This window comes from Malurus melanocephalus, unplaced genomic scaffold (assembly GCF_030028575.1).
Source record: "Malurus melanocephalus ecotype Western Australia unplaced genomic scaffold, MMel_1.1 scaffold_37, whole genome shotgun sequence".
Taxonomy (NCBI): domain Eukaryota; kingdom Metazoa; phylum Chordata; class Aves; order Passeriformes; family Maluridae; genus Malurus; species Malurus melanocephalus.
Window position 1 is genome coordinate 3342520 of NW_026623269.1, and position 144179 is coordinate 3486698.

A 144179-nucleotide genomic window follows, 5' to 3' on the forward strand; every position below is an offset into this window, starting at 1 on the left:
CAGGAATCACWCTTTTTTCCTTAGTGGGGACTGTGCCATGCAGTTTTCTACTTGGTTCTGGACTTTGGAGAACTGGCTGCAGGTTTCAGCCTTCAAAAACCCTAAGAAGTACATTAAGGCTGATACAGTACTTGCACAGCTGGGAGTTTTGCTTTGTGCTGCTTCAGCAACAAGGAATAGGACTGTCTGACCTGGCAACATTTCTGTGCTTTGCTTTTTTTTCTTTTTGCCATTCAAGTGTGTTCTCCCTAGAATTCAAGGAAACTCACATTTTGTTTTTTCTGATGATATGTCAAATCCTTTTAAAGCAGTGTGGATGTTGGCTGAACCTTCTGCAGGTTCAGTCTGTAGTGGCTAAACTGAATGGAAGCCAAGGAGGTTTCTAATGTCTGTTATAAGTCAAGGGTCATGTAGTATAGGAACAAAATACATGTATAGTGACAGGAAGCAGAGTCTTCCCTATGTTTTAAATAAACAATAGCAGGTCCAAATTCTACTTATTGGTGATAGGAAGATCTCTTTGTTCTGTGAGATTTCTGTTTCCTGTGACACTCCGTAAGGTACATCTCCTTCATGTTTGCTGGTATTATTTGTGCTTTCTAAATGTGTGATGCAGCACATTCTTAAAAATAACTGTCAACTTTGTATTTGTTTTCAAGAAAGTGCTGATACTAAATAAAGTACTAATTTTGGATTGCAGCAACAGCCAGAAAATAGGCACACTCAGCAAGAAATCCAACATGACTGTTTTTTTAATTTAGTGTCATAGGTGAACTGAAGAAAGCAGGAGTTGATAAATTTAATGTACTTTAAATCTGCAAATACGTTTAAAAATAAATTCTAAAAATTAACATTTTTTTTAACCTGCTTATCACACATTGAAACTTCTTATGTTACTTCACTATCCTTGGATGAATTTATTCACAAGATGGTTGAGCAAAACAATGTATTTTAAGGGCTATATATTTATATATATTTATATATATATTTATACAATACTAAAAGGGCTATATATTTATAAATACTAGAAGTGTAGTCAAATTTTGGCTAGTGACTATTCACAGGTAGTCCAAGCAGGGTCTATGAAAAAGGCCTAGAGCCTTGTGAGTCTTCTAGCAGAGGGCACAACAGTACATGAACACATTAACATTCGTTGAAGTTGTTAATTGTACTGAGTAAATCAATAGTTATTTGTTACCATGAAGATAATTTCTTGGAAATACCAGGAGTCCATTAGAAATATACAATATTGTAATGGGATGTTGAATAGGCTCTGCATTGACATGGCATATTTCATAATACTGATTTAAAGAGCAGATCAGAATTTCAGATTGTAATAAATACATCTATATTGCAATAGTCACTTGWAAATCACTCTTCTGCCTTAAAAATTGTTTTCTGGTAAATTAATTTGTTTAACATTCTTGAAAGGAGCCAAATTTATTATGCTTGTTTATTTCAATAACTTGAATATTTGCTGCAATATTCCTTTGCAAATTATACAACAAATTCCCAATGCTGCTTTGGTATTTCCAGAGATACCCCGACTTAGTTGCCCTGATTCAGGCACAGTGTGTTTTCCAGGCTGCCTGCTGAGGAAGGCAGGCTGGAGAACAGAGTGAGAGCGAGGCTGAAAGAACATTTTCTGCTTGACTCAGTTTAAGATGCAAACCCAAGCCTGCCACKGTATTTGCAGCTAAGAGACAGCTTGTGGAAAGACACACATCCTTCTATTCATCTCCTGTTGCAACTGTTCATTTTTGCTGTGATAGTTTATGTGCAAGTGACCCCTGTCTGCCTRCCCAAAGACTAAAAACAGCTTTCCCAATGTTCCTCACCCAAAAACCATCTTCCCAGGAGCCCGCAGTGTGGCAGAGGAACAGATGTTCCCTCTTGCCCCTAATTTTTTTTTTGCTTTTCTTTTATCCATTTTCTCTCCAAGTGTAACCTTTGACCAGTGCTGAGGTTCTAAACTGCAGTGTTTGTGTTATGAGCAGGAATACCTAAAAGCAATTTGTTCCAGTACAGGTGAGGACTAAAGACAAAAGATGACAATATTCATAACTGATGGAACAAGCCAGAGTAAAGAGCCTTGCCTCCCTGTGCCTAGTATGTCTGCAGCATTTGCATGAAGCAGGAGTTAAGCACAAGTTAATTTGACCATGTACATTCTTTTTCTTTTTCTATTAGTTCTAGTCTAGTCTTGCAAAATACAAGTTATTCTAACATAAATTAAAGAAGAGACMATTATCTAACAGAGATTAGGTTTTTACTGGGAAAGAATAGTTATAAGCAGGAGATTTTGGTAYCATACAGGCTTCACAAAATATCCAGAATGGAACAAGATATTTTCATATTCCTATACATTCAACTCCATCCATAACTATATAAAATATAGTTTATATAAAATATTTTGAAGTAATAACGGATGCGAGGGGGATTTCCATTTTCTCTTTTTTTACAAGGGTATTTCCACAGYTGTCAAACCCTCATTAAACACTGTCTGCTCTAGTACATATGCACAAAACATGTTCAGAGCTATTAAGATGTGATAGCTGTTGTAAAAGTTTGTTAGAGATTTTTGCATGAAGCCTGYGAGCCTCTGAGTTCTGCTTCACGCTCTACCAAGGAAAGGGAGGATTTCTAACATTTTTATACCTTCATTAGCAATTCTTATKTAATGATAGTAAGGATTCTTTTTGTAAAACATTTAAGCATATATGAGACTTCCATTACATGGTTAAWTGGAACTAAAACGCTCTACTGATGTTATGTATATATTTCAGTATTTTAGAGAACAAATAATCAGAAATGCTTGCCTGTGAAGTAACATCTGATATTTCTTTTCAGTTTTGAGAGTGGGCAGTGTGCTGAGAGCTTATACTGAATTTAGTGTGAAGAGTATTAAGAGTATTTTTTAATCCTGTCTTGTTTGGTTTCATTTCACAAATATTACGTTTTATCTTTTTTTCTTTTTCTTTTTTTTTTTTTTTTTTTTTTTTTTTTTTTTTTTTTTTTTTAATTTTCCTAGAGATGGTTTTGGTTTCGGTATCTCAGAACATTTTTCCATGTTTTTACATAGGTGGGGGCATTTCAACAAGATAACTGAAAGAAAGAATAGTAGGAAATGTTAATTAATTGTACTGTTTTTGTACAAATCAACTAGCTGAATAGCAGAGCAGTAACTTGGGAAAAGAACAATAGTGTGAGTGCACAATACTAAGAAATAATATAGATTTGGGAAATATTTAGAAGCAAGGAGTTTGAGAATTTAGCTAGTATTGGAAGTTATAAGATATGCAAAGAGGTTAAGTGCCAGCAAATATGCCTGCTRTAAAATATCTTACAGTTCTGCTAGTTTTAACTATCAGTGCAACTGCAGGCTACGTTCWATAGTGCCTGAAACCATTAATGGCTTGTGAAAAAGCAGGCATCTGAGTGATCTTGCTAACTCTTTCCAGGTGCCAGTGAGGAAATATTGCAAAGGAGTAAGAGGTGTCCAGCATACTGAATAAGAGATTGGCTGTAATTCAAAGTTTAAGAAACGGATTTTTGGAAAGGCATGCTGGAAAGGAAATGAGAGCATTTAGCATGTGATTTTGAGAGGACTGGAAAAAGCCCCAAGAGCAATTATAGTGATAGGAAATGTGAGACCTGTCAGTGTAGAAGAGAGTCTTTAAAAAAAATAAAAGCAGTTTTGAAGTTACCCTCTGAAGAACTGGGAAGAGAAAATAAATATGCAAAAGAAAACTGTGTGCTGAAACTAGTGCGTGAAGGTGCAGGTGATTTCATAATTAAGAACAAAGGTAGTCAAACTGAACTACTAATAATAAGATGAAAAACTAATTACCAGAAAGAAATGTTTCAAAATAATTCTTAATTTACTGATAAATGAAAAGAAATTGAAAGAGGAGAGCCCAGGTCCTTAGATGTACTACTGCAAAAATGGTTCAGAAGACTTACATACCTGCTGTGACTTTAAATGCTAGCACTTGCAGCTCTTCTACCACAGGARAATAGCCAGTATTTGGTGTTATACAGACTTGTATAAACAGAGTGTCAGATCAAGTAATCTTATTCAGCAGATTGTCTTCATCGTTCTAAGTTACTGTTGATTGCATGGACAAAAGTGCTCAGCAGTTGCAGGGAACCAGAGAATGCTGGGGCATGTAATAATCAAGAAGGAAGCAACGGCATGTGATAGTGAAGGATCTGGGAACAAATTTGTCTGTCTGGAGATCTATATGCCTGTGAGTAAATCTTGCAGGTACTTTTCAAACAGTAGCATGTGCATTGTTTCAGTGCTTTGCACAGTGGGGCTTTCCCAATTTTGACTTCACCAAAATTAGTTAAGGCATTTGCCATTGCAGTACTGCAAAACTTCTTGGCAGATAGGGAGCTTCCCAAGGATGGATTTCTCTTTGTAGCTACCTTCTCATGAGATACAGCATTTTCACATGTTTGTGAAACATAATTAGATATTTATATTATGACTTCCTATTCTCCACTGCATCAGTGGAAACCACTGGCATACTTGGAACACATTTGCACAACTTCAGACTGTCCAAAAGGAAAAAACCAAAAAGGAAATTATTGTGCATTAAATTGTGTATGTTGTGAATGTGTTAAAAGGCAGACTCTTTGCCATTGTAAAACATAGCCTGTTGTGCATGGGACATCCAGCTGGCAATGATTGGTACCACAGCTAGTTGCAGCAGATTTTAACGTGAGCGAAGTTTTTGCTCACAGCATAGGCCCATCTAAGTTTGAAAATGGAGATAATAATAATCAYAGAAACATTAAGGTTGGAAAATACCTCCAAGRTGAAGTCTAACCTTTGAATAGTCTGAAGCGTTTGAGCCATCCAGAGCATATACTTTTCTATGTTTATTGTAAATAAATATTTTTATGTTAACAAAAAATATAAATATAAATAATATAGAGTTATCTGATATTAAACAGGCTCAGTTTCAGTACTTTCTTCTGTTGTAACTCCATGCTACAAGTGTTATGTCACACAAAATCCACAGTTAGGAATCACCGTTGCATCTAAATTTTGCATGAGGTTTTTCTCTCCGTAGTCTAACTGTTGTTTTTTGGCTTGATGAGCTTTCTGGATAGATTTTTACTGGTTAACTGTAAGACTTTCTTGTAGGGCCCAGAGGAGGGGCTCTGGAGGGGCTTGCAGCAGGCATTGTTGGCTGCTTGGGTTCGGGCACCTGGGTTTTCCACAAGTCCTGGACTGTGAGTCACTCCTCATCCCAGCTCCGTTAATCTCAGATTTATTGTGTTTTATGAGATGGCCTGTCAAAGAACGGTTCTTTGTCAGTCCCCTGCCTAAAAAAGAAGTGTTATCCTCACATGAAAGGACTGAAGGACTCCACACGTACTGTTCCAGGGACTAAAACCACGGGGTATCRTTCCAGACAGCTTGGGGGTATCGTTCCTCTTGAGCTGTCTGGAATTTAGATTCACTTAGTATAGAAAAACATGTGGGCTTCAGTCAAGGGAAATTGCTGTAAGAATCTGGGTCTTGCTYGGTATTCTTTCCTTGTAGAAGTGGTTGTGGGTGTAGGAAATGGGACAAAATGGGTGTTGCTTCTCAGGTAAAAAATTATTGGAAGCTGGATATGGCCTAAAGCTGTTTTTTCTGTTCCTCTGTTATTATGTCTTCTCTTTTTAGTCTGTAATCTCACAGCATTTCCTCATAATCATGAGGATATTACGGCAATTCCTATTAGTAACAAGATTTAAAAATGTTCCCCTCCCTTGCAGCTTATTCAGAGGATAATAGATGTACTGAATTGAACACTTGTGTTTATATTGTACCTAGGCCAGCATACTTGATGTAATCACCAAAACATGGAAGACAACTTCCACTGATTAATTTATTGGTGTTTTCTACTCACTTCCCTGGAGCACCTCAACTCTATTAACTTTGCCTAAGTTAAGCACCCGAATTTTCAGAGTAATATACATTCCTTACTACTTTAATTAGGCAAATGACAGAGTTCAGTAACTTTAATTAGGGCTAAATGAGACAAAGTTCAGGTACAAAGAGTCTCCTTCATAATCCAACCCCTCACTCGTTACCACAATCAATTTATCTCCTATAATAAAGGAACGGAGGGTTTCCTGGGGAAAAAAGTATGGGGGAACATATCTCAAAGCCAAAAAGCCTTTATAGGAAAAACACAGTAGTTCCCAGCAATCTGTTTAAACTCATGAACTGTAAAGAGAATGATTGGGGGCTGGTGAGGCTTTATATTATCTGGTTTGTTTTGGTTTTATTTTGGTGGGGGGTTTTTGGTTTTTTTTAGGAAGGGTGGAGGTTTCATGAAACTCTGAAAATTGGATCAGTGCAGTAAAGCAGGAGTGCAGGTCTAAGTGAATTTTGTGCTGCTGCAGCCTGTACTTCGAAAACTATTGCTTGAGGTGTCAGGAAAAAGTAATACACTAAGCAAATGAAGAGATTTTAGAGAAATTCTCAYTTTACATCTTTATCTAGGGAATTAATATTTTACAAGAATAAAAAATCTGAGGTCATTTGAAAGATCTTAGGCATAACTAGGAAAGGGAATACTTCCTAAGCATCTATTCTCTAGTTTCTTGCAAGCCTGATTCATCTCTTTTTTGCAAAGAGACAAAATGGGCTAGAACAGATATATGCCTTGGAAGGGACCCTGAGATGGATTTTGTTTAATCAAATGATGTCAATACAGATTTGACTATGTAATTTTTTTTGTTTCTACATATAGCTATTGATGTAGGAGTTTCTAAGAAAGTGTTTTGATCAATAGTCATCTTCACTAGAACAGGTTTGGAAGTACAAAGCACTTCCATTTTATTAACAGTATTTGATCCGTGACTAATTGCTTTTATCCTGTGAAGCTGTGTTTCTGTAAATGTATCTTTATAATTTTAATGAGTGATTWTGAAGTCTAAAACTAACCCTATAGCTGTATGAACAAACTCTTCAAGAACTGGAAGATGAGTTTAGTGCAGTGGTTCAATTTTCCCTTTTTGGGTTTATTTTTAAGGCTTTCAATTATTCTTGTAGGATCTCAAAAAACATGAGATATCCCACAGTGTAAATGAGAAGACAGATTCTGAACTCAAGTTCACACCAGGTTCTAGTCTGGCATGTAACAGTGCTCAGTTTGGACAGATTTCACAGCTGGGTGAAAGCTTCATTTCAGTGACTGAGATTTACAAATAGGACATAGGGGCAATAATGAGATGAGCTGCATTAAAGTAAAACTTCAAGCAAGCATTTAGCATCAGTAGCTGAGGTTTTGAAAAACAGGAAACAGTTTCAGGGTGGAGACTCCAAAAGCACCTAATGGTCTTTAACATAATTTTGTGAAATGCTTACGTTTCTGTAATCAAAGGCTTCTGCAATGTAATTGGGMTTTATTATTTCAAATGGAAAGCCTTACCTCCCTTTGCTTCCTGAAAGGCTGCATATAAAAAAATTTAGAAGTAAACTTCCAGTGACCTATCGCATTGTATTGTTTCTTTCTTAGCAAAGGCTGCTTTTCTCGGCAATCAGTCATAGTTTTGAAGTGCTTCCAAAGGAAGAGAAGGCTCTTTGAATTGGTCCAAAAGAAGCAAAATTCAATGGTTAGTGCTAATCGTTGCCAATGGTTTTCTGAAGCCATTGCAAATAAAGAACTTGAAAAATCTGATTGGTGGCGCAGTTTACAGAGCTCACATTAAGAAAAACTGTATGTTTGTATGGCCAAATCATCCTGGACGCACATTTCTCAACAGAGAAGCAAATAAAAAATTTTAGTACCTCTCAACTGTCTTAATTTTTTCCCCCAAATTRATGCTATCTTTATTATTATTAAAATTATTGTCATCATGGTCATCATCATCTCTGGTGCATTACTGCATAACAACGTTGATAGACATTTATAAAAATATAACTAGAATATAAACTAAAAAACCCAGCTATAATAATATGATAAGAAATGGAACATATTACACAAGGAAAAAGGCAGCCAGCATACTGAAAACAATTGGGTGCCTCATCAGGGAGATGAATTCAGTGTTCTGTTGGAGAACACGTGACAGTTACGTCAAAATCAAAAGAAGATATGAGTGCATATTTATTGTTTTTTAACTAAAAAAGTTTTYAGCCATTTTTAAAAGAGAACTGAAATTGAGAATGACTTCCTTAATTGCTTTTACATGGATTTTTTTGTGCCCTGTACAGAATACAGTAGCTCTCAAGATTGATGAATTCAGTATATAGATACATTAGTTCAACATTTGAGTTGTCTGTAAAGATTCCAATAGAACTTGGAATATTGTAGCATTTTCCTTCCTTTTGCTACTCCAGAGGAGCCTTTAACTTTCCTGTGTGGTTCATTCACAGTGTTTTCCATTTCCTTTGGGCTTATTAGACAAGTCAAATGACAATTTCCATCAGAAACAGCAGTCCTTGGCCTCCGCTTGTACATAAGCAAACCACTTGGTGATATTGGCATTCACCTGCAAATTGAGAAAAGCATTTTTAAATATATCTGAGCTTATTTAAGCTATAAATTCCCTGTCTTGTGGAGAACAGGACTAATAAATTCATTTTTGAAATKAGTCTTAATCCTGACAAAATAGATGCAGATACAGGATTTTTGTGGCACTAGAAAACAAACTTGTATTTTATGTAACTTTAATAAAGGTAGCTTATAGAAGACATTATCAGGAGTAATCTGCAGTATATAAATAAATTGCTAAATCAAAAGCATTTGTGAAAGAAATTCATAATATATTGAGAAAGAGCTATGTATTTTCTCTTTTGAGTATAATTATTTAATCTAAATACCATATAGGTATTMAGAACTCATTATATTGCTATTCTTGCATATGTTTCACATCGCACAGAGCATTTATATATTACAAGCATAGGTTATGAAGTTTCGTGTCGTAAGGAGTTTCAAAATGGGGAAAGAATATCCTTTCAATAGGGTCAAACTGCAGATATAAATATTGAGATAYAGGATATCTGTAAGTGTCTATGTGTCAGCTCACACAGTTAATTTAAGTTCAGTAAAACTGGACAAAGTCCTATTTTTAGTTGGAATATGTAAAAAATAAAGAAGAAGTTTTTACACAATGATGATTTTAACTTCTAGACCATCATAGACCTTATATTCCTTTTTTTAAAAAAATCTTTTCTTCTGTCTCTCTAGAACTTACTTCAATTAAAGTTATTTAATTGAAATAAATAACTTTATTAAGTTATATAAAGGTCACAGACTAAATACAGGCAGTTCAAATGTTATAAATATTCACAGCGTAGATGAAATGAGGAAGCTTACTTTTTTTGTTTCAAGATTAGCATGACCCGTTGTTTCATATGTAAGAACTCCTCTCATTTCCAGTCAAATGTTTCACATTTCCTTGATTTAAGTATGTTGTGATTTCTGAAACTGATAGCATCTGATTATGTGATAATTTGTAGGTGGGAAACTTTCGGGAAGTTTCCTGCTGTCTTCAGATGTAAAAATGATTGAATTATACAAATTTATATGCTCCAGTATTTACCAGTCTTTTTATGCATTTTTCATTCTGGATGGGTTTGACTTCTGAAAAACTGTTGTAGTTTCTCATTGTTAAGAGAATAATTGCAGTAAAGTAAGACAAGCTAAAGAAGGAAGTCATACCTCAAATGAGGAGACATTATCTCAGCAAATAAGGACATTAATTAAAAAACTGCAGGATGAGTTTGGCCGTTTATGTGCAGTCTTCATCTTCGGCTGAAGCAACTGTGGCTGGCTATTGCTGATAGACACTGGGCCTACAATAAATGAAAATGTGGGAAATTATCTGTTCYTCAGGCAGATTTTGCCAGAGTACACTCTAGTGTTGCACTTCTTTTCTGAGAATGATGGGTGTCTCTGTCCAGGTGGCCAACTTTGTCAGGAAAATGAATCAATGTTCTTTCTTCTCTGTCCTGGAGGAAGTGTGGAGGAGGGAAGATAGTCTTCCTTCCAGAGGATATTTGCCTTTGCCATAGTGATAGAAAAAGCTGATGAATAAATCAGCCAGAAAAAAAACACCCAAAACAAAACCAAAAAACAGAAGAGTCAGAAAACTTATGGCAAAGGAAAAAACAGTGAGAATATTGTATATGTCAGGACTCTGGTTGCMATTTCATAAACAACCTTCTTCCTATTTTTGTATAGTTTACTAGGACATCCTGTTTCTTTCTTTGTCCCCTGTGTGACTTTAGGATTTTGAAAAGGGCTGAAGCCATAGAAAGGTTTCATCTATGGTCTGTTTGGAGATGGTGGAGACTTTTCTGCTAAAATTGAGAAATGTTTAAAGAGAGATAATAGATGCTACTAAAATGGTAAATGCCAACTTTCTTCCAAGAGGAGAATGGAAAATAAACACCRCAGAAAATAAAGTGATTTTGACTATAAGCATTAGAGATTTACTATTTTATATATTTCATTTGAAACTTCTTTGCATTTTGATATCCGTTTTGACATTACTTTCAAGTTGTTTTGCAAATTCAACTTCTACTCTTGAGGTAAAGATATTTATTCTTTGTGATAAAATTTGACTCCTGGTTTGTCAAGAAAGATTTTACATTTTAGCATGAGAATAACTCATGATGTTTAATGAATTTGTTTTACCACTTTTTCAAATAGCCTCTCWATGTGTGGACACTGGAAACTTTGCAAAAAAAAATTGTGGCAGGGTCTGAAATTCATGCATACCTTGAGTAGCAAGTTTCTCGGAGAAGAACCTGTGAGATTTATTTCTGTGTAAAACACTATTACATTGTCAGGAATAGTAGATTTCATTTGTCTTTAACAGCAAGATTTTAAAGCTGCCTTGGGCTCCTGGGTAGTTCCTGCACATTCACATGGGAAGCATCAAGCTGCTCTCACTGTTACTGAATGCTTCTGTWTGTTGTAAACCCAGACGTGACAATTCAGGCTATGCTTGTTTTCCCTGCAGGCTCTTGACATTCCATGAGCTCCTGAGAGCTCTCTGAATAATGTAGAGGTATTGCTTTTGAGACACAGCCAGCAATTACAGCTAAGGTGAAACTGAAGTCCTCAATCACATATCAAGTTAGGCTTGCATTGTGTTTAACCCTCAGTGATTTTAAGAAGTTACCATGAAATTGTTGCAACTGATGTGGCTCAGTCATCATGAGATTACCAAGAAGTCACAGACTTCTTGCTTGGTTGGATGTCCTATTTCTTCTAATTAGATCCTGACAGGATTTCCAGTTATTCACAATGGTTTGCTTTACAGCTATGTGCCAARAATTGCTATTCGCACTCAAGTCCAAAAGGTAATTGTGTTTGCCAGTCAAAACACTAACATGGTTGTCTGAGTTTTTGTCTTCGTTTTCTGTCTAAAATAGCATTGAGATGAATTTTTAATGGCACATTAGAGGATTCCCTATGTAAACGGCTTAATGCCATATTATGAAATGCATTCATTGAAACATTAAATTTTATTAGGAATAGTAAGAAAATATAAGACCAAGGTAAGTTTACGGATGATTCACAGATCCAAAACTAACTTCACAAGGCATGTTGTGCAGGATYGTCATCTTATTCATTCATCTTTATAACCATCTGCAGCTTTAGTCTAAAATTAAKATCATTTTTCAACTGTACTGTCTAATGCTTTAAAAAACTTGGAAAGCAGTTGTTTCTTTTATTGARAAAGGAATATGATGAGCTAGCAGGAACTAGTAAATAGTGCAGATTAATTTAGTAATTKCTTTCCTCCTGAGTAGTTATGTTTTTTTTTTAACATATGCACTGCTTACTTTTCAATCTTGTGATACATTTATCTTCATTCTTGTAATCATTCTGTACTATAGACTTCATCTGAAAATTAGTCCTCCTTTATGTTAGATGTGCAAATATTCTAGTAAACTTTCAAAATAARTTTTATTTATTATTTTTTCAACTAATTAGCAAAATTAATTTAAAATAAACATTCCCATTAAGAAATATAATATGTAGGATAATGGGAAATATTTTTTCTTCAATTGWCTGAGAGCCTAAGTTGTTGATAGAATATGTTTGCTATGTAGCAGCTCATTTTGTGAAACCATAAGCTACAGCAGGATTCATYCTCTCACCTTAGAGGTGGAATGAAAATCCCTTCATGCCACAAAATTCAATAGTCATGGTGCAAGGCACCTGAGAGTTGTAGAAAAGCAAAGTCAACAGCTGGATCTTGGTGCCATAGCAGATGAATCAGTATAATAAAATGTAATAAAGAATCACTTATAGGCTGATGGTTTTATATCAAACACTTTAAATCAATAATATACAATTTCTAGAGTGTAGTTCTTTTTAGTGTGAGATTATTGTATTGTATTAATTTAGATAATCTAGGAAACTTYATTTAAGATAATTTGCTTAAAATTTTGATGAATTCACCCTCATACATCTCTGGAAATTCCTGTGCCTTGATCCTGATGGTCTTGCAGATACCAAGTCACCATGCTGCTGATATCCTGAGTGCTGAAAGGTGCTACAGAGGTAAGACCAATCTCAAGCTCATGACCCTATGAGAACTTAAATGGATTTGATCCTTGATCYAAAAAAGGATTCAACACTGCTTGCAAAACATTTATGTCTTCTTTATCTTTTGGAAACTGTGGGTTGCACAGAATTGTTCCCTTTCYCATTAGAATGTCCCATCTTCCAAGTGAAAGCCCTGGCAGTAGCTGCATGGTCATCTCAGTCAATAGCGATTTTATTCAGCTGAGAGAGAACCTCAGCTAGGAAACCGTACAGGTTTGTCTGGAGCTGGGCTATTGAAAGACAGCTGCCAATATCCATTCCTCTTGGTGTGCAGCTAACTATAAGTAAGAAATTAAGTTAAATGAGGYAAAATTTATCCAGCCAAAAGGGTCTTTAAACCATCCATTACCTATGATTTGGTATCACATACAGTTCTTGGGAAATTTCGGGAGGGATCCTTGGCTAAGAAGTATTGGAATGTTAGAAGTCAGATATTCCTCATACTAATTCAGCACAGACTTTTATCCTGCCTGACAGCAATTTCAAACATGTGTCACATTTCTCAAGTTGCCTCTTATCACTAGAGAGTAACATGGTCTGTGATAGAGGGTGACACAACTATGAAAGTCATTCTTSCTCAATTGTCTCTATCAGACTACAAGGATGGGAGCTTTGATGCCCAGCCAAGTAATTGTCTGGGAAAGGGAAATAAATTCCAGTAACTCGCATCTTCCTTACCCTGACCTTCGAGAAAAATTCAGCTGCTTATGGTTTTTATCACTCAGCCACTCCTACTTTGGCATATTCCCTCCATGGAAGTGTTAACAAACAAAGCAATTAAGATGATACTTAACTGTCTGGGGAAATAAAAAGGAAAAAGAGAAATATTCCAGATAACAAAACAGCACATTTTTTATTTAGCATAGTGCACATTCAAGAGGTAAAATAAAGGTGCCAAATTCTTAATAGATTTGCAGCCGTTTTCAAGCATCACTTGATTTATCAGTATGTGTACAGACACACAAACATATATATTTTTCTATTACAAAATGCATTCTCTGGGTACTTGTCATTTTGGCTTGACAGAAGTAAAAATTGGTTCACTCCCTCTTGTTTCTGTTTGGAGGGTTAGTTTCTTAAAAACTTTCAGTCCTCTTTCAGGGAGGTGAAGGTGACAAAATCTAGGTAAAAGGAAGATTTCCTTTGTGTGTGTCTTAAAAAAAAAAAAAACAAAAAAACAAAAAAACAAAACCAAAAACTGAGCAGTCTCTGTAATTCTTACCTATATGGAAGCTTTAAAAGTTCTGAATCTTGAATCATACAACATTCAATCATTTAGTTCTTTTCTGAAATCTGTGTAATATTTCTACCTGTTAGTGAGCCAGTCCCCTGTGGGACAACAAACATTTCTATAATACAAGACAGCAAAAAAACAGCCAAGTACAGTTTTTAAGAATATGAACTATTGTAAGAGAATAAAAATATATTCTGGTACACAAATTGAAGGATAATCAATTAGTAGCCGTGCAGCTATCAGTAACCTGTCTAGGAGGATCCAAGTTCTGCATTTCTTGCAGGTGGAATGGTCTGTTTTAGACCTTGCTCTCATCATTTCCCTTTGTCTTTCTTGGTCTATAGGGACRTGCCTGTACCTCATGGCTGAAACTCAGGAAGGACATGGGAAATAGGGAATTGGCTCATCTACAAGTGTATTGAAGAGCTGCTGCTGGTGAGTAATAAAAAGCTTGGTTAAAAATGTCTCCACTGCTATCTTGATAAACTTTTGAGCATGTGACATATTGGCATTAATAAAGCACAAAACAAGATTTAATGATTTTGAAATTTCCTGTGGAATGTTGGGGGAATTAAGTAACTTGGTCATATTCCTTCTTAAATGTTTTCATCTGATTTTACCTTGCCATATCCTACATTCTAGCTAGCATGTGCACATTGACCCAAAGCCCACTCTGTTTTTTCACTCTGTCCATTTTGAATGTGTTTTGTCTGAATGTTTCCTGTTTTCTCCAGTGAGAACAAATGATTTTAATATGTCGTGGTATATTTGAATAAAAATAAAAGCCTTACTTCAAAATTCCCAAAGACATTTTGAATACTCCAGAGCTCTTATTTGAATTTGATTCTTGATACAAACTAGATAATATTTCAGGAGGAAAATTTTTTTTTTTAGCTATGTCACTATGAAGAAAATAGAAGTTCAACTATCCAAACTAATAAAGTTTGACTTGGAATACAGTACTTGGCACTTGAAGTATGTGGATTTAAAGGCTATCCAACAGTTTCACTTTCAGATCACAAAAATCCTATTTTTGGTTTTTGTGAAAGAAAGTTTGGAATTTCCACAGCTTGCTTTTGCCAGTAACAAAAGGCTAAAATAAAAAGTAGGGACTTTCTCTAGTGGCTTCTATTTATTATTAGATGAACTTCTTGYTCCTTCTGTAAAGTAGACAATGCCTCTGAATAGAAGAAAATAAGAAATAAGCTTTTTTGTAGTCTATGCAACTTATCATACTTCTGTATTATTTTATCTGTCACCTTTGTGGAGTCTGGATACCTTCAGACTAACCAAACAGGAAATATCCTGAGAAGCTGGTGCCTTAGAAAGATAATGCAGGAAGTAGATGCATTTATTTTTACATACAGTATTTAAGAAATTCCAGAAAAGGAAAAGAAGCAGATGATAAAACTTTCTTAAAATGTTCCTTTTTTTTCCTTCTTGCAATAGATGACAAGTTAGATGTAGAGTACCATTGTGAGGTGTGATGTGGGTTACAGGGTAATGCGTTGGTGTTCTTTTTGTAGTTAGGTACAAAGTTACAATTCCTGAAACAGACACAACCCTTTAAATAGATCTGCATGTAGATCTCATCCTTCCCATCCGGAGATGAAAATTATAGGGAATCAGTGATGCTCTCCTCCCCCTCTTGGGTCTATACAGAGGTTGTATTATTGTCAGGTGGTGATAAAGCAGGTGGAGGGAGTCAAGAGAAGCAAGTGTTGGGGGAGATTTGGGACCCAAAAATCCAGGTGCACTGAGGAAAGAGATTGTATAATCCAYAAAGAAAGCAACTGAGGTTGCTGAGAACTTAAAACGTTGAGGCTGGCAGATCTTTTCCTGCAGTATTAGCTATACTGTCAGCAATATTCATACATGTCCTCCAGCTACATGTTTTTTTCAGTTTCTTTATCCATATAAAGCCATATTACAGGTGTTATTTTGCATGTGCCTGCAGGGCATTCCTTTTTTACTGTTGCATGGACTTTTCYCTCTGGGATTGGTTCTCATTTGAGTTACAGCCCAGTCCTCGTCTCTTTTCCTTTAATCATGATTATCCTGTAGAGGTATCAGACACTCTTTGCGTGGGGTGGAAGCTCTTCAACCCAGCTACTTCTTTAAARCATCAGAAACTCTGTACGAGGTTTTCCTTACGCTGATATCCAGTGCACATCCCAAGAATACCTTTCCTGAGGTGTGTGAGGGCTGCAGTTAGAATGGGGACCTAAATATGGACTTTGTGTAACACCTGTTTGAGACTGAAGACCTGAGGCTGAGTCAGACTTTGCTTCATCCCCTCACCTGAATGTCAAGCCTTCTACAGAAGCACCTTGTTCTCTCAAGCCGATGGGACACAGAGATCTTTAGTAACAAAAACATTGTATATGTTTCTGTGTTGGGGCCCTGTACATATGCTATTATTCCAGCACTGAGTATTTCTAGCAGAAATCCCAAATTGTGGCTCACAGGAATAGATACAGGAATTAAGTGCCATGGATAATTTCATTGCTGACACAGGAAACAAAATATCGAATTAGATTAATTTCATTCTACCTTCTTTTTTCTTTAATTTCCTTTGCCAAAAGGATTAGCTCTCTTCACCATAGATATTTGGCCATAAATCACAAAAGTGGTGAAGGTTTTAAGAGTCTGAATTCTGCAAAATATTTAGCCTTTCAGCTTTCCCCTAACAGCTTCCATAAGACAGTGCAGTATATAAAAAATGCAGGAAGAGGAATGTTGGATAACTAATATGTTGGATAATGTGCATTTTGTTCAAATACTTCATTAAGATACCAGAACTTACCTTTTTCTTTTTTTTTTAGAGGAAGCTAATAAATGCATAGTATAGGTATTTAACAGGGTAGCAGAAGTATGAGATAAAGCAAATGCTTAATGCAATTCTGAAATGAGTTCTTTTCTTAAATTCCAGACAAGTCTGATGTAAATTTTAGTTTCCTGAAGGACACTTGTGTTTTCTGATGCAAGGCCAAAAACTGTGCTCAGTATTTCCAAACTCTCTTTCACAACACACGGTTGTTTTCTCTTTGCTTGTCCATCAAAGCCTTAGAAGTCTCTTTTGATTACTAGATGTACTGGAAAATATGTAGTTACATTCCAGTGCCTAATTCTTCTCATCTTTCTTGCCTTCAGTAATATTTTTGTAATACTTGTTTCAGTCCAGTCTTCATTACACTCTGCATGTGTCAAGATTTCTTCCAGTTGATCCTATAATACTTATCTCACTATRGATGTAGATGAATCCTCTATTTTTACCCCCAGCAGCCTCCTCTGTGCTGTTTGAACAAAAAGCTAGATTATCTGAACTCTCAAGGTCAAGTGCTGAAACTTGTTAGCTGATCTCTGTTTACAGACAGAACAGACAGTACTGAAAATAAGAAAACCTGGTGCCCATTTTCCTATTTTGAGGTTCATGTTGAGGATAGTAAAAGTATAGAAGGCTCACATTTGAAGTTGGGTAAAGAGAAAGTTTTAAGAAAAGCTTTTTTTTAAAAAAAAAAAAATTTGGCAGATTTCTACTTCCTCAAGTCWTATTTGGCTAACTCTGCCCTTACCTAAACTGTCTGAGTTGATTTGGTCTGATCACTCAGTATAGTAGTCCCTCTGGTAAGGATCCAACTCCAGTAAAGGTAATGGCAGCTGTCCAGTTCAATTTGCTGGGAGCAGGATCAGAGTTATTTCCTATTTCATGTTATCTGATGAAGAACTTGATTAAAACTTTTCCAACATGCAGACATGAGCTCTTATGTTTAATTTTTTTTCTGTCTGGCATCTGATTTCCCAGAAACAAGGAAATATTGCCCTTTCTATTTCAACTTAGCTTGTGATGATTATTTAAGCAGTCCAAGCAKATGAGTTTCATTTCTTGCTTCTCTCTGACTATGCTTTCAAAATAATAATTTGCAACTTAAGTGAAAGAGTACACTTTCCTTCAATAAAACCATTTTCTCTGAATTAATATCACATTGTGGAGATGCATTTTTCCTATCCCGGATAGCTTTCGGAAGTTTGGATTTGATAGCAATACTTCCAGAGCAGCACTCTGCTTGCATTTGATGACGCTTAGGGGTGTTTTATTCTCCCTCCTCCTTCTTGACCTCCTTCTCTTCCCCCTCCTCCCCCTCCTCCTCCTCTTTCTCCTCTTCCTCTTCTTTTTCCTTCTATAATGAAAAAAATATCATGTTGATAATAAGAATAAAATATTATGGTAGAATACACTGTGGCCATTTAATTGAGTTTTAGTTTTAGTGACTTTTGGTTAGGCATTTCTAGATGCTTCAGATTTCCCTCTCTTATTGCCTTTTGGGTGATTCTTGGATYGTCTTGGGGTGGTTTTCTCATGTAATAATAATAATAATGGAAGTATTAGTTCATTCAGTTAACTTGAACAGTATGAGCCTGATATAAGCTGATGAGGTCAGATCTCCADACTTCTGTTGTCTGACATATTTCTTCATTTTTAGAGATCAAAAATACTTCGGAGCATCACCTCTTAAGCCGGTAGTATTTCAAAGGAAATACTGAGTCATATAATGTTATTTACAGAGCTGAGCATTGTTAGCAGTGTTCTCAAGACTCAGTCCCACATAAATATTTTCACTGAAAGTAGACTTGAATAACTTTTTCATCTGAGATGTAGCTGCATTCAATTACTTGGACTTATGCACATTCTTTCATTTTATCAGTTGTTTGCAGGATCAGATCTGAAACCGATTTTCTAAAAGGTAGTCGGCACTGTATTTACAAGTGTTACTATTTATTTTCCTGGCCTTTCACAAAAGCAGCAGAGGGCGCTGAGCCAACGGGCACGGCCCGATATGGGTCTCTTCCTCCCTGCTCTGGATTTCCCCGTCCAGGGATTTCCCACTCCACCTCTAGAGAGCCTTTATAAAGAGCACTCTGGAGCTCTTGTACTAATCCTGCAGAGCAGCAAGATCTCACTGTGCTTCTTCACAGATAACAGCAGGCAAAACTTTCAAATTTATTTCTTTACCTAGTAACAGCAATCACAAATGTTTAAAGAGATGGGAAGAAGAAGCCAGGCTGTGCTAGTGATTTTGTGTTTATTAAAGACTGGTAAGTTGGGGGAAGTGGGGGTTGGTGGTGTTTGTTTTATTTGTTTTTTAACTTTGTTAAGTGTAAACTGACCTAAATTTGCTGTTTGATCTTAGTTACTCTTTGCTCCAGTTACTTTTTCATTTCAGAGAATACAACTGTCAATTAAGTAGTTCTGTCAAAATGTCAAGAAGCTTTTTCTGACACTTACTTTGAGCTTTTCTGTGCTCTGCAGTGACTCAGTCATTTTCCTATTGAGTTTGCTAAAAGATAGTCTAGGAGACAACTGCAGTATATCCCTGCRTGTTTGATTTTTCACTGTCATTCCTGACAGGATCAGTCAAGTTTGGTACTAAATGTCCTGTTGAAAGTGTTTCTGCTGTTGTCTTTGATATCTATCTGCTAACTCTCCTGTCAAATGTTRCAAACTTGTTGAACCAGATCCACCTGACAAAAAAAAGTTATATTGTGCCAATGCATTTATTTTCACTGACAGCATCAGGTTTATGCCATTTTGTGCAGGAAAACTGTCTGTTAGTCATCTGAGTCCGTATTGTCTTTGACAAAAATAGCAATGTTTATGGGGTGGTTTGGGTATGTAAATCACTGTATAAGATTTATTAGTTTGACTCCACACAATTATAAAGTAAAGAATTGAAAAGTAAAGACCTCATGTCACAGTAGAACAAGAGAAGAAATAGGAAAATAAAAGTTGAGAAAGCTGCCGAATTGATGTGTGTTTCCCTTTTTTGTAGTTAAAGCTTTTGAAATGGAGGTTATACCTGCTGAGAGAATTGTTGCACAGATTGGAGACACACTCGTATTGACATGCAATGCTACTGGCTGTGCATCACCGAGTTTTTCCTGGAGAACACAAATGGATAACCCCCTTGGAGGAAAAGTGAGCCACCACAGGACATACTCTACCTTGACTATGAATCCAGTTAGCAGTGTGAATTCTCATGAATATCTGTGTACTGTCATATGTGATGAGAAAAAGAAAAAAGAGAAGAGTGTCAAAGTTGAACTTTACTGTAAGTAAAAATGTAAAATTCTCTGTAAGTACTACATSTCAATAGAAAAATCATTAATTGTTTTAAATATTGTGGTTACTAGTTATCTTTTAATTGTAGGATAAAGAGTCTGTTATARCTCAACATACATTTCCTTCTAAGATTCCTTTATGTGTCTGTTCAGGACATTTTCTCAGCCCTTTTCTGCTTAGCTTTCAACATTGAAGATAGCATGTACTAGTATTGTTTATTCTTATTTTTAGTCATTCTTGATAGCCAAAGCATACACTGCCTGAATGCATTCACAGAGCTGGGGGAGTAAAAGTCAAAGCCTTTGTAGTTTGCAGGGGAGTGATTCAGATGTCTAAACYTACCAGCACAGAAAACAACATATCACTAGTGTATGGATTGCTCWGAATACCTGTATTTAGGCAGCTGTATCACAGCCTATGTGCCATGCTGAATCTTACTAGATCTTTTGTGATCCTATTTCATCAATTGTACATATAAAACTCCTGTTAGTACATGAACTGCATATAAGGACTGGTAGGTCTTCAGATCAAGATATGTCTTGCAATGAAGTTGGTAGAATGTCATGTTCTGAGCAGCTGTAAACTCAAGATGTTTAGTATCTGGATCTTGCTTTTACATTGACCCTACTATTCCTCTCTGCTAATCTAAAGAAATTGATTTTATTCTTTCAGCTTTCCCCAGTGATCCTATCATTGAGATCAGCCCATCCTTAGTTGCTGGAAAACCAGCCACTGTCATCTGCAAAATTCCTGATGTGTATCCTTCTTCTCACCTGGAAGTTGTCCTAATGAAAGATAAACATATTCTTCATGAGACAAACTTTTATGCAGATGACAGCACAAACACAGAAACSAAAATTGTGACATATTCATTTCATCCCACGGTTGAAGATATTGGGAAAGTGATTAGTTGTGTGGCCAGGTTGCCAATTGCYAATATGGATTTTGAGCCCAAAGAAAGAACATCTTCTCAGAAACTTAATGCAAATTGTAAGTATTTTTKTACTAGAGCTTTCACACAAAGTAGGTTAAGTTTTGTGGAACAGCTTAACAAAGTGTGTACTATAAAAACTTTATTATCTGCCCTTCTTACCTATATTAGTTATAGATAATCTATTGTATTCTGTTGTATTCAGTAGCAGTCACCAAGTCATTAAATATTCACTGCTGTTCATGGCAGAAGTTAGGCAATGCTTTAGTATCTCCTCTAATTCTCTTGCCCYGGGCACTGAGCCAGAAAGTAAAGACCAGAAGAAAAATGGTATCACACTACTGAATGTTTTCAAGATTGTGTTGTATGCTACTGAATGCTTAGGAATTCCAATTTTAGTCATAAAGAAAAAGGAGAGGAAAAAAAAGCAGTAAACCAAAAATTGTGCACATTTTGGCTAGCTTAGCTTTCAAAGCTGCAAGCAAAATGTCTTATTAAGTCTGGAAAAAATTGTTCCACTGTGTTACTGGGATACACATTATTAATTTTTTTCTTGGTATTCTGTGAAATGTACCTCTAGAAAGGCTAGTGTTAAAGTTGTGTGTGTAATTCTTCATTTACTTATTGATGCTGTCTTTCTTTTGTCATCTAACAGTTGGTCCACAAAATACAATCATTACTGCATCTCCAGACAACTCACCAATGGAAGGAGGCTCTCTAAACCTCACTTGTGTGACTCAGAGTAACCCACCACCAAAAATAGTTTGGAGAAAATATTTGGCTGAAGAAAGCATTCAGCATCTGATAAAAAACGATGTCCTTTCTATTCCCCATGTCCGTTTCAATGATTCGGGACGGTACATCTGTGAAGTAAYTAATGTGGTAACTAATAAAACAGAGAAAGCAACTGTGGACATTATTATACAAGGTACAAGTCTGTTTGAGTTTCACTTGTATTACCCAGTACCTAACTGGCAGATCTCTGTTAGGTTGGACAATACTGAAACACTGAAAATTAGGAAGTGATGGGGCTACTTTATTGCGTTTTCTAAATCCACCTTCAATTTACGGCTGCACTTYGTGGCCTGTACTTTTTCTTTCTATACTTAATTTTCAGCTAATTCTCTCTCTACTGCTGTTGTACATGCACATTTCTATACATTTCCCACAATGCAATGCTCAAAGTCATAAAAGAATCTGAGAAAGTGATGGGGACACACACACTTATTTCCTTGAAATCTAATGTATGTAGCAGTTTCACAGGGACGTCACAGTCTCCTTCTTTGAACTAGTAGTTTTAGTCATTAGTAATGAATTTAATAGTCATTTAATGGTAAAACTGTTTTGAACATAAAAATATTGTTGTAATATTTTATGATTGATTGATTGATTGATTGATTGCTCCTGTTTTGATAGAACCAAAAGTCTAAGATTGAGTCTGGGATGAAAACCAAAATGAACAAATCCTTGAGCAAGCAATTGCTTCTTTCTTGAAACCTTCTCTGTCTTTAATACCTTTGCATTAGTGTAACAGCCTTTTGTTTTGTTATGCAGGTGCTCCAGTCATTACAAAACTCTCCATTGAACCTTCTACAACAGTTCAAGAAGGAGAAAATGTTTCCATACAATGTTCTGCTGAAAGTAACCCTCCTCCCAAGATTATTTTAAGGAGAAAATCTGACAATTCTGGCATAAGGCCTTACAGTGTCAGGAGTATTCTTCTTCCATCTGTGACATTCCGAAATGGAGGAGACTATGAATGTGTAGCAGAAAATAAGTTTGGAAACAGTAAAAGTGAAATAACACTTAATGTGAAATGTAAGTATGTGTAAAGTTTTCCCAGTCATTTAAAAATAGTTGGTTCTTCAGTGATAAATATAATCAACAAATTAAACAAAACCCTGTGAGAACAAAAAATCAACATAGTCTTCTGATCTTTCTTAAAAAAGGAGCAGTGCTGATGAACAAAACAAAGTCATGAAATTTTAATATAATGACAATTTCAAATCTGGATCTGAATGMGTGAGAAACCTATCTGTATAGTTAGAAGTACTTGGTTAGTATGTTTAGGCTATGGTGGGTTTGTATGGAAACTCTGATACTGTGTGTTTTACTCTTTTTTGAGAATGAAAAAGAAATTAGTCTTGGGAGGCTGACAATCTAGTATCCAATAGGACTTGTTGGATCCATCTCTAAAAAATGCAGTGGTGATTAACTATATGACTCTTCCTTTCAGATGGACCAAAGAACACAGTGATCACTGTTATCCCAACTGCTGCTGTTAAAGAAGGAGAAACTGTGACAATGAAATGTACTAGTTCTGGTAATCCAGCTCCTGTGATCTCTTGGAAGAAGAAGCTGGTCACCGGGGAGTCTGTGAAAATATCTGAAAACGCAACTTTGACCATACARGACTTGAAAAGTGAAGATCTGGGGCTTTATGAATGTGAAGCTTATAATCAGTATGGCAAGGAAGAAAAAGCTGTGAAATTATATGTTCAAGGTTTGTAGAACAAGACAGAAAACAAAATTTTTGTTTATGTATTTTAGGTCCAGATCTCCTTTGTGAAGGATGAGGTAATTCTGTCTTTGATGTCAATGTGGGGTTAGAAGGTGACCCTAATATCACTAAGTCGTTTAGGAAGCTCAAACAATGAAGCATGAAGTCTGCCTTAGTACACACAGCTTATGAAAAGTTCTTATGTCAGCTGGGCTTCCATCACTCCTTCCAACTGTATGCATGAATGTATGCATGAGGTAAGGAAGGTATGCAGTGCCTGTATTTCCTTCCAAATAGTCCTCAGTGGAAATCTGCATCCAGAAGAGTCAAGGGAAAAGTACACGCTGAAACCACTCTGTGGAATCACTRTATTACAGCTCCTTGCTTCTTCCCTAAGTTACAACTCTTGTTTCCTGCTCYTGCAAGCTTAATTTAAGCTACAAGAAATGCTTATTCCTCAACTTAGAGTCAATGATAATGAAGTTTCATTTTCAGTAGTAATCAGACTTCTCTGCTTTAGCTCTGCTGCTTCTGCCTACTGCATAGCAACAGTGCATTGCTTAGGAATCACTTCTGCCACCAATTCAGCTCTCTTCCCTGTTCTTGACTATTTTTATAGCTGCACTAAAAAATACACTTTTGATTTCCCCTTCAAGCAAAACGAAACAAGGACGAAGTGTTACCATTGCTTGCATGTCTGCAAATGTTACATGTCTTAGTAGTACTCTCTAAAAGAAAATTGATGATGGGTTCATAACCCTTGAAACAGATGGCAAACGTACAACAGACAGGGCTCAACTAAGGGATGCAGGAAAATACGCACACACAGCTTTAGTGAACCAGGAGAGCAGGCTCAGCACGTAGTACTTGTATCAAAGGTTAGTTAATATAACTGCTGAATGGAGTTCATATTAGGATTTGTTTTACATAGATAGAGTGACATCTTCAGTTTCATTAAGAATGAATTGTCTTAAAAAAAAACTGAGACAAGTTTCACAGGTTCTTGTCATAAGTGGTAGGGTCTTAATGCTAATGAAAACTTCTGTCCGAAATAGTAGGTGCACAAAATAATTGCTCCTTCAAAATTTTTCATATTTCCACTTCCATCTTTTGAAAATAAGATGTAAAATTGCAGAACCTGGTGAAAAAAAATACAAGTCTAGGACTCCTTCCTCTGTCTTCTCTGTTTCTCTTCTGTTGAAAGAGGACATCAGCCTCTGGGTTTATTGGTCTCTGCCCTTTAATGAACTCTAATAAATAAACAGTGAATTTGAAATGAGAATAGAAGAGGCTCCATATAATGTAAAAGTTGTKCAATGTACTCCATCAAATGATAAAATGTTCTTTTTGCCAGCTGCTGTTGTGAAGGATAGCTGGTAACAGAGCAGTGTCTGAAAAACTGTTACAGTGGGCCCATTGACTGGACTAGTATTTTGCATCTAAAAGCTGTTGATGCCTCATGAGTTTTTGCTTCTCTTTGTTGCTAAATTCTACCTTTCTTTTCTTTTCAGTTTCTCCCCAAAATATTACTGTGTTAGTATATCCATCAGAAAATGCTTAAGAAGGAGAGAATATCACTATTACRTGTAGCACATATATCCTCAGAAATGGTTCTGAAAAAAAGCCCGTCAAGAGAAATTATTCTGCCATCAGTGAATACTCTATAATGTCACCAAAAATTGTACAAGCATATATTTGCTTCATATTTTCAGTAAGGTTGGAAGAACATTACAGAAATTGAGATAGCTGTTGTTGGTGGGTGGGTCTATTGCCTTAAATCTATTTTGTTTGTTGTTTCTAGTGAATTTTGTGTCAAGCTGAGTACAACTAGTTCATGGCTGATCCTTGCAGGACAGTACTGCAGTTAACCTAAAAAAAGCCCTCCCCAAAATCAAACCAAACAACCTGGTCAGAATTAGCTGTATTTAACCTCCTTTCAGAGTGGATGTCATTGTCTCTCTTACTGATTTGGTGTGGTAATTTTAAGGATAGGGCCAGAAAAMGTTGGATCCCGGCTGCATTTCTGTCTACATGTGTGGACAGTGAGACTAATCCAGAGAAATTTTTGTATTCTTCATTAATTTCACGATGTTCATTGTAGATGGTATCGGATGGTTTTGAAATTGCATAGCAAACACAAGATCAAGGTAGTGGCTAGGAATGAAAGTATGTAATGTGAAGTTACTAAAGAAAAAAGTACAAGGAAAACACAAAAAATGTGCTTTGTGCATGAAAACAGAAATATCTTCAAAATGAAGGTCATTAATAATACTGCTATTAGTGATGCACATTCATCTGTTTCAAAAAATATTAACATGATATTTTTCTCCTCTTGTCTCCATTTTCAGCAAGATTGGAAAAAGCAGATCAGATTATACCGTTTATTATTGCATTCTCATCTGTAGCAGCAGTAGCAGTACCTGCAGCTGCAATTTTGATCTACGTGTCAAGACAAGCAAAGATCAATGGATCCTACAGTCTTGTAAAAGCACTCAGGTTGAAAGTGTGAYCATGTGAATATAAATCTTTAGTTGATAATAAGCAAATTTATTTATTGCTGTGACTGGTTCTACTCTTTTGTAACATATGGTAACAAGTGACTTAAGAACAGCACCATGTGATAGCAAACTGGTTTTTTTCATGCTTTGATAAGTGTTTTGGTATTCAAATTAAAGGAAGAGCTAGAGTTCTGTCCTAGAAATTGGTAAATCCCTTCTGTGTTGAAGCATGCTGAACAAAGAGTTCCGTGGAGAACTAGGTTTGTACATAGTGTATAATTTGTSTTATAAATATGTTCAACTAAATATCAGTTTGTAAAACTGAAGTCTTAYTGCAACTGTACAGAGAAATTTTGCTGGTTCAAAGATATAAATCAATATTGTTTGAGCTGATCAGGTGATTTTTATTTTGTACTCTGCAGCATGAATGCTTTTTATATAATTTGTCTGGTAGTTGTAATGTTTGGAAAATGTTCTCTTTTCATTGATATTGCCATAAACTCTGTACCTTCAATGAAGTTACAGTCACTGGGCTATGCATTTCTAACAAATTTAAACTAACTTAAGACCTTGARGCTCATTTGTGAAACATTTTATTGTAAATATGATTCAAAAAATGTCTGGGGTTATAATTAATAAGTTCTAGGACTGCTAAGGTGTTTTTGCAGGCTTTAATAATTCACAAATCAGTGTAAGAATTCCGTTATTTTGTGCTGAGCCAAAKCAGACCTTTCTTGTAAAATAAAAGCTAATTGTAGATACACTTTACAGATTTCCACAGCAAAATAAAACTGCCAGTGTATATCTTTGACTAAATCCCCCTTGTGATGCTTGTTCAAGATTATGCCAGAATACACATTACTATGGAAGGAAATGAACCTTAGCAGCAGCAGATGTGGGTGTTGTGGGAAGCCCCAGCTGCAAAGGCACAAGCAAGGCCGGCAGCAACCTCMAGGCATGGACAGGGGGAACAGGCAAAATCTCTGTGGGCTTGGCAATGGTGGTCAAGTTGTTTCCTGAAGAAATGTCCTTCCCAAGGTGCTCACTGTGGAAATCTAAACCACTTGCCTGACAATTTTCCTATTAACAGATAACCAGTGTCTGCATTCTTCACTCTGGTTAGTGAATCTTTCACCACACATTTTCCAGTGTTGGCAAAATGGCTGTGAAAACAGTGAACTTCTTGTGCAGAGGCAAAGATGGAGAGAAGGAGAGGTGGAATCTGATAGTATTGTTCCTTACCTCCTTTCTGCTGACTAGCAGTGGTGCTTTGATTCCTCTGGGTGCTGATGTTCAGCACTGAAAGCAAAGTTGTGGGAGGTGCATCTCTGTGGCTGAGACGTTGAAATGCATCCTGATCCACAGTGGCCTGATCCCTTGCCTGTGCTAGGCAAGGAAGGTATGCTTGGCCCCTCCAAACTTGCACAAAAGCTCAAGCAGAGATATGTGAAAAGAATTTGTCTTTACATTATATGCATGGTAACAACTGCTCCCAACAGCAATGCAAATGCAGGTGCTAGCTCTGGGATGAGGCTAGCTCTGGGATGAGGCAGTGGTGCACATCTCCTGTACCTTTTGCATAGTGTGTTCAGTAGTGTTTTGTGCACAATAAATCAGTTCATGCAGGATGTCTATCTAGATTGGAAAGGGAGGCTTGGAAAGTGGGGGTGTAGCAGAAAAATGGGAGAGCAGTGTGGACTTGGCTTGGAGGAAAGTGAGCATGCAGTAGGAGGGTGAAGAAAAGATTGAAGACAGAGGAGGAGGAGAGCTTTGACAGGCCCATGACATAAATTTCTTGGAGGTGGTGCCAGGCATATTTATTCAGCATAATGTCAGGCCTGTCTCAGTGCTTGTGAATAAACCAGAAAGCACGATTTTTTCCCCTTTGCAAAATTTTGGTGCACACACATTTTGYCTACCTGGTGTGGTTCTGGTGTCTGTATTACAGGAAAAAAAGCTAGGAAAGATACAGAGAAGGAGGACTAGAAAACAGGACAAATGAAAATGCCTGGGACTTTCCAGATTGGGAAAAGAATGCTGAAGGAGGAGGGGTTCTGACTGATGTTTTTCAAATTGTAAAGGCAGTTGATAGCAAACAACAGATACAGAACTGTTTGCTAAATCACGCAATTCCAGAACTACAAGACACTTTCTCGCTAACGAGAAGCTGGTTTAACAAAAATAATAGAAATGTACTTCTTTACAGGGAGAATTTTGACCTGCTGGAAGCTGCTACAGAAAGTTCTAGGGGTTAACAGTATAAATTGGCTCAAAAGCAGAATGGAAAAAATAATTGCTAAAAGTCCATAGACAAACACAGAAGGGRGTAGGCAGAAATGAACTGTACAACGCTCCTTGTTCAATGGCCATTGATGCTGAGCAATCCTCAGAACATACATTGGAGAAAGTGGCCAGTGTATGATGTCCTGAAATAGTGTCTTTCACTGCTGGAGACATCCTGGGGTAGCGGGGTCAATGGTGAGACCCTCTAAGGTATGCCTTGCCTCCTCTGAGTGGCCAGACCTCCTTGGAGAAGTGGCATAAAAGTTCCTGTGCTGTTTTCCCCTTTCCTGCAGACTGAAAAGACAAAAGATGGGTGGGAGAGAATTAGGAGTCATCTTGCAAGAGCGTTTTGGTGTTTGAGAAGCTTTTACTGGAAATTCCTCCACGAGTTTCCAGATTCCTTTCAGTTTTTGGGTTCACCAATATTTCTGATACAGGTGTTAATGTCCACAGGACTTGTCTGCTCTCTCAGGATCTCCATTAAGATATAGGTCATTTAAGTCAATAGGGGTTACCCCATGATTTCAACAGGGCCAGCTTTTCCCCCAGACCCAYTAAGTGAATAGACAGAACTTCTAGTGCTTATTTTAGGAGTGGTTGCTCTTGTTTGGGCAGTGACTTTCCCAGCAGTGAAATCACAAAGAGCAGTCTTGCCAGGGGATTTCCTCCCCTACTGCCTGGTTCTCGGTATTTTCCAGGGAACTTAATGATATCAGTACAAGCTTGTTCTGTGGAGGCTSAAAGTTCAAAGTCAAATAACTTCTCTCTTTATTTAAAATTACAGAAGCAATTTTGCTTCTCCTTGCACAATTTCTCATCAAACAATTTGCAGAGCCTCTGCTCTAGCAAATGTCATGAACAGCAGCTCCAGCTCAGGAGGTGCTTTCAGAACTGTCTGGAGATCAAGGTAGAAGTCCCTGCCACAGGGCATGTCTTTATGATCAAGAAAGCTGTCTGCAGAGCAAAGAACTGTGAGAGGTCCTCTCAGGTTTTCTCTCTAAAGCCATCTCACAAGTTATAAATTTTAATTTTCCCCCATCTGTGCTCAAGCACAGCTGTTGCCTTTTTGTCCTCAGGGGTTTATCCCAACACTGYTACAGGGCAATGCTAAATGCTGATATGAGCCTGGATTTTAACAGATGATTTCAAAATCTCACTCCCTGAAGTTAGTTCAGGATGTATTCTCTCTTAAAATGCAAAGCTCAGACAGGAAAAGATACATTTTTTAAACTTGTCCAAGAATGCATTCAAAGAAGTTTTTAGGTATACTGCAGGGAACAGTGAATATATCCTGTGAGAGAGCTGCTGTTGTCTGCTGGGTATAAYGCTGGTGTATTTGAAGGAGCAGGCTCCTCCTGTTTTCAATGACTAGCAGTGCCTGATCAGGATATTTATGGCCAAATGATGATCTGGTGTCTCTAAATGGAGCAGGCCATTCACCTTCATCAGCTTTCTGCTGCGCTGGACCACATCACTTCTTTAAGCAGAGCATATTCCCCTGTAAGGGGTCTGATCTGGAWATTCCTCACAAGCAGAGAAAATGCAATTGTCCTTGGTAATTAGTGGCACCTTTCCTCTCCTATATACATGGCCCACTTCTGAATCCAATTTGTGTGTCCTTTTACACCATTCTCCCCAAGTGAGAATTGCATGCTGTAATCAAGTCATCTCTTATTTCTCTGATAAACTGAAGAGATTGTTCTATTGGAAGCCCATATGTATCAGGCCTTTTCTGCAGCAGTAAGTTAATCCTTGTAATTTTTTCTTCATTCCCTCCAGGACTACACATACCTTTTAACATAAGGCAAAAAACTTTGTCAAACTAACCAGTCTGAATTTTACCTAGACCTTTCAACTTACCAAYCAAAAACTGTCAGAGTTTTTGATATGACTCTATGTTCAGTTTGAAGGCAACTTCACATACAAACAGGAAATGAGAGAAGTGGTTGTATCAGGGAAACTCTCTTGTTCTATTGTGCAGCTCATCCATCTTTAAGCCTCACAATCTTTTGGGAYCCATATGTTATGTATCCTGCCACCAAGGAAGTACAAATTATGTTAACAGAAATATGGAAATGCTTGTAAAAGGGGTGATGGGCTTTGCTGTTAGCTACCAGGCATCTTAGTAGTGTTTTGTTCCAGGTACCTGGGTACCCAGCAGGTATGAAAGCACAGACCCTCATCTGTGTCCCACTGCCCTTCTMCCCTGAGGAGTCCTTTTGTTGCTGCTCAGGTACATGGAACGGCCAAATGTATTTCTGTGAGATACAGGGGTGGGAAGTTCCCCTTGCTTACTATGTCCCTGGTTACTCTCAGTGTTTCTGCTATATTTAAGGTTCATTGCAAATGAAACAAGGGAAACTGGTTTTTTTGACAGGTTGAAAATTTACCCTTACAAGGGTATCTTTTGCTTTTTTGCAGAGTGAAGAAATTGGGACATTTAAATCTCAAGATTTATTTTTTAGAAGGCAAATATATATTTTTATAAACAATGTGTAAGAGTGTCTAGGACTCTGTGCTTATGTGACTTGAAGTAAGACAACAATTATTTCCTTTTTCTTTTTTTTTTTTTAAAAATTGCAGTTAAAACTCTAGATCCGTATGTGCTAAAAGAGCCAGAAAGGAGCATATGAGGAAAGTATAATCACTTGACTTTAATTGTCTTGGCTGTGTGTAATTGTAAAAAGCAAAATATTCTGTCATAATACTGCTGATTTTTTCTCTTAAATATTTTTTCTTTCCTTTGGATGAGAGGCAGATATGGGACATCTGCTCTTAGCAGCTGAAAGAAGTGATGGCATAGATGTTCCAACACAGATGTCATGTCTTGAACACTCCCACATATATCCAACTGTTACATTTCATGTTGTTCTTTCATATTTATTGGGGCATCAGAGACTTCCAGTGGTGGAGACTATCAGTGATGTAACTTTGGGACACTGCTACCAGTTGAGCCACAGGGCCTCTTTGTTAGTCAAACCTGGTAAATTAAACTAGGTTTTTACATTCCCAGGCACTTGGTATATGGAGCAGAAAACAGCACTACTTCCTTCTGCACTACTGCTAACATGCAGCTGAAYGAAGAACTTCAGAATATGGGGCTGTGGTACTTATTTGACTTTAAACTAATGGGCTTAAACAACAAAATCTTACCACAAATGGTGCATTCATTTGCTTSTTGCAATATCAGGAATACATAGAAAATAGAGTTAAAACACAACTGCATTCAGTTTAAAAAAATACATTGAAAATATACCTATTATTGTTTCTATGGATTTCTTGTTCAACTAAAATTGACAATTTTGTCCCTTCATTTACATCCAAGCATCATAACAGTAGGGTGAGGCAAGAGTGGCATGATTCTCTACTTTTGAATCATCATTCAGGCACTCGTATCTGAAAACCATAGAAATAAATATTTTAGTGAGATAATTTAGGTTTTGTAGATAAGCTCTGGGAAAAAGGAAAGAAAATTTCCTTCTTACAAACAAAATGCAATTCCAGCAGTATTGTTATTGAGGCTTTTGTTCTAGYTCATAGTCACAAGGGTCTTGGTGCTGATAACAGAGTAGGGATGGAGCAGATAACAAGATTTTGTTTTGATTGATTAAAGGTCACTTCTTTTGAGAAATTCTTACAATGTTGGCACAAGCCACTCTTCCCAAGGTGTCTGATGGGGAGTTAAAAGCAAGAACATGGCAGAATCAGGCTCTGCTTGCTTTGTCTGACAGCCAAAAAGGTGATATATCTGTAGAAGTAGATAAAGAAATCAATAGAATACATGAGAATATATTTCCACATCTAAAGGTAAGTTCCTAGGGTGAAATTTTATGTTCAATATATAAAYGTACTGAAATGTCCCATTTATTTTATTGTGTGTGTAAACTTGTCATCAGAACTTACTTCTTCTTTCTCTTGTTCCCTGTTTAACAGTGTCTGTGGTACAAAGCAGCTGAAGAGCACACTTTACCAGTAGTCTGCATGTGTGATTGTTCCTGTTTTCATTCCTGTGTCAAGCTCATTATTAGATCAATAAGAATGTATAAACCTTCAATATAAACCATCAATATTCAGACAAGAAAATCTGTTTTATAAAAGCTGTTGTGATTTTTATTAGCAAAGTCCCTTGCTGCAAAAAATAGAGTCAGGTGAGTAAATAAGAACTATGATCAAGGCACCTGTTTAGCCTTGGGCTTGATTTAATAGGGAACAGCTGATAAATTCTGTGTGAGATTAATGCTGAATCACTTGYATGGTTTCTGCAGTCTTTTATGGATGCATGTGCATTTTTGGAACCTAAATTCAATAAGTAACAAGATAATTGTAGAAAGACTCAGTGAAAGGGAAGTTATGTTCGTTATGATGGAGAGCGTAAGAATGACCACACTATGTTAAGCCAAGTTTTTTAACCRGCTGCAGGTAAAATTGAATGCCTAAAAAAATGCTGTAAAAGCAACTATTTGGTAACATGCTCTCTAAATGCTCCCAACCTCCAGCCTTTCTGAAGCTCAGGATCTTCCTGAGTCAGAATTTTCTTCACTGCATTTAGTAACTTGAAAGGGGTTTGTTTACTGTTCATTTTGTCAYTTGAAAATATGTAAATTCACAGCATGCACAACATCCTTGTTTGCAAGAGATGAAGTATTGCTTTGCTGAGTTTGAGATCTTATGCTGGTCTGTTTGGTAGCTTTTGGAATTTCTGTGTTAGACTGTTTTGGTTTGTGTTCTTTTCAAAATGGAAGAAAGTGGGAGAAAGTTTGAGCCATCTTTCAACACTGAGCTATCTAGATTTCTAGATAATGCCTGGGACACAAGAGAATGTAGTGTGAAGAACTCTGCACAGCATTGCCACAAGCTGTCAACAGCAGGAGAGAGGGATTTGGCAGTGATCCCACAAYCTAGCTGGAGAGCTGAATGTTTAAGACTTATTAAGGAGTAATTCTGCATACAATTTATATTGCCAATTACTGTATTTAACACAGTACAGGTGAGTAATCAATTACTTTCACTTTGAAGAACTTCACTTAGATATTCATTATTCAAATACAGTGAGGCAGGGGATGGCTGTGACAGGTTCAGGACACCCGCTCTTGTTCATTGCAAACAAAATTAAAGCCTTCGCAATTCTTTCTACAAAAATCCTGGGAAAAATTTTGAGKTAGGTTACTTGGACGACAGCAGATATTAATGGTTTTGGCATGTAGAAATCTTGCCCAGAAGGTCGTACAGAATTGCTGATGCATTGTTAAATGTCCTATACMTATTTTAATAAGAGTAATAATAAAAAATGGTAAGGACTACAAAACAGGTAAGAGAGAAATATTGGGAATCTTAGTGAATTGGTAGAACATTTTTAAAAGCTTACAGAATTTTATAAAAGGTTGTTTACATAGGTATTGTTTCCACTGTTAATGACTAAAACTAAAATTCAAGGTAGCATTTTGTATGATTTATCAAAATGAATATGTGAAACAATAGCCCAATAGCATGAAGCAAGGATGAAACAAGAGCTTCTTTTGTTGGAGCCTCTGAAGAGTGTGTAATCAGAGCTCAAGTCTATGACACTTGAAAAGAAAAACTGTCAGTTCTGAACCACAAGATTAACATYCCTGCCTGTACTTAAAAGATGAATACCTCTTTTCAGTTATCTTTTCTGCAGTTGAACTGTCAAGAACAGACATCTTGAAAGCATGTTTTTTGAGTGTCTTAAAAGAGCCATCCTCGGGATGGAAAGAGACAGAAGTCTGCAGTCCAAAGGAATGTAGTGCAGTGSACCTTCTAGGTCACCCTGAGATTATGGCCCAAACACAAATTGTGCAAAGAAACACCTTAAATTTCATTTAATATGCTTGGCCAATCTAATTCTTGATAATTTGATCTCCTAACATTCAAGAGGTCACAATTAGATTGAATTAAAAGCATGACTTTTTCAAATATACAATAATGGCAGATTTAAGAAACAAAGTATGAGAAATTTTGTGGTAAATGCAGGCCTACTTTTCCATCCCATTTATTGTATTTTGCAATTTGCAATTTTTAAGCTGCAGATAAGCCTAAATACTGTTGCTAGGTAAAAAAAAAATTGCATCTTCTCTCTTACAGGAGAGAAGTATATTTCTGGATTGATTGAAGCTTTTCAAATATTCCTCCAGTCATCAGGGGTTAGAGGGAACACAAAGCCAGGCTGTTCTTAGAGGTGTACAATAAAAACACAAGAGATTATGGCCAAAACTTGTGATAGGGGAAGTTTCAGTTGTATGTGAGCAACAAATACATGGTGAGGGTGGCTCAGCAGTCAAAACAGGACCTTAGCAGCTCCAGGACTTCTGCCCTTGGGGTTTTTTGTACTTCAGCTGCAAAAGACCCTAATCAATCAAATCTAACTCTAAAGTTTGCCTTGCTTTCTGTGAAACACTGGACTTGATGGTCTCCTATGATCATCCTTGCTTCATTTTTTCTGTAACTATGCAAGACAGAAATGGCAATATGTTTGTTTCATAAGGAGCAATGTAATTACCATRCATGATCAAATGAAAGATATTCAAACAGACACTGGTCTTTGGCAATAAGCAGCAACCAAAGTTTCACAGGAGGATGTAAGAAACATCCCTGAAGACAGATTTAGGACCAGCTGTTTCTTTCTACGGTATAAGGGGATGTTTTTCCATCTAATATATATTGCCTAATGCAGGCATAAGAATCAGACTACCTTCCAAATCCGTGGAATAGGCATAAATCTAAAAGTCCAGTCATTTTATGACTCCTTTTAAAGTGCTGCCCCAATTGCTTCCTGTAGAAAAGAGTTGMACTGTTTAATTAGACACTTTGTGAAAAGTATTTCCTTTGATCGGTTTAAAATACTTCTCCTTTTTGTCCTCTTGTGTCTGAATAATGCGTCACCCTCTTTGAAACTTCTAGTGCAATGTCTCCTTTCATAAGCAGTGATCAGTGTGGTACTTTCTATTCCAAATGAAGTTACATCATTTACTTACCTTAAAGTAGCTATAAAGTTTCTTGGATTATTCTGCATCTCATTCCTTGCAGTATTGCAAGTATTTTTAGTATTTATATTGCAGTATTTTTGCAATATTGCTGTTTTAAACTGTCATAGGCTGGTTAATAGCCATAGTTGCCAATCCAAATCACCCATAGAAAGCCAAAATGAGAGCCTGCTCCTTACAGAATTTTTTTCATCCATCATGCCCCTTTTTTTTTTCTCTTTTTCTGGGTTAATTTTTGACTGTATAAGGTCCTGAATCAAAATTGCTGCAGGATCTTGCACTAATTTAGGCTAGTACAACCAAGGTAGAGGTTGATCATCAGCATGAAGATAGCAATCTCTCCCACTCTTGCATCTCTTGAGAGTGTCTGTGAGACCAGTTACCTCTGCTGGCTGACCTTTTTTAAACTACAGATGAACACTCAGCAGAGATTTCTACTGCACCTGGAACAGTGATATTTGATTGCCTACTTGTTAATAACTTCATCTAAATGGTCATTGTTCAACATGTCACATAGCAAAAATTTCCTGTAGGAAGTGGAAAGCAGTTGGCTGCTCTCTAGAAGTCTTTGATATTTATAAAGCCTGACCTGGATTTTCTGACTAAGTTGGCTGAAATATAATTTCCATTTCCCAGAACAGTTTCACTCTATTTGTTAACTGCATGCAGGACTTCCTCTAGAGTATCCTTGATTGAAAAGCATATGCAAGTAAACCTTTATTCCCAGAAAGAAGTTTCCTTTGAGAAGTTTGAGAAGTTGTCTTTACATTCTTTTAAATGCAAAGACCTGTACTGTCAGAGATCACAAAGGATACAGAATTCAGCCCTTACAAAGGAAGATGTCATGATGGACTATGTCTCTCCTAACATTGCCCTGCAGTGCTTTGCAGCCATATCCTTTTCCAGCATATTGCAAATGGCATTTAGGATGAGCCATCCATAAATCACCAATATCATCAAAAGCCTGTGAAAATATAGATTTGTTCACTATTATAAGTTCTAAGAATCTCTTATGTAGGGCAAGGTCAGAATATTCTGGTTTTAATAAATAAGCATTGAGTAAAAGAGAAGTTCTAACTTCTTGTTCAGCGTTAGTTACAGAAAACAMTTCTGCTCCTTTCCTGTTTGAAAATTCTCACTTGTACATCCGCTCTGGATTAGTCTTATGACCATCTCARTCATGTCCCATGAACTCCAGTACACACAGCTTCCCTGTGTGACTGGTGCAACGCCTCTCCAGTGTCCGCCACCTCAGCAGCTGCATTAGCCAAAAGTCCAGCTGGGTGAAACAACCAGGACAAATCCCCAGCTGTGAGCTGCATGATGATAATTCAGTGCCCACTGCCCCTGGAGAAAGCCACAGTCTGAAACCGGAGCCTTTTCCTAAGGAACCCAGGGAGCAGATGCAGTGCTGTCAATGAACGTGTGCTCCAAGTGGCTTTCAGCAGATTTGCTGTACAAGTGGTACATATTGGCGTGTCAGCATCTTCCCAGTATTGTTTTGAAACAGCAAGTTGGTTAAGAACACATTTTGCTCCTGTTGTCTTGTATGAACACTCACTTGCTCAACCACTAAAAATACATAAACCCCCAAGACCTTGTGTCAAAATCCACGAGTTGAGAACATAAATCTGCAAAGTTGCTGTTTGTCTTCCTACTCTCTTCTCATAAAGAAATTTCTTAGGAAATGATTTTCCCATGATAATCTAGAGTCAGCTGCTTTACACATCTCATCTATCTGTGTAACATCAAAGTGCATGTTAGCTAACAGCAGTGCCTTTTTAGAGGAGCATAACTATGGTGTTCTCTGCCAGATATCCTTGCAGCTATTTAATCCCCTGACCTAAATTTGGGTGTTTGTCATCCCCACCAACACCACAACTGTTTGCTTCTAAGATTGAAGGGGGAAATAATGTCTCTCTCTGCATGCAGTTATAAAGCTGTGCCAGAGTAGGTTTTGCTCTGTTTATTACTTCTGCTGAGGAAGAAAGAAGAGYGCTCTTCCTCATATGGCGGTAATTTGAGCGCAGGATAGATAAAGCATATGTAAAAGCAAAATGTTGGGAAAGAGACTATTCTAAAACACTGTTCTGAAYACATTTTCTTTAATCTTTTCTTTCTGGGCTTTTCATGGATATTGTATATCTTRGTTTAACTGAAGCTCAGTCTTACATTTATGTGAGAAAGACCAGTCTCATTCTTTTCCTGGATGAAGTTGGGAAACCTCAGGAATCTCATGCAAGTAATTTTGTGAAATTTCCATCCCAGCTTCCCAGCAGTTTAGATGAAGTCTTAGTCATACTCTGAAGACTATTCTGTCACCTAAACAAGGAGTAGTAAAAGAAAAACATTGTTCTTCCAATTATGTCTGTTGTCAATGGACCATTATTTTGCTAAGGACTGAAAGGTAATTGCAAGCCCTCACAAATCTCCATGTATACAATAGGATTCCGTTTTTGTTAGAATGGTATTTGGCTGACTCTATTTTTTAGCTCACTTGAGCCAGAACTCCCAGATAATCCATGCTGCCTACACATTAAATCTCGCTTTGTCTAAGTTGAGTGAGCCAAGACCTTGCCAGGGGGAGTGACTCAGCCATAGCCAGGTTCCCATGAAAGTCTGTCCCTTCAGGCTCTGTGGGTGCAGCTGGCTCCAGGAACTTGACCATAAACATAGGCTCAGCTACAGTATTATATGCATGAGCTTCATTTGCCTCAGTTTCATGTGGTTTAAATGACAAATTGTTTGATGCAAAAAACCCAACCCAATTCTGTAGGAGGATGTGTCTTTTCTCTATTAAAACAGAAAAAAATGTGAATCCCCTATTCCAATATTCCCTCTATTTCATACRATGTCATGAACCACCATTTGTGCAGCTGTCTCTGTAGGCAGAGGCTGGTGCTGCATTCACAGGAACTGAGTCTCTGCTCATTTACACTGTAGGAGGGCTTACAGATATGTCCTTGAATGTTTTCTGTATCTCCAGTTGTGGTTTTCAGGAAGTAAAGTGGTTTTACAAGGACCAAGGTTAGTTGGAGCCAGACTGTACTTCTAATTCTGTAGTTTAACAATACTTTGCTATTGTAATGTTTCTCTAAGTAGATGTGAATGTGAGAGGAAGGGGGGAAAAGGAAGTGTAAAGTTGGAGAGAAGGTGAGAAATGCACATAAAGCAGGAAAGAAATGAACTTGAAAGCAGAACATAGACAATATATATAGAAGCAGAAAAGGAAATAAAAAAAAAAACAAGTGAAAAAGATAATTTAAAAAAATTATTCTATTTGTCATAAGTACTTGGCACAACTGCAACTGAGTCTGCAAGATGGAGAAGCTGATAGTCTGCAGTGCAGGAAATGGGCATTGCTCACTTCTGCACAGACTTACATGCTAAAACCAGGGATACAAGGAGAGTCAATGGTGACTAGAGAGAAAGAGAGAGAGAAAGARARAGARARRRAAGAAAGARAAAGAAAGAAAAAGATAGAAATCAAGCTTAGATAAGTAGGGTAATTTTAAACTTGCTAAGTGTCAGAAATTTTGTAATATTTCATGAGATCCTATGGAAAATTGTGCAACTTTTTGCTGAGATTTTCTTCTGCTCAATTTTTTCCTTATTTCTCTTACCCATACTACTTGTCCAGGGGAGTAGAGGCTCTTGGAAACAGCCTGCTATGACTTACTGGAAACTTGAATTTCATACAGTTATATGTGGGAGAAGTTTTAAAGAAAAATGGTTAGATTTTGGTGGCTGGCTCTGAGCCAGTGGGAGCCTCGGTTTGTGCTCCCAGGCTGACGATGCAGCCCATGAGTGGTGGAACAGGGAACCATCCAAATCCTTGGTGGTTGTTACTGAGACCTAARTGGTATGTGGGTAGGTTCAAAACTCAGTTCTTCCTGCAGGAATGTCATTCCTTCCATTTGTAATCTTGTATTGTGAGGGACCAACAGGTTYTTCATCAGATAGTCACAATAGTTGTTTAACAACCAGAACAAGAGGTTCTGGTTTCTGGTCCTTCTTTTCACAATATGTKCATTAAAGCACCTCCCAGGAAGTAAGAGATCCAGGTGTTAACTTCTTCCTCTGCCAGAAGAGATTTAAYCACCAGTCCCTACAAATTACAACAGTCACTAGTTGTCCAATTTGCTGTGGGAAAGAGGCTCTCCTTTTTTCCTGCATGATAACCATGGTGATTGGGRTGCTCATATGGATGAAAGTTTCATTGTTTCAGAATCATTAAATAATCATTGATAAAACACCTAAATTCTGTCTAAATGTGGGCTTGGGTTTGACTCTTGATCAAATGGSAAAGCATTTGAATTGAGCTTATTTTACAGAGCACATATTAAATAATAAACAGGATACAGGAATCTGGCTTGCAGTCAGAGGACATAAATCTTGTCCTGGAGGTCACCATCCTATAAGACGGAAGCAAACAAATCTGTCTAAAAACAGAGTTTAAAACTTTTTGTGCTGACTGACCAAAGTATGTTAAAAGGAAGTTAGTTCAACATCACATTGACCTTTTCTCTGTGAAGGTGGCTATCATTTATTCAGTTACCTTTATTTCTTACTGCAGGCAAAAAGGGTTAATATATAAAGTATTTTTTATTTAGTGTATGGTTTTTGTATTATCTTAACCAATTCTAAATAGTATATTCCATTGTTGTTAATCAAATCTGTCTTCAGTTGTGCAGGTTTTACAACTGATTATAAAAAAGAAGGCCAAGAAACTTAACTATGTCCTCAATTTCAGAGGAACTGAGCATGCCACAAAAATTGTAAACTTCAGTGGGGGAACAAATAGCTGCTTCTGGAAACAAGACTTCATACAGGTATGTAAATATTCTCAACTTTACATGGAAGCAATCCCTGTCCTATTGAAAGATATAAACTTCTAAACCAATTGTTTTTCTCCAGCAGTCCGTCAAGTTTGAAAATTTTGTTCAAGTTGTAATTAATAAGGTGAAAGAAATCAGCACATTTGAATATTTCCATCAAACAGCTGCATTGATCTTTTCCTTACCCTCCAGCAAAATCAGCAGCTTAGACAGATTTTTTGTTGTTTTTTTAAATAATTCCTTTTCAGAACTGAAAACCAGGCAAGGACAAATACAGAATTATGAGTTCTTTTCAAAGGCTGTTGAGAACAGAGACTTCTACATTTTGGAATGGAAAGAGGGAAAAACCACAGTAGTGGTAATGCTAAGAATGTTTCAGCTGAGAACTCCATGGTCTGCAGCAAAATCAGTGTTCAAACTGAGGAGCTGAAGTTCAAAGCCCAGAGCTGTGATGTGGTAACAAGGAGTAATAAAAAGATGAAAGGATTGAATAGATAGAAGGCCCAAGATTTGCTGGTCTGTATAAAATGTAATTATTTTTAAGTCCTCTTTTGAGTTCATACAGTTCARCTTAACTCACAGAGCCTTCCTTTATGGTTTTACATCTGATAATTTGATTATGAAAATGAACTCTCCCACAGAGCAGAGAATGCTAACAATCCTGTTCTGATAAAAGATATTTATAAAGCACCTCAAAATCACTTAAACATAAGGRGGCCATGTGCTTATCCTCATTTCTGATGACGAGTCCACTGTAGCTATCTAAGATTTGTCAGCACATGTTGATATTCCTGTTCAGTCAGACCCAGTGCTTTCCAGGGCTGCTTCAGAGCACAACTTTGACTTACTTGGATATTCTGTGAATTTAATAGCTGGGAACTGAGACTCTTTCTTTATGCTTGTGTCTTAAAATGGATAGGTGCMAATAGAGGATCTAACTTTCAACCTATCCTTAATCAGGGAGAAAGGAAATGTCTAAGGAATCTTAAGAAACAGAGCAGGGGAAGAAAGGAGTAACTTTTGTAAAAAGCAATATAATTGGTAAGTTTTCATAGCTGAAAGGTATATTGAGTGAGCATAAAACAGCTGCTGTAAAGTATTCCTTAGCAAGCCATTACAGTGAAGTAGGATTTAAAATCATAGTTRTATGTGGAAAATTTGGGGGAGATGATGGTAGAATAAGAGGGATGGAAATCATGTTTAGACTCATTGCTTGCTCTCCCCTCCTTTCTTTGCCAAATGATATAATCTGAAAATATTTTTAATTTATGCCTATTGCCCAAATTCCATCTTCAGTTACATTTCAGTAAAGAAGTAACAGAAGCCTGACTTTGTTCTGATGCTACAAACATTAATAGCTGAGATAACATGATCTGTTCGAGAGCATTTCTGGATTACASGAGTTGTATCAACTTCACATCAGCTGGCATATAAACTAGTGGAGTGCAGTGCACATAAAATGCTGTTTATAGAGAGTTTCCATATGAAAAAAATAATTAAATCCTTTCACAAATTTATACAGGTATCATTTATCTGGTAATGAAAATCTTAAGTAGCTAGAAAAATACCTCTAGAAGGAGACACAGAAAAATAATATTAGCTGTTTTCTGATCTATTATTTGTTCTTCTTATGGATCCTTGAAAACTTGCATGATGTGGAAGAAAATTTGTCTAAAATTTAATCCTAAAATAGTTATACGTGAAGAAAAAGACTGAGTTATTATTTGTGATTTTCAAATAAGGGTTCCTTATTCTAGGAGATATCATTATGGGATCCCAAATACCTTGGATTTGGAAAGCATCACACAAAAAGCCTCCTGGACAAAAACTCCATCACACAGCTTGTAGTGTGACCTTCTCCATGTGCATACTCCACAAGAGCTTTTAGCTTTTAAGCACACTTATCAGTGTGCTTAAAATTTCCTAAGCTTTGAACTTTGGTCTTCAAGGTAATAGAAAATCTGGGATTAAAAGAAAAATTCCGGTTCTGCGTAAGTTTTAACAGGATTGTGCTGTCACTTGTTTTCCCTGTCTTTACTGACATCTCCGTAGCCAAATATTAGAAAAGCCCTTTTTAGCTGACTTATCTTACTCAATTATTAGATATTGATATTACTTCCGATTCTCTTCAACCACCAACAAATTTGATGTCTGTGTTTGCAGTCACTTATTTTGAATTCAAGATGCAGCCATAATTCTGAAAAAAATTTCTTCATTGTTTCCATTCTAAAGAATTTGTTTTGATAATTTTTCCCYATATGCACCTTTGTTTAGTGTAGTGTTTTATTTAGCCTGTGGTTGATTTCAGCATTGTCAGTTATAGATAACCTGTACTGGAATATTTTAGAGAACTCTTTCACACTATTTTTGGATGATCACTAGTTGGCAGACGGGGATTTCGGTGTCATAGGGTAAGGTGGGACGGGATCACAGAAGGGCTTTGGTCAAAACTGCTGCACAATGCAGGGTGAGCCATGGGCTCACGCTGGGTCAGTGAGGCCTTTGGCCAGCCTGAGATTCTCTTTTGTGCTTCCCACCCTCTATCACACACCATGGGCTGGACTCCATCTCCTCCATCACCTCTGTGCAGGCAGTGGCCATTTGCTGGTAGGTGCCTGAATCCATCCCCTCCCCAGGCTGAGTCCCTTCCCTCAGCCTCTCCTCACAGAGCTCCAGCCCCAGAACAACTTCACCACTGGTSTCCTCCTTGTATGTATGGGCCCAAAACGGGACCTTGCAGTATTACCAGCAAGGACTAGAAAATAGTAAATATGTTGCTAACATTTTAGTGACCAGAACGAGATGCCTGGGCGCAGAAGAGGAAAAGTCACCAGTGGATCTAAGGGCATGAGAGGAGAAAAGGTTCAAAAATATGCTTTTTGAGAGTAACAGAGTTCAGCCAGAACMAGAGTGCAGTATTTCCTGGAGAACTTCTTGTAACTGGCTGCATATAACACCCTTGTCTTGCAACTCCAGACGCCACATGTCAGTGCAGTGCCTCTGATCATTGCATTCATGCAAACACAATTCTCTCTCATACAAGTACACTAGAGACACACAGTTTGAGAGGATTTATCCAATTTCCCTGGTACATAGAACTTCTGAGTCATTGCCACTGCTTGTTTGAGCAGCACTAAATGTAAGCATCTTAGTTGTATCTATACACCCACACTGAAGTTTTTATATAAGATTCAAATGTGCCTGATTAACATAAGAAAACCCTGTTCATATTTGTAGAGCAGGTGCAAGTAATGTCTCATCTCTTCCTGAACAAAAGGTTAATACATTCTCACAAGTGATTTAAGCCAACCTTATAGTTAAAAATTACATGATTGTAAATGGATAGAAATGGAAGTTAAAAAACTTCAAGTAATGTGCTGTAAATATCAGTTAATATTCAGAAAGGGCAGGATGTTTAAAAAAAAGTTACACCACTTACTAACAGCAACTAATTTGCACACTCTGCACTAAAGAATTAATTATCATGTAAAATTTAAGCCTAAGTACATACAGCACATGCAATGAAGGAATGTGATGTAACAAGGTCTGCATTTTGACTTGTAGATTTAAAATCAAGGGAATTGAAAGTAAATGTAAACCCAGAGGAATTACATTTTGTGGTGCAGAACCCGATCAAAAAGGGAAAGTAGGAACGTGGTAGAATATAAATGACACCAGTAGTCCCAAATTTATTTTATGTTTTTTATTGCCTCAGTTAGAAGTATATTTGTAATGGAGAGTAATTAATTATTATATCTWGAAAAAGATAAACATTTCCTACTAGGAGGTTACTATGAGGTGACAGGATGTGAATTGGGCCTGGCTGACAAAATTCTCTGTGTGTGTATGTGTATAGCAGGGAGTAACAATGTGGGGAATTTCATCTTACTGAGGAGTAAAACCTATTGTGGATAGACTCCCATCTAGAGATCCTCTAATCCCCGAGGAGAAAAAGGTTGCATGTAAAGCCTTGTCAAATCAGCTCCAGGTTCCTCCAATCTGGAGGAACTGCGGGGGGTGGCATTAGGGGACAGCTTTCACCCTGCCAAAGGTGAGCAAGGAGSAGGCAGCCCTCCAGCCTCTCCTGTGCCCAATGCCCCTGAGCAAGGAGCGAGGGCTGGGTACTTGAACGGGCCTGCAAGGACCAGACTTGCTGATTCAGGGAGGTGCAGCGAGGGTTGTCAGGCTTGCTGAGCTGCTTTTTATCGTACGTTAACCAAAAGTAGGTATTCTTCTGGTAGTCTGGATTTTTTTAATCTTTGTTAAATGTGTTGGCTGAGCATTTACATGTTTTTCTATGTCTGTTTGGAAGGCAAAAATTGCACTTCAGATTTTCAATGGGATTATTTTGTTCAAYTGAATTATTATTTTGTGATTTTTTKTAAAAAAWTTTTCAAGACTTTCACTGGTARSAAAATCTGCATATGTAAAAAMCAAGTCAAATATATTAATTCTTTGAATACTGGAAATAGGTAAAGATCCATTGAAATGTGGTTTATAAGAGCTTGTTTTCTTCAGCACAGACAGCAACTTCTTCAGGAATTTCTTTCAAGGTTTTGATTTTTTTTTAAATACATTCAGAATACATTCTTCAGCAAGGAAATACTGAAAATCTTTAGCAGCACAGCCAAGTAACTCAGAGATGTGCTTTTCAAAGGATGTTGATTGCCTGTTGATTGCCAAACATACTTCAGTGGGTGTCTATTGCCCCCTTGAGACTATTCCCAGTACTAGAGAAAAATAATTGGAAATTAATAGCATTCCTTTGCACTAAGGGAACAACCCTAGGAAGAGAGATACTGTTAAGCAGATAGTGGATGAATGTTTTCGGGTATTAGGAAAGGATTTTCTTGCTATTAGAAATGCATAGTAATACAATTATCTTAATTAGTACAGCAAACAATGCCTCAAGTTATGTCTTTAGCTGTTAGGTTCAGTAGTCACAACTGAGGAAGAAGGATCTTAGASCATGGCTGCAGGATGGGCTGTGGATACTTGGAAAGCAATTCAAACTTCCAGAGTACATTTTTACAGATTCCAACTCTGTGATTCAGGTCTTCATATGCAAAACAAAYTGTGCCTCATTTCTCCTTTTACCTTCCTTCTACTTCAGAAATCAAGACCAGCCTGGTAGAAGGTCTTCTTTACTTAATCCCCAGATGGGGATAACATACCTGGAYTTTATATGTCTATACAAACTGGGTATTTATAGTGCTCCATGTCCATACACATAGACATCTGTGTCTATATGTGCGTTCAAAAGCACCCTAACTCAGCTGATATTAAATACTCCCTCCACACCTCAGTGAAACAACTCACCTCAAGAACAAACCACCACCTCAGTGAAAATGTAGCCTCAGTTAGTATGCTAAGTGACAAGGACAAATGTAACTAGAAAATAAAATCATATAATGAAGTTAGTTCTTGGTATCTGGGAGGGCTGTAATGTGGAACATTGTTATAGCCTGCCTGAAAAGGCTTTTTAAAATAGATGAAAAAATAGGATTTTAAAGATTATYTTATGCATTTATTCTTCYTTCTGTAGRRAGAAAAAGAAATTACACTGCTGAAAAGKTATTTTGTATCCACCTTTCCCAAGCAAAACCTGCTGAGATAACAGCACATATAAATACCAGCCTTTTATAGGGTGATACTGCTTTATTATTTAAGCAAATGGCTAAGGAAGAACAGCAATACAGATTTGATGGTGCATTTCAYTCTATGTACCTCATAACATAAAAGTTTGCAGAGAATAAAACATTTTTATAAGGGAAAGAAATACTGATCTTAAATAGTTATTTTCTACTTAGGTAAAGTTGAGATTTCAAAGCTTCTAACTGAAGCTCTTGCAGACATACAATATATTCTATTTGCTGTCCTGTTGCTACTCATTTTGCTGCTAATAGTAAAAAAAAAAAAGGTAAAGTTTTCCTTTTTCACATGACAGATTCTCACCACACCAAGAAAAAGCCTGACATCAACCTTCAAGTTAAATCACTCTGATGTGACAGGAGGCTTCTCCTCYCCAGGCAGATTATACATCCATTAAGTGTAGTGCAATACATCACTGAGGTATGTTAAGTGTTGCTTTTGGCAGCTTGCTACCATTTWAAAAAAATTTTTTTAACCCTACAAGTTTGGGTTTATCATCCCCATTCCTTGGCACTCAATGATGTAGGTATCATTAGTGGGGTCTTCCTCTTCTGATTTTGTCACAGTAAACTTGGCCTAAAAGAGGATTAGAAATACATCACTAATTAACTTATCACATACAGCAGTTAAAATATTCAMTATCCGATGTCCAATAATCACATTACCATGTGTTTATGTACATTACAGCTTTGACAGATTTAATTAAAAAAATATTTAACCAAAGGTCATAAAAGTAACTAACCATTCTAAAAGCCTTTATCTCTAGAGTACRCTCACTTTCTACAGGAAAACTCCCATGTAAATATTATAGCAATTGTTTTATCAATGCTTGCCCTCCATGATCAAGCTCAGCTTGCACTGCCTGATGAATTGTTCATTGCCAAGTTACTGGAAGACAACTGATAGGTAAAACTTCCTGAACTTTTGGACTCACCTTTGTTAGCTGCTCTGCAAAGTGTATAGCTGTTTGAGTATGAAGTGTAATTGGTCCACTTTTCACTCTAGACATTCCCTTTGCTAGTGCCATAAAAATGATCAGCTGAAACAGAGGGAACGGTAATTAAGTAATTCTTCAGATTCTAGGAACTTGCTGATTAAAAAAAACTCAACCAAAACATGCAAAATGCCTGTAGATATAAAATATGTCGTCATCCAAGTTTCATAAAAGTTCATGAAGCTGAGTTTTAAGAGTGAACCGAGGCTCCAGAAGTTTGGAGATTAGTACTGTAATGCCTGTTATGGAAGGGCTACTTTTCCACAGTGGAGTTTKCCCCTGAATTCAAGATACTGAGTTCCTTGTTATTATTTGTTATTATTCCTTGTTATTGATTGTTATTACAATTAACTTTGCTCTCCCCCACCATATTGCCCCAGAATTCCCCAAACTCATGTCAGACTCCAGATTAATAGATATGGAGGGAAACTCAGGAAGAGGTACTTTAATTCTAGCACTTCCTGATCACATATTTACTAGACAGAACTTAAAAACCTTTGATTTGACTTACAGATATCACCACAACAAGAATACTGTAAGGTGTGATATAACTCAGCAGCTCCCATACACAGTGACTCTGGCTGTGGCTTGTTCCCACCAATTGAACTTGTGTGGTTTGAAAAAAGCAGGATGAGTCCAAGACTTAAATACTTACTATACTACATAATGTTGTAAGCCAGGCTTTTACATCTAAGAGGTAAAGTCATCCTAGCCAATCCAGCCCAAGATTCTTATCAGGCTAAGATAAAGCAGTGGAGGGCCTTCATTCTCAAATGAAGTTAGGTGAGCCAGATAAATGGGAGCAWGTCCTAGATATTCTGTAATACCTTCCCTTAGTATTATTATTTATATGTAAGCAGGGAGCTGTTTTCACTGCACTGCATGGAATGCCRAATAGAAGCAAATTCCTGCCTCTTTCTGCAATGCTTCCTGAGAGTCAAAGAAAGGGAAGATTTGAGGGTGTTAGTGCAAAGCTAAGAGCATTTGTGCTTCCTAAGAACTGTATGTAATTTGCTAATCCTAATGTAGTGACTACACATCTCTAAGACTTCTAACTAACACCTTGCTCTTTCCCTGTTCAGATCCATATAGTTTACAAGTACTTGCTACTTCAACTTCATGTAAACCTACAGGAACCTTACTTGGTCTTGCAGAGAATCATCCACCGTTCCACCATGTTTAAGATTCTTAAGCAGCATCTCAGCTGCTTCAATGCCAACTTTGTCAGAATTCTTTCCTAACAGAGAAATTAGAAAGCTGAAAATGACTATTTAAAACTTTAAAAATACAAAATTAAAAAAGGAACCTAAGAAATCAACTTTTTAAACCTTATCTTCATGCTCTTGTCCCAAATGTCTGCTTAACAAAATCCTTCCCATCTTATGCTGATATATAGTTCATACTTCCTAGGCAGTAGAAAGTAGCCTCACTTAGTCAGAAAAAAATTGATTCAAATCATTTAAAACCAAGATCACTTCTATTCATTTTAATCTAGATTCATTCTTGAGGAAAAACTTCACAGACAAACCACAAAGTCTATGTTCCTAAAGTTCAGAAATATTTTTGGTGATTCTCCAGTGATCCTTAACATTCCMTTCTGATAAGAGGTGAAGTTAACAATTTTGTCATTTTTGTAAATTTCCATTTTTAAATCTGCTTATTTCTGCTGTCCATTAGTACTAAACGACATTCATTTAAAAATGCAACACTCAAAGCATCAGACCTTTAAACAGATGATATTTCAGATTCCTGATCGTTATTAGTATATTCAGTTAAGTCTCAAAGAATTCATGGAATTCTTACCTCTCTTGCCAAGTGATGACCCAGCCAACAAACAACCCGTTGAGGTCTCTGCAACAATGCTAAGCAGAAAAAAAATTCAAAATKAAGAACAAAATCATTCTTATTGCAGTTCATTTATCCGATATATAATCAAGATCTAGCTAATGAACCAGCAAGATTAGAGGTAACAATAGAAAGTTTGGACTTGTCTTACATTATTCCACTTCCAGTCCCAACGGCTTKATCATCAGGTTCTCTGACAGGCTGAATGTTAATGTAAAGATCTCTGATTTCTTTTCTGATGCACCTTACTGCTGCTGATGACATGTCTTTTGCCAGCTAACAAGATAAGACATAACCTATAATTAAATTATGTAACTACAACAATACTTTTTCCTCTTAAGTCTAATTATTACAATTAACTTCTGAATAGAGAGGCTACTTCATTAACTAGAAAAACAAAGGATTGTTATAAAGCCYCTACAAGCAAGAAATAAACATAATTTATTTCTGAAAATTTTTTTATAAAATTAAGCCAACATTCAATGCTGTACAAATTATAGAAATGTATGTTGAAACTTCAATATCAATAGAAATTCAAGAACTTCATTCATAGAGCAAAAGATTTCAGTCTTATCTCAYGACATCAGACTCCAAAAAAATCCACCCCAAAACTGCAAAAATTCCACCCCACAGTTACTATGAGCAGAATATACTCTGTAAGAGATAATACATAAAGTAACAACTTTAAATCACAGGCAAGTGGGGACATAAGAAACTTATCCCTTTCTTGTGATCTAATCATAGCTGTATTCATAGGTTTGGAGATTTTTAAGCCAAAACCAGCAGACCACATCTCTTTAAAAGTAATTCAGTTTCTCCTCTTCCTTCTTTTTTAATTCCTAGCCAGTATGTGAGAAGGAATCTTAAGGAGATCCCACCACTCAGGACAGGAAGAACAGCAAAATGGCAATATAAGGCAAATTTCTCTCCTTTTTATTTTTGGCTAACCCTTCCCTTAACTTGCTCTAATACCCTTAGCAATGGTTGAAAAGCTTATTGTMRYCTGACCTCTACCTATTAYWGTGCCYATAAATCTAWGAASAAGGGCCCTAATTTCAGATTTAAAATACTCCACATGAATATGAACAATATATAAATCAGATACAAGATACCCCTCAATATACGCTAAAGACTTTTGAATAGTCCTGTGAAGGATATTGAGGATGCCATTCTCATTTCCTCTTTTAGCCTCACACTGCTRTGCAATGGATACATTTTAGGTATGTGCAACATAATTTTTTTACACCATGAAAACTGAAACCATTTAATAAGGTTGCTTAGCTTAGAACACAGAAACTTTAGAGGAATTAAAGCAGATTACATGCAATTTTATATAGCTATATGAAGTTGGATACTACCAGAGCCATTATCAGCACTTACTTTGATAGGCAGTGCTCCAGCAACAAATGCTCTTCCATATATCTTTGTCACTGTGCCACGTTCTGTTAAGTTTATTGGGCTCAGCTCTTTGACTGGAGACATTTGGACTACAACTTCACCACCTCCTTGAGGATAGTAGCCCCTATGTAGAAACAGTAATCAGATATAATTAAATATAATGATCACAAGGACACCACAAAAAGGGCCAGAAGGCTCTTCATATACTTCATTATACATTTTTATGTTCCCTGTACTGTACATATAAATTTTCTTGATGTGTGCCTTAGAAACCCTTATAATGGAATTAGGTTCTGTAACAGTAATCTTTTGTAAAGCACATCTTATTAACTACTCAACACCAACCTAATGGGMACCTAATGCAACAGGAGACATTACACAGCAGGTGTAGACCCAGCAATAAAAAAAGACAAGAATYCTATCCCATTCATCATATGGTGACAGGACACACAGRGACAGCTAACACAGATTAGTTCATRTATTATAAATTCATCCCTCAGTTTGATTGAGAGCACCCTGTGTCTGCYCCTGTGCTCACACACAGGTTCACTAAGGCCTGGCTCTGCTGCTGTACAGCTCCTCAACTCACCTCCTTTTTATGTCACAATTAAATGTGAAATTGAACTTTTCAACTATGGGCTTGAAAACCTGCAAAGTGAACACATATAAAAACAGAATGCATTTATTTTGCACTGATAATTTCTCACTATGTTAAGCAATCCTTCCCCCCTCCAAAAAGAAGATCAACACAAAAAGTCCAATTACATTGTTAAAAAAAAGTGATAGCCAGTCGCATCCATTCATCCATATAGCTTATCTGACATTCCTCATACTTCATTCTCAATGTCACTTTGTGCAAAAGGATTTTCTCACRGAAAAAGGAAGAGTACTTCACAGCATTTCTAAAATCAATAGTACATTTTAAGTGAAATTTTCTGTAGGAATTAAAACTAAAGAGACTATTTGCTGTTGCAGGAAATTCCATGAAAAACACTGGTTGCTCTCTACATCCAGTACACACACAGTGTTATATTCCCATGCCTAATTCCATAATTACAAATAGACTTGCAGTAAGAGCAAGAGAAGAACAGCAGTTACATTGCATACATATTCATGGAAGATGCATCAAGGCAAAGGAATTTCTCCCTACCATGACTGTGTAGTCTATCTGAGGAGCCATCTCCGCATTTGTCCCACCTTTTAAATGAAGYTCTGATGGGGAAGCAGCAAACAGCACACAGGGCATTGCTACCTGCATGAGTAGACACACACTCCTAAAAGCAAATACAAGATCCTCAAATGTCATAGTCATAATCCATAGAACTCCATAGAATCATTATAGAGGAAAGATAAATGGCTTTCCAGAACATTTGCATTTGTATTTTATTTTTAAAATTATTCATAAACTAATTAGTCTTAAAAAACACTAATATATAATGTGATGTCCTTAGGAAACCTAAATATGGAAGTTCTCATAATAATTGTGTCTTTAATAGCTCTGTTTGAAATAAAAGTTATTGTATCTTAGGTATACTGATGGGACCATGAAAACTATGCATTTAGGTAGCAAAAAAGGCTTAGGCAGCAGTAACATTGTGATACTTTTTCAATAGCAAAATAATTAGACAAGCTACAAAATTGCTTAGAAGCTGGTCTGCACAAGAGAGCTCAGGGACATAGAAAACACGCTTTTAAATACAAGATTCCCCTATCACTGAATCTCTCCACATTTCACAGAGATAAAAAAGCCTCCAAAATAAGTTTTGCAAAATTAAAAGTTTGTTTGGCAAAACAAAACAATTATCTCATAGGGGTTTGAAACATAAATTTGAACTACAGAAACAGTAWTCACCACAAAAATAAAGATAGGTGGATTTCATCCCAGTGTCGTAATTTTAGTTAGCATGTCTTCTGCTATAATTTTAAAGTTACCAGAAGCTGCGTACAAAGACATACCCAGCTGTTTTTGTATCTGCTATGTGGGTTCCACCTTTGATCTTCCCAGGAGTGAAGGTTATTTCTGTTGAGCCAATTTCTCCACCATTCAGCTTCCCATCACACAGATCTCKAACAATCTCCAATCCAGAGAGATGCTGAGGCCTTGGAGTGACAATACAAAGTTAAAAATAYGTGCAAGTAGACTACATGCTCACGTTACATTAAAAGAACTGCTAAACACTAACTAAGAAAAACTACAATTGCAAATTTCAGATCAAACAAGAATCAGAAATTCACTCTGATTGCCACAGTACTTCTGATTTCACAGGAGCCAAAGCTTCAGCATTCAGGCCATTCTGGAATATGCAGGATTCTGGTATTTTTTTCCCACTAGAAYGGGTCCAGACAGACAAATGAGATGCAGGAGCAGTTGCTTGCCCTAAAGTGATAAATGCTTGGACAGAAGTGCAACGGGATAATGACAGTAGTACTGGCTGAGCCAGAACCAGCTGCAGTACTACAAGAAAGTTAACGGATTTGTTACGTATCTGCCTTGTTGGGTGTGCGTTTCCACTTGTCAGGGTAATTTTAATAGGGTGATTTAAACAGGAAACCCACCAACTGTCCTTAACTCTGGAAATACACTAACTGTAGCAACACTAGGAAATAAATACATTGTACGCCCGGTAAGCCATGCCTTGCTGAGGCATTACATGACTGCGTTCCGTGTTTCAAACCGTGTGTTCCGCTGAGCGCCTCTGGCAGCATTTCCGAGGCGGCGGCCGGGCCGCGCCCTCACCTGCCCGGCTGTGGCCYGGGGCGGGAGCTGCGCTGAGGGCGCCGCCGGAGGAGGAGCAGCCGGGCTGCTGCCCTCCCCGTTACCGGCCAAGGAACCGAGCCCGGCTCATGCCACAGCATTGCACCGCCCTCGCTCCTTGTGAGACAAGACAGGATTTTCCGGTGAAAGGCTCTTTTAAAGCAATGGAAACACAAATGTTTCAGAGAGCAGCCGAGGCCTTGCGCGGCCGTGTCCCGGCCCGGGAGGTCCCCACACGCAGTAAGCGACCGGCTGAGCGCCCCAGGGCCGCCCGGGGAGGGTCTCACCTGAGGCCGGGCTGACTCCGCCCGGCGCGGATCCGGCGCACCCTCACCGGCAGCCCCAGCAGGCAGCTCAGCGCCGTGGACACCCGCAGGATCTGCCCGCCCTGCACGGAGAAACGGCGCTCGTCAGGCATTACGGCACTTCTCGCCCACCCGGCCAGCCCTCACCACCGTCCGGGGCCAGGTAAGCCGCGGCCCGCTGGCTCTCACCCCCTCCATGATCCCGCCGTCTATCTCCACCCTGTCCCCGTCCATGCTGGCTGGCGGTGCGCGGCGGGTCTCACAGARGCCTCGGCGATGAGATCCCGGCGGGGCCTTAAACACGGCAAGSCCCCGGCGAAGCAGCCCCGGAGCCAGCCGCGCTGGGTAGCGGAGGCGCGCCCGGGATGCTCCGGTGCCGGTGCTGGGGGTGGGCGGCGGTGCCGGGCAGGCGCAGAACGGAGGCGCCTCCCCTCCCGCCCGCCGGGGGTTGGCCGGGGCGGCTCCGCCGCGGGGAGGAGCAGCCGGCGGGGGCCGGTCCCTTGTCCCCGCGGTACTGAGAGCGTCTCGGGGTCCCGCAGCARGCAGTGCCTTCCCCCTGTCCTGAGGGCCGGAGCGGTGACAACCGCGGCACCTGGGAGGTGAGTGACATGGACCCAGCGTTGCTGCTGGAGAAGAGCAGCCGGACTGCTGCCCTCCCCGTTACAAGCGAGTTTTCCTCAGAATCACAGAATGAATTAGGTTGGAAAAGACCCCTGAGATTATCGAATTCATCCTAAAAGGAAACATCACCATGTCAACTAGACCATGGCACTAAGTACCAGGTCCAGTCTCTCCTTRAACACCTCCAGGGCTGGTAACTCCGCCACCTCCCTGAGCAGCTCGTTCCAATGCCTAATCACCCTTTCTGTGAAGCGATTCTTCCCAATGTTCAACGTAAACTTTCCCTGGCACATCCTAAGACTATGTCTCGTCGCTCGTCTCCTGAGAGAAGAGGTCGGCCTCCACCTGGCTACAACCTTCTTTCAGGTAGAACCACAGATACGGGCTTGTTGGTCCGGCAGGCTCGGGACTTTATTACACGTGTATCGGGAATGGCCGGGCTGTTCGCGCCGCCCTGCCCGCTACTCCGGCCCGGGGAAGCYGCACGCCGTGCACCGCCGTCCGCAGCTCTGCCCCGGTATCCCGCGCACAGGGGCCGCTCTCCCGGTCCCTCCCGTGGGCGTGTGTGCCCCGAGCGCCGCCCGCGCTGCCGGCCCCGCCGCCCCGCCTGTCCCGCGGCCCCCGCCCGCTGCTGGTTGGCTGTGCCGGCGCGGCCGCCGCCGGTTGGCTGTGCCGGGGGTGTGTGCGGGGCCGCTCTGCCCGGGGTAAGATGGCGGCCGTGACCGCGCTGAGGAGCAGCTGCCGAGCCGCGGGGCGCCTGGTAAGGGGAGCGGGGACCCCGCTTGTGGCGGCGCTCCCGGCCCGCCGGGAGGGGAGGGAAAACGCGCGGCATCCGCGAGTCCTGCGCCTGCCTTCCGGCGGGCGGACAGCGAGCGCCTCTGCAAACGCGACACTCTGGCGGACCTGCCGCCTCGGCAGTGCCCRGGGGCGGGCAGCGCCTCATGTCCCCTCCCCGTGTGCGCTCACCGTGCTCCGCGCAGGTGGCGAGTCCCCGGCAGTGCCCGGGACCGTCCGCCCCGCGCTGCACAGGGTCCCCGGCACTGACACCCTCCGCCCGCTCAGYCCCCGCAATGCCCTGCCCTTGCCCGTGCTCCCTGCGAAAGAAACGTGTGCCTTTCTGTAAAAGGCCAGTGACACCCGCCTCTTGTGTTATTTCTAAGTCATCTCATTATTGCTTTGCCTATACTTTGTTGCACTGCCATCACCGCTTCTCGGCCCACGCATCAGCTCCCTTCGTGTACCCCATCAGCACGGAGACGGTGTGGCTCCGTATACAAAAAAGGGAAGCGGATTTCTTTGAATCCTAGGAAYCTCGATACTCGAAAAGTAGTTCAGATACCTTACCATAAGAAGTGAATCTACTTTGGTTGTCTTTTAGGATACTTACAATCTCATGAACGTATAGTCATGAAGACTTAGTTTTTCCTTCTTCTGTCTTCTTGTTTTGCTGTTGTGAAGAATTTTGATTTCCAATTATGTTACCACTGTTTTGTGGAATGTCAGAAAAGAAATAACTTTTCAATTCTAGAAACAAAATTAGGGATCAGTTCCAGTTTCTATTTTTTTTTTCTCTTAATAATTCATATTGTAATTTTAAAGCATAATTATGAGGTATTTTTAAATTATACTTTTGCAATCTAGTTTTCAGCTAGTAATTTTTAAGTATTTATAAATAATTTTACTAATTAAGAGCATTGAAAAGAACACTTTCTTTTTAGTCATGTTTCTATTTATTCTTAAATCCAGAGGGAGATTCTGATAATTTGAGAATGCTCATTTTATCTATGTGTATGCTGAACTACATAATTGGCTGGTTTATAGTGTGTGTTTCCTGCAAGCACATTTTGAATCTGGGCCAGGGGACCTTTAAGTGTTAGTGGAATGGCAGTTACCTGGRCACTGGGACATGTGCCAGGTATTTAGGTGAGGGATGGCATTGGACTAGAACAGGTAACCAGGGCTATTGCTTTAGTATACAGGCAACTGTACACTTGGAAATAGAGAATATATGTGCAAAACAAATCCAATATGAGGAAATGTTCATGAAAATGACTCAGGGMGACAGAAGTCAAAAGAGTTCAGCCAGGCAATATCCTTTAATGCAAAGTCATTGCCTTTGAGCACGAACTGTTCCATTTGACTTGGAAATCTAGTGTTACTCCATCAGGTAATCAGTTCTCTGCAGGCTGCTTAAAAATATTTTGTTCTGAGGCCAGCATACATTATCAGGATCAGTGGCAATTTAGAAAATCACAGTTGGCTTCTTTTTAAGGAAGAAAACAAACCTGAACCTGAGGGGCAAGGCAGTTCTCCCCCAGAATGCACTCAGCTTCCCTATTGGGTCAAACCACAGCTCCGACAGCCAGGCTGGGGTGTCCTCAGTCCCAGCAAGTGACTGTGTGGACCACAGTTCCTTTTTTGCCTGAGTAACTGCCCATCAAAGACTTGCACAAGAAAGGTGCTGCCTGAATGAGGCATTATTGCCTTTAAATTACTGTACAGTGGAATAGTAGTGCCATTAACAAGTTTAGTACTAGCAGTTACATTTGAGTTTTATTGATAGATTTTTCCAGACATCAAAATATGTAGATGGGTATGTGATGCATATTAAAGCTAATTTTGTCTTTCATGTGCTATTTTTATTTCCTTATTTGGCATTACACCAGTATTATGGTGATAAAATGCTGAAATTGTAAATACAGTCTCTTCGTTTAATGGATTTTAATTTTTTCCTTGTTATAAGAAACACTGTTCTGTGAAGAGATTGTGTCCTATATTATGACTTTAATGTACTAGCACAGCGACTTTTTGGTAGAGAATGTGCAGAACCAGAAAGATTCCGTTTTGAAAAATGCAGTAGTTTTGAATTATTCATACATATATAATATGAAACAGCATGGTAACTCTTCTGTAACAAAACCAGTCTCTTTTTTGGCAGTGACATTACTGATTCACTATCTGCATTGGTAACCAAAGGTTAAAAACATATGGAAATCATTGTGAAACTTCACATTTAGAAATAGTTCAGAGATTTGACTTGCTCCTTGTGATCATCTTCACAGGTAAATACCAAATGTTTTTCATTTAGGGTCATATAAAGAGAAAAGAGGCTTTTTGTAAGTTTGTGACAAAACGGTCTAGTTGTACCATTTTTTCAGTAACATTTTTATGTAAACATGTAACCTTCAAATGGGAAGAAACCCAGAATGAAAAATAGTAGAAAATAGGATTGTGAAGATGTACATTATGTACCAGTTTCAATGAGAACTTAAAATACATTGATAAACCACAATTTTTCATAGCTTGAAATTACCATGTTACCTAATTGTTGAATACAGAAAGGTGTTTGGAGGACTAATGGAAAGATTTTCTATTTGCTCATTATAGGAATTAGAAAAGTTCTCATTCTAGATCAGTAGGCAGCTGAAAGGTAACTCATATGATATAACTTTGCTGTGTGCATTATGATAGATCATGTTGTATAAATGTTCCTCAAAGAAAGGTAATATTAAATATATCTTGCAATGCTAAGTTAAATAATACAGAAAAGGAGTACATAGTCAGTTCAGAATTGTATGGACTGCTGAATAATGTACTTTTTAAAAAGTGAAATGTGATAGCAAATAGTTGAACAGTTTGGGGTGTGGGGAGGGAGACAGGAAGTTTCATATGCTCTGTAATTACTGAAAGAATTTTTTAAACAAGAAGTTAAAATGGACTTTCCCATGCAGGTGTGCTGTTTTCTGGCTCCTCTAAGAAGATAATTTCTAAATTTTACAGTTTTGAGCTACTTGAGGTACATTGTAGCACCTGAATTTTTTTTCATATCTCTAAATTAGTTAGAGATAGTAGCTACAGAAAAATTATTTCTATAAATTTTACAGCACTCTTAAGACAACATAACRCCAGAATTACATTAAATTTAAGAAATCTTCCTAGATAAAAACGTGTCTGAACTAACTTGTGTTGAGATTAAYAAAATATCTGTTTATGTCAATGCAGGCACTACCAGCTTTGCTTTGATCACAATCATGGCTGATTACATGATGCTTTAAAACATAAAAGTTTTGTCTGAAGAATCTTTCAGAAAATTCTGTAGACTCTTTAAAGTTGATTTCTGGATAAATATAATTGTAACCATAAAAGAAAACCATCTCATGCCCAGTTCTTGAAAAAGATCATTGAAGCTGATTTGATGTTAACTTGCAGATGATTGCCTCCTGTGTAGTAATAGAGAGGAAAGGGCAAATTTCTGTGCCCTCTGGTGTGAATTTCCTTTCTGATTAGTACTTCYGATCAATAATTCTGATAGGAATAAGAACTGATGAAGAAAAATATGCTGGTTTTTCCTGCAGTATAGGGAAGCCTCCAGCATTCACTCTGGATAAGAATATTTCAGATGGCTGATGTAGTTCATATGTGTGCTTTTTGTGTACCTGTCCTGATTAAGTTAATTCCTGAGAGAAACAGTAGCAATGAATCACTCACCAAATCCTGTCATGATTTTTGTTAAYTGGTTATGTCACTGGGGCTTTGTTCTCCCCATGTGTTGTGTTAGTGGAAGAAGTTAAAAAGGTGGCAAGGCTTTTGCTAATGTAAAGGTTATTGTGTATTCAAGTATGAATTCAGCATAATTGTGTTTCCATAAGAACTTCTCTTATATAGACTAGAAAGAAACTATTTTAGCCTTACTGTTATATCAGCACTATTAAATGAGCTCTACATCCTCAGTCCATTGTATTAACCCTTGAGACTTTTCTCCCCAGGTTTGCATTCATCGCGTTAGATCGTGCAGCARCATTCGCTTTATAAAATCAAAATATGTGTGCGTGTTTGACAAATCTGCCCTCAAGTTTAGTCATCAACAGCGATTATTCAGAACATCTGCTGGTAATCTTTTTCATAATAAAATTATTTATTTTATTTTGCTATTGTATGAGTGTTATGTTAGAGCTTTACATATAGCTGGTATGTAGACTGTTTCTGATGCATTCATATTTTTTGGTCTGTTATCTTGTATTTAGTATTAAACATGATGTATTTTCTTATTCTCTGTTTCAAGTTTCATGTGGCCAAATTGTCCAGTTTAAGCTTTCTGACATTGGAGAAGGAATTACGGAGGTGACTGTAAAAGAATGGTAAGCTCTGCTTTCTAATAAATACACTAAGAACAGATTTTTACACTGCCATGTGTCACAGTAGGCTGTCTCTCCTCCTAGGTACGTAAAGGAAGGTGACAGTGTGTCTCAGTTTGATAGCATCTGTGAGGTACAGAGTGATAAAGCCTCTGTTACTATCACTAGTCGTTACGATGGTGTCATTAGAAAACTCCATTACAGCATAGATGAAATTGCTTTTGTTGGAAAACCATTAGTGGACATTGAAATTGATGCTTCAAAAGGTATTGTAAGCCAATTTTTTCTATTGCATATTGTATGTTTATTGTCATAACACAGTCAGTGACAGAGAAGTTTACTTTTTTCTCCTGAAAATCTTTAAATTTTATTTCCCTGTATAAAGCCAAGCAATTTGAGTAGACAAAGTTGTGGTATTTTGTTAGAATTTAAAATCTCTTAGACATTTTATATTGAATCTGTAGCTTAAGCAGGAGCCTTTGGCAAACTGTATTCTTATCCATATTAACTCAAAGCAAATCATAAAAACACTGGCTGTCACAGAATCACAGAATGGTAGAGGTTGAAATTTAACACATACTTATAATGTAGTAAAGTTAATTTTTTTTCTTGCTGTTTGCAGGTGTTGCCCCAGAAGAAGATGTTGTTGAAACACCTCCCATGTCTCATGAAGAGCACACTCACCAGGAGATAAAAGGTCACAAAACATTAGCAACCCCTGCAGTTCGTCGCCTGGCCATGGAGAACAATGTAGGTTTGCTGAATAAGGTCCTGCTGCATTTTGCCCAGCTTTTATATGGCAGTTTAACTGAGTAGGAAGACACAGATCGAGAGGAAACACTTATTTTCAAATACACTTTGAGTGTGTGAAAACTGTTGTAAAAATGAAGAGGATTGTGCTTTCTGATGACTATGGTGGATAGAAAAAGGATTACTGGGCTTAAAACGCAGCAAGGATGCTTTAGGCTGAAGACTGAGAAAACCTAGAATGAAAGTAAGAATACTAGAGTAAATTCCTGAGAATCTCTGCAGAGAAAGGAGGAGAGAAAAGTAAAAAAAAAAGAATACCTTGTTCTGTTTTTCAGATATGAGTTAAAGCAGAGGATATATACTGGGTGATGTTTTATGTGCCTTTCTAATGCCTTTTTTTCTCTATGAATCTATGAAAATTTTATTGGTTTTGAAACCTTGTGATGCGTTTTTAGGAGATAATTAAGTGACAAATAGCTTTTTTCAAATTAATATTTCACTATTGATCCTCTGAGGTAATTAAGAGGTTAGCAGTATCCACAGTTCCTCCTTGAAGTATGCAGTCAAACACCTAGTGGGGCTTTTGGATGACTTGAACAGTGTTGAGTGCCTAATAAATTATAGAGAGAGAAACAAAACTGCAGATATGTTGGATTGGAAATGGGAGTAGTTTTAACCTTAGCTCTCAATATAAGATGTCTTTATATTGCTGTAAAACTTAAGTGTCACATCTTGTTATGTACTTTTTAGATAAAATTGAGCGAAGTTGTTGGGACAGGGAAGGATAACAGAATCCTTAAAGAAGATATACTCAACTACTTGGCCAAACAAACAGGAGCTATTTTGCCTCCATCACCGAAGGCCGAAATTGTCCCACCTTTGAGGAAAACAGAGGCTGTGCCAGCTGCTCCAAAAGACAAAGCACGCAAAATTCCAGTACCTGTTTCCAGACCCATTGTATTTTCAGGAAAAGATAAAACTGAACCTGTAACAGGTAAATCATGAAATATAAAATCTTTACACCATGGTCACAAAAGACAACCAGTAAATGCTGGTCTGTGAAAGCTGATTCCATTTGATGGGAGTGTGTTTCATGTTAATGTTATGCAAGCAAGCATTTAGGAAAACATTCTCTGTAAGAAGCATCTCTGCTGAGATTGTTTTACAAAATATTTGTTCATGTTTTGGTTGGACAGAGTTGGGCTGCAATCTGCACTTGCTTATTCTTCAAATGTGTGCTGAAACAGGTAGGAATTCTGAAACATGGACTTTTAATGGGAAAAATAGCAATTAATAGCAAAGTGCAGTGAATTTAAGGGTTTATCAGTGCTTAATTATAGCACACTGCATTGTTATGTGAATAGTATTCACTGATTCTGGAGAACAGTGCCATAAAAGACACTAAGGTAACAAAAAATCACATTAAACAGGGAAGAGAAAAGGATTTTGCTTGCCTTTCAAGCAGTGTTTATTTGGAGAGGCTGGAAAGGGTAATGCAGATTATCATATTATGGTTTAAAATTCACACATATGTAGGAGAGAGATGCAGTAATAAAATCGGAAGTAATAAAAGTAATAAAACAAGTCATAAATAAGTAATAAAATAAGTCATAAAAAATGAGTTCCATGAACTGAATAACTGAATAAGTGCTCTTTACCATGTTCTTTTTTAATTGTGGTTTAGCTTTGGTTTGGTTTTTGTATGTTGTGTTATTTGTTTAATGAAACAAATAACAGATGAAACTTCACCACAACTTCACAGAGTCTCCTTTTGTTGCTTTAAGAAGATAATGAATATTTTCCAGGTTTTCAGAAGGCCATGGTAAAGACTATGAGTGCAGCCCTGAAGATCCCCCACTTTGGTTATTGTGATGAGATTGATTTGACTCAACTTGTTCAGCTGCGAGAAGAGCTGAAACCTCTAGCTGAAATCCGTGGAGTTAAGCTTTCCTTTATGCCTTTCTTTATAAAGGTGAGGCATCTAGCAGAGCATTGTATGGACTACTTACACAGTACACATTGAACAGTACAAAATCTGTACAATGCTTGTAAGTTTGGAGCACCTCTCTATAATCTGAGTTATGGCAGATCACAAAAAAACTTCCAAATTTTTTTTTGTTCATTAAGTCACTTATCAATTTACAGCTGGAATTGCAGCTAGGGATGTGTAATATCAATGAAAATTTTTGAAATATTAATAAGAAAGGATAGAGCAGCTTCAGCATAATTTAATATGGAGGTAAGCATTGTCAGGTGTTGAATTGAAGAAAACAAATTTTTTAGTTGTCAGTATTTTTTGAGCTCCCTTAAAATGAACCTTACATGACATGCATCATTGTTGGTGTTATTATAAACTTTGTATTGCAAATAACACCTTAGGTCACTCAGCATTGTCMCTTCTATTGTTCAGAAGTGCAGGCAATTGCACTTAATTCAGTTGCTATGGTTCTATTTCCAACTGTTGGCCTCACTGAAGGCTGATGCACTGCCTACGCTGTGCAGTGAATGCATAGCTTGGTCTGAAACTTTTGGTAATGCTATTCCATTCAGGGTGCTACCTAAACACTCAATCCATACTGTTATTAATCTAAGCTGTCTCCTATTATTACTTCTTTTCCATGGAGCTCTCTGATTATAAACTATAAAAATAAGTTTTGTCTTCTTTCATTATGTTTTCTAGGCAGCCTCTCTGGGGTTGTTGCAGTATCCCATTCTTAAYGCTTCTTTGGATGAAAACTGTCAAAATGTCACATATAAGGTTTGTAAACTATGGATAAACATTGTGAGCAGAAAACCTAAAGTAACATCTTACAAGGGCTCCTATTTTTTTCCTGAATATGGGCCAAGTTTTTAATATGAGAACATTTCAAATCTAATACAACAATTTTTAAGTAATGGCCCAGTGATTCTACTGTTCCAACATTCAACGCTTATATATTAAAGTACGGTTTTGATAAAAGTTATTTCATACAAGCTGCTGGATTGATACCTCTGGGCAGCAAACATCTATCTTCTTAAGTGATGAGTACTTGCTCGTTGCAGTACAAACTCTTTGTGCTGTTTTGTAAATACTTGTCAGAATCTCTATATTCCTTCCAAAAATGAAAAGCAGCTCAGTTTCTATTTTTTTTTTTTTTTGTAATTTTGGTGTTCTCTTTATAATTTGCTGTTTATGTTTTGTTACATGTGATCATCCTAAAGTGTAATGTTTGCAGTGTGAATTTGATTCCAGGATTTTGTATTCTCTGAAGGTGAAGTTGTCAACATCAGTTCACAGTTTGCAGATATGAGACTAATATTGAGAAATTTACATCCTTTTCTCCCCTCAAAGTTGTATGCAGGAGTTTCTTACTAAAGACAGCACTTTCYAAGTTAAAAAGATAAATAAGGAAGATGTGATTTAAGTGGCTTTTTATATAAAATACATTTTATGTTGACAGTTTATATTGTCTGGTTAATGACACTTGTTGCAGGCYTCACACAACATTGGAGTTGCAATGGACACAGAGCAAGGTTTAATTGTCCCAAACGTGAAAAATGTTCAAGTCTGCAGCGTGTTTGACATTGCTGTGGAATTAAATCGCCTGCAATCCTTGGGCTCTGCAGGGCAGCTGGGAACAAGTGACCTCACTGGGGGAACATTCACCCTTTCAAATATTGGCACAGTAAGTACAGGAAAAACGAGAGCTACATCTGAAATCTGCTTCTGAAATGCAAGCTTTACTGAAGTTTAATATGCAAAGAACAAAACCTATAGCAATTAATTCAAGAGGCAGTCTGCTTTAAAAAAAATGTTAAGTAAATYGCCAGCTTTTTCTTTTCTAGATTGGTGGCACTTACGCCAAACCAGTGATACTACCTCCTGAAGTAGCTATTGGAGCTCTTGGAAAGATACAGGTATATTAACTTTATMTCGATGAGTGTTTAGCTAAAGTCATCTGTAATGAAAATGACACATGGAATCTCCYTTTATTGCAGAGAAACCGCATAGCTCACGACTGAAAAGATTGGTTTTAGATGACTGTGCAGACATCAAATGTTTAATTAGAGGTCTTTTAACACCAAAGGTTCATACTTAGTTTCTAGAATCCTTTTGTATTTCACTCACATCTATGTTTAGCCTTATTGTTACTAAGAAGCAACRTAAATACAATTTAGCAAGTTTTGCAACATGGCAAAAGCAATTTTACTATCATCAAGGAGAAAACTTGAGACATATTCTGACAATGAAGTTTGATTTCATGAGCCAAATAGCTGAATCCATACAGAATTTTGAATGGGAAGAAAGCTTTATATTTTCTGAATTTCTTTAGTATAGACATTTGAGCTCAGTGCTGGAAATGAAATTAGTATTAACTGAAATTATTTTTTCTGTGTTCTTCCTCTGAGCGTTTTTTTATAGCTGCTTTAAGGAAACTGCCACTCCAAAAATTAACAGTGCAATAAAGTATTGAGGAAGAAACTTTTGAGTCAGGAAAGGTTTACACCACTTCAGCATTTCCATGATTGTGGAAACAGGATATGACTTTATTATACAGGCTTGCACTATATTTTAATCCACAGCACAAACAATAATGGAAAGGTCTTGTTTTTTTACATGGTGCTACTGCTGACTATCTAATTTAGTGAAATGTTTAAATTTAGATCAACAAATAAACAAGARCAAAAAAAATACAGATTTGCTAATGAAAGTATTTAGTATTTCTAGTTTTGTCCTTTCTCCGATTTTCAGGTTCTTCCTCGGTTTAATGGCAAAGGTGAAGTATTTAAAGCACAAATAATGAATGTGAGTTGGTCAGCTGATCATCGCATCATTGATGGAGCTACAATGGCCCGGTTTTCTAACTTGTGGAAATCTTACTTGGAGAACCCTGCTTCAATGCTGCTGGACCTTAAATAAAGGAAATCATGGCTAGAATATGCCTTTAAACTCTGTGGATTAGACTGAATAGTTATAAAAGCTGTCTCTGCTAACATGTGCCCTTTGCTACGTGCATTATGTAATAATGTTATGTGGTTGAAAGTTCTCAACAGCTGATATCAGTCTCAATTAGTTGTTACTTCTTTCAATTAGTATTGCTGTAATTTCTTCTACAGCACACTGCCAAACTGAATAGGTCACAGCTTCTGAATCTGGTGGTGGAATGTCTTTATTTTGCCTTTTATAATAAGAATGATTGTCAGGCTGGTGTAACTGAGTGCCACTGCTCTACACGTGCAGTATTTATAATCTGAAGGGGAATTTTGAAGGGGAATACTCACAGTTCTTCCATTTTGGACACATAAATTTATTTTAACAAATAATATCTGAATTCCCACAAGGGATTATGCAAAAATCATATACAAATAAAATGCCTTTAATGCTTCTGCTGTAAGATGTCCAGAGAGCTTTTTGTTGTTTCACTGAGTAAAACTCTTAAGTCTTTTRTTAGTCCACTTTTTCCTGGCAATTACTTGCACAGGTACTCCTTATCAAACTATAAATGAAGAGGCCATACTTAYTCTAATGCTTACTGACAACAGTTATTGATAACTATCGAGGCCTTAATACTCTCTAGAATATCCTGTATTTTTAAAGGCTGAAAGTAGTTTCAGCTCCTAATGCTTTCCAGTTACTTTTGTTTCTTATAGAAAGCATCTGCCTGTTAAAACTAATCCAGAAAGAAAGAGAAAACAAAATATGTTCTGTCTTTTGTTAAACATGACAGTAGGCTAAACAAATTCTAAAAGCTCGCATTGCGTTATTGATAGTCAGGTATTAKAATCTGACAGATTAATCAAATTCAAAAAAGAATGGACCTTATAAAATTATGCGAGATAAGGACTTCTTAAACTCAGATACGAGGCACATAATGAATAARTTCAAATGCCTTTAGAACAGAAACCAGTTATGTGGCTTTAAAGTAAACTAAACAGATCATGAGGATTGCACTGGTGATGTAAGGGGAGATATGAAGAAAACTGTTGGATATAAATACTTTCTAGAAACGTAAGTTGCACACAGACACAAGAAAAGACCATTACATGGCCTTAAAATGAATTTGTGACGCACAAAATGGATGTTTTCTCCTTTTTTTTTTAGATATATCAAAAACAGGAGCATTCTCCAAAATTGTAGACCAAAGYTGTCTATTGCATTTAGCTGTGAAGATGTGAGACAGGCTACCAGAGGTAGAATTCCTGCTATCTGTGATGCTGAGACTGAATAAAAGGAAAGCTGGTAATGTAGGCAGGGGAGCGTGGAGCATCCATGTAAGGTGCTATTTATATTTCTATTGTGGTATAAGGGTCTTTTATATAAAGGTCATTTCTTGCAAAGTTTGACTAATATATCATGCTTATCACCTATTTCATTTTTATCAGATTTATTTATTCCTAATAAAAAATATAAAGCCACAAAGAGTTGTAGTAATATTGTTTTTATTTATGAATTTTATGCAGGCAATCCTGTACAGGTGACTCAAACTATTTCTTCTTACCTTAAAGAACATACTGTACTCAAGGCYGCCAAAAGAACACAGCCTAATGTCTATTTCCACACAAGTGTTTTGTTGTGGTAAGGGCTTAGTCTAAATAGGATATTTTTTAATCTGATGACCATTGAGAAAATAAGTTGAGGAAATGTAATTGTATGAAGGAAATCAATAAAATTGCTTTGAAATATTTAAGACAGAATAATTTTACTTGAGCAAGGAGCCTGAAATTTCTTTGTCTTTCAAAACGCCAATAAATGAGGGGTCTTGGGGGATTTTCCCTAGCTCAAATTATCTGTTTCTTTTAAGGAGGAGAAAATGAGAATTTTAGTTACAACTGGTTTAGATCAAGGAATAGAGTTTTGGACTCTGTACCAAAACTAAATGATATTCTTATAACAGGATATTTTGGATATCTTTTGCTTTTGCATAATTTTTTTTTAATGTATAGAAGATTGCAAGGATTGAAAGCTGAAGTACTTAGTGTCTTTTCAAGTAGGTATTGGTGTTCATTTACTTAGCTRGTTGTAGACGAGATGACTGGGTTTGTTTTTTTTTTTTTGTTACACAATTCTGCATGGTAGGATTATAACCAAATTAATAATACTTTTAAAATTTCATCTTTACATTTTATACTCCAGTGCAATTGCTTAGAACTATGCAGTTTTATGGCTTCTCCCTCAAATACTGACCTGTTTTCTCTTTCCATTTGATTGGAGAAAATGATTCTGACAGACTTGTTCTCCTTTTATTTCTCCAAGGGCTATTTGAAGAAATAGAATATTAAAAATATTTCATGATTGGAAGCATGARTAGGGGTGAGTAATAACCCCTCTGCACCTCCTGGTAAAGATTACTTTTCTGCCTGGACTTTGATAATTTGCACTAAAATTCTTCAGCAAGAGACTCCTTCAACATGGGCAAAAGTAATGAGTAAAATACTTAGTCTATATAGTCAATGTTGCTGTTTAATACCACTTTGAAGCTTGGTTACTTTGCAGAGAAACATTACTGAAGAAAACAGTAATTTTTAATTCAAAACTAGCCTTTTTAATTTTTAATTGACTTTTTAAATTCAAAACAAGGTAATTGTATAGCATAACAAGTACTCCTTTGTTCTTCTCATTCTCAATTTTTAACTTCTGTTAATGGGAGTCCAGGAGTTTAGGGGAGCCCAGTCACACTCAGCAAACTGGGAAGACTGTAACAGTGGTAAATGCTGAGGGGGTTTGCAGAAGTGCCTCATGTGATGCCGTCTATTCTCAGCATAGGTTAAAATTAGAATTAGACTGACATTGCATTGAAGTCTGAGTGAGAGTTTTAAATGGCTTTGGTAATACAGATAAGGTTCATAATCTATCTCCGCTCTTGTCCAGAAAGCAGTGAGTCACAGAAAATTCTTGAAAGCACCAAATAATTGAGGTAAGTTGTTGTTACTAAACTCTTTCTGATACTTAGAGGAGAAGTTGTTGGGAGATCTGATTACTTAGGAGTGAATTTGCAGTTGTTTTACAGCCACACTTGGCAATTCACTTCTGAATTGTTGGCTGTGGTGGCATGATTATTATGGTTTTTATTTTCTTGACAAATAGTAAGATCTAAGAAGAAGAACTTATTGATATTAATCCTGTTATATAATGAAATCATCCTGAAAATAGTCATACACTTAGGCTCTTTTAAATTTCATGGTTCTGAGGCAGTACTTATTGAATAATATGCTTTCCACAGCAAAAGAGAGCTGCCCAGAGTATGTTTTACTAGGAATAAGTATTRGTTTCACTGTATAGTATGATAGTAGCTTTAGTAGTACAACTATTAACAAATGTCTCTGCATAATTTATATAAAGAGTTCTAGTTTTCTACCTAAAAGGGCTTGTAGTTTAAAAAAAAGTCTCTAAAGAAAAGGAAATGATAGATTGGTTGATCTTGATCAACCAATCACTTGATCTCAGTAGAAATTTAATTTTGAAAAAATCAGGCAATTTTAATTGTAACCACTAACTGGAGAAAAAACCCTCATGCATTCATAGCATTACTGTTGCATATTGGGATGGGGATAGGGAAGGGTAGTTACTCTGATGATCACTGAAAGAGAAGTTAATCCTTCAAACTAGTAAAAGTGGTCACATTTATGTGGGGGAGGGAAGGAAGATACAGTCTTCTCTTTACAGGAAAAAATCCAACTCCTTTGTAGGAACCCAAATGCCAGACTGCATTGTGCCATGCTGGGGTTGACATTTGTGTCACATGTCAAATCCTGCTRTTTTTCCCTAACAAATAGAGAACAGCTAGGAATCATGAGTATTAATGTATTAGACCAGATTCTTCTTTATTCAAGTTTTATAATTTGATTTTTATGCTATCTTTACAACAGGAGGCAACCATCATATTTTGCATTATATTTGCCTACAYATTTTAACTTGATTTCAGTACAAACATATTTTACAAACAAGTATGTTTGCAAAAGACATAGTAAACATAGAATAGAATGACTGACGTTTGAAAACAGAAATGGTCACTAAGCATTTGTGGCTTATCCAGGCCATACAAAATTTAAACAGAAAAAATATGATAGAAAAGATTGGTTCTAAAATACAGACCYGCAGCAATTATTGCAGAGAAATATATGTGTGTGAAAAGACCTGAAATTCCCTTCTCTTGTTACCTATCTGCTAGTTATCCTTACTTTTTTGAGTTTGAAGAATGTATGAAGTATTTTTCTTACCTGCCCTTGCAAGTATTAGTAACAAGTTAGAAATGGAGCATTCAGGTCATCAGTGATCAGACCACACTGCTGCTGGTGTGAAGTTTAGCCCTGCAAACTTATGTGAATATCARTATCTTGGCTCCAGTAATGCAACAAGAATGATTTTTAGAGGGATGCACTGATTGAGGAGAGTGAGTGTCCTATTTGGGTGCTCTTCAAGACAATGTCTATTAATTTTCTGACTAAGGGATGGTTGACTTCAAAACTTCAGACTGAATTAAATTTAAAATGTGGATCCTGACACTCAGCAGGACTACATGACCATTCAAAAGAAATCAGGAGAATTTTAAAGCCTTTTCCTAAAGGTAATGCATTGCTAGCTCTAAAATACATTGTAATAAATTAAGCTATGAAGAAATGAATGCAGATAAAGTGTACTAATTATTTTCCAGTAACAATTCAGTTTTTGTAAAGTGCAAAGAGCTCTTTCAGTTACAAGTACCTATGTGAAGTAGCTGCCAGGATGCAGCTATCAGAATTTGACTGCCTTAGATTGCATGTAACAGCTTAATTTCTTCCTGGGATGGGAATGAATGCTCAAGTCTGCAGTAAATAATTATGGACAATACTCAGCCTACCATTGCAAGGCACTGAGAGAAGMAGTTGTTCACTGAATAAGAATGTAGAGACTGCAAAAATGCCATTTCYTATTATAAGAAAATTTAACTTTAACTAATTTAATAACATAATGCAGTGGGTATTGCAGTATTTTAATTTTCACATCAGTGTCCCCATATGGTAACTGATACATGAAGTGGTGCATTGAGCCTGAAATTCAGTCAGATCCCTGTGACTGAATCTGAACATGTAAAGGATCATGGCTGAAACTGCAGTTTGCCTGGGAACATTCACTGCTGTGAAGACACTCTGGGAAGTGAGAATACACAAGATAAATGAAGAATTACAGAAAGAAAAGGAATTCAGGCAGAGGTCTGCAGGAAGGTAGGTAAATTATAAAGATTTTTAAGWATGTGAAAAGCTAGACCATATGTTACATTTCAGAAGGCTGTAACTGGTCTTTTCAAGCTCATCCAGATTCTAATTCTTTCGTTTTTACTCCAGCAGTATTTGCAGTGATTAGAATTTATCTAGTGTCTGTGATAAAATRTTAGTATATAGACTAAATCCCCTGAACGCAGATACTAAAATCCTATGGTCTGTGGATGTTCTAACCAGTTAAGATTTAATTTGTTGTGCTTTCTTTTCCATTGAAGCATTAACAGGGTTGCTCGGTCTTCTGTCTTGTCAGCAATTTTATGAAATTTGAAGAAATTCAGCATTCTATTTTTAGAACTCTTCCTAATTTATCAGACGTGTTTCAAATGGAAAAACAAATGTAAAAGTTAGTAATGAAGAATACAAGCAGAAAGAAAGAAAATTAACCTAGTTGTCATAATTTTTGTTTAAATCCCCTTTAAAAATCAAGCAAAAAGTATCCCTAGCTGATTGACCTTATTTGGTTGCATTTATATTTGGTGGCTTCTGGAAGGGAAGGCTTTAATTTTAGGAGACTGCTTCCAAGTTTGCTTTGGAACTTAATCCCACATAACTTTATATTCTGTTGCCCTGCTGCCACATATTGGAAGTGAATTAAGTTCTCCTTCTGAATGTAAATTGGAACTCCTATAAATTACCTCAGCCAAACTTAAAGTGCTTGTTTTCTCTCCAATTGATAGTAAATWTAGCATCCAGATATAATTAAAGTTATTTGACATCCAGAAACGCAGCTGTTTCTTTTTTCCCAGAAAATACATAGGATAGTAATTATTGTCTCTGTTCTTCGTAGCACCACTTTAGATCTTCTTTTTCTTGTAGGCTACTGCTTGTCTGGGAGGAGAGAGCTGCTTTAGCAAAGCTCAAAGAAAAAGTTATTAATGAAGGTGGAAGAGCAATTTTAAGGATAGAGGAAGAAGAATGGAAGGTAGTGTTGATAGGAATGAATGCTGCTTGTGTTGAATGACTGATGTATTAGAAAACTACTATTTACAACTTTACTCTTACAGTTGAACTATTTTTGTTCTATTAACAACTCACTGTGCTTTACTAAAAGTGAATAGGGACACACCACTGAGAGTGTAAAAGCAAGCTGGGTGTTTTTTAGTCCTGAATATTAAGCATTACTCTGCAAAAGCAAAGCCCAAAAGGCTTTTTTTGCATTTACAGAAATTAGTTACACTGCAAATTATGATTTTCATTTTGTAAATTCTCCTTTAACATCTACACACCAGGACTACTGAAATGCATCAAGGTAAAAATCTGCTGTGTTTGGGTGCATGAAAACATTCCTTATTGTTGTTTATTTTCTCTAAGTGTGAAAACGAGCCAGTAGATTCCCAGAACAGCATTATTGTTTTTTTCTCATGCACAGGGGTAATCTGCTGTCAATGCTGGTAGTGAGAAGGCTAACAGTGCTCTGAACCATGCAGAAATGCAGACCGGTTCCTAGAAAGGGATGAGAATTAGTCTGTGTTGAGGCCAGTGAGAACGACAGCCAGACCCAGCAATACTTCGATGGACTGTAGGCCAATGGTCCTTGTTCAGAACTCTTTACATGCAAACATTGTAGTCTTTTTATCCCTCAGCTCTTCTGCTTCAGCTGCTCCCTGTTTTTATTGACAGAATAGGAAATAGAATTTAGGTGTCCTTTTATGTGCAAAAATCTATTTAGAACAATTTCATCTTCTGTTATATTGATTTTCTTTTAAAAAAGAGAGAAACAAACAAACCAAAACCAGCCTGAACCTTGTCAATGACAGTAGCGCAGTATCGAAATCCTGGGAGCCAAAAGTGGGTAGGTTAAATCTGTGATCAGAATGACAGCCCCCATTGATATTCACTTCAGGATCATGGAATCAAGGAATATGCTGAGTTCATGGAGTCCAAGTCCTGGCTCTGTACAGCAGCATCTCCAAGAGTCACRCCATGTGCCTGAGAGCATTGTCCAAGTGCTTCTTGAGCTGTCAGGCTTGGTGCTGTGACCACCTCCCTGGGGAGCCTGTTCCAGTGCCCAACCACTCCCTGGGGAAGAACCTTTTCCTAAGATGTATGATATTAAAATCCTATTGGTTATGCTTGCTATTTTTAGCATAGTTTAGAAAAGTTACCAGATTCATTTTGTAACCTACATGTTACAGTATAGCTTAAGATGGAGCACAGACTGGTAATGCTTCAAATAGAACTTCTGCCTCCTGTATTCTTCTTGCATACCAAGCTGAATTTCTTCTGGTTTGTATTTCTTGTTGTAGACATTACCTTCATGCTTATTGAAAYTAATCCATCTCCAGGAATGGCAGCTTCACAGAACTAGTTTGCAGAAAATTCCTCAGTTTATTGGAAGATTTCAGAGTCTTGTTGTTCTGGATCTATCTCGGAACTCAATTGAAAGTGTGCCTAAAGAAATTGGTGAGCTGTGCTTTCTTTTATTTTAAGCTGATTTTCTAAGAAAATTGGTCTTGCACAAGTATGCTGGGTTTGTGCCCTTTGCCTGTCTAACAATCCTGCTGGGTTGTAAGAAAACAGATGATTTAAATCTGACAGCAAGATACAGAGCTCCAAACTATAGATTGCACTCAACTGGAGTGCAGTTCTGTATTGAAGAGTCCTGAAGTGCTATGATTTGTAGTTTGGTGATTTTTTATTGTTTTGTTTTATGACAAGTAAAAGGATAAGACCAAACAAGTAATATGGTGCTTTAAATAGAATGAACATGAACATKTCTCATTTGTGCTCTCTGCAGGCCAACTGACCAACCTCCAAGAGCTGCTTCTCAGTTACAACAGAATAAAGTCTGTTCCTAAGGAAATAAGTAACTGCATCAGTCTGGAAAGACTGGAACTGGCTGTCAACAGGAGTATCAGCGATCTTCCTCCTCAGGTTTTGACAGACTGTTTAGTCTTGTTTAATGCACAWTTTGAATTTATTCAAAGCCAATTATCATTAAACATTGTACTTGTGTTTTCAGATTTGCTGTGATACTGTGATTTCACAGTAGTCCACAGAAATACTGATGTGAACAATCTTTATATGACTGGTCAAACTGAAGCCACATGAGAAGCACATACATACACCTGAGTAGCTGAAGGAGCCAGTCTTTATTTTATCCAGATAAATGACTTGGCATTAGGGGCAGTGACACACTCCATATCAATTTGTTTAGGCTGCCTATCTGCACTGWTTTCTCACTAAGAATCTGATGCCACAGAGAAGTTCTTTTGAGAGTACAAATTCATACCATATGCCAGGACACAACTGTAAGCACAGCTTGTAAGCAAGCATCTTTACCAGAACAGGTGGCTCTGAAAAAGGGTTGTGTGATTTATACTACTGCCCATGCAGAGTTGAACAATTGTTGTTCTCAAATGTTGAAAAAAAGAKATTAAAAACCACTACTTACCTACTATTGAACTTCAATTTGAACTGAGAGACCTGAATCTCTAACTATTTGTCTCTTAGATAGAGATGACAAGTATGTAACCATACTTGCTTGTTTCAATTTATTTAAAAATACAGTCGTGGCAATAGCTGACAGCAATCAGCACCTTGCAAAATTGAGTGAGTTCAAACAGCAGTATACAACATAAAATCTTCAAATGGAAATGTACCCTGATAACCAAAATTCATAATTTACAAGATCTATGAGGATACAGGCTGTAATATAGAATGTACAGCTTTGAAATTAACAGCTCATAGCAAATCCATAGATCTGTCCTACAGAGATGTGATGATGTGAACACTGTGAAGCTTTGGTTCTGTGCACTTGAGCGTCTTTCAGTGTTTAGACAAATTGGACCAGACCTGCCTTTAAACATCTTTCTATCACTTGAACATTGTAAAACCACCAAAAGACTTAGGTACTGTGACATTAGGTTGCATTTTTAGACTATCTTGTCATAGTAGTAGACTTCACAGTATAGAAAGTGYCAAGGTTCGCTCTAAAATACAGTCCATGCAATTTGATACATAMAAATCTAAATATTTGTGTAATGAAAAGTGACATATTGCATGGAATATGAAGTAATGAGGACAGCACTGTCTTTAAAATCCTTTTTCTTCTTGAGGCTTGGGGCATATCTGCATTCTAGTCAGCAGTTAGGGCACTCACTACTAGGGAAAGTTCTGCTGCCTCATCATGTCCAAACCTTCCTACCTTCCAGGCAAGAACTGTTATTGGTAGGTACTATCAGCTATTGTAACTTAAACCCACTCTGAGTTTACTGGCTCCAAAATGTGTTKTAATGTTTCTCAACATTATTAGGGYACTGCTGTACTGCTGCAGTTATACAAACTTGCATTAAATCTCCCCTTCTTTTCAGCTCAGTGATTTAAAGAAGCTTTCGCACATAGATTTGTGCATGAATCAGTTTACTACCATCCCTTCAGCTCTTCTCAACATGCCAAATCTAGAATGGTTAGATATGGGGGGAAATAAACTGCAGGAGCTTCCTGATGCCATTGACAGGTAAATAAAACTCAAAGCTCATCTTAGAATTTCAGTGCAATGGAATTGAGACTAATTATTAAATACTACTTCAAAAGRTATTTTTTATGTTAACCTCACTACAAAGTCAAGATTTTATCAGTCCTAATGTGATGTTTTGGATGAGCTGGAATAATCCATTCCATTACGAATAAATTCAGTATCARCTATAAGATTAAATATTTCTTGTCAATGACATTTTTGCACAGAGATTAGGTGATTATCTTGGATATGGGATTTCCTTTGAGACTTGTTGCATTATGAGTCCTTTATGTGGACGAAAAATTAATTATTTGATAATAATCACAGATCAGATTAATTTTCTAAATCTTGATTTATTGCACAAATACCTGTTTTTCAGAATGGAAAACCTTCACACTTTATGGCTCCAAAGGAATGAAATAAACTCTTTGCCAGAAACCATTGGTAATATGAAAAATCTTAGTACTCTTGTTCTTAGCAACAACAAACTTAAGGATATTCCAGCTTGTATGAAGGACATGACAAATCTGAGGTAAGAAAAAGCAACAGAAATATAAATGAAAATACTAAAAAATACTTTTTAAAGCCTCACTTGAGTTGTATATCAGCGTGAATCTAAGGGAGAGGAAAAGGCATGACCACAGTTGTGCAGATGGACACAATAAATCAGCMTAATTACACAGATTCACAAGCTGTTTGTAGTGAAACTCAGTTAAAGAAACTCATTTGCGCAGACTCAAATGAAAAAGTAGACTATAATACATTTTCTTATTTCAAAGCCCCCTCCCATAACTGGCTTTTATATCACTCTCTAAAGGTAAGAGCTTGCAGAAAAATATGTGGCAGGCATAAAAATGACAAAAAGTAGAACATTGCCCTTGAGAAATCAAGCATTCAGAATTAAACAAAAATTATTAGGTTTAAGGACATGGATAAAACTCTCCTGTACTTGATATTGAAAATAAAAAAATAATGTAGATTATTAATTGGTAGAATTTGAACWACTCCTTAGTATACAGTGACAGAAACTTTCCTGTTGTTTGCATTTTCATTTGGATTACTGGCTGTTGGCCATTTTAGAGAAAGAATGCTAGTCTACATAAACCATGCCTAACCCAGCAAGACAATTCCTGTTCTCAGCTCTTTTGGAAGCACCTCTTTAACTAAATATATACAAGCACAGGCCCAAGAATGGACTGAGGATAAGGAGAGAGAGGACAGGCTCCTGCCTTGCACAGCTGGGAGGAGGCATTTGCACCGTTCTCTTCCTCTCACCTGTTTGTGAAAGCTCAATACATCTGAGAGTGAGGTGAAAAACTGAAGACAAAATGATGAGGACAGTATTTTTTCCCACCACAATTGGCTACTGTTATAAAGTATCTTCTTAGCTTAATTTATTTAATACTATTGATAGAGTGGCGAGTTTAGTATAACAAAAATTTAATTCCATTTTGCTTACAATACTGCTTGAGAAATCTTAATTCAGTTTCAAAAAATTGTTTTCTCTGGACAAAACTTACTGCAAGAGTAAACTTTTCTGGTGAATTCCTAGATTTGTCAACTTCAGAGATAACCCACTRGAGCTAGAGGTAACACTCCCTCCGTGTGAGAACACAGATGAGGAGGAGCAACAGGAAATGTTTGGCATTGACTTCATGCACATGTATATCCAGGAGTCACTCAAGAAAACAGGTATGGCTTTTTTACTCATTCTGATCTCTCCATAATACAGTGAGGAAGAGAGGGATAAATAAAATCTAGGATATGTATAGATATAAAACATGAATAGTCTTTTTAAGAAATGAGTAATGTTTTCCAAAAAATCTGTTAACAGGTTTTACTGAGGGCAGGGCACTTTTAACAGGAGTTGGCACAGTAGGTCTTCACAAGAACAGCAAATATTTTGGTAGGAACATCCTGGAACCATGGASTATTAGAATAAATGTGCCTGAGTTATCTACACCATGGATAACAAGAAGCTGATGACTGTCTTTTGTATTTGCAATTGAATCAGTTTACRTAGTGTGGGCCTTCTAGCACCCTTTATTTCATGAAGTTTAACTTTTCCTGTTTTTGGATGTTGTCCAGATGGTACTTCCAGAGGACGATTAAGGGAGAAATAGCAATGTTCCCAACATACATCTTTTAGCAATGAAGTATCAACACCTGATAAACAGATGTTTCTCACAACTTGCTTTCCTGATATAAAATCCAGTCACTTAAACAAAACACCCCCACAGTTTCATCCCTTTTCTAAAACATGACAAAAATTTGATAGTTCATAGTCTCAAAAGTAATAGCTTGAATGTTACACTAAAAGCACAAAATAAGCACTTCTGAACAGATGTTCAGGTGGCAGCTGTTACTTGCAGARAGCACTTCATTGCAGATAAAGAATGTTCCCTCTGATCTTCATTCTGTCTTTTGTGAAGGCTTAAAAAATTGAATGCTCTTGATTTAGAACACTAAGCTTGCTTTTTTCTTATAATAGTTCATGAATGAATAATTWATTTAGCAAAAATATATCAAGATGACACTTACAAAGTTTTCTTCCTGAATAGATTCCCTTGCAGCACAGGTTGATGAAAGTACTTAGGCCTACTTAAATATTTTAAGAAGAAACACATAGCTATTCTGAACTTGAAAGTGAAAATAAAGTATGTTAACTTCTCTTATTTTAATCTATTGTCTTTCAGGAAATCTGGAAAGTTGCACTTCTGGTCCTCCTCCTGTCACAAATCCTAATGAATAAAGAACGTAACTGTGAATGGAAGAAAGTATCAGGTTAACTTCTTCACAGCAAAGAGGCYACAACAGGTTTCAAATATTCTTAGGGATTTTATTTTTCCATGGATGAGAACTGGTTTGCATATTTGTAATTCCCAGTGAAACTGGAAAACATAAGACCTTTTTCTGGGTGCAGAAAATACTAAAAAAGTTTTTTTTTTGTAAGCAATGAATTAGTGTTTTCTTAAAAACTCTGATGGGTTTTATAGGGTTTGTTTTTTTCTCTACCAATTCCAAGTGTACCTCCTGTCATATCGTTGGCTCTGGTATCAAAGAAGGACTTGGGACAGCTGTCAACAGGACATTCTCCAAGGACACAGCAGAATCTGTGTAATACTGTAGTTCAGCCTTGTATCCTTGTTGTTGTAAATACTCAACCCGTCCATGATCAATCAGCCGTTTACAGAGGCAACCGATCTCCTTTCGTTCCTCTACACTCAGTATCCTAGTTTCCGAGGAAGGAAGAAAAGAATAAACAGCTGGCAACAAATAGTTTAGTTAATTAACATTAGTAGTTAAGCTTAGAAAATCTACTGAAATCAGTGTCAGTTCATTTCAGTCAGGCAAGCATGACTGCTGAAGTATTTAGAAATGTACGTCCATKAAAATTCTATTTTTAAAGTAAAGTATTTCTTTAAGTTTAGTAATTAAATGTTTCTGCAAGATGAGTCCTTTTGAGGACCCAAAACAATATACACAGCTTCTCTGCTAGAGTCCATTTGCTAGAAAAAAAGGTACATACCCTTGTAAAGTATCTGAACCACTCTCTGTCCTGCTGMGTGTTTGCTCATGTTCTTCTGTGTCACTAGTTTGATCTTCACTGTCTTCACTTGTAGAAGCTTTGCTTGTGGTTTCTCGCATGCCACARGTGGCCCAACTACTCATTCTCTGAAAATAATGAAATTCTACTGGTCCCAGTCCTACTGATTTAAAGAACTCTCTGCCTACATAATGTGTCCAGTCACACTTGTGATGGCAACACAGAGCAATAACAATTCCAGCTACGGGCTTATGGTCTTCTGTGGTGCTTTCATTACCAGCAGAATTGTGAGGAGCCACCTCTTCTGTCTCAGCAGCCCTGGAGCGTTTTGGTGCAGGCTCTTCATGGTCTCTATCACAGCAAATGGTGTAACTTTCAATCAAGCATCTCAAGGCAAGATCTGAGAATGAAAAAATACATACCCCCCCAAAAATCCATAAACACTGTGCCCTTATTTATACAAGCTGGTTGGGAATGTGCTTCCCACAAAGAAAAATAAGATTATACATCACAACTAATAAAAAGCAAGTTCAATTATAACTAAAAATTACAAACATGCTTTGAAAACATGAAAACTCTACATTTTAAATTAATGAGACCTCTGCAGCCTCTAAGGGCTTATTGTCTGGAATATTTGTTCTGCACAARTGAATTTAAAATAGTTCAGTTAACAAATTGGCATCTTATAGGAGACTCTCCTACCTATAAAACACATAAGTATTTGATTTAAAAATTTGATATCTATGATACAATCTATTTAATATGCTCATGTACTTCTTAAATGCTTAACTGTGCCATCTTTGTCAAAGTACCTATAAAGGTGTCATAGTTGAGATGTCWTTCTCTACGAGGTAGCCAATAACATTACAAAAAGTGTATTAGTTTAAAGTTATCAGGACAGAAAYAGATTTTTGTTTGCTTGGGATACATATTCAGACAGCCAATAAAAATTTAGAAAGAAAAATATTTCAAAGGAGAGGCAACTATGCTAAAAAAGTACTCTCAAATACAGGACCCATGCTACCACATACTATTCTCCACTCTAACATATTAAAGCCAAGAAAGGCTTTACTTCTGCCCAAAGTATCCTTACATCTATTATCCTTTTACTGTTCCACTGGAKTCAGTAGATACTTAGAATATAATTACAACAAAATTCCAATGAAGTGTTAAAGAGCAAGAAAAACTTAAAAGGACAGTTTGGAAGATCAGTCCATTCAGAGCACAAAGTTTAGTATCCTGACTTTCTGCAGATCACAAATCTGTAATTCATACCTGTTGCAGCACCACACAAATGCTTCCCAATTCCTACCACGGGTAGTTTTTTCTTCTCCAAAACAGGTACCTTATCTGGAGGAAAAAAAAAAAATTAAAACAACCAACAAAACCTCCATCCAATCAACAACTATCCCAGCACCTCTGTGTGTTTGCTGAGCAATGTAATTTCATTACACTTAAGAGTAAATGTTTACCACTACTAAAAATACAGTGATTGGTACATTCAGTTATAAGCTATTCAAATGAAAGAGTCTTTTGTTAAGACAAATTAAAATTAAGATGCTGTGACTGGGAAGCACATTTAACCATTTTAGCTTTTCTATACTGCTATGAAAGGTAAATATTACATTAATGCATCTCCTGCTGACAGGTGCTCCCACAAATTCTGTAGCATTGATAGTGCATGACTTGCTTATTCTACACRTAAAACAAAAATGCAAATGTGTTAAATCCTGCAAGTGCTAAAAAGCCTTCCAAATGTAATTGTTTTGGAACTTCTCACCTGTAATGTGATGTCCTATGAGTTTACATAGGAAAAAAGAAGAAAACTTTATAACTCATTTAAAATACATGTATGTTTGTATATATGTATATACACATAGCACTCATGTCCAAGCAATCATGGAGAATAATCTTTAAAACCAAGTACATTTAAGCATGCTATAAACTGACTGGAACTTCAGTGTTCAAAGTTTAAGTCTCAATTTCAGAATGACACTAGCCGAGAAGGAACTTACTTAAACATAAGTGCTGAATGTCTACTTGAAGCCTCTCAAATACAGAATCTCTCCTTTTATGTTTTCCATCCACCTGTTTAAATASAACAAGATCATTAAGTCAGGCTGGCCACTAATTATTACAGATCTGCCCCTAGTATTAATGTCAGACTTTTTTTCTGTCAGCATCTGTGAATTTCCACCATTAAACACCAAGATGTTTTTCTACTAAATTTGCTACTGGTGAATATGGAACATATAACTTGTAAAATTTAAATGTATTGAGGACAAAAAATAAATACTAATGGCTTCCATAGCAATGGTTCAAAAATTATACTTTACTAATGTGAATATATCTTCTTACCTTGAATCTTGTGGTTGCCCTTTCCACAAGCAAAAACTGGACATTTTCAACATTGCCTAGGGCAATATCAACCCAATGGGAAAGTTTTCCTCGCCCAGCTCCAAACTCAACAAAGCATCTTCCTGGACCAAGTAAATGCAATTTTTCCATGTTACCTAAAATAGAAGCCTACAAATATCAAAAGATTATCGTGAACCAAGCAAATATATACACTGTGTATTGTAATACTTCACAGAAAAATTATTCCTTCACTGAACTGTAGAAGATTTTTTAAAGCCTTCCTTTCAGTGAGGGATTAGGGAAAAGATGATGTGTGTACAGAGGAAAGGGATTATGTCTTCTGTTTTATCATATCAGATTTCCTCTGCAGGAAGCGACCGGCATTATGCACCCAGTCACACAAATTTACAGCTGCACAATTCCATATCCCTCTATAGTTATTAGTAAACCAGACCAACCTGCTGTTTCAGATGTTTGAAAGCAGATTCCCCATTCTTTGGGTCATTCAAGGCGTCTTGTAAAGCCTGGTGGGACAGTATTTGTTCCTGAAGATGAAGTTTCAGGCCTGCAGACAAATGCAAAACTTTTAGGTATAGCTTTCCAGTTTCCTAGAGTTCCCTGCATGTAACACACATTACAATTGTGACATGAGCTCAATTTGTAGCACTGACAGGCTGTTCCGAGCATAAATCTATCATCATATGCTTACAACAGATGTGTACTGTTATCTGTAGTGATATCTGAATGTGAAAAAAAAAAACCAAAAGGAAGGGAACACAAGATTGGTGTTTAATCATTCTTTCAATCGAATTTATTTTTTTGAGTAAAACTTAGCTATTGGGGGCATGCCTGATAATTATTTCAGATGTAGTTTATGCCACCTGTCTCATATTTTTACAGCAACAACAGAACAACAACAAAAGTAACAATGAAATATTTAATCAATTCAATTTAAAACATCTTAATTTTAGTGTTTAGTACTAAGCTCACCATTGCTTGCTTTTTTCAATTTGCTAATTAAGTTGTCCAGCTCTTCAGTAGATAGAGAAGATAGAGGAACCTTTTCAAGGAAAAAGAAAGTGCAYCAATAAATACAAGACATTTTAATTTCTCAAYTTCTCTATAGTCATATGACAAATTGCAAMATGTCATGTAAGGACTAAASTTAAAACAAGTAATGTACTCACTTGTTTTTCTGGTATTTCTGCTGCATCTCTTAAACCTGCATTAATATCTTGAACAAAGTAGACCTTTAAAAAAATCAAAAGAAAATTTGATTCAGTTAATTACCAGGAAGCAAATAGCTAAATTCTTCAGTGTTCTCATGCTATGGTACATAGCAATAGGGATCCACTKCGAAGTAAGATTTCCCAAGTAGGGTTTCTCCCTATAGTCTGATCCTGAATCCCAGCCAGAAATCACTCTTCTGACACATTTTTACAGGACTGAACATGTTTGTATGAGTTAAAAGTAGTCTGTGCTTACTAGACATTCTAGAGAGCATTTTAAAGTTTCCCAGAGAAYACTAAAGGTGCAATACTAATAAGGCAGAAAGGCCGGCAATAAAGAAGCCATCCTCTGCTTTCTTGGAATAGGTGTTTAAACACATGTCTGGTTCTTTCCCTCAGCAGCTGTCAGCCGAGCTTTTCATGGTTCACTGCCAGCCTGACCAGAGCCGGCAGTTTGCTGGAATGCCTGGAGCCTTCCTGCAGGTTTTGCTTTGCCAGCACAACCTCTCACCTAGCCTGTTCCCTAGGTATGTTTCTCAGAAAAATGAATTCAGCATTTTTAAGAATTGAAAAGTTGTGCCAAACTACAGTGAGGAGGGGCAGAGAATATGAAGAGATTAGGATGTGAGTTGCATTTCAGCAAGTACTTATTGAGCTTCCATCCTGCCTTACAGTAGGGCTTTGMTAGAACTGATGCTCGCTGCTGCTGTCAGAACAGAAAATTCTCTGCAGGGCTGTAATGTTTAAGGTCTTCAAGAGGAAGYGCTGAAATCACACGGCACTTACGGGCTTTGGTTTCTCTCTTGAGTTACATTTTTTTAAATGCTTTTGTAGTTGGTCTTCATATACAGTGCTAAAAGCCAAAGGGAGAGAAAAGTAAGTATCATGTGAATACTGACAAAGAACAGGAAAARCATTTACATATACTCACTGTTTTGGATCAAGAGGGCAYGGAATTCTTTTTCTGTCATTTTGTTCCTAGTTAGAAAAGTTTTAGAAAACACTTCAGCATGCATTCAGTGTCCTGTTTTAAAAAAGCTATTGAGGGGCATCAGCTTCGTAAAACATCTACTCAGAATAGGTGGATTAACAGGAACGGATAAACTGAGACAAGAACTTAATATATGACTGGATCCTAAAAGAATAAACCCCTAATAAAAGGGACAGCCTTACTGCTGGGCTGAAGCGAGTGCCCCGGCACAGAAAGGCTCAAGGGAAGGCACAGGCATTGCCGCTCCCACCCGTGCCGCCAGACCGGGGCAGACCCCGAGCGCGCCCGCCCCCCCGGCCGGAGAAGGGTCCCTGCACCTCCTCGTAGCCGTGCTCTCCGCAGAAGCGCCTGCCGGGCGCSGGGATCATCCTGCAGAAGCGCCTTTTCCTCAGCACGAAGTGAGCGCAGCGCCCCGGCTCCGGCGCCGCCATTGCCGCTCCCGGCRGCCCCCGCGCCGCCATGTTGCGGCCCCTCCCCGCGGCGGGAGCAAGATGGCGGCGGAGCGGATCTTCGACCGGGCGGTGTCGGTGCGAGTGCGGGGCTGCGGCTGCGAGGAGCGGTGAGTGCGCGAGTTTCTTTGTGCTCCTCAGAGGGGCTACGAGCCACAGCTGCTTTTCTCCTGCCTGCCCTGTGAGCGCTGCGGGCTCAGGAGCGCTCTGTGATCCCTGTGCTTGGGGGCTGCTGTGGGCACTCTCGGGGTGAGGGAGGGAGCGGGTCTGGTGAGCCTGAGGGCAGCCGGCGAGCGCCGGGCGGTCCCGTGGGTGCCTCGCCAAGGGAGCGGGGCTGGCGGCAGCGGAGCGARCTCGCAGTGGCTCGGCAGAAGCTCCTCTGTGGCTGGGCCTGAGGCGACCCGAGCGGCCGGGCGAATGCCGAGCCCCGCGCGGTGTTTGGCGTCTCCCGGGCCGCGGCGTTGCCCGCGGACGGTCCCGCCTTTCCCCGCCTCAACCCCCGCACCGCGGCCTCCTCAGCCGCGCCTCCTCCTCACGGGCTTGAGCCACCTGTGTGAGGGTGCGCACGGCGGTGGGGTCTGGGTGGAAGCCCAGACATGCCTTATATGAAATATCCGTGCAAAACACAGTGAATTTCGGCACTCCAGGTCCTGTCTGGATTAGACAGTGTATGCCTGTGTGASAAAGTGCGGAAAGGCTGATGTCTGTAGTGTATGTTGTAGTGCAAGTAACAGGGTAGCACTGTATAAATGATTTTCAGAAGTTTGAGCAATCGTTAATAAATTTCAACAAGCTTTTCCCAGGGTTCTGATTTCTGGACAAAGTTTCAAAACTTATGCCTTGCTGTTTCAAGTTTGGTGGGTAACAAGCAAGTAATAAAACAAACAGTTCTGACTGAGGAGCTGCAATAACTGAAACTATTATATCTTAGTAGGAGTCATTGGTGGGAGTTTTCATAATGTTTCTGCCTGAATTTTTATTTTTGAAATGTCATTTATTCCTGTAATGCAGCTATGAACACATGTCATTTGGAGAATGTTTTCTTGATTTTTTTAACTGAGTTTYGTCTTTTTGTACACAGGAAATTAAATGTTCGGGTGAATATTGAACTACTGTCAATTTCTAATCCTGTTCATAAAAAGGTAAATTAATCATATCTGTGTCATTCATTAGGTACTACCTGAATTTCATTGTATAAAAGGATAAATAGAAAAAAAGTAAAATGGCATTTTAATGTTTGCTCTTTGACTCTAGTTTATTTTTTATTTAATTTTTTAAATAACTTAGTTGGTTTGGTGTTGTGTTTTTCCCCCCGTGCACCCGCCTCCAGCTTTTTTAGCCCTCTATTTTAGTTTGGCTGTTGGTGGGTCTTAGCAAACTTATTAAAAGTATTTGGACACCCTTAGGGAGTTAAAGCTTAAGTGTACCTTTACTTCAAGGTAATAATTGGGAATGGGGAAAAAAAGTCTTTCTCAGGGAAAATAACAATGAGACCACTACTGGAGATTTTGTAATCTCTTTTTTTTATGTCTGATTTATCACTAAATTGTTGATCCTCCCAGTATGATGTTAAGATTGGTCATGAGTTGGTTATAGTGTTGCTGAGTAAAGATTTGTAAAGGAATAGAGGAGTTTTGGTAAGATTTTGCTGCTGGTGGCAGTGGTAACAGTACTTCCCACTGTGCAGAAGCAGTTCAGTTAGAACTGTGTACTGAGCTGCTGCCTGTGGCAGGAGGAGCCTGAAAGTGCAGGTGGGTACATCAGGGAGTGATCAGTCTAAGAAGAGAACTTCCAGTGCTTGATCAGCTAATGGGACATCAGAACTAGCAGGCATTTTTATCCCACCCATCCATCCACCTCAGCTGGCTTGGGGTGACATTAGTTTTAACTTCAGCTGTCTGYGTGTGTAAATCCCTGAGTTTATGTGTCTCCAGCTGAGAATTTGGTTGGTGTTACTGTCGCTTGAATTCCTGAAACAAGTTTTGGTTTTGTGTATGTGCATTTGCTGTGGTCACACTTCAGTTATGTTGGAACAGCTGACATGTTTCTAGTTTCTTTTGTACTTCTTCTAGGAAATATCCTCCCCACAGGGGTGAGCCTTGTTACAGGGAGCAGCTGTGTGGGCCTAATGTACTGCAGAGCCCCATCCTTGTAATTCAAGGCTTAATGCTTATGGAGAAGGCAGCTTTTCCAAAACACTAGACCTCTGATGAACAAATGCATGTCTATATAAAAGCTAAGCAGCATAGTGCTGCAGTTTTCCTTATGGGATTCCTGGACTCCAGCTCTATCAATTTTGTGTTTGTTTTGCAGAGCTGTGTGTTAAAGTACTTCCAAGTGGTGATTTCATAAACTTCAGGAGCAGTATGCCCTGAAAAACTTTCAGTTATGGGAGTGATATGTTASTGAACCCTTACAGTGGACTGCTAGTGATATAGTCTCTTTCATGATTGGGAAAAATAGGCAAATAGGTTTTTTTCCTGGAAAATGAKGGGTACACACTGAATTTCAAAACCTTGGCCGCTCAGACTTTTAAGATTTTGACTTGGTTTGTTTTTGTGAAAAAGAGTTTTCGCTGATTTCCCACTGTAATATTTGAATATTTGATAMTGTTTTACACATTCTGAATCAGTTGCCACAATTATATTGTATCTTTGGCTAAACAGYAGAAATATTTAATACTGTTTGCAATACTGTTTTAAAATATTTAATGACTCCTGGGCTGCTTATMGTATTTTAATCATATGTAAATGTACATCTTTTTAGGACTTAGCTGTTCGATTGACTGATGATACTGATCCTTTTTTCCTTTATAACCTTGTCATATCAGAGGAAGATTTTCAAAGGTAAGTGAAATTATAGTATTTTCTTTGTGAAACATTKCTAAATGGCAAAAAAGAACAAGGGAATATTTTTCGCTTAGACTGGTTTAGTTAAAGTTCAGGTTTCGGCATTTTTCAGTTGGGGGTTTTTCAGTGTTTTGTTTGCATTGTTCTTTTACCAGTGGGTGAAACAGCCAAGTTCAGGTGGGTGACCAGCTCAGGTTACACAGAGGAATGTTGGAATCCTGATGTTAAGTTCTCTGCAGGGAGCAGTGCCACAGTACTGCAGTTCACATTACTGCTGGTATCTTCTATTTACCTAACTACTTCTATAACTATTGTGTGTGTGTATGAACTAGTTCAGGAAGGAATCGTGAGAGGAAAGTCTGTTTACATGGACACGGATTCAGAGACCTAAGCCTGTGACTTAGGAGTTTCTTGTGTAATTATATGGTTGGATCTTGTTTACTTGCTCGAAATTTGATCATGAAGTTTGAATGCCAGGCATGACCAGATGAACAGTACAGTTTTCTGCCTTTGTTTGGGTTTTGGTGGTTTTTTTTGGTTGTTTTTATGTGTGTGTGTGTGTGGAAGTGGTGTTTTTTTGTGGGGTTTTGTTTGTTTGTTTGTTTTTGTTTTGGGTTGGTTTGGTTTTTAAATTTTTTTGTTGTTGTTGTGGGGTTTTGGTTGGGTTTTTTGAATTTGTTTGGGAGGGATGTCATTTGTGTGGCTTTTTGAAAAGGGAGGTTTGATCAGCATATGGATCAAAAGACAAAAGCAAAATAGTGTTTGCCAAAGAGATGTGCAGAAGTGTTGCACAGAGGCAGAGTTTTGTGCATGCACTGCTGGATGTTTCTGTCCGTGAGTTTGCTGTGTCTGTGGAGAAGGGGTGCAGTGGAATGGGCGAGTAGGTGATAGAGGTAATGGCTGTTTCCCCTCCTTGTCCTTTGCTTGTTCCCTGTGCCCTGTTCCATAACTGCTCCATTCTGTGCTGAGGATGATGCCTGCTCGAAGGAGCACATTTGTTACACCACAGCAGCATCTGGTTTTTATTTAGTACAGCCCATTTGTGAGAACTCTTGTTATCACAAATATCCTCTGGGGTTTATTGTCCAAGACATGCTCTCGGATGATCATGCTCAAGCAGGGAGGTTGGACCAGCTGACCCACTGTGGACCCTTCCAACCTGACTGCTTCTGGATTTGGTGATAGGTGGACAAATTTCTGATTGAAAATAACATGGTGGAAAACTTTAATGACATGATCAGAACTGGTTCTTTCTACTTGTGTRAACAGAATATTTCATAGGAAATAAATTACAGTTCTCTATATTAACTTCTTTTTTCTTATCTGTTTATGTAGTTTGAAATCCCAACAAGGTCTCTTGGTAGACTTCTCTGCTTTCCCGCAGAAGTTTATAGATCTGCTTCAGCAATGCATTCAGGAGCAGAACAAAGATATCCCAAGGTAGGTCACAAGTGTGTGCCACACACGTGTTCTCTGTGTGTGCCTGAAATACTGGTCAGGCACTCAGTCTGAGAAGAGTCAGTAGAGCAAGGGTAATGTGACCTGCCCCTGACCTCAATATAAGTAACTGGCAAAACCTGAGTCTTGGGAGGAGATTTCTTTCTTGAGCAATAACTAGACAGCCTTTTATTGCACATATAAAGGTATATTTTATTGGAAAGTATCTTGTAGGATCTACAGGTAGTTTCAGAAAAAAATATGCTAAACAATTGATTATCACTGTTTTCCCCTAGGTTTTTGCTGCAATTGGTTTCTTCAGCACCTGCTCTAGATCACACACCTGTCTCTTTAAATGTAGTGGAGACCAACCCATTCAAACACCTTACCCATCTCTCTCTAAAATTCTTACCAGGAACTGATACAGAAATAAAGAAGTTTTTAGCCAACTGTTTGAAATGCCTTAAGGTAAAATGAAAAATCGTTGTAACTTCCAACTAGGCCTTGATGCTGTGTGTATTTATTTCTCATGAGGAAAGCATGGTCCGGTGGTCATTGTGAGGCTTGATTGACTTCAAAGGACTACTGGCTATAAATAGCAAATTAAAATTGGAAWGTTGATGCAGTTTGGTAGCATGCTAGGTTTGATTTAATGAGAAATTAAAGGTCTCATAGTTTGACTGTTGTCTCTTTGTTTCTTCTACTGTGCTGTTGTGTTTCTAGGCATCTGATAAGCCATTTTAATAACACAGCTTTATAATATTTCGGTTGATCTGTTGTTTAAGTAATTTCTTTGTAAACAAGTCTTCATAAGATACTACTTCCTTGTAGAAATTTGGTAAGAGTTTTATTTGGGGTTCTTACATTGTGGACTAATGGCTTTTCTTTTAAATTTACTAATTATATCTTATACAATAAAAGATATTATATTGAACRCTTACTAAATAAGGGTATTTTTTTGCAGATACAGTGGGTATATGGGTACTTAGGCAGGCTGTGCTGATTAAATGGAAGCTAAATACTACTTGTATTTTTGGAGCTAAGGATTTCACTTGATGTCAATTTGTACATAGGAGGATAAAATTATATTGGAAGAAAAGCTTAAAAAAACTGAAGAGGATCTTACCAGGCAACTCAGCTATACACAACAGGTAACATAAATTTTTAACTTTTGTGCATTGCACTTCTTTTGACCTGTGGAAAATATCTCTTTTTGTAGGCTGCTTGGTTAGCCACTACCTAGCCAAGATAATTGACTTGAGAGAGAGTGAAAAGAAGAAAAGTCTATTGTAGCTTTTCTAGGGAGTGAGTAAAGCCTGCAGCTGAAGGATTAAATTAAGTTCTTGCAGTACTCAAGCAAAATTTTACTTTATTTTGTGCAGAGGTCTGTCTGCTGACACGTATTGAATACTAAATAATATAGTCATGTGAAGATAAATGATAAATATACTTCATGTATTCCATGAATTGTTGGAAATCCTTTTATTTAGAAAAAATTGCGAAATTGTGGTAAATAAATTGGAAGCCTTGGACTTTAATTACTTGACTCCTTTTTGGTTTTTGTAGTCAGCATAGTAATTSCTTCACCTTTTCAAGAGAAGGATTTTGGTTAGATTCTACAATTAAGGTGACTTTTTTGACTATAATAAAACAGAACAATTCCATTACAACTGGTGTTATGGATCATTTTTGGAATGGAATAGTTGTTTGCCTCATGTCTGCAGCTGCAGGTTGAGTTACTGGAGTGTGTTTGCTGAATGAAATGCAGAATTACAAATCAAAAGGAGGAAAAGATGCAGCTGAAGAACTTTATTTCTTTTTCTCCCCTAACAGAGTACTCTGTGCTACAAGGGTAGGGAGCATCAGCAGTCTGGTTTTTCACTCTTTAACAGTGACTGGGAAAAAAAAGCAATTGGAAATTAAGATTATTTAATCCATAGTGTTAGAAAAGTGCTTTTCAGCCTCTCAGTGACTTCTTGGTTACAAAATTAATGTATATATCTGCGTCTGGTGCTGAAATGTAGACTTTCCTTAGTAACTCCACATCCTTTTAGTAAGTAACAGTAAAGAATCACTCAGTATTGACTGAAATGCTGCCATTTTTTAACTCTGTGTGCTTTGTCAAACTCAAACAGACCTTGTCAGAAAAGAGCAGGGAACTTGACAAACTGAAAAACGAATGGACATCCTACACTACAGCTCTAAGCAACAAGCACTCTCAGGAGCTGACGAATGAAAAGGAAAGAGCTCTCCAGGTATATAGTTAAMAGGAATGAACAGGATTCTTACATGTGAATAGTCAGATTCAGTGAATAACTGCTCCATTTCTTTGCTTCTCACAGACACAAACTCAGTATCAACAGCAGCATGAGCAACAGAAAAAAGAATTGGAAAATTTGCATCAGAAAAGTATTCAGCAGTTGCAGAACAGACTCTCAGAACTCGAGGTCATCAATAAAGACCTAACAGAGAGGAGATACAAAGGAGACTCCACAGTCAGAGAACTGAAAGCMAAACTCTCTGGATTAGAAGATGTATGGCTTCCCAATACCCAAAATCAAACTTTCTACTGTTAGAGCATTAACAGTGTCTGCTTGGGCATGTCATAGGAAATTAACAAATTTAATAAGCTCAATCTCCTCTTCATTCCCAATTATGCTTACTATTTAAATATATCTGTTTTAATTACAATTACAGGCTTTCTTGCAAAATAAAATAAATTTCCCTCTCAACATTTAGGAATGCCAAAGGGCAAAGCAGGAGGTGCTGTCCCTGCGCCGGGAGAACACAACTCTGGATGCTGAATGTCATGAAAAAGAGAAACTCATTAATCAGCTRCAGACACGAGTTGCTGTCCTGGAACAAGAGATAAAAGACAAAGATCAGCTCGTCACTAGAACAAAAGAAGTCTTAGATGCGACACAGGAGCAAAAGGTTTCTTAGAGAATTTTCTTTAAACTTGGTAGAACCTTAATTGTGGTTTCTACAGAGTAGCAGCTGACCAGTTTTTTATGAATACAGCAAGTCAGCTTTTGAATGTAGTTAAGATTCTAAATTATGGCAGCAAAAGTATACTGGATTTAGGTTTAATATTGTTGTACTGGAATTATAATTTGTGGTATTTTGGGTAAGAAAAAGAAGGATTAATTGAGGTCCTATGAAATTTGACTGAAARGCACTGACTGATTTCTAGTAAGGATAGTTCTTAAAGAATTATGAACATTCTACTTGAAATCATAAGAAATATCTACCACAGCTTTGTTATATTTTGTAATATTCTTTTCAAGGTGATACTGGAAGAGARTACAGAGGAAAAACAAAGACATATTGAAAAACTGGAGACAACAATTAAGTCACTGTCAGCTGAACTCCTTAAGGTTTGTTTGAACATGACACTTCCCTTGAGCAACATCTTCCTTATTCTGAAGTGTTTATTTTTGTAATATATGGTTTGGGTTTTTTAATAGGCTAATGAAATTATCAAGAAGTTACAAGGAGATTTGAAAACTCTAATGAGTAAATTAAAATTGAAAAATACAGTAACAATTCAACAAGAAAAATTATTGGCAGAAAAAGAAGAGAAACTTCAAAAAGAGCAGAGGGAATCGCAGGAGATGGGACAATCCCTTCGAGTGAAAGAGCAGGAGGTATTGATGKGTTAACCTTCTGTGCTGGAAATGCTGTTGTATGGATTTTTTTTGATTTTGTCAGTTTAACTTAGTTATAGCAATAAGGTCTTAAATCTTTCCATGGAATAGGATATACTCTTTTACTTGGTTAACAAGTTTATTTAAAAGTGTAATCAATTTTCAGGTTTTTTATTGTTAACGTGATTTGTAAAAGCCATCCATTTATATGGAAGAAAACTAAAATTGTTTTAACAGAACAAAACAATGTAATGGATGAATTGATGCCCTTTAGAAGGGACATTCATGTGTAGGTTGGTGAAGGATACAGGAACAGAGTGAACCTTTTTCTTCCATTAAGGATATTTCCCTACTTAGAGTCCTTGCACCCTTTAATCATAGGAAAATAAAGATCAGAAAGGGTTCTGGCTTTCACCTTGTCGAAATCRTGGCTAAAAGTAGGGCTTCCTTTAAAAGAATTACCATGTTGCTTTTGTGAAAAATTTCTTTAAAGAGTTCAGACTTSTTTAAATTTAGAACAACTTCATAGATGCAATTTTTGTTGTTGTTGGTTAGTAATTGCTCTTGATGGTGTTATAATTTTTATGGAAATTACAGGTTTGCAAGCTACAAGAACAGCTAGAAAATACAATACAAAAACTAGAAGAAAGTAAGCAGTTACTGAAAACTAATGAAAATGGTAGGTTTACACAGTTTGATTTCTCCCGCTGTGAAAATGACCCAGTGATCTCACTATTTCTGAAACTAATGGAAGCAGCTTTTGGGGRTTTTGTGAAGAGCTGTCTGTATTGTCATGTATGGAAAACAAGCCTCTGGCTGTTGTAGGAATGCAATAGTCAAGAGCTGCATGTAGGGAAGCCTTCCCTTGGGGCTGGTGCTTGGGGCTGTGGGGAGGGATGGGTGCTCAGAGACCTGGAGATGGGGAGGAAGCTTCAACAAATGGCTTTGCATGGGATTAGGGAGGAAAAAACACCAAGGGAGCTGTCACTTTCTGTCAGGAAGGCCTACTGGCCATTTCAAACAGCTTCTAAGAGGTAGGAAATGGACTTGAGCTTTTTCTTCTCTCTGCAGTTATCACGTGGTTGAACAGACAGCTGAGTGAAGTGCAGATGGCAAAGAAGCTGGACACTCCTGCCAGTGTCCATGGGGGTGGGAGAGCTGCTGTTTCACCTCAAGGCATGGTAAGGTAGAACTGTCAATAGCAGACTTGTGAGGTAGTCATCAGCTACTAAAATGCAGGGCCTTAAAAGGGAGAAAAAAAAAAAGCTTTCATTTTCTTCTTGCCATATGCTTTTGGGTGGGTGTGGTTTGAGGTTTTTTGTTTCTTTTTTTTTTTTTCCCCAACAGTATAATATCCTGTTGGGTGCTTCTTGATGTCCTGGGCCTTGTAGGTGAGAATCTTCCGAGCTTGTTTACATAAAACATAAAATACACAAGCCAATACAGAATTTGCTTGGAGAAAATAAAGTGCAGGGTGAAGGGAAAAAAAAAGGCATTTTTCTGTTGAGAGCTTAACTTACTACTTATCTTTGTAAAGGTTAATAACCAAAGGGTACTGTTTGAATACTCCTACTAGGAATATTTAGAAGCATGGAAGTCAAGGGCTAAGGARCACTGCCTGCAATCATTGTCGAATACCATAGCTTGGTTCTCACTGTGTTGTACAGATCTCTGCTGTCACAGAGTCACAATAGGAATTGATGAACTGTTTGTTCATAGTGGAAGGGCATATTCACACAAAGAGGTCTCTTGATTTGTAGCTTGATACATTTAATTTAATCAGTTACAGGGTGTGTGGTTTATTACTAGCTAAGAGTGCTCACCTCATCTAACCATTTTAAAGTTGTGTGTTCCTTAAGCATGGAAATCTTTGGAAAAGTAATRTTTTCTTCCAATAAGGGGGACTCACATAAATGTTGGCTCTGTAATGGCATGTAGTTGTTAATTTTGGAATTTTTAATCTCTACAGTTACTTCAATCATTGTGTTTCTTCTTCATCATGTATTTCTATTTCTTTTTCAGCCTGACCGACCATCCTTTCACAGCTCAGGAATCAGCCATCCCATTTCTCCTCTGTATGCCTTTCAGAACTTTCTGGAACCCCCACACAGCAAAAATGGCAATTCCCAGTATCCAGTACCAAAGGCAGGCACTTTGACTATTTTGTTTGGTTAAGAATGTGACAGCAGAAAATACCAAAAGCACCGTGTTTTGACTGCTTCTCAAAGTGCATAAATATTTACTGTATTTACTCTTAAGCTYCCTGCCTTGAACATTGTGACTGTTACTCATAGCTAATGCTTGTCTTCAGGGTGTTTGTTCTCACAGGCTTTGCCGCACAGCAGGGCCAGTGAGGTGTGAAAACACAAATCCCTGGGAATTTGACTCTCTGAATGCCTTCGGGGTGGGGGACCCTCTGATCTGGAGTAACTCTCTAAYCTGCAGCTTTTATTCTCTGCAGGTTCAGTTGAACTCCCAGCTTTCAAAATTGAGTCGATGCTCAGATGCTCACACAGTGCCTGCAGCCGCTCACCCAGCAAATAAGGAAAAGTGAGTGTCATCTRCTGCAAATTAATATTTTTATTTTATTTTTATTTATCAAAGTCTTTTGTGTCCTCTTTGTGTGTTTGTAATTCAGCAAACATATTCTAGAACAAAGCCTASTTCTGTTACTGCCTTTCTTCATTACCATGCTAATTAATTTTAAGTTGTATTGGTCTGTAAAAACCAAAGGAAGAGCTGTGCTTTCAGGAGTGGGCCCCAAGAAACAACTGTTCAGTGTTTCTCCTGCTGACAGATCTAAGGCATCAGGTGATGGGTCACTGAAAAAATTAGTTCTAGGCTGTTCTTAAGACATTCAGTCATGGTTTAACTTTAAATGGTAAAGGTCAAAGAAATGCAGTTACATTTCCCAGTGAAAGGTTTCCTGAGTGAATCTGTAGCTGCCTTCATTGTAAGGCACTGACAAACTGCATTGGCTTTAAATTTTAATTGGTTGTTTCTGTTTCTAGTGGTGATCAACTGGGGCTGGAACCCAAGTATTTCAAGAAAAAAGATGACAGCATTCCTTTACGAGGGCTTAGTCAAAACACACTTAATGTGGGTAAGTATGAAACAGTAGAACAAGGCCTTATTTGCAATGTACTTGAAGGGCAATAGCCATGGCTCAATGCAGTGTCTTGTGCTGTTCTGCAGACTACCTGAGACCCTACATGCCAGCCAAAGCCCAGCTCTCGCCAAAAGCTGCTGGAACACCGGCCTCAGCTTATTTTCCTGGATAATGGAAAGGGTTCTTACAGTAAGAGTCCTCTTTTAACCATTTGGGCGATTTTTGAATRTTAAAGTGTGTTAGTCAAGTATCAGTCTGAACTGACATAATTTTATGAACCAGTTTTCTTTGAGGAAGGGATCTTGACTGACTTGGATGATGTTTAAGGGTGCATGAACCTATAGAGAAGATAAGGCTTTAYGAAGTCTTAGTGGGAACAACATTGAGAAGACCAGGGCTGTGCAGAATCTTCACTCCGTTGATTGTAGATCCTGTACTCCTCCTAAAAAACCCACCTAAGAGCTGTGACTTTTATAACAGGTGAAATGTACATTCCCTAAGTGAGAACAGTTATCTGAATTTCTAGTTCTTGACTTCTTCCAGAGAAAAGGATGAGGCAGAGTGCTGGAGAACAGCGCTGTGCTGTCAATTTTAGTAGTGGCCAAGCTGATCTGTTGGCATGACTGCCTCRCTAATCCTCCTTTACACTTCAGTTTTAGAAACTTGCCTAAATTTGGAACCAGCTCATTTGAATTGCATATAGACTTACTTACAAATAATCTCACAGTRAAAATGCTAAGCTATTTCACTGAAGGTTTTAAACTTGAAACTCTCACTGTTGGTTCCCCTGACTTTTCTGTTAATCTYTCAGTATTACATTCCACAGGTCACCTTGCAAAAAACATTAAAAGGTGACRTATCGGAACAGTTAACTGTTTACAAGTATCCAACATCTAAAAGTTATTTTATTTTTATAAATCATACTTTAAGATACTCTTATGACTGTTCAGCTTGTTGTGCTGTCTGGGCTCAAATGCTGGAATCATGTAATAACCCATTCTGTGCCATCTGTTGCTTGGTGTGCCCTGCAGAATGAGCATGCATGGACTTCACACAGGCAAAGTACCCTTAAAATGTAAAGTGTGTAAAATGACTATTCCACACTTTTGTTAAAGATACTTCAATTCTTTTACCTTCATTACTTAGGTGCATCCAGAGGATTGTACATGTCGGTGGTTTGTTTTGCTGTGTGAAATATGTAAATTTGTTTTTAAATTAGCACCATGTTAATGTATAGTGTCTGGTTTTGTCATGTGTAAGTTTCAGTGGAAATATTAAATAGTTTTTATCAAACCCTGTGATTAGTCAATGTTTCAAGAGTACTAAACCAACATCTCCAGTGTACCGAAATTCCCAGCCGAAGTAAGCAGCAGAACAGCTCCATTCTGTTTACCATTTCCTGCAGTTTTTGTGCTTAATCCTTCCCCAGGCAGTGCAGTGCTACAACCAAAGCTCTGTGCACAGGTACCGCCCCCCTGTGCTCCTGTCTCCAGCTGTCCTTAGTGTCAATGACTGAAGTTGTGTTGGTCTCACACTGCAGAGGAGCTGCTGTCAAAGGCGTGTGGCAGCCTTCTGCTCTCCTGGGCCTCTTACACCAGAAGAGAAACACAAGGGTTGTTGGCTGCAGCTCCAGCCAGGCTGGCTGTGTGTAACTGGCTCGTTCCTTGGAGCCAGCTGCAGCCAGCCTCTACTGCTGGACACAGGGACCCTTCCACACTGCTCCAGGCTGCTTTAGCTAACACAGAAAGCTCYATGCTGGACCTCTACTCCAGATGACGTTTCCCACCTGCTGAAGGATAACACACATGCAACTACAACACTTCTCTTAAGGTTTGAAGAGACATTCACAATTATTTAAAAATTCATTAAAATATTCAACTTTATTAACAGTATATTTACATTTTTTTTCCTGCTCTTCGTCAACCATGGTGAATGTTCAAAGGTAAAAAAGCATTAAGCAATAACCACAAGATGAAAACATTTTAAACCTATACAATACTTTATACACAAATTTATACAAAGGAACACTTAAATAATACAACTCGACACAAAAATATACACTTTTAGAGAAATTCACATCAGTAATTGTATAAAGCTCTCTTCTGTACTAAGGGTCCCAAAAATTTAGGACTAAAACTTTAGCTCTGTAATGCAAAAGGGTTATTGTGAGTCCTCAAAGGCCACTATATAGCACACGGACAGATTCAAGGCTATCAGCTTATAGCGTTCAGTCTGTGTATTCAAGTTTTGAGGTCCTTGATGATTTGCAAACATCAGAAATAGAGTGGTTTAATAAACGGTACAGAGGAAAGCAGAGGTTTAGAGCCAGTATTAAAATTTGTAGGCCCAAAACACCCACTTCATATTTCAACAAGTGTTTGATACGACCGACCGTTTATTCAAAAATAGAAAGAGTAAATGCACTTACATAAAAATAACTTTTACTGTTCAGCAAGCGTGCTCATGTGATTTTTATATTAGTACAAACTTAAAAAAAACCTGCCAGGTGACTTTTAAAAGAAATGATACCAATTCACCTCCCTACTAAAGTACATTTACATTAAGGCTTTGAATCATCTGACCCAAGATTTTACAACATTAAAACAAATGGGTCCACATGGATGCCAGTCTGTCTCATTGAGACGTAGCATGACTAGAATTAAAGCTCACCACCTTAAGGAAACAGAAGGACACATGCTCATGCCTTGACTCTATTGTTTGTCTCTGAACTAGAATGTAAAGTTTAGCAGTAACAGTATTTTATGGCAAGAGACAAGTATGTAACAGTTTGTTTATAAAAGCAAATAAGTTTTTAGTTCAATGGCAACATCTTTGGAGAAAGTTCCTGTTTTAATTCCTACAGATTTCATGCAGAAAGATACTTCTTAAGATTACCTTAAGAAATTACATTTTGATGGAGTTGGAATGTGTATCCCAAACTGCTGATGAAAAAAGAGTCCAAAACGGTCTTCCTGGATTTTTGTCATACATTTGTATCTTGCAGTAATGGTTCTTTAGCTTCACCAGGAGCTTGTGGGCTGTGGGGATGGCCATGGCTGCCACAGTGTTTCTTCCAGTTGCCGGATCTTACATTTAGGTTTGTGTGTTCMGGAATAAACAAGGCAACAAGTAGTGCCAACAGCACAGAGCACGCTCCAAACAAAAATGGGGGTCCAGGAATGATAGAATTCTGAAAACAACAACAGTACCACCACAAAGTGTTAATGAGTATTTAGACATACATTAACAGCCTACAATTGCAAATTAGCCACTTTTAGGAGTGGGAAGAGCTGTTTCTTGATGCACTGGTGAATGCAGTGCAGGCTTTTAGAAGGAACGTGGAAGTGCTTTACATCCCAAGATTTAGGGCAAGGGAGCACATGGTTCCTATTAACACTGGCCAACTTCCTTTTCTAGTGCAAGTTCTTGCTGACTTTTCCCAACAAATTAATATCTGTTAGGAGCTAAAAAAAATAGAGAGCTTGATTAAAGGACAACAAAACAAAACCTACACCATTGGTATCTGTCCATCCTTCTCTCAAGGTATCTCACAAGGGTCACAATTATAAATTACTATCAGCTGTAGCTATTTGAAAGTTAAACTAGACCAGTGCAGGTAATTAAACACATCAGTTAAACAACCCTCCCCTAGAGGGAATTGGAAACCTCTTTCTGCACACTTCATTTACAGTCAGTGTGACAAAATGGAACACAGCATCAAATTCAAGAAGTGATGGGCATAGGAGCCCTTCCTAACAACTTCTTTTGGAAGCAGTAAGTAAGAAAGAAACGTACCTGTTGTAAATGGTATTGTGCAACCACACTACCTCCTGATGGTGATTCGGGCATGGGGAGTTCATTCAATTCAACGTGAAATATATAGAATATAAAACCATAAAGTGCTGGTCCCAGACCATTACAGAGTCCTCGAATTCCTGTAATCATCCCTTGAACAACACCTGGAAGAGTAAAATACATGTTCTTACCTATCTTTAGTTATATAATTAACTATTTCTAATTACATTACTGACTTCACCTTCAAACTGATGCAAGCAGGAAAGCTCTAAATGGTGTTGCATAAACAAGGGGCACAAAGAGCTGGTCGTTATCAGATTTGAGTGGTTTTTCCATCTGCCCCTAGCAGAGGGCAGTACCTGCCATGCTGAGCTGCTTCAGAGGGCAGGAGATGGAAATATCCCTGCTGTCACTGACACAGGAGAGAGAGCACTACAAGCAACAGCAGGGAACAGGAACAGTGCATTGCGTTTGCTGAATATTCTGCTACTGTAGGGACCTGTTGAAGGTCTTCCCTCTGCACCAGCAGTACGTGCTACACACACAGTGCAATTTCAAGCAACCTGGACTTAATCTGTGGTGCCCCTAAGCTCAGGTGTGTGGGCTGCCCTGCCAAGACTCAGCCTGGCTGACGAGCACTAAACCCAGACCCCAGTATGCTCGTCTGCACAATATTCCTTGACTAGAATTCCAAGAACCAGGACCAAACCTACCCTGCTGGTCGGCATCAGCAGTTCGTGAGACCAGGGCACTGACAGCTGGGAAAGTAATGCTGGACATGGCRGCCACAGCGCCTGCCGCCCACATCATCCTGCAAAACACACACTGGAGTGACTGCTCTGGGGCTGCAGCTCTGCTGGGGAGTGCAGACATGCTGGATTGGATACCTGCAATCACACCCTTTGGAGAAGGGATAAAATGCAGACCAACCCTGCAGCAGTCAGACTAAAGTGAAATGTGCCTACCATGGTTCCGATCCAAAGCCATACCAGGCCAGCTGCAGTATTTGAAATCCTAGGCCCAGCAGGATGGTGTTCTTATTTCCAATGGACCGCATCAATAAACTCAACACTATTGTCTAAAGAGAGGGCAAAAATAAACGAAGTCAGAAAAATAACATCTTATTCTCAATATTAAACACAGGTAAGTTGATGAGTTAATGAATTAATAAAACAACAAAAAAATGGAAAACATTTTATTCTCAGTGTCAAATACATGCAAATAAACATTCTTTTCCACTTGCCAAATCAATGATACCCAGAGCAGTAACTCACCTGTGCAATAATGGAAAGAATCCCAAGGACTGCGATAAATGCTGCAACACTTTCAGAAGAAAATCCCATTATCTATATTAAAAAAAGGGCAACTTGATTATTAACCATGTGAAGGTTAATAAGACCAGTACTATTCAGCTCTGAATCTCTTTTTTTCATTACATCAAGCAAGTAAATGAAAATAAAGGAGCATAAATAGAAAACAATTTAATTGCTCCCTCAAAAAATAAAACCAGTTTAACATAYTGAACCTTGTAGTCTGATAATAAAGCAAATTATTACAAAATACAAGTTGTTTTATTACTCATTCATCACTCCCCTTCTCTTTTTGTCTGTCTTAAAGAGAAAAACTGAACAGCAAGTGGACTTAAATCAGTTGCTGGAAGGTTCTAAATTATGTGAGCTATCTATACTTTCCATCCTGGTTCAGTAATGAAAACTGAAAACTTTCTTAAATCCTGTATATTTACTTTTGTTCAAATTCATACCAAAATGTTATGTTACCTGTCTGAGGTATAGGAAGAAGCTGGAATATTGGCCTGCCTCTGGGAGGTAGGAAAGAAAGACTGTTATGCAGATTAGCAGCACAATGGAGTCCTGGCCAACTTTCTTCAGGGACTACGGCAAGAAAAAAAGAATTACAAAACATTCCACCTTCAGTTTTCAAATGAATCCCTAGCTGGGCTCTGAAAAGCCTGACAATTAATGATGTTGTTATGTGACACCACCAAAGCATTTCCTGCGTGTTTAGCAAGATTGCTAGCAAAAGTGTCACCAGAGAAGCAAGGTCAAGCTTGAAGAAACTGAAGGCTTTGTTTTCCAAGCCTGAACTATAGTAAATTCCATCTTTTCGTGTCTCCAAAGCTCACTATCTACAAGGAACAAAATATTCCCCATTTAAGTATCTTACTGCAAAGGGGTCAGCCTGTTCCCACGAAATGGGTGCTCCCCAGGACGCTGGCCTCATCTTCTCTGGCAGCGATTCCGGTACAGCAACAAGGATAAAACAAATGTCCAACAAGGCTATTGCTGTAGCCAGCACCACAACCAGGCTGTCTCCRTACACTCGGCCAAGGTAGGCACCAATAGCAGGGCTGGTGACTAAACTTGCTGCAAAAGTTGCTGAAACCTGAAACAAACAACAGCTGGTAAGATTTTCAGTGAGACAAATCAGCAGTGTCATTACCCACATTTCCTCCTTTTCAGAAGTCTAACCATTTTAATCAGGTAGTGATTAAAGTAACCTTTTTCCTATGCCCATGTGGTAGCAGCTGTGTAWTTCAGATAACCACAATTTTCCAAGAAAAACTTTCTGATAACTGGACAGCAATGTGATACTCACAGCAGTCTTGCATGTACTGACATAATTAGGTTKAATTAGCTATAGATTCTGCCAATACATCTGGGAAGCAATGAGCTGTATTGAATCTTCATTAGTAGTGAAATAGGTAATGTCTGTTTAGAAAAAAAATCACTTGTATGAAGGGTGTATTAAATGTAATATGCTGGTTAATCCAACGCATTAGTTCTCAGTTAACCAGCTCGCCTTGTGAAAAATGTTACGTTAAAAACCGAACAAACATAAAACATGTTTCTCAACATATGTCAATCCCTGATGTGTACAGGCACGAAGAAACTATTTAGTTTTATATCCATTGCTTTCAGTTCATCCTGCTGAATGGTAATGGATTCTGTTACTAAAAACAACAAATTATTCTRCTAATCCATAAAAATATGAGGCTGTGAAGGCTCCTGGGACTTGGCAGGTTATCAGGAGATAATGGAGAAAAAGAGGTGAGTTGTAAGGACTTAGACAAGAAACTCAGCTATGTTTGTTCTGAACTGCAGCACCACAGTGATTGAAGACACAGGCAGGGGCAGTCAAGTATCACACAATGGTACTTCCAGAACAAAAGGTGAAATTTTTGAAAAGATGACAGAGTAGTACCAGTGATGGAATAACTAGAGCCCCTCAAATGACATCATTAAGACTGGTAACAGCCATTAAGACAGATGGGCAAGATAGCTTTTAACACAGTTGTGTTTTGTTTCATTTAAAAGCAGAATATTCAGGAGATACAAGACTGAATGACAGGAAAAATTAAACAGAAAAACCTGACTCCAAATTAAAATCAGCTTGCCATAGAAGAAACAAAAATGCTGCTTTGAAAAGCATTACACACTGAAGGGCTTAGTACTGAATACCACTGGAAAAGTGCCCCAAAATACATACCAAACCATAGGCCATGCTTCTCTCATGTTCTTGGGTTATGTCTGCTACATATGCAAAAACTACAGAAAACGTCACTGCAAAAACTCCAGACACGGAGATCACAGCAAAGTACCACCTAAGAACATGATAAAAAATAAAATGAGAACAGCTTAATAGAAACAAAAAGTCTATTCAATCCAAGTGCAGTTAAAGAGTAAATCACCTTGTCCAGCTTATCCTGACAATTTACTGAGATTATCTTGGATAAAACAAACATAAATGGGTCTCGATAGAGCTGTGTAACTCCTGTGTGCACCAAGTACAAACAGCATGATTTTGTAACATCTGCAAAAAGCTGCTTAGATTAAGTACTACTAGGAAACAAAGTGTTCAGCTAATAAATTCAACTRGTCTATGACCCAAAGCAAATTAGGAACTTAAATATTTTGAGAACCTGGTCATTGAACGACCTCAACATTAGCCATATCTTTATGCTATAGCCACTAGCACTTGGCATTTGAAACTTAGAAACAAGCTTCTTCTGAAAAGGGATGAGCAGCCTTTGTGACCAGAGAGAAAATGGGAAAGGCTGATGGAGCTACCTGAACAGCTGGCACTGTCCTGTCAGTGCAGGCTGTGCCACTGCTGCTCCACCCTCAGGAACAGCACACAGGAGGARCAAGCCCAGGGCTCTGACTCGTGCCCTACCTGGGCACTTAACAGGTCAATAACAGCATGAACACAACATGAAAGCTGGTGGATTTTAGAATTTGAGAAACAAAGGTGTAAAACTGCAGCAACATTGTAGTTTATAAATGATTACTTCACGCATCTGCATTATTTAAGGGTTTGATTTCAGAGTTGCTGGCTGGTATCTGAGTGAGAACTGTGATCACAATCCAGACYTGCACAGTTCACTGCACAGTTTTCTCCAGCTCTGGCAGATGTGCTGGAGCAGGATGTGGGCTTACAGCACACAGATCAAATCAGCAGCTACTGAAATTCTGACCAGGGCCTTTGGCCTCATGGCAGCTGCTTCAGGTTGACTGTTCCCCCAACTTTGAAAAGAAGTAATACAAAAGCCTCAACCTCCCATGAAGCACAAACAGCATTTTATTAATAATGCTACAAACATAAGCATTAGATAGAAACCTTGAAAAGCAACAGCCAATCTGGTGTGAAACAATTTACTAACCATGGGCTGATCTTCATTAGTGGTATTGGTGCACAGGTGAAAAATACTGTTAGCAGCAAGAAGGACTTTCGTCCCCACACATCAGACAGGGCACCTATGAGTGGGGCACTGAGAAATGACAATAAGCCCTAGGTGAAACAAAATATTTGAAGTTAGAACTAAGTGGTGAAACTTGTGATAGCTGACCACACCACAGTCTGAGAGCAGACCAGGCTCTAGTTTGATCCAGGTCAATGGCTACAGTGCAATGYACCAAAAGCAATGTGGCCAGGCATCACTGATCTTCTATCTGAGACTTGTTACTTCAGAACTACACAAAATTCAAAATGTAGAAGATCCAGTCATACTAGCAGTTTCACAAACTGTGTTTTATAGTCTTATCCATTTAGAGTTCACATAAATGTAGGTAACTGAAAAYACCCAACTGGAGCAACAAGCTTCAAGTAAAAGTATTATCAGTTTTTAGTACCATATGCATTGTTTGGGATTAATCAACCATCTTTTTATTTGCTGAACCCAAACAGTAGMTACAGACTGAGAAATACCTTACTAGATGTAAAAAGATGTACATTTGGCCTTTCAGCAGTGATTTATTCCCATTTAATTTATACTGTGAAAGCTGTACTGAAAAACCTCTTGACTATTTCTCTCAGTTGGCAGTTCTATATTCCTCCCACCATTCACTTAAAATTGTACTTGTGATTAACATGTCAGCTTACCTTTACTCCTTGAATTAGACCATTCATTAGAAATGTATGTTTTGGGAAGGTTTCATGTAAAACCTGGAGAAGAAATATGAATACTGTCATTTACACAATATCAACTACAAATATTTCTCACGAAACATCCAACTTTATGATGCACAGTAGTTCCTTTAGTTTCATAGAATACAGAGGGRAAAAAAAGAAAAAAGGCAAACCACAAATAATATGACTGATCTTTAATTTGCCTGGAAGGCAATTTGAGATCTCAGWGCCTGAAATCTAAATAAACCACAGAGGACCTAGAAAATTATCTCAGACCAGACTGTCCACATTATGGTGTCATCTGTCAGGGACTGGAGAGAGAGAGAGAGAGAGAAGAGAAATCACCATCCTGAAGTGGCTCTCAGTTTGGTGAGCAGAACCCAGAAATGCAGAGATCTCAGTCTGATTTGTGTTAGATCACTCAGTGATGATGTGCATTCAGTTTATACCCAAGAGACTCTTCATGGGTAACATCAGCTTTCAGAGCAGCTCCAAGACTGCATTTTAAGTCAAGTTTGCTTGGGAGATTTTTAAGCCTTCACTCCTTTTAATTTGTCAGCATATATCACTCACAAATTAAAACCAAATTAAAACCAGCAACTAAATGAGAAAGTACTTCAGTACAAGCACATTGGCATGACTGTCTCACTAATCACAGGGATGCTCTGACTGGTGTAACAGGGTCTGAGCTCTGAAGCTTGTGCTTAAAACATAAGCAAGTCAGCAAAGACCTCCCTACCTACACRAACGTTTGCACAATGTTACCACGATTTGAAGTGTGTTTTTGTCATTAGATTTGTAATGTGCCAATGTTTGATGGCATCCTGAAAGGAAAGATAATTTCATTACCACCTTACTGGTTTTAATCAGAAAATATTTACATGCAAGCTTCAGTGTTAGTAGGCTTGCATGTAAACAGCTATGCTACACTATTACACGGCTGTAATGGAATAATTGAAATTTCTGATACCACTAAAAATTAAGAATTTTTCACTTGCACAACAGAGCAGCTCAGTGATAYGTAATTTTCATTTAATGTAATTYAGAAGATGCTTAGCACMTTTGCAGTAATTGTCCCACCTCCCATACAGCAAGAGAAAGCCTCCGAGGACCACTTACCACTAGAGTGGGAGCTGTCAGGAGTCCCCAAGCAAAAAACTCCAAGAAGATCACAATAACAGCRTGGTAAACACTAGGTGAGCCTATTCCTTGAGGCTAAAACAGGAGAAAAGAGAGGTGATTAAAACATCTGATCATTAATCAGTCACRAGAAACGCATCTGAACACTATCAACAGAAGGATTAACAATGAAACAGGACTCCAAACTTGGGAATAGTTACCCAAGCTAACTGGTATGGAGTGAAATTCCTTTTTTTAACCCTTTGATGCTACTGCCCTGAAATGTCCTACCCTTACTCTGCAGCATCCTTCACTGCCATCTCAAAAAATAAACCACTTACACTGCCATTCTGGGAAACAAGGATGCAACAGAGGAAACAGACTCTTCTTCAGAAAATAAGTTTGTTTTCCTTGAGCTGTGCTTAATTTTACACAAAGCTGCATGGAACTAAGCTTTCATGGTTTCAAAATATGGCAGTGTTCACACTCAGCTATCCCCAAGTCTCACTACCGGGTCTATCAAACAGCTTTTCTGTTACTAAAAGGCACCCCACACAAAACACAGCTCCAAACCAGGAAAGAAACTAAAACAATGAACACCAAAAGCAAATCTCAGGAACAGCACTGATCACTTCCCAAATACTGAGGTGCAGACCTATTAGTCACAGTGTGCTTCAAATGCAGGAAGACATGCAGATAAAAGATTTGACAAAAGGAACTTGAAGAGAACTTCAAGAGCATAGGTAGGACAACCTGCTCATCTCGTAGACTCTGTAAATGTGGTCAAACAACATGCCACCATTCAACATTTGCAAATTAAGGATAGGGTTCACTAATTATTTTCATTTGAAAGCAGTATGAATAACTCCTCAGAAATGTCATATGCATTCTTTCAACTTAGAAGTGCTGCCTTAACATCYACTTTGCCAGCTTTGTGCAAAGGTGAGTTACTAACAGAGTGGCCCTGATGTGWTCTGACCTGGCATTTACACTGAACACGCACAGGCCAAGGACCTCGGCTGCTTCCCARGAAGGTTCAGAGGGATTTYATCAATGTGTATAAGTAGCTGATAGAAGAATAAARACAAGAGCCAAACTCTTCCCAGAGGTGTCAGTGACAATGTGTTTTCAGCACACACTGAAATACAAGAAATTATACTTGTATACCTCAAAAACCTCAAAAAAGCAACYCCCTTTGCAAAAGGCTGGTCAGTGAAGTGTGGAGTTCCCATCCTCCAAACCCCACTACACACAGCCGTGAGCAAACCATTCCAGGTGACCCTGTCTGGGGTAAGAGATGGGTAGTTGGATTGGAGATGTTGGAGGTGCCTTCCAGCCTCAAATACTACACAATTTTAAGTTGCAGATCAGTAACACTGGAGTCTTACTTTCATTAGGAGATTTATGTGAGCCATACCTAGATTCCAACATTTCCAGCTTATTGAACAAATGTAGGAAAATATGTACAGAAAACCTCACTGCCTTCTCACCCCTATTGTTAGAAAAGATCACAATTTTCAAAAATAACCATATCAATCTGTAAAAGGTGAATTACAAAAGTAYCTCAGCACTGTGCTATTTTTCTTTCCCAAACCCTCTTCAGTAAATATACATATACCACACAGATATTTCTGCTATTTTTTAGCCTACTCTCCTAAAGAGGTAAATTAATTCTTTGAAGGTACAGAAAGTGGCTATAATTATCTTCTCTTCCCACAATTCCTTTCCCTTTCCACCCACAATCCTCATTTTAGTTTTTGGTTAAAAATGTATTCAGCTCTGCACAAACAGTAAGCATCAATGTTAGCTGTTTGACTCAGTCAAATCAGGTTCATTCTGATAGCCCCCAGATTCCTGTCATGTTGCTGGCTCGTGACTCCCCAGGGCAYGACAGAGTGAGGGAGGTGTCACAAACCATCCCACCCCTCCCAGCATGGGGATCAAGAGCACATCCATTCAYAGCAAATACGAGCTCAAAGGCCATCTGTCTTCATGCTGCCCTTGTCCAGCTCCAGGCAGCTCCGAGACCACATGCACAAAGCGAAACAGCAGAATGAAAGCAGTGGCTGYTCTGCACAGGGGAACTGCTGGGTGACTTTGAAGGTCTCAGGGCACYGGTGACTGCTGCCCTCTGCCATGTCATCCAGCTGTAGACGACACCAACAGAGCTTTCTAACACACTGGCAGAAACAAACAGAAGTGACATTTAGAGCACTAGGGTTCAATTTCCTTGGTTTCTTGGCACTAGCGCTCACTTATGACAGGTACTGTTATTTGTTCTTATCTACAAAAAAAGAAGTTATTTAGTCACATTTAGATCATCACCTCTATAGCCATTTTTAAAGGTGGCTGAAACCATCAAGCAGCAAAGATGCTTCTGAGGTGAAAGAGAAGGGGAAGAAGATGAATAAGCAGTTACATTGCAGTGCATTAAAACACATTATAARCATAAAGTCCCTAAGGTTTCAGCACCATTTTGATGCACCCTCCTGCCCCAACAGGTATGGTGCAGSTGCTGGTTGTTCAGCCCTGCCCTACTCYACAAACCCRCCTCCTGTGCTTTCCAAATGGGCTAACACTGTGTAATGCAATGGCCTCAATGCAGCTCAATCAGAAGGYCCTACAWCTGCAGAGAAAAGATACAGAGCCCTTGTGAGAACCAGCTGGAACTGTGATGTTCCAATCAGAGTAACAGCAACCTTTCAAAGTTACCAGCAGCCAGAGCAGAGCGTATTTATGYCGGGCTAAACCTGCAGCAGACATAGGGCTCCAAGAATGCCCTTTCCTCTGGTCATAGRGAAGGTGTCTTTAATCAAACTGTACTATCGGTCATGCCAGTGATAAAAAGYATACATAGCAGGCACACACAGATATCTGACAACAACAGAATAACTATCAAAGAAACAAAGGCATCATGTGTAAGACCACAGCTGCTGCTCCTTTGCTGGAAAGGAAAATGCACCAAATGAAGTCCTAATCTCTGATTCATTTCATGACTGCATCAAAAATGCATCACCATATTTAAGAGGAATACATAAAGAAAGGAAAAATCAAAATCATTGGGGGAAAAAAGTGTCAAAAAAGAGAAGTTGTGGCTGTCCCATCCCTGGAAGTGGTTAGTGCCTGACTGGATGGAATTTTGAGCAACCTGGTCTRTGGAAGATGTCCCTTCTCATGGCAGGGGGCTGGAAATACATGATCCTTAAGGTCCCTTCCAACCCAAACCATTTATGATTCTATGWAACCACTTCACTACAGTACACACACCATCACATATATTTTTCTGTGATAGAGCTACTAAAGCTGCAAATAGAAAAGCACAAAAATACCACCATGCAGCAACCCAACCTCGTGCACCACCCACTGCCTTTTCAAGGGGACCCAGCAGAAACTGTAGTGGGAGGAGAGGCTTTGCAGAAACAATGGGAGGGTTTTCCTTTTTGCTTGTTTGCGTTTTTTTTTGGTTCGCCATCAGAAACTCTTTCTGCTTGTGCCACTGCCTCATTAACCATATGTACATTCTTTCTGATTCACACAATTTTCTCTGATGTCAAACAGTTCCACCAATGAGGCTGGAAAGTGTATACAGAGATGATTGATTAATTACTGGTTTGCCAGTGGGAGATGTTCAAGACACGGGGCCGTTTTCAGGTACCTRTTTCCCACAATGTCACACACCATGCTGGGTAATGAACAAAGCAGCTGATGACACTGAGCACTGAAGGCTAACAACATTTCAGCAAATATTAAAATAAAATTCCACACATAAAGTTTCTGCTGTCACTATAAAGAACAGTGCTATATCAGACTCCATAACTTAAAAAAAATATTTAAAACAAAGAAATTTCCAAACACTTATTTGAAGGCAGAAAGTATTACAGGCTGAACCTCATGTTGCCTAACAACAATCTACACACCTTCATCTAATGTTTATGGTCYATTTTTCCAGTGTTTTCGAAAAACTAAATTAATACAGTACTCACGGGAATTTGCACTCAGCTTTTCAAACTAGAGGGAGGCATTGAATGCTGTACTACAAGTATCACCCAATGCAATTAATTGTAACATACTTTCTCCTCTCSTGGCAAGAAAGTTGAAGTTGAGAGGTTAAGGACATCTGGAAACACATTGTATCTTAATCAATGACACTCCAGAGAGAAATTATGAAGCACCACGTCCCTTGAGTAACAATATTTACGCTGCTTGTACAACTCATTCCAAAATACTTGCATTTAACATTTGTACAAGATAATCTCACAAATTTCTGTCTTTACAAAGAGAATGAACACATCCTGGGAAAAAACAACAATCATCACGGGAATTCRTTTTGCTTCATAACAGTTAAGTTAATCTAGAGAACTGGCCATTTCAATGAACAAGTATAGTAACTCTGACACCTGCCTCTTCTCCATTATTGTTCCAAAAAGACAAACTGAACGACTAGCAGCAATTTAGTCTGTCAAGATGTCTCCTTATTTGAAATAATGGCACCGTATTTAGAACGGGGCACATCGAAGCCACAGTGYTGCACAGTGGAAAAAATCCAGGGGCAATGACACACTGGAAGTAATGGCACTCATCAATACAAAAAAAAAACCAACCAAAAAGGTACCCAAAGCAAATCCAAGCTCCAGCAGCCAAAACACGTAACAACTTYCTTTCTTTTTAAAATATATGTATTTAAGAGGAAGCAAAATTGTGGGAGGAACTGCAAAACCTTTTTTCCAGGGGCCCTCTGCGGCACTTGTCAGGCGCTGGCGTCTGTCCCCCTGGCGGGCCCGTTCTGTCTGACCGGGAACGGGTGGGACAGCAGTCCCCGCCCCCGCCGGCAGCCCCGCACCCGAGCCGCGCTCCGCGCTCTGCCCGCACGGTGCCGGCCCCGCGCTGCCCCCGCAGCCGCCGCTCACGGGAACCGCGCTCTGCGAGGGCGGGCTCGGACACGCTCCGCTCGCCTCGGGCGGCCCTAACGACTCGCCGTGCCCCAGGCCCAGCGTCTGAGGCCGCACTCGCTCCTGCGCCCCAAAACCCGGCCCACGCCGAGGAACAAACAGCATTTACGGGCGGAGCCAAGCAGCCTGACACATTCACAGGTGTTCCACGGGCAGCCGGCCCGCGGACACCGGCCTSAGCTGCCGATCGCTACCATCGGGGCTGCGGCGGCCGTGAGGGCACCGCGACCGACACAGGCGCGGCCGCCCGAGGGCCGCGGGCCCACCGACCCCCGCCGGACCGGGCCCTGCCCGCCCGGGGCCTGTCCCCGCACCGCGGCGGAGCCTGCGGCCCTCCGGCACCGCCAGCCGACCCCCGGGCCGCCCCGCGCCCCCGGCCTCACCGTCCCGCCGTCCTTAATGATRATCTTCTTGGCCAGCATGATGCTGCGGTTCACGGCGCGCTTCTTCTTCTTCCCCGCCTGAGTCATTTTACCATCGCACCCCGGGGGGCGGCACCAGCGGCCCCTCCCGGCTCCTTCGGGCCTCGGCTCCCTCCGTCCCTCCGGCGCGGCCGCCGCCACCCCTCACGCGCCCGCCGCCATCTTGCGCAGCCCCACCGCGCGCGCAGCCGGCGCTGCGCATCACGCGATCGCGCCATTGGCCGCGCGCCGCTCACGTGCGCGGGAGGCCCCGCCCCCCCAGGAAGTGCGGGGCTGGCACTGGAAAGCAGACAGGGAGCGCCGCTGCCACAGCCTGGCCCCGAACGGCCTCCGCGCCCGGCACCGCCAGCCTGCCGGCACCACGGGCTGAAAAACGCGACCGCGGCCCCGCCCCCTGCTCATCAGCATCCCCCGTCCCTCCCCCGCACCGAAACAGCCGGCCCCGCTTCCTCCCTCCTGGTGCTGCTGAGGCGCCCGCCAAAAAGGGGCAAAGGAAGGCAGTTCGTAYGGGATATACCTGACATTCCTGGCGCCAGAGTACACAAACACAGAATCCACCCTAAAGAAACAGACATTCTTACTTACTATCAAGTTTTAGTTTTTGAAAGCTCCAACACTCTGAAGCGGGCAGGTCATCCCAGGTTCTGGTTTATAAGATCGCCCGCAGATAATAGGATAACAGGGATCAGCTTCCCCTTGGCAGCATGCCAATTTGTRGAGAAAATATTTTAGAAAATGTACTGGCATTATTCGGCTTTCTGTGGCTTATAAATTCCTCCAYTGCTGATGTCTGGCATCACTAAAGAGTAGCAACTGTCCATCCTGTACCATTACATTCACGATATCAGATACAAGTCTCCATGGCTGTATCTACGTCTCAGTCTTTGCTCTAGGTTCTTAGTCTTCCCTCTTTCTGCCTTCTCGCTGCCCATCCCCAGCTCCTGCGACATCCGTTTCCCCCAAAACCTCAGCTAYACATGAACAGCTTTCTGTCCCTACCAAGGGTGGAACCTCATCCTGAGGTACAGACCGGCACTGCAGTTCCCACCGTRGAACCAAAAGGGTGTCAATCACTCACCACTTAAGATCGTGTGAGCTTAAGTTAAACCCTTAGCCTTAASATCAAGCACCTCTTATCTCATCATAATGCACCTTTAAAGGAATTTAGAACTTGCCGAGGCACAGCCCTACTCAGATCTAGCCACTGAGAGACAAAGACAAGCAGACTTCAGCTCATGAAACGAAGTGTGGATCTAGCGGGTCTGGAAAGTGCTGTTAACAGTCATTTGCTACAAGTCTTACAGCGTCCCATGAAGTACATGACAATTCTGTCCCACTTCTACTTGAAAAGGAGAGGAGTCCTAAAACGTTGGTACAGTTTCAAGTCTGTTCCTCAGAGTGTTATTAGATTTTGGTGGGAAAGACACACAGATGTGTATGTGACATGTAAGGGACTCATGTAAAAAACAACACAACTACACAGTATCAGCAAAGTAATTTGGTAACTGGGCTGACAAGACAGTTGGTTTTCTGTCCACACCTTCATATTAGACCAACACCTGTTATCAGTGTCATTACCTCAAAATAAATGCATTTAAGTATCAAGTTTGCTCATGTAGACAGAGCAGATRATTCAAATAATGAGAATGTAGAATAAACTTACTTTTGCTGTCATGAATTTCAGCCAGCTACACGTTTTCAAAATCAAACTCGCACTTACCTACACAAGTCCTGTCCTGACAGAATCGGATCTAACATTATTTAACTTATATATTAATGTAACACTAACCTTAATATTTAACATTATTTAATATAAACTCCTGAAGAAGAGAAAAAAGAATTGTCTGTTACATCTAAACACATGCAGTGTTCAACCCTCTATACTAAGTAAATGCATACTGCTACCTGCCATCTGTAGCAGACATCACCATCATTTCGGAAGTGGGATGAAAAAGGAGAGTACTTATCTCCCTAGGGGGATTCCAAGGCACAGGCAGATGATGGTTTCACTGGTTTCAGATAAGACTCCTCTGGCAGTGCTTTTATACCACACTGGAAGAACACTGTCCACTGCAACCAAGTATTCTGAACCAGCTACACTCYTTTGTTTAGATGATGAATAATTAATTAGTTACCAAATGGCATAAAATTTTTCAGTTTAAATTACGTTGCATGTGAACATTAAGAGTACGGCAAAATTGACAAAAGGCATAGATAAAAATGAAGTGCCCTGAAAACTGCTGGCGAAATGACCCAGTTTGATTACATGTATCTTCAGAAAGGGCAGAGAAACACGCCATCATCYAGAGCAAAGTGTTTGTGRRMTGTGCTCAGCTCTTTGAYATACTGYACATTATAGCTATACACAGCTCCTTCCAGGATTACAGTGTTTCACAATCACACCCCACATGGTAACGATATTGATACCCAGGTGCACCTCACCACCCTCGGGTCAGGAGAGATCTGGGTTTTCACACCGGAAGAACACAGAGTGTCACAAGAACACTGCCCTTGAATGTGATTCACAAGAAGTCATGACAGTGGTCAAAAAATAAGCATGTCTCAGTCAAAATGAAACTGCTGAAAAGTTCAGTGAGATGGATGTTAAAAGATACCATTAACAAACATCTTACAACAGCCTTCTAGAATTTGGAGAAAATTATGCTAAAATTATATTCKGAAATTATRTTAAACATTTTATGTCTGCTAAAATATGCATAAGGCAAGCCTCTCCTTTTAACAAAGCTCTCAAACAGTTTTTTAATAATATTCTTAATACAGTGCTTAATTTGGACTAGTTTMTTACTACAGAGGCAGTATCTACACATACAGAAGAAAAAATCAAAGTATTTTACCTCAGTAAGGATTAAAAAAAGGACTGTGTTAGGTCATGTAAGATGCATTCCAGTGTTCAGTAGTGTTATACCAAAAAAAMCACCTGTTTTCCAAATTGTCTGGAAAGACCATATATTAGAACTGTATTCAGTGTAATCAAAACCAAATATCAACATCAACATATAAAAACATAAGACTACCTCAAAAAGTTTGCTACGGTATTTGAATATATGATTTATATTTGGGCTTATATATTGACAATAAAGACAAAGTTAAAAAAAAAAAACCGAAAAAAATTATACTCATGGCAGCAAATACAAAYATATGCTTAGCATATGAGCAATTTTTACTGAGCTATAAATCATTCATGAAATGAACATGGCTAAATTCAGTCAGAACAATATGGAAGGTTGAAGGATGAGTTAATGTGTCATGTCTACTCTTGGATGCAATGTGCAGCAGACATTCAAGAACAAGCACTGAATGGCAAGTCAGGACAGGTTTTTTCTCTTCTAGAAAGAGTGATAAATTCAGTTGAGAAATATTTAGAAAAATTAAGAATTCAGCTGAACAGAATTTTGGACAGTAACTGAGGCAGATGATATAATCCAATCAATTCCATGTATTTTGTTGCATTTTGCCCTGCATTTTTCTTCAATAAAATGTCTTAATTCTAAATACCTAAAAACATATGATGAGCTTACCTGGAAAGAGCAGGATTCTCTAGTCTCTTCCTCTGGMAAATAATCAGCATTAAAAATGAAAAGAACAATTAAAACAAAAGCAAGGAAACACTACTTCAACTTTCTCATAGTAATACACCACCTTATGTAACGACACACTACACACATATTGTATAATATATTATAGATAATCAGTACCTTTCTAATACATTAAAATCCTCTTACTGTTTTTTAATAACTCATTCTTACAAAACGTAGATTTCACATATGAAAGGACATAATATCAACATAATATCCAGCAAGAAACATTGTTACCAGGAGGAAAATGAGCAACAAATTCAAAATTKGAAAATGACAATTGCTTTAATACAACAGAACATGCAGGGCTGATCAGAAATATTAAAGTATGAAAATTACTGACAACAAAATCCAGAAGAAATGCAATGTTTCATTTATCAATTAAAAAAAAATCAACAAAATCTATTACAGTATTTTGAATTACAGGCACAAAAATAAGTCAGAAACACAAAACACTACTAAAAGTCTGTGAGAGGCTTGTATGCGCATGAAACACAAGCAAAATGAGACTGTTTTTTCTTTTGGAGGAAAAACAAATAAACAGTTACTAAAAAGTTGYGGTAAAAATCCAAAGGTGTTATACTGTAGGAGCTGAACATTAATACACCCTTTACTGAAACAAATAAAAAGGGAGTTTTTCTTAAAGTTTGGCTAAAACAATGAAGTTGAATAAAACAATACAATTTTTGGATTTTTTTGAGAAAAAACATTACTGGGCACTTGTGGATTGTTTAGAAATACAATCTTGAAAAAGTTATCTTAGTTTACTAAAATCAAGTTTTTCACCACTGAACTGATTTWTTTTGCCTTGAAGATAGTCCTAAGTTTATTGTTATTTGACCATTTATCACGTATCTCAGAGATTCTCAAATAAAACTACCGAATATCCAAGCATTCAATAAATACTAGTATGTCCATTATATAAGTCTTGAAAAGAAATCACATAATTCAAGTTATTGCAAATAAATACCTAGCTATAACTTCTATAACTTCATAAATACTTAAATAAAAATCTGCTAAGGACAGGTTAGCCTCCTAAATATACAACTAAACTAACAAAACCACTGTCTAAAAGTAAGAAAAGTACTTCAGAAAGACAAGTTTACTTTACTTTTAGACTCATACAGAGTTTGCTTTTAGGGCAAACTCACAGCACACTATCCACTACTTCCTGAAGTTCTGTGCTAGCTATGCCTCTTTGGTTAGTTAATGAGTTACAGACTTACAACTACTTAAAAAAATTAAAATCCAAATACAAAAATATCTCAGTGAGAAAATGTGCATATGCTCTCTGATTGCAAAGCAATCAGTAAGCCCTCCTCAAATCCATTCTGATCTCATGAAACACGTGCTATCTCCCCTTGTCCTGAGTAACRCCTCAAAAAACGCCTTTCCTCAGCCTGCCAAAAGCTAAGGAAACACAGCTAAAAATGCAAATTCATTTTTCCTTTTCAGCAACAAGTCCATGAAGAGATCTATTCTTCTACCAGAAAGAATAATTGGACTGTCAAATGAAAGCATGGAAGCCACTGATTAACAGACAGGAGTTACTGATCCTTAGAACAGCAGAGTTTTCCAAAGCTGCATGCCATCCTATTCTAAAGCAAAGAGCACAAATTCCTGTTCTTTCCTTTAAACATCCTTACTGGCAAATATTGACAGGTGCACCCGAAACATTAAAACCAGGCTACATGTCACAGAGCTCCAGCCTAGTGGTGTTTATTTAGCCTATTTGGTCCCTTCCTGTACAACCGGCTTTGAAGTGCTCTCAACCTGTTCTTATGGTTTTTGGAGACTTTTCTTAGGAAAGTAACCAGCTCAATCACCTGAACATTTCCACTGCTGTGATGAATGAAATGAAAAGTATTATTGTGCAGGCCAAACTCCAACTGAGAGAYTCCCACCAACAATTCCCAGGTCATTTCAGAGCTGTGCAGTTCCCATTCTGCACTCAGCACCGTTGCGAGTCGCTGCTCTATGTACACATCTTACCTCATGCTGCACTGCACTGGGGAAATTGCTAAATGTGACTTCCCAAAGATTGTGCCATATCGAATGTTCCAGCTAAAATATTTAATATTAACATAGAATGCCCATTTAGATAGTTATGACCACCAAGTAGCAAAGTTCCTGCAATTACAATGCGCTGGGACAGATTCACAGTTCACAAAGCTAAGCAAGCCCTTGGCACAGCACAGACATTTCTTCAATGTCTTGCTCTGATAAGATAAACAAACAGAATGTTGATAAAACATGTAATTGCAAACAGAAGAAAAACACTATTTTTACTTGGCTGACACAAGTGGAATTCTTCCTTTCCTGTTTATGACACTTCATTAAGGAATCTCAGAGCACTCCTACAAAATCTCCTCATCAATCAGATAAGGTACTTTGGTAAACATTTGAAAACACCTTTCTCTGTAACATGTTTTCTTTAGCACAAGACAGAAGTGAGAAAGAGCATGAACGGGGTGGTGGTGGGGAACAAGGGAAATAAAGACGATTTTACTCGCCATTCCATTGGTAAGGGACTCCTGATGTGTTTTTGTATAAATACACCACACAAGTGTCACACAAGTCACCCAACATTAACATCCATTGTGAACAGTCTCCTGAAAACCAATTCTTTTTAAGACAGTTTTTTGTTTATTAGTTCCATAATTTTTTAGTGTTTCTGACTATATGCAAATACTTCAAGTGAAGTGTTCATAACAGTCTAATTGATCTAATCGCAGCACAGTTTCTTTGTAAAGTTTTTTTTGTTTAAAACGAACAACAGCATACTTTTATATTTACCTATTGCACAATTAATTGCTTTTTAATTWTGTTTCCTATTAAAGTAATTCCACTACTAGACTAAATAGCTCCAGAGAACCCATTTTGGTCTGTTGGCTCAAGGACTCCCAGAACAAAATAATAATTAAAAAAACCCATCTGCAACTCTAATTAAGCCATTACATAGATATACAGAAAAAGCCTTGAAGAGTTAATGAATAAACAACACTTGTTTAAAAAACACCTCTGTAATAAAGTACAGTACAGTATACAGATGCCATACCATAATATCTCCAGATGGTGCTGTAGGAGATAATGACATACCTTTAACTTGTTTTTTATAGGCTGTTTGATTTTTAAAATTGTGGTTTAAAAAAAATCTTCAGAGGCTATTTAAAGCATAAAAGCTACTCTTAAGATTCTACCAAAAAGTTGATTTATAATCAGTAAAATAACAAGAATGAACATTACATCTGAGCAAGCACCCATCATAACCCTACTCTTACTCCCAGGTGAGCGCAGTAGCCTCCAGCCGGTGTTCCCACAGTTATTCCATTTGTCACAACACTACAGGCTGATAAAGGCTGGAGAATTCCTCCCTTTGTGTACTTCAGTGAGAATGTTAGCATTCTTACAATAGTTTTATATAAGCAACAGAACTATAATATTATTATTTAATAACAGGTTTCTGTTATTAAATCAGCCTTCTAAAATATAAAAATATTTGATATTGTGAAAGTGTCTTTCAATCATATTTCAATTTTCACAGTTTTAATAAGGAATACCTAATTAGAACCATCACTTYAGAACTATGACGTTCAGCTCATTTCACGGAAATAGACAAACAGTTAAAAACATATTTACTAAGATTAAATAGAATCCAATCGCAAAAACATACAATCTGACAACGTTGTCATGTGCTCTTTCAAAGAGTGCATAGGACATATTTCTGCAGCAGTCAATACAGTAATTCTTTTGATGCAATCTCAGTCAAAGCTGTAAACATTCCTAATTGTAGTTTCTTGGAWACTTTTGGTTCCTTTCAAGTTTTTATTAGCAAGTTGCACTGGGCATTCCCCTGACATTTCCCCCCATCAGTTACAGACAGCATCATCCTCCACCTGTGACCCCTCTGGCTGTTCAGAACTACTCTTCAGCATTGCTTCAGGATGTTCAGGGCAGTCATCCTTCCCTTGCAATGCACAGTGACACTTTCCACAAGCCAGTGCTAGCAAGGCCCCAGTGCATGATCTCCAGAAGCAGGTTGATGAGGAAGTCTGCTATGCCTTAATGGGATTTCCAGCAGGTTTGGGATCATAACCGTACAGGAAAGTAGCTGCTATTACAAGGATGGCTCCGAAGAAAAAGACACTGAATAGAATAGCGACAAAAATAGAGTTTGTTTTAGTTGATGTAAATGATTTATGCAATACAAACAAAAGAAAGGACATTTTTCCATGAGGACAACAGGAAGATAAATTATATTTGTCCAATTTATAATGAACAAAATAATTCCTACATATTTATTTTAGAGAGATGCAGAAAGTTGTTGAAATAGGAATCTTGTAACTATGAACTAATGTATCATTACATTAACACATTCTGAAAATTAAAATTATACTTTCATGGAACAATTGTTAAAAGGAATCAGATCAATCCCTATTTGCATCATCTTTTTTCCCAAAGATGTGTGCGAAATGGAAGCAGGACCTGAAGAAAAGCAGCTACTGTGGTGACCCACCCYTTTTTAACATATTGTATACATCATGTTGTTGGAGCTGTGTTTGCTAAGAAGTCCAAAGTTCACATCAAAACAAATTACTGCTGCCCAAGAACCAGTTTGCAAGTCAGTAAAATCTAATTTTGGGCAGATACAGACAAATTTGTCTCGTGAAAACACAACAAAGGCATCTTTTCTATTGTGACATTTTGGCCTTYCAAGTTGTTTTGCTAGTTACAAGCCTGATACAAAATAACGAAAGCCAACAGACAATCAGTACACATTTTAGAAAAGAACCTTCTCATAGACATGACGATGTCGACAATTTTGATCTTCTCAATCAAATGCTAAAAAGCCTATGGTATATGACATGATAATCCTTCAAAGAATATATTCAGCCTATATTCAGGGATACATTCAGTTTTAGAACATGGCCCATTGCAACACATTAAAGCATTTAAGTACGTTACATCTATCACCCCAATCAAAATGTTTGTCGATGCGACAGAAACAATTACACAATTCCAGTTCAAATACATTGGTAGCACAAGCAAGGTACTAAAGATTAAGTTCGATTAACTCAAATTGATCAAGTTTTATTAAATGGGATGGCTTCATGTTCTGCATGCTGCTACTTGGCTCTATTCAATTTTCAGCATGTTTGCAGAAGCTGTTAAGTTACTTATTAATTTCCCATTTCACTACACAGAAATTATTAAAGCATTTTCTTCATTTGTTAAAATGGGACAAATATAGTCCACTTATAATTTAAGTTCAATGTCTTCCATCTCTTAAGTCTAAATAGTTGCTCTACTTCTTTTTTTGAATGTTTAAGTCAAGCCCTGATAATACAGAATCACAGAATGGGTAGGAATGGAAAGCACCACAGTATTGCAAATATATACTTCTAGATAAAAAGAAGTTTCTTTGTACCAGATACAAAAGTCATAAATATTAAAAATATTTCTATGCTATGAGTAGGTGTAACATATGCAAGGAGTGTCAGTCAATTACAAGCAAAATCCTATTACTATATGTGGAAGTGGGATTATTTCTTCTACCCTCCATAKATGAACATACACTGCCAAGATAAGCAGTGTTCTGAACCTACCCATGTACAAAACCTGTGGTACACGGAGCCACTACAGTCTGATTCCCAAAACATCAGGACACTGCACAGAGCCTACAAGAACAGACCAAGCACTTTCTTTCTCGGCTGTTTTCACTACTYAACACGGTGTTGCCGCTAGAAACAGCTCTGCCTTTGGGCTTCTGGGTGCCCTTGGGTAACTCAGGGCTGTAGAGCCACTTCCACGGGTGTGTGACCGCAGGTACCTCTGTGAGAGCCGCGGTGCGGGCGGCTGAAAGCAGCACAGAGGCGATGTCCCCGCGGTGTCCCTTGGTCCCGGCCCCGCGGCGCCAGAGGGCGCAGCGCACACGCCCGGGCGGCAACGGGCGGATCGGGACCGCCGGCAGCACCACTGCTAGCGAYGGATGAGGCTAAACTGATGTGCAAGCTGTACCTAAACATTCKGAAAGTGTGGCTTGGACGGGATTGCTTTTGTAATTTATTTTCGTAGTTACATCTGGTAAGCAGTAAGTTTTCAATCCTTTTTTAGCATACATGAAAAATAATTCTTACCTTGTAGGGACAAAATCTTGCAGCCAGAAATAGGAGATCAATGTTGACAGTATAATAGAGAGAGAAGTTGCAAATCCCTTTAAAATGTTGTCTGCATATTTTATAACAGCAGCAATCACCAGTCCTCCAAGAGCCTGGAAAAATAGTGAGGTTTGGATTCACAAACTGCTAACACCATGCACTTACTTTAGGAAAAGCTTTTGTCTGTGTTGAGGAGCAATATATTTATTTTATATTATGGATGTGCACTGTTGAAAATAAATATTGGAGGAGTAGTTCTTTCCTCTTTAAAGAAAATGTTGATCATATTATCACCATTAAATGCTTGTAGTCTACATTTATAGMCACAAGAGGAAAAGCATATATAGAGACAATTCTAAACATCACAAAATAAATAATGCTTACATGCTTTTAATTTGCACAATACTTCATCACATAGTTGCTATAAATTTTCCAGGCTTTCTTTAGAGGTTTATGCTAAAAATGATAGATCAGACTTTTGACTATAGAATTCTCATTAGCTTCAATGACATCCATTAGTTTCCCCAGTCATTTATAGAGGAGTAAATCCCCAAATGCCTTCACAGAAAAAAGCAACACAAGGTACCTCACCTGTAGAACAACCACCACCCAAGTAAGTTTRTTGTATCCTTGAAAAAATCCATTCTTTGACAGCTGTTCTCCATCATAAATGTAAACACCCATTAGTCCGAATATGCTACCAAAAAATCCTGAAAATACAAGACAGATATAAAAGCTTCAGGTGAAAAACATGCAAATGGATTCCTCATCCTTAAAGGCTGCTCACGTATTTCTGATTTTAAAATTAGACTGTCACTTGCAATATCATCACATCCAAATGCAATCAGTTTGCTGTTCTCTTTTAAAAGCTATTCTCCACACTTAAAGCAAGTTTTGATAGTTACCATTAAGATATCCTTATGTACTTATCTTCCATTGCTTTCTACCGGAATGGAGTGATTTTTATGGCATACAGCRTAATTCACTTCAATGCAATTTTAGTTTTCCTGAAACTAATCATAATTGAAGGCTGAAGTCACCCCATAATCTGGAGAGAAAATCAGGGAAAACACTCAGTGGAGGAGGTTTCTGACATAGCAGGAGCAGCAATTAGCAGCTTGCCAATTCAGACAAGGATCTTCCAAGTGGGATTCTCCTGAGCCAGTCTCAAACACAATGAATGTTTACTCGTAGAAAATAATGTCAAAAGCTGAAATTGAGAGACTATCAAGGTTTTAATTTGATGAGTATAGTCTTCTTTTATCAAATGGGAAAGCTTTCCCAATCCCTCAACCATGGCATAATATAAGCAGCTACTCTGTGACTGATGTCTGCTGTAATCGTGAGCAGCAAAGGGGGAGCATTTTTTTCTATTCCCTCCCTGTTTTCTCTTTAACTGAAACCTTTTATAATTAAAACATAGTAGTAGGAAAGTTAAGGAAAGAAATATGGGTTATTGACAAATTAATTAATTACAAAAGTACCCACACCATCTCCTGTTTTTACAGTACTGCACTACATTCCACCAGACTCAGTAACACAACTCTGAGCCACTAAATCRTCTCATGACTCTACATTGTGGATTTGATCACTGGTCCATTCTAAGTTACTGGAAAGGTCAAATTCTGCTCAACACATTCATTCAAATATGCCATAAATATTTATTACCTACAGGTGAAGACTAGAGGGACTCTTTTAAAGCAAGAAAGGCAACAATACGCTTTTTCTCTGTTGCAAAACAGGAACAAAAAGATTGTTGATGTCACATTTCCAACCCTATAAACTGCACAAGATTGCTTTGAAATGAGGGAAAACTCACTCAAGAACAGAGATCAACTGTGTGGCCATTAATATATAGGATCTAGAAGACCCAAGACTGCTTTGGAAATAGAAGATATTTTCTGATATCTGCACAGTAGGTAAAGGCATTAAAATAGTTAAGATGAATTGGTCTTTTGCATATATCTCTCCCCAGAGATTATAAAACACCTGAAAGACACTGACCTTTGTACTGAAATAACAATAACTCATTACCTCAGCTTTATTTAGAAACAAAGCAGATTTTATAGGTTAACACATTTAATAAAAAAAACTCCCTACCCAGGCACAAGAGAAAAAATATGTTAATTTTAAAACATCTTAAAACACTGACTTGGAAACATACTTTGTTTTAACATTCCTATATTCTCTAAGAAATAGTAAAATAAATTAGCTCAATTGACAGATTTTGTACAATTCTACAGATACTCTATTAACAAATTAAATCAAGAACTAGACTGAAGCCAGAAAGTAACTGCTGTAATTCCATCTAGCAGAGTTTTGCTTTAAAAATAACATTTATGGATCATACTAAAATGTTGRTGATATTTGTTATTTATACATTTATTTTGCACATTGATCTTAATTCTTCAGAATGCAAKATATCACAGATGATTAAAATTAAACTTACCAAGCTGAATGTTTCTGATCCACACAGACTGYTTAGTTTCTTTTAAGATTTTCTCAAAATAAACCCCAGCAAATCCACTGGAAAAGCACGCTATGAGAACTGCAATCAGGCCTACAAACTGCGATCCTGCTGAATGCTCCTTAGCAGGTGTTGCTTGAGAGTCTGAAGGCCACTGGATGTAAAAACAGTTAAACAAAATTCACTGATGGACCATGAGCATCTATAAAACACTATTTTTTTTCTACCAACAGTAAGAGTTACTAAATACAGACAATCACATGCTTGTAGAGTTTTGCATTTTGCACCATAAATACTTTTAAAAGTATGCAAAGCTATAATTTTTCTTTCTACATATTTGTAAGGAGAGAAATTATGCCTGAACTGAGAGAATACTCATGAATTTAAATAGGTGTAGGATTTATGTTTCATAAGCAAAACCTGTTTTTGAATCCTAGTTTGACTTGTCATGGTCATTCACAGCCACCCACTTGTGCCACCCAACAGCTGGTTACCTTACAAATATAAGCACAGTYAGAAAACTACTTACACCAGCTTTCCTTAAGATGGAATGAATTGTCTTTTTCATGTGCCCTTCTGGTGATTGTGCAGACCAGCTAAATTCTGCATTGTGCCTAATGCTTGCTGAATAAAACGCAATGCCATAGACAAAAACTTACKGAGGAGTCTGTTAAATACGAGCAGTGTTTTGTCCTCATTTTTTGTTACTGAATTTAATCACTGTATCTTTTTGCAAATCCTTAAGTTTTAAACCAAAAATTTCTAGGACATACTGAAGTCTGCTAAAAATTCTTAGAATAGTCTCTTATCCCATAGTCCTGCCCTGTGAAAACTATTAACTCTGGTACCTGCACTATTTAGAGCTGAGGCCAATGTTACTTTTTGAAATTTGCCATGCTGAAACCATACAGCCTGGGCTATCAGAGAAGATCTGTGAATTCCTAATGTCGGCAGAAATGTGCTAATAAACATTGCTATCATTATTACTTGCAGATTGCTTCAGAGGCCCTGTCACATTCTACAGTAGAGCACTGGGTTGCAGAAGAGGTGTTATCTTCTGCCTTTGAACCATTTCTGGTGTCCTCCAGACCTGGCCAGTTGTGATTCGTAGCTCCTGACTATACTCTGGTGCTCGTGTGCAGCTGGTAGAATCAGAAAGCTGGACAATCAGTAYAGAAATCCATGTTTCTTGAATAAACACATTAAAACCCCACCAACCACCTGCTMATATTTACCTGCACGAATGCCACTCCTGTCATCAATATTACCAGTGACAGCCACTGGTATACACCCAATTTCTTGCTCAACATGGACACAGAAAACAATGCTGTGGTGAGAATTTTCAGTTGGTATGTAACCTAGAASAACCAGAAACAATTACTACTACTGCTACTACCCCATAACATGGAGTATTTTTGAAACTTACAGAGAATTCCAAACATGCAATACCTGGTATGTGGCTGCATCTAAGTTTGACAACGCTACATATAGCAAGTTGTTCTGAAGAGTGTAAATTCCTGAAGGAATAGCAAGTTTAAGAGTTTCCATGGGTTTGTTAAGGATTTCATCATGTAGCACTCTGTTCAGAGTCCGTAAATTGCATTCTACCCAAAGAAACAGTAAAAGAAATAGACATTCACTTAAAGGGGTAAAAAAAAAGATAAACAGCAATGTTCTGTTCTTAAAATTGTTGCCTCTTTTTATAGCTATCACTATGCCAAGACCTGAAAATAATATCTATATTTGTTTGACCATAAGCCTTGTCTATGTAAGGAAAAAAGGCTGCAAGTGTCTTCTGGCAGCCTGGAGTATCAGAATGAAAACAACTATTCAAAATACTTTGAGTAAAACTTTTTGAATCCKTATCAATAACTTAATATAACAAGGAGTAACACCTAAAAAGTGCATATTTTGAATCCTACAGAGTCATCAATATTTATGCATAGACAATGACATTTCTAAGTTGCTGAAAATTAAGCAGAAATCAGATAGATTCAGTTTAAAATCTACAAAATAAGAACTGGAGTAAATTTGAATATACTTTTTTTTTTTTAGCTTTAAGCTATGATTCTGTAACAATGAAATTGCCTCCTCCCTTCTGTATCTGCTGTTTGTCATAGGTTTCTAAATTACTGCTCATGCTTTGGACACTTAAARCTTTGATTTTTTTCCTACTTTTACATACAGATTTCTTAAAATGCCTGAGCAGACACAAACTTTGAGATGTTAGCAAAAATTCATTCTTTCACTCCTCAGTATCCACATTCTCTTAAGGAAATATTAAGCAAGTATGATTATCATCTTCCCAAGACTATTTCTTACACAAGGAGAAGGGAAATGCTTTGTTGTATGCCTGTACTCACATGGCTGCTTTGCAGTTGCCACTACAATACAGCATATTGATTAGGAAAATTACTTGGTGCAAAATTTGACACATACTGCTGTCTTTGTAGACTAATAGAACACAGGCCAAAATCTTCAGAAGTTCAGCAATAACTACTGCAGTAGAGGACAAGTAACGAGGTCCTTCTTCTTTCAGTGTCCGAGAATAGCGCATGGTCAAGACTAAACTTGTGGTCTGAAAAACCAGGATGCCCAAGGAAAGGTACTTTAAATTGGCAGACATTTCTTGACTTTTTTCTTTCTGAAACAGAAAAGAAGAAACAAACCCAAAGGTAATATTGCAGATACTGGGAATCACATATTTCTTTATGTAGGTGAAGGCTGACAGGGTATTTTCAGGGTGAAGGTGTTTTCTGCTGTGATACAGCAGAATGCCCAGTGCTCCTGCTGCAATGAGCTGTTCCCAGACTGAAGTGATCTTCCCACTGTTCCAGCTCTCCCAAGGTCTGTCAGGTTGCRGTCTCTGCCTTGCCAGGTGGCACTGTGCCAGCAAAAGATGGGTGARAGCTGGGCTGCTTTACATGAGAATGAGAGGCATGCCTGGCAATGAAGGGAGAGTTGTGGGAAGGCAGAGCTGGGATGGAGGAGCTGCAGGGGAGGCAGCACTACACCTGCCCTGCTGATGATTATCCGGCTCAGAAAAAAATTAATCGAATATTCATGACTAAGTGACTACAACTATTTTCTCAGACTCCAAGCACAATATGACAAGGAAATTTAAAATCTTGCTGCTACTTAGAACATWACAAAATTTTGCTATTCATATAAAGAACTTCCATACATAGAAACTAATGCTTTTTATAAAAGATGGCCTTTTACTCCCTTCACTGCCCACTTATTCAAAAATAAAGGCGTTTTTTATAACACCGAAGTTAAATCAAATCAATAACTAGAAGTTTACAACTATGTTTACAAACTACAGAAAAACAGTAACAAGCCAAGACAATGAATGCGGTCCTCAATTTCAGAAATGTAGACATGGCACACTTATTGGGTGCAGATGGCAGAGCTGTCCCTGTGTTTTACACCTGCAGGCACACACCTTGTGACTCATTAACTATTCAGCTTTGTACACACTGCTCAAGGATGTGCTGGTACCTCTAAATATTTGTATGTGGAACTGAAGCTGTTTCTTGCTGACTGCATTTCTCCAGCTCAAGATGCATTTCACTGGTGTTTTTGCAGACATTTGGAGAGCTGTACTCTTCAAATATTTCTGACTTGTCTTTATCTTGTCTCTAAGCATTTATAGATTTTCTCCAGTCAAGTACTCAAAGTCAAATTATTACCTATATGACACTGACACTTAAAAGACATTACAGTAATCTGCAAACTGGTGTGAATTACCAACAGACACAAAGATATGAAGTACACACTTGTATTATACATACACAACAAAACCGTTCAACTAAAAAATCATGCTGTTGTAAAAACATTTATAAAAGCATACTGGCAAATAAGGAAGAAAAGGATGCCAGCATGCAGAAACTGAGGAAGAAACACAAGATTCCTTTAAGGAATCTTTAAAGGAGATATTTTTGTATGAACTATGATCTCATTTGACTTCTGAAGAAACAAATACTAAAGATGCAACTGCACTGAACAACATGAATCAGACAGWAATATAAAGTATGAAAGAGAAGAAAAGTGCAGACAATATTCAAGACTTGCTGTTTTCCACTGRTTCTGGTGGAATACTCCATTAAATGAGGATGTTAACTGTGGAATTATGCATCCCCAACAACAAAATTAAGATGATCTGTTAGCTGAAGAACAACAACTTTGTAGAATAAATTTGCTACAGCTGAGAACAAGGAGCAGTAAGGAGTAAGGACTAGTTCCTGCAAAGGGATGAAGAAGTGACATGTACATTCAGAGACCATGCTTTCTGGAGAAATACCAGCAACACAAAGAAGACAGGAGAAAAAGGGAATGGAAATTAAAACCTACTGCGAGAAAATAGAGAACTCGATTTCACTAAGAGGCCTACCTATAACACTGGAGAAAACTGACATTTATGTGAACCAACTAGAACAAACAATTTCTTTCACCTTTCTTTCCATCTACCTCATATTGTAGTATTGAGACTTGAAAAACTGGAAATAAAGAGCAATATATTTTTAAGATAAAAACCACTGAATTTCATGAAAGCTCATCTACAGATAAATAAGCTTTTAAACTTTTTGGTTTTCAATTTTCAAAATGCTTCTGAACAAATTACAGATAAATGCAAACACATATATCCCTCCTGACTTGGACCCAAGTTTTTACAYTCTGTCAGCCTGTGAAGCGACAAAGGATTTTACAAATGTTAAAAAATTATCAGATATCAATTCTGTAACCTTCAAAACAGGTCATAATATTAAAAATAATGTTCACATTAATTTTTTTTTGCTGAAATRCAACCATCTACTTTTGAAGCAGCTTAAGGTGTAATTTTTAAAGTAAAACAGTATGCTGTTTATGAGCAAGTACCAAAGCAATCAGCATGAAAATAAACCTCCAAGCACAACAGTTTGATAAGCCCATCAGCACAGCCATAAAGAATACATACCACATTATTATCTTGAACTTCTGTCYTGTTTTCCTCAGTAGTCATGATAAAAAAGGGAACTTCCCCCAGACAATGTATCCCAAAAAGGCACCAGTAGCAGGAAGCATTTCCTTACCTAAGTCACTAATGCACTTTCAAAGTTTTAAAAGTTCACACAAAATGGAATCTAAGTGTCCAATGTGATAGCTGAAATAAGGATACTTGTTAAAAGTTGTCCCGGCAGTGGTCAACAAGACAGGCTTGTAGACAGCAAGTGTGGGAAGTCTCATGCTGTACTTACAAGCTGGTTCACAGAGCAGGAACTAARGCCCTGAAACATATGTATACCAATAATACAACCACTCTCTCCAAAGCACACACATCTTATCAACTCTCCTGGTCCTTTCTCCTTTCTTTAAAAGAGCGGCTTATCAGCTCACAGACCTCTGTGCAAACTGGGAACAGGATCCAGAAAAGGAGCAAAGTATTGAACTTTAAACAGCTGGGATGCCTTCAACTGCAGTTTCAGCGCAGCTTCAGATTTACAGGTGACTAGCAGAGGTSTAACTGCTCACTTGTAGCCATGGGCTCCTGCAATCCTCACAGCAACAGACTGAGCAGTCACAGAACAAATGAATTATTGTCTTCAGCAACARCCCACACTTTGATTGTCTTAAACTAATAATGATATTGAAATTCCCAATGCATTTCTTGTACAGAGTTACAAATTAGATTTCTTACTGGCTTTGGATGCACTACTTGGTAGTCTGCAGGATGTACCTATTKGAAAATTTAGATTTAGGTTTGCCAATTCAAAGACTGGAAACTGAGTGGTCACATGAACTCTGTCTTTTGAACTGTGGACTACAGTGAGATGTGCTAGGACCGGCAGTTCACTGACTGTAACACTAAATAACCCACCGCATTACTCTTTTCTTCTGTTAGTTTATGTTAAAACAAAATGTTAAAAAGTTTATGTTAAAAAGTTTATGTTAAAAAGCCAGCCGCTTCTGCGTCATTTCTTCCTTGTGCCATGGACACACCCTGCAGCCACACAGAGGGCAGCTCCACACAGAGCCAATATGCAGGAAGCCAAGATGGGATTTACAGCCACACAAAAGTGGAGTTCAGTACACACAGGTGGATAAAATGCAGGTGGACACTATGTAAAGAGCTGTTCTCCTTGAAAGTAAAAAGGGGAAGAACCCTGGAAAAGTTTTCAGAAGACAAACCAAAGCAGAGAAATCTATACAGGAAGTAATAATTTCAGCTCAAAGTACCATACTGTGCAAAATCTAAAGAATAACTCCTCAAAGGAAGCAGATTTTTTAAAGTAGAAAATCACATATTTCCATCCCATAATATTCATTAATAGATTTGTGACTTGCAGATTTTCATCTCCCTCTGTCATACTTCCAATGCAGGCTAAAATTTAGTATTTTACGTTTTATTTTTATTTCATCCCTACACTTTTCCTTCTGAAATACTGGTAAATTCTAGTGTTTATAGATGAAATCAGGCCATAATCAATTTGATTTAAGAACAGCACACATCCCATAGAAGTTTTTATTTTCCTCTTTCCATTCTTAACAAAATTCACTGATATTAATCAGGGTTTAATGCAGAGCAATAAGATCACAGGACTTTTTGTAACCTTAAGATTTTGTCTTTTAAAGATCTGATGGTATAAACTTCTGARTTTTTCAGCTGCTAAGTATCTACCATTGCAAAATCCTGTGCAAAATTAAGCATTTGTTTATGAACTGATTCTATTCTTGAGTTTGTAGGACTCAAAATCCCACAGAACCACAGGGCGTATCAGAGAAAATGTATATAAAAAACCCCAAGCATCCAATGTTATCTGAAGAAGTATAAGACAGCCCAAAACAAAAAAAAATAACAGTAAATTCCAGTAAGTCTCATATAAAAGAGACGAGTAGGTTAAATTCATCAAAAGATCTGACAAAAATAACCTCCACTGGCAACTATTTCTTTATTCCTCCATACTCTGTCACAAGTAAAGTTTAATTTAAAAAAAGAAAAATAAACTACAATCATGCTCCAAATCTTCACAGTGAAGTCATTACATGAATTAAATTCCTTCCAGCCTAGCTGTGAAATGTTTTCACTGCTGACAGTCTTTTAGAGTAAAAAAGCCAAGTTACAGGAGTTATTTTTCTTAGCTCTTATTCCATTTTATGATTAATCAGATAAAAGGCATTTGTGTATCACTTAAAATGCAAAGCCAAACACAGAAGTAGACAACCAGCCTCAAAACTGGCAATGGCAAAGTTTAAATTTTCTGTGCCACTACACCAAATTCTCCATATGGGATCTGCTAGAAAATAAACACTGATTGAGTCTGCTTTATGTGAAAAAAAAGGAAAGTAAAGTACACTGTGTCACTCCAGTGGTACAGGTACGAACACACTTTCCGGGCATTCGATTTGAAAGCAGGATAACAGATTAAAGAAACAGGATGGTGTTCTCATATTTCTCCAATTTAATATGAACCTASTGCTGATGTTACACCTGTACAAATATAATAAGCTGTCAACAAAGGAAAAGCACAATTGGAAGGTGGAGTAAGAGCTAACTCACACAACCTGAAGAACCTATTTTTATAAGACTTCTTTCTATGGTTTTCTTATTCTCTACATGCATTTCCCTCTTCCCTCTTAGTGGATAACACACTAGGAACATCATTTACTGCAACAAAACCACATTCCTCAGAGGAAAGTACTACTCTATAAATATTCTTTTTCTTTGGAGTRAATATAGCTTTGTTTTTACCAGAAGTAGTATCTAATACAGCAAATACTTCAAGTATAGAAATAAATGGAAGGAAGGAACCTAATGAAATTCAACAAGGCCAAGTACAAGGGCCTGGACATGGACTGGGGTAATTCAGGAACAAGCTGCCCAAAGAGCTGAAGAAACTCCATCAGTCTAAGTGTTCAAATATTCCACATGGTACAGAGGGTGCACAGGCCTTTCCAAATCTAGTTAAGTGTTGCTGAASAGGGTTCTGAAGTAGATTTTACATACATACGAATAATTTAACTGCCATATTTGGACTGCCGTAATTTGACAATACATTTTTTTCTCCCCTCACCACCACAAGATGCAATCTGTTATGTCACTGTAATTTTAGCAATGCATATCCTAAATATTTCTAATAATCTTAAACCTTGCATTTCTCACTAAAATATCACTATGYTTTCCATTTTCCTCATACAGTAAACAGGTTTCTTATTGGTCCCTGCCAAAATTTATCTACAATTGTCAGCTGTTCCTCCCCAAGTACATGGCACTTTTCAACTAAATCAGTGCAAATCACTTCATAATTTTTAGACTTACCTTATTTTTTCTTCTGTTTTCCAGTTTTTTACCCATTTTTTCTTGCTGGAGACACTATAAAGAACACTAAGTATACTATGAAAAAAACCAAAACTGTGTTTCTCTTAGAGCTTGTACACTTCTGAAGAAGCGTGGTTAAAAGCAAATCTTCTAACAAAGCTTTTTCCTTATTCTTCTAGCAGAAATGAGGAACAAAGGTTTTTTTCACATGAAGGTTTCCTTCAGGCAGTATTTCCAATTTCTCCATTTACATAAAAAATTCTTAACTAGTGAAAAGAATTAAGAACACAACTGCATTCAAATAATATGTGTAAGACAAGGATATCARGTAGAACACGGTAGATCACTGGTGGACCTTGCTCCCGCAACGTCATCTTACTCTCTAGGCATAATTGTGTGCTAGTTTTGGCTGGGTTAGAGTTCATTTTCTTCAGATGAGCTGTTAGGGAGCTGTGTTTGGGATCTGTGATTTTTGCTGAAAAGCATTAACAACACATGAAAGTTTCTATTATTGCTGAGCAGGGCTTACACTTTTCTGCCTCCACCCCACCAGCGAAAAGGCTGGCAGTGCACAGAAACTTGGGAGGAGGCACGTGACCACGGGGATATGTCAGACCATATGGAGTCATGCTCAGTACACAGAGCTGGCAGAAGAAGGAAGAAGGTTCAAGGTGATGCTGTCTTCACTGTTACACAGAATGGAACTCTGTCTTTCTGGAGATGCCTGAACATCTGCCTGCCCATGGAACGTGGTAAAAGAATTGTTTGGTTTGCTTTGCTTGCATGTGCAGCTTTTGCTTTACCTACCAAACTGTCTATGTCTCTTACCCACGAATTTTCTTTTACCCTTCTTTCTGATTGTCTCCCCCATCCCATCAGGAGGGAGTGAGCAAGTGGCTGTGTGATGCTTAGTTGCCAGCTRAGGTTAAATCACAACTCTTGGCCATTTTAAAATCATGCAGATGGTTTCTAAAACAGGTAAGTGCACTTAGGTACRGAGCAGTTATACATTAAATGGTAACTGTTAAAGATCAACCAAAGATTTCTTCTCAACTTTGCTCTAAAACTTTGGCTTCTGCTGAAGATAGTGGAGGCTGTATCAGTGATTCACCAKCCATATATCACTCAACCAGCAAATTCTATCAATCTCTAACAAAGGGAATGCAATTACATATTAACTATTAACTAAAGTCCAATTTCMGAGAATGCTATAAATTGCTTGATACTCAGGTAAGGTTTTCTTAGAGGCTGACAGAAAACTGTACAGACAGGGAATCTGGGTGAGTGTTTTTATGAGCTCCTAAAGGTTTTCCATTAGTTTCTTTCTTTTTTTTGGGAAAAAAATAACCATTGTAATCTATGCATAACCATTTTCTATGAGAAAAAATAACCATTGTAATCTATGCATAAGGCAGGAAGAGTAAAGCACTGCGAGTCTTAAAATGTGAAATTTGTGGCTAAGTGCTCTTTAAGCCCACCAGCTTTACTCTTAAAACCAAACYTAAGATTCCAGAGATCATATTTTTTTGACTGATGAAAATTTGTTTTGATTCTATACAAATCAGATATTGAGTATAAATATTCAGGATTCAGGAAATTCAGGCCCTCATTGAGCTAAATGTTAACAGCAGCATTTCTTGTAAGATGAAGCCTTCAACTCTGCCCAGTAGTGCAATAGTTTTATATTGACATAACAGTCATTAAGCCAAACTCTGCCTGCCAGCACAGAAATTTGATACAAGCTGCCTGAACTGCCCCTAGTTTTCACAGTACATACACTGTGTTCATTGTATAGATCACAGTAYAGATAGAACCCAAACCCAGCAGCCACATGCAGACCCTGGGACCAGAGAGACATTCAGTTCTCAGTTTTAGTTCACTGCCCATCCCTCCTCAAGCATACAGGAATGCAGTGCCATGAACTAAAGGACTGCTGGAATGCAGTTCCTGCAGATGTATCAAGCCAATGAAGGAGCTTGATTTAAGCTGCTGAAAACTGAACATTGAATCCAGCTGAGGTTCAGCTATGGCTTACACTTACACTATTTATGAATCACGAATCAAATCTGGGCACTCAAGGCAACACGGTGTGTCAAACACCTCAGTCAAGGTGACCTACTTGGAGTAGAGTACTACAAACTGGATCCTACAGTGAAAATCATTCAGTAGGCACTGCAGAGCGCTAGTAATTACAAATAAAATTAGACAGCTGAACAGATGAAGGGGTATAAATATAAGACAAGGTTCAGAAATCCAGTGGCAAAATCCTAAACTCCCAATCATCTGACATTATCATACCAGATCCTAAGAAGTACACATGTTAAAAGAATCTCTCCTTCCTTCAGAGACATCCACCATTGCTGTGATCCAGCTGTGCAGCCTCCTGAGTTCCAGCAAAGGCATGGAGCCTGCACAAGCAGCATGAATATGGTATGAACTGAAGAATAAGCCCAGGTAGCAAACAGTTCAAGAATAATATGAGCAATAACTGTGCCTAGCAAGCCTGTCCCAAAGATCAAGATGTGTTGTCCTCACCGAACACTGCCAAATCCGGAACTGTTTTAAGAGAACATGCAACTTGAATTCAACAGGTACTTGGCTCAGATGATCCCTGCCTTCTTCTTGTTATTGCCAACAATAGTGTAACCTGAATAAGGAATTAGGCTGCGTAGGCAGCYGTAGGATTGTTAAAGGCAGAGTTACTCCTAACAACACATTGCTCTAAAGAAAGCAAATTTATACTTACTAGAACCAGTCTTTCCCCAAACCAGTATTTTTGCTACACATACTACTTCTACAAACCAGAACATTATGCATCCCAATGGACCCTTATCTCTCAGAACTGTGATTTTTAATCACAAGTTCTTACAATGCCTAACCATGTACAAGGGAATCATGAGATACAGCTTCCAGAGGGAGAGCTTATTGTAAATCACTTTCCCCACAACAGTCATCCCCTCAAACTCACCCTGTGGCCTCTAGCACAACTCAGTGTGCACACTGATAAGTCAGGTACAGTGYCTAGGGTGAGAGCCAACCCCACTGTTTTTGGGAAAAGCAGTCCATAACCTAATATCAATTCTAAGACCCTGTCATTCTGCACATATGCTCTTTGAAAAGCAAAGATTGTCTTAGATCTCAATCCTCCTGTGTAGAGGCCACAGTAAAAAACAAAACCTCCCACTGTGGTGCTCACTCAGTTTTAGAAAGTTTATTGCATCTGTTCTTTATGTCCCAAATAACACATCCCTCTGCTGCTGCAAGCTGTGTCAGTCTTCTTCACCTAATAATTCCCTTAAAATATTTTATCTAGAATCCAAGTCTTCCTCATGCTGGTTTAAAACATAGTTTATAGGATTTAATAAAATGAAACAATTTGGGGTACCTTCTGATATTTATCTTTTACCTTTCAGTTTATTCCATAATATGCATTATTACATTTGCTATCTCTATATCCTCTGAGTTTCTGCTTAATCCATAATTGCTGTACTGTTAGAGCATTTCACATTTCAAAAACTTGGTATAAAATTGTGATACCATGAAAATACTTGTAAAATGTGCATTTCTGTGAACTTTACATGCAGCACCACGTCACRCATAGTGAGCATCTTCTCAGCAGAGCACCAGCAGCCCAGCAAGGGAGTGACAACCTCAGCAGCACAGATACAGCTCTGGCCAAATCCGTGCCCCTTCCCAACTTCACACACAGCCACTTCCCCACAGCAACTGCAACTTCACCCTCTCCTCCCTCTTCCCCAAACCACCCCATTTCCAGACATTTCTCTCGGTGTCTCTTCAATCCCACCCCTTTCCTCCCCAGCCTGCCCCCACAGAGCCGCTTCCCGCCCCATTCAGCAGCCCCAAGGTGTCCCCGCCAGCACAGGCCTCCCCGGGGCCGCCTCCCTCCCGCACAGCCCCGCAGCGCTCCCCGCGGGCCGGCCCCAGCCGGGCTCTGCTCCCACCTGCGCTCCGCCCGGCGGCCCCGCTCCCCGCTCACCGCCGGCCCCGCTCGGCTCGCTCCGCCGCCCGGTGCTTCCGGGAGCCGCGGTCCCGTCCCGCAAAGGCTCCGGCTGCAGCCGAGCCCCGCCCGCTCCGTTCCCAGGGCCGCGGCTGCAGCGAGAGCCGGCAGCAGCCGGGCGGGCTCCGGGCCGGGCCCCGGGCAGGGCCTGGGGTTGTCGCCGCATGAGGGGCAGCGGCGCGGGGCACGGGCGGGTCCCTGAGCCCCTTCCACAAGAGCTGAGAGCGGCACGGCCCGAGTTCCGCCCAAACCATCAACGGGAGCTTTTGCAGTCTCTGACACGAGCGTTTTGTATGAAACCCATCACAAATTTATTAGAGAATAGCAGGGCTTTTTCGAATTAAGGTACGGACCTCAAACAGAACATGACTGTGTTGTCCGAAGAACCAAATTCTTTACCAATGAAGGCATGACTTTATGCTTCAATTACAGGTTGATTTACCGATGACTGGCAAAGGGTAGTGCTGCACATCAAAACCGGGTGAAATCCTGGCCCCGCGGAAGTTGGTAGGCGAACTGGAATGGAAACCTCTTCCACYAATTACAATTGTAAACCGTGAGTGAAAAACACACTACTAATAATGGTAATTTCAATAGCASGTGCATGTTCAGTAGTACATTCATTAGGAGTATGCTTTAGGTGAATGCACTTTGTTAACATCAAACAGAAGGTGGCTCTGAGAACTCCACAASAGTTTGCTGCAAGGTGTGAAACTGCTCCTGAACTCAAAAAATGGTCCATGGTATTTCAGGGACCACACTGATGTACCTGCTTGCAGATATCCACGTCACTCACAAAATTAAACTTTCAGATAGATGAGGTATCCCAGATTAGACTAAATACTTGGGAAAAGGRAGCCAAGACACTATCAGTTTTATGAGTTTAATTAACTTTTCCTTTCTTCCCAAGGAAAAAGGCTTTCTTTTTCAGCAGCTTTTAGTTTATCAGCCTAATCTGGAGTACATTTGCTTCATATGCTTCTCKACAGAGCTCTAGGTATTTGCAGTCRGTTTGAATGGAGTTTATAATGTMTTTGAGCTGTTTCAGTTTTCTAATGAATAAACTTTAATTAACCCAAAAAAAATTAAGTCCTGTGGAATATTCTTTTTTGTTCCTTTGCAATCTCTATGTTGAATTTGAATTTAATTACAGAAGAGAAAAAACAATACTCTGATACTATTTCAGCATCTTTTCTTCTGTCCCATGGAGAATTGCTTATGAGATGTTTACATAGCTTTATTTTTTGCGATGATTACCAGGCACAGTGGTCAGTTTGCATATACAACAACTTATTTAATCTTTTACACTTTGGTTAATAACCAAATATTTTCTAAGTATTCATTTGTCACCAATCCTTTCAGGTAGGTGTTCATTGCATTCCCTATTGGAAATAAAAACAAATTGTATAGGTAGGGTACAATATAACTCTCTTAAAGTGATGCCTAAAACACTGACACAACTAATGGTAYCTACTATTGACTAAAACCAGAAGTAAACTAACGAGAGGCATGGCATACCAGCTAGACATGCAACATAACAGCCAAGTAGCATCTGCCAATTTGACTTAAGGGTATTTTTCTTCTTACATTAAGTAATCTAATAATACGGAATATAATCCGTGTTTAGGATGACAAGTAACTCTTCGGAAGTTCATATAGACCATTTTGTCACAGCAGCAGAGAGAGCAAAGGCACTCAAAACACTGAATAACATCAGGAGTTGGGGMGTGGAGTGTTTCCCAGCAGAGCTCTATAAAAAAAGGAGAGAAATTTGATAAACACATTCCTAAATAGTTCTTTTTATCACTATTATAAAAGCATGGAAACTGAAAGGCTCTTCTCTTAGCCCCCTTTTTTTTTTTTTTCTCTTAGCCACTTCTTTTATGTTGACACTTCTGATCTTAAAAAGGTTGTATGTCACATTTATATCAACAGGTGTATTTCAGTTATAGTCAGGTCAAAAGTATAAAGCACCTGTGTGGTCCCACTTCATTTTTGTTAATACTATTTCATTTATTATGTTGCACGYGTGTTCTCAAACATTTATTCAGATGTAGGAAATTTGACAGATTTCAGTTTTCTGTGACATGTATAGGAAGAAACCAGCAGAAACTACAAAGAGGAAAAGTTCTTACCACTTGACTACCGCCTGAGGAAGGTGATTGCTGAAAACAAAAAAAAAACAAATAAATCTATAGAGGAGTTCTCAGCCAATGGTTTTGAACACAGTTCTTTCCTATGATCAACAGGATTTTAATAGTTTAACCCACAACAYGGTTTTAAGTTGTTCAAGAGCAAARTTGAACTAATACAGAATGTTCTCTTAAGACCAAAGCATCCCCAAATTGCTCTACCCCCGACCCAGATTCTTTGGTTACTAAGAAGAAAATGCTGAGATGAAAGTATTCTTACTGTTTTCCCAGGGTAAGTGCTTCCTGAGCCAGAGCCACCCTGTGAAATAATTATGAATCATTTGATGTTGTCCTACAAGACTGCAGTGAACAGCATCTGAAAAGCATACAGCAGTCTTGAAAATGCCTTGGCTATTAGTGGGGCAAAATCTGATACTTAATTTGATTTGACCATTTTCACTGCACTTTCCCCCCTATTTTAGTYGAATGGTCTCAAGTAAGCGCAGCTATGTCCTTTTTATTTCATGAACAGTTTCAGAGGAATGGGTCAAAGCAATGTGGCTTCTCAGAACTACAAAGTTGGAAACTGAAACAGTTGCCCTGATATTTAAATACATCATTCTTATTAGAATTACATGTTCCTATGAATAAGTAACAYAGTATATCAAAACTTTGCAATGGGAGGAATAAATGCTGCCTCATCCTAAGGTTCAAGTTTGAACAAAAGATTCCAGTTCTTATTGGTAATTTTTCTCAGACATTTACCATTGTAACATAATTTTAAATTTCACCCTGATTATTGTTACCTATCTTAATAACCAATATCCCCATTTCTAACTTGCTCGTGGAATACTGAAAGAAGAATATTCTTACTGGCTTTCCTTGATGACTACCTCCTGAGGAAGAAGAAACCTGGAAAAAGATACCTGTTTTTTACTCTAAATCTATTTCTGTTTAAATAGTCTTTCTATCTGGAATAAAAGACCACGGAAGAATGAACACTGTTTTGTATCCAGTCATAAAAAATCCCAGGCAAAACCTGAATATAAATATTTAACATCTTTCTGTTATGAGTGTTCTTTCAAAGTTGTATCAGAAAATTTAATACAAAATTCTCGAGAAGAAAGAACTGTTTTGTAGTTGTGGTGTGTTTGGAATATATGGAATGGAAAGAATAATAAGGTCTAATTAGATATTAATTTACCTGGTATCAGTCTATGGTTACATTTGGGAAAAAAAGTTACCGCTAACAAAAAAGGCAAATGTTAAGGGTCCTTTACTCTACAGCCCCTACTTAAAGAAAAATCTAATAAAAAAGGTAGTTGAAAATAAAAGTGGATACAGAAAAATTAGATGTCCTGAAAGCATCTTATTCAGTTTTCTGGCAAAGTGGCTCTGTTTATTTGAATGGCATTGGCAAMAGGAGATGTTACAAGCATTGAGTCTGACCTCTGTTCACAAAGTGTCTGATTATTAAGAATTCTAAGAGAAGTTAACTCTTCAGAAGTTCCTTACACACATGCACACACACACACAGATCCAGTKGTCTTATTCTGTGATTACTACAAGTTCAGCTACACAGTGAAGTGCTGCTTCAAAACTACAGGATTGTGTGAAAATAAATATAAGCTTGCATTTGTTGAGAGTATCCAGGTAAATAAATATGTGACATTCTTTGCATATTAAAGCAATACTAAGAAAACTATCTAGTCCATGACTAACTAGATACATGTTTTTTAACAGGTATATAAGAAAAAAGCGGGTTTTGTACTTACTGGTTTACCATATGGTCTGCCTCCACTAGGTTTGCCATATGGTCTGCCCCCGGGAGCCTGTAAGAAGTCAATCAAACTTGTATTAATTGAATGAAAAATCTTAAATCACTGTCTTCTGACAATTTTTGCAGTGCTTAGGACAAGCTTATTTGGGTGTTCTTTGAACAAAAGTAAGTAAATGGGGTACCTAAAATTTTCACTCTGTACTGCATACCACACCAATGGCAATTTGAATCAAGAAAGCAGTGTTATGTAAGACAGCCTGGAAAATCTAGTATGTTCAAAGGAATGCTTTACACTGAGTARTAACTCATTGCAACCAAATCTTTTGTTCACCCTTTCTGAAACTACTTCAATCCATATTACCTCAGCTATTTAAACTTAATAAAATGGCCAAATTAATGTATCTTTCAGCATCAAGTAACTGACCTGACCAAGAAAGTATGTTAGGAAAGAGTTATAAGGGATGGAGAGAGAATATACCCACCTGTGCACCATACTGGCCGCTTCCTGAGGGATAAGATCCCTATTAAAAAAAAAACAAACAGAAAATTAACAGCAATTACTTTTTTTTTCCCCTGTGCAGAATGAAACATCACAGGACTTTTGACAGATCTCAGTAACAATTTGGAAAGTATATTAATCTAAAAAAGATACAGCGAAAGACTTCTGACTTAATGCCTTTAAGTTACTCAACAGTTGAAAGTAGAAAATTCTGCAGTCACAAAACACCTGCTAAGATTGTTCTATTAGATAAATAAATGGATCAAAAGTGTCTTACATATGGCTCCATTCAAGAGAAAAAAAAATCTACTTTATTTGTGATTTTCTACTATGTCATACATGTTCAGAGAGCATCACGTGTGTCATTGTAAAGCATTGTTATCATTACCAAATAGGAGTTTGGGAAAAAAAAAAATTATTTGCAGCTGTTAAAAATCCTACAAGATTCTACACTGCACAAAAGATTATCTTGATAGAGTGATACTGAACTTTAATGCTTGCCAGTGGAGGAAAAAGAAATTAATTTTTGTACTATAGTATAGTGATACATTGCAAACAAGTAATAATCACTTGCGATGAGAAGCATTCTGAGGTAAAATAACTAGAACTACGATCTATGGAATTTCTTTAAAAGGAAATCTGTTTGTGTTACTCCATTTCATTTACTGACAGTCTATTTTCAAATATTTATTAAGAGTGAAATGACTCTGAAAAACTGACTGTCAATATATGCACTGCATGACAATTTTCATTTAATAAATTGCAAGTAGAAAGATCTTGAAAACAAAGAAAAGTTTCTTGCCTGTCCACCATACTGACTGCTTCCAGGATATGAACCCTGTAAAAGACCACAGAAGAATGTGAAATTTTTATAAATAATTTTAAAATAGCATCAAAATATTAAATGGCATTAAAAAAATCCAGGACCTAATATAAACAATACACATGACACTAATTAACTGGAAGAACCTTATACAGTTACTAATGCCGTGGCAAATGACAAATTATCCACACATCATCTTAGTGGTTTATGCTGGGAGATGAACCTTTTGGATGATTCTTCAGTAATTTTTTGAGGTAAGGAAACTTCTGTAACTACAAAGTAAAATCCTGGCTCTTACATATACAAGGATATAACTGAAATGKCAAGAGTGATTCAATAAAAGCCACATGTACTCTCTGGAATCTGTTGTATCTATCTGACTAAATTGAACTCAATATTTAATGGCTACTGGGCAAATATGACAACTAAGCCATGATTATTCCTGAGGAACTAATCAGTGTAAATGTTAGAGACAAACTGCCTACCTGTCCACCATGGTAGTTGGTTCCTGAGAAAGAGCCCTGTATTCAACAGAAACAGCAATGTTTACTCTGTATTAAATTCAGTGTCCCATAGAGGGGAACCAAGAGGTCATATTGACCTATTGCAATGATCAAGTAATTTACTCTGATTACTACTATTTTGATTCATCTGGATTTATATGGCAAATAATATAAGTGTGTATATATAATGTGTATATAAGTGATAATTATTATGATGATATAATTTCTATTTACATAAGTGCCAATTTGTTTGTTCTTTTYAGCAATTTTGATTCTCAGAACTGGCACGTATGCCATGAGTTGTATACGTGGGTGTGTGGTTTTGCTTGATTAGATAGATTGAGAAAGAGAAGTTGTCATCCAGAGAATTTTGACTATACTGAGAAAACAGGCAACTGAACCCTAGTTCAGAGGTAAATTAGCTTGATCGCAGCAAAACAGTGGGGGGGGAGGGACTTTGGATATTTGGGGTTTTTTGTTTTTTTCTTTTTCAGGAATTTACAAAGAATCAGGGAATATACTAATTAGTCAGAAAAAATGGAAATGGCTTTAACTTTTTAAATGTGTTGCTCTGCTCTGCTCATACTATTAATAACTATCATAAGAGCAAAGTTCAAAACCCAACAGGAATACTATGAGATATTTGGGAAACAGATTCTTAGAAAAGGCCCAGGCCTCTCTTAAAAACTGACTAGCTAGTTTTAYATACAATATTATGAYTGCAAGTCTTTATGTTTTTGTCTTTAACTGGTTCAAAATTRCTCATTTTACCATGATGTGAAAAAAAGCTTTCATCATACATAGAACTTCACAAGTAGAATTATTTTAAGAAATGTAGTTCCTTGGGGATTTTCCAGCATGCGTACATACTATGAAAAATATATAAAGGCAAAGAATACTTACTGGACCTCCACCGGGGCACACACACCCACCCTGTACAAAACACAACCAAACTTACTTTCCTGGGTCTATGATTGGAATAGGCCTCTGAATTAGTAAATCAAACTCATGTTCTGCTACTGCAGGAAAATGGACTATGAACCACTGCTCATAGACTCATCAAGCTCTCATTTCTCTCTCCACTTCCTTTTTAAGCTAGCTGTGCACTTACTGAACAATTTTTAAAATAGAATCTTCTAATTTCTCATTTAAAATTTACAGTAAAAACCTACTCATCAAACAGATGAGTAAAAAATTCTGAATAGAAGTACAGATTTTATTTTTTTTCCCTTGAGGAGACCAGAGCACATAGAATTTTCTCAGGTRAGTGGTCACAGCACCAAGCCTATCAGAATTCAAGAAGCATTTGGACCATGCTCTCAGGCACRTGGTGTCATTCTTGGGGTGTTCTGCATAGAGCCAGAAGTTGGACTCTATGATCCTGATGGATCTCTTCCAACTCAGCACACTCTATGATTCTGTAAATACACACAGTGCTCTTTCATGCTACAGATGTTACAGAAGACACTAAAGATGACTTCCAGTGGAAGTCTATTAGGTAATTTCTATTCTAACAAAACTAAGTGGTGACCAGGGGTTCACTATTCAGTATCTCACTTTCTACATTCAATCTGGATGACATGTGTGAAGGGAAACAATTCTTGTGAGGAAAAGTTGCACAAAGCAATTTGTGAATATATGACACTAGCAAAACTGAACAGTACAGAGAAAGAAAAGCATACCTGTCCACCAGAYTGTCTGACTCCTGAAGAAAAGCCCTGGAAAAAATCAGTAACTTCATTACTTCTGTRTTACTGAGTAACATTCTCACTTGTTCTCTGTGGTTCTCAATCTTTCAATTGCTTCCATTTAAACATAACACAAAAAACTGGCTTAAACGGTGATCCTTTAAAGAAGCATTCCCATGCAGTGTCACAGGCCTCTGTATCATTTCCTCTTATCGTGATCAGAAATACCAGACAGACCCATACTTAGCAATCCTCATTCAGTCAGGTTTAAAGCTATTCTTTCTTAGAGTGCTGCTTTTTTTTTTTTTTTTTTTTTTTTTAAAAAAAAAAAAAAAAAAAAGGGTCTGTTTTCCTGATGAACTGTCTACCCAAGCTGCAAATACTGTGAAAATAGAAGTTTTACCTGTCCACTGTACTGGCTGCTTCCTGAAGAAGGCATACCCTAAAGAAATGAGAAAGCATTTATAACTGTTGCACATTCTTTAACTTWTGATCTGTCACAGAAAAACACACTTTTATTTGTCTTCCATGGATTTAAATGCCACAGGGACACAAACATTTAATTTATAACTGCACTGAAATCCACTGGCCTTTACAGTGGATTATTGCTGTTTAAACAGAGCAATGAAATTTGAATCAGTCATCTTCAGGCAGGTGTGAGTAGGGCTGCTGCCTGSACTGTGTGCTCACAGCAACCTTCTATGTTTTGCTTTTATGAGCAGGAAGTCCTATATTAATCTACTCTAAACACTGTTTTGCTGCAAGACACTCCTTTGCAAAATATTCTGATTTTCACAAAAAAAAAAAAAAGACACTCCTTTGCAAAATATTCTGATTTTCACAAAAAAAAAAAGGTGAACAATGAAAAAAAAAAAAAACATAAATAGAAAAACAATTCTCACCTGTCCTCCATAATGACTGCCACCTGGGAAAGATGGACCCTGAAGCAAAGGTGCCAATTATTTCTCAAATCAAAAAGCTTCTTTAAGAGCTTTTTACAGAAAGATTATTTTMTTCCTCTGTCTCATAATGAAAAATTACAGGAAGGTAAATACTCAGCCTMTTGCTTTATGCATCACTCCATGTCAGAGGCTATCCCTCTAGGTAACTCTAGAAAGCCATCATCCATCATCTTTCATTTCACAAGGACATGGAAAAACCCTTAGCAACTCCTCACCTTCTCCCCTCTTCCTATTTTGAGACATAGGGCTTCTCAGACACCAATTTTGATACTGCATTTTGCTGAAGAAAATGCAATAGAGGAGGGAGGAATCTGCTTTCAGCCACTCCTTACAGTTAGACCTGAGAAACCTTGACCATAGCAGGGCAGGTTGGAGGGTAGAACAARGCCAGAACTGCATTTAATGCAACAGAAGCAGCAGATCTCCATAGTTTTTGTATTGCTGCAGATCATAATCTTTAGATCAGATAAACAGAGTTTAAACATARGAAGAGATTCTCACCTGTCCTCCATACTGGCTGCCTCCAGAAGAAGGTGAACCCTGRACAAGAAAGAATTAAATGATCTCTATATCCATGTCACAGTACTCCTTTAAACCATGCTCCATATGAAGGAGTACCCAGTTTTTTTCACTGCAGAATTGAGTGGACTGAACCAGACTGTGCAAAAGTGGGTAGGTTCATCTGCATTTATCATAATGCATCAGAAATTCCAGCTTAAAAACTCTYCTGTGGCTTTGTATCACATACATTTATAACCACTATATACTTASCAACAAATTAGATAAAAAATGGACAGAAACACCCAAACCAAATCTCAATSTCCTTAAAATGTTCATTTACACAGAGAACTACCAAATGTCTTTGATAAAGTAGCAAGCACTACACAGGAAGAATATTACCTGTCCACCATATTGGCTGCCTCCTGATGAAGGTGAACCCTGAAAAAAACCAAAAAATGGAAACTGAAACTTTTTTACACCTATTTTATAGATCCATWGAATAATTTCATGAGGATTTAAAAATTTTGCTTAGTTTCATTAGTACTGATTTCTTTCAGAGAGACATGACCTCTAGTCCTGCAAATTTCAGTCAACTACATACTTCACATTCTATTGTTTCTTATTCTTAGATAGTGATCTTCATTTGAATTTGTTTTGTTTAATCACAGTAGCACCAGAACACTACATGGAAAGATTTATGGAAAAGATTTTAGATTAAATTAAAGCTAAGATAGACAGTCAGGTAGACAATAAATAAACTACAAAAATGGGGACTATTAATACTTACTTGTCCACCATACTGACTGCCTCCATAAGATGACCCCTGGAAAAAAATGGTAATTAGTTATTTCTGATTATCTAATTCAGGGAAAGATGTGGCAAAGACATCAAATTTTGTTAACTTGAGTGTTTGTGTATAATTATCCCAAAAAAATCTCTGGGTTTTTTCTTCCTTGAATTYACAATATTACTACAGGGTATAGACCACTGTCAATTTTCTTGATATATTAAATTGAGATCCTTAGCATKAGTAAAATATTCATAAAACAAATACATAATATGAAATACTAAAAAGAAGAGCTTACATGTCCTCCATACTGGCTAGCTCCAGAGGAATAGGAATCCTGTAAARAATACCAGATGAGTGTTGGGAAGGTTATAGTGACATTCTTACCAGTTCTTTCTTTGCTCATTTCTGGAGGATGGCACTTTTTTTATTTGGAAAGCTGCATGCTGGGCCAAAGCTAACAGTAAAATATTGGTTACCTAACAGGACTCTGAAAACCAAACTAAG

General features: G+C 38.1%; 9 protein-coding genes and 1 long non-coding RNA gene across 26 annotated transcripts in view; 4 read left to right on the forward strand and 6 right to left on the reverse strand.

Annotated features, from left to right (window-relative positions):
* The first annotated feature begins 12856 nt into the window (after positions 1 to 12856).
* VCAM1 (vascular cell adhesion molecule 1) lies at positions 12857 to 26688 on the forward strand. 2 transcript variants are annotated; one of them, XM_057364306.1, is made up of 7 exons: positions 12857 to 14244; positions 19641 to 19919; positions 20603 to 20920; positions 21517 to 21789; positions 22416 to 22679; positions 23098 to 23364; positions 25710 to 26688. In XM_057364306.1, exons 2-7 carry the CDS (start codon positions 19655 to 19657, stop codon positions 25868 to 25870), a joined length of 1548 nt encoding a protein of 515 aa, XP_057220289.1. In that variant the 5' UTR covers positions 12857 to 14244; positions 19641 to 19654; the 3' UTR covers positions 25871 to 26688. The 2 variants fall into 2 exon arrangements, with proteins under 2 accessions (XP_057220289.1, XP_057220288.1); XM_057364305.1 differs by lacking the exon at positions 12857 to 14244 and adding an exon at positions 18722 to 18906.
* An 18836-nt stretch (positions 26689 to 45524) lies between these two features.
* RTCA (RNA 3'-terminal phosphate cyclase) lies at positions 45525 to 53345 on the reverse strand. Its single transcript, XM_057364307.1, has 11 exons — positions 53120 to 53345; positions 52913 to 53013; positions 51827 to 51970; positions 51021 to 51144; positions 50460 to 50518; positions 49853 to 49994; positions 48624 to 48748; positions 48431 to 48489; positions 47770 to 47864; positions 46568 to 46672; positions 45525 to 46209 (listed from the first exon to the last, which is right to left on the reverse strand). Exons 1-11 carry the CDS (start codon positions 53162 to 53164, stop codon positions 46111 to 46113), a joined length of 1098 nt encoding a protein of 365 aa, XP_057220290.1. The 5' UTR covers positions 53165 to 53345; the 3' UTR covers positions 45525 to 46110.
* Positions 53346 to 54219: 874 nt separating this feature from the next.
* DBT (dihydrolipoamide branched chain transacylase E2) lies at positions 54220 to 66052 on the forward strand. Its single transcript, XM_057364309.1, has 11 exons — positions 54220 to 54311; positions 58318 to 58441; positions 58614 to 58689; positions 58771 to 58952; positions 59309 to 59436; positions 60187 to 60430; positions 61242 to 61408; positions 62117 to 62194; positions 62910 to 63101; positions 63262 to 63333; positions 64169 to 66052. Exons 1-11 carry the CDS (start codon positions 54261 to 54263, stop codon positions 64334 to 64336), a joined length of 1482 nt encoding a protein of 493 aa, XP_057220292.1. The 5' UTR covers positions 54220 to 54260; the 3' UTR covers positions 64337 to 66052.
* A 1948-nt stretch (positions 66053 to 68000) lies between these two features.
* On the forward strand, positions 68001 to 76921 carry LRRC39 (leucine rich repeat containing 39). Its single transcript, XM_057364314.1, has 8 exons — positions 68001 to 69618; positions 70492 to 70597; positions 71922 to 72078; positions 72413 to 72549; positions 73989 to 74134; positions 74514 to 74666; positions 75687 to 75826; positions 76831 to 76921. The coding sequence occupies exons 1-8, from the start codon at positions 69494 to 69496 to the stop codon at positions 76884 to 76886; spliced, it is 1020 nt and encodes a 339-aa protein (XP_057220297.1). The 5' UTR covers positions 68001 to 69493; the 3' UTR covers positions 76887 to 76921.
* A 31-nt stretch (positions 76922 to 76952) lies between these two features.
* Positions 76953 to 82720, reverse strand: TRMT13 (tRNA methyltransferase 13 homolog). Of its 2 annotated transcripts, none has more exons than XM_057364312.1 (11): positions 82577 to 82720; positions 82200 to 82246; positions 82055 to 82121; positions 81227 to 81289; positions 81030 to 81099; positions 80498 to 80604; positions 80040 to 80207; positions 79697 to 79769; positions 78957 to 79031; positions 77664 to 78081; positions 76953 to 77366 (listed from the first exon to the last, which is right to left on the reverse strand). In XM_057364312.1, exons 1-11 carry the CDS (start codon positions 82718 to 82720, stop codon positions 77171 to 77173), a joined length of 1428 nt encoding a protein of 475 aa, XP_057220295.1. In that variant the 3' UTR covers positions 76953 to 77170. The 2 variants fall into 2 exon arrangements, with proteins under 2 accessions (XP_057220295.1, XP_057220296.1); XM_057364313.1 differs by lacking the exon at positions 76953 to 77366 and having other exon boundaries at positions 77742 to 77809; positions 77959 to 78081.
* Positions 82721 to 82750: 30 nt separating this feature from the next.
* Positions 82751 to 94459, forward strand: SASS6 (SAS-6 centriolar assembly protein). Its single transcript, XM_057364310.1, has 17 exons — positions 82751 to 82818; positions 83790 to 83850; positions 85475 to 85554; positions 86893 to 86997; positions 87291 to 87462; positions 88068 to 88145; positions 89130 to 89249; positions 89337 to 89528; positions 89734 to 89928; positions 90282 to 90371; positions 90462 to 90641; positions 91239 to 91320; positions 91713 to 91822; positions 92664 to 92786; positions 93103 to 93191; positions 93653 to 93744; positions 93837 to 94459. Exons 1-17 carry the CDS (start codon positions 82751 to 82753, stop codon positions 93920 to 93922), a joined length of 1923 nt encoding a protein of 640 aa, XP_057220293.1. The 3' UTR covers positions 93923 to 94459.
* Positions 94460 to 95611: 1152 nt separating this feature from the next.
* MFSD14A (major facilitator superfamily domain containing 14A) lies at positions 95612 to 109633 on the reverse strand. Its single transcript, XM_057364311.1, has 12 exons — positions 109424 to 109633; positions 104092 to 104187; positions 102946 to 103008; positions 102227 to 102354; positions 101053 to 101167; positions 99730 to 99948; positions 99324 to 99437; positions 98820 to 98891; positions 98511 to 98623; positions 98259 to 98356; positions 97546 to 97709; positions 95612 to 96940 (listed from the first exon to the last, which is right to left on the reverse strand). Exons 1-12 carry the CDS (start codon positions 109508 to 109510, stop codon positions 96734 to 96736), a joined length of 1476 nt encoding a protein of 491 aa, XP_057220294.1. The 5' UTR covers positions 109511 to 109633; the 3' UTR covers positions 95612 to 96733.
* A 2525-nt stretch (positions 109634 to 112158) lies between these two features.
* SLC35A3 (solute carrier family 35 member A3) lies at positions 112159 to 134101 on the reverse strand. Of its 3 annotated transcripts, none has more exons than XM_057364332.1 (8): positions 133977 to 134101; positions 124123 to 124327; positions 123133 to 123287; positions 122919 to 123041; positions 121666 to 121837; positions 119808 to 119926; positions 119196 to 119329; positions 112159 to 117204 (listed from the first exon to the last, which is right to left on the reverse strand). In XM_057364332.1, the coding sequence occupies exons 2-8, from the start codon at positions 124307 to 124309 to the stop codon at positions 117114 to 117116; spliced, it is 981 nt and encodes a 326-aa protein (XP_057220315.1). In that variant the 5' UTR covers positions 124310 to 124327; positions 133977 to 134101; the 3' UTR covers positions 112159 to 117113. The 3 variants fall into 3 exon arrangements, with proteins under 3 accessions (XP_057220315.1, XP_057220312.1, XP_057220313.1); XM_057364329.1 differs by having other exon boundaries at positions 133942 to 134100; XM_057364330.1 differs by lacking the exon at positions 133977 to 134101 and adding an exon at positions 129980 to 130418.
* Positions 134102 to 135711: 1610 nt separating this feature from the next.
* Positions 135712 to 137965, reverse strand: LOC130572569 (uncharacterized). The gene is made up of 3 exons (XR_008965232.1): positions 137905 to 137965; positions 136133 to 136162; positions 135712 to 135747 (listed from the first exon to the last, which is right to left on the reverse strand). It is a non-coding gene; the product is annotated as an uncharacterized LOC130572569 (long non-coding RNA).
* A 1751-nt stretch (positions 137966 to 139716) lies between these two features.
* Positions 139717 to 144179, reverse strand: part of LOC130572565 (loricrin-like) — a 32608-nt gene continuing 28145 nt past the window's right edge. For 12 of the 13 annotated variants that reach the window (XM_057364328.1, XM_057364325.1, XM_057364327.1 and 9 more), the window contains 8 exons: positions 143971 to 144009; positions 143673 to 143708; positions 143285 to 143323; positions 142886 to 142924; positions 142325 to 142363; positions 141826 to 141864; positions 140638 to 141452; positions 139717 to 139752 (listed from right to left, as the gene is read on the reverse strand). In XM_057364328.1, the coding sequence (XP_057220311.1) occupies positions 141288 to 141452; positions 141826 to 141864; positions 142325 to 142363; positions 142886 to 142924; positions 143285 to 143323; positions 143673 to 143708; positions 143971 to 144009 (396 nt within the window). In that variant the 3' untranslated portion in view covers positions 139717 to 139752; positions 140638 to 141287. The remainder of the gene's footprint in view (positions 139753 to 140637; positions 141453 to 141825; positions 141865 to 142324; positions 142364 to 142885; positions 142925 to 143284; positions 143324 to 143672; positions 143709 to 143970; positions 144010 to 144179) is intronic. The other variant, XM_057364323.1, reaches the window with a different exon arrangement.